General features: G+C 46.2%; 2 protein-coding genes across 3 annotated transcripts; both read left to right on the top strand.

Moving 5' to 3' along the window:
* Positions 1-65733: 65733 nt before the first annotated feature.
* On the top strand, positions 65734-100435 carry MFN2 (mitofusin 2). Of its 2 annotated transcripts, XM_044282031.1 has the most exons (19): positions 65734-65927; positions 72758-72812; positions 72892-73070; positions 73273-73408; positions 73855-74017; positions 75956-76080; positions 80927-81035; positions 81138-81245; positions 82729-82882; positions 87459-87526; positions 88157-88278; positions 88362-88488; positions 88986-89090; positions 89174-89276; positions 89569-89789; positions 89899-90048; positions 90258-90454; positions 97269-97403; positions 99191-100435. In XM_044282031.1, exons 3-19 carry the CDS (start codon positions 72896-72898, stop codon positions 99255-99257), a joined length of 2265 nt encoding a protein of 754 aa, XP_044137966.1. In that variant the 5' UTR covers positions 65734-65927; positions 72758-72812; positions 72892-72895; the 3' UTR covers positions 99258-100435. The 2 variants fall into 2 exon arrangements, with proteins under 2 accessions (XP_044137966.1, XP_044137967.1); XM_044282032.1 differs by lacking the exon at positions 72758-72812.
* A 24549-nt stretch (positions 100436-124984) lies between these two features.
* On the top strand, positions 124985-140544 carry LOC122928799 (migration and invasion inhibitory protein). Its single transcript, XM_044282028.1, has 10 exons — positions 124985-125290; positions 126654-126829; positions 130047-130454; positions 132208-132307; positions 133848-133959; positions 134385-134443; positions 134525-134651; positions 136009-136105; positions 138027-138149; positions 138332-140544. The coding sequence occupies exons 2-10, from the start codon at positions 126686-126688 to the stop codon at positions 138422-138424; spliced, it is 1263 nt and encodes a 420-aa protein (XP_044137963.1). The 5' UTR covers positions 124985-125290; positions 126654-126685; the 3' UTR covers positions 138425-140544.
* Positions 140545-144179: the final 3635 nt, after the last annotated feature.

The following is a 144179-nucleotide window of genomic DNA, read 5'->3' as shown; positions in this document are numbered from 1 at the left end:
ACCTCCGGAAGTTGCAGTTCCAGAAGTACCTCCAGGATTCGCAGTTCCAGATGTTCCTTCAGTTTTGCTGTCTGGCGATTGGTTCTTTGTTGACAAGCCGTTGCAGGACTGTTCGTGTTCCGGTTGATGCGGTCCAGTGTCTGCCAAGATGATTGGAGTTCCGCAGTTCCTGGTTGTTGGGTCTTCCTGTTCGCTATGATGAGTTACAAGAAAGAGGAGGACTGTGTGGTGGAGCTGGCTCTTATACCGGCTAGTCCGGGGGAGTGGCTGGTTGCCTGGGTTACAGGGGCACTTTTTTCTCTTCCTGTGTTTGCTGCTATATTTTAAGTAAAGAAAGAGAATAGCAATACAAAGGCTCCGTGTCTGTTCTAAAATCCCTAATAAATTAGAATTCACAAACTTTAGCTGCCCAATTTACAGCTGGCTTTATCCTATAAAGACACCGCAGGCATCATGATGACAGGGCTCTCGACAACCGTAATGTGGGTTTCGCAAGAGAGCTCAGTATATGACTCGCTCTAGAAGTTTAAAATTAATGGGCCCTATTTACTCCAAAATATTTAATCAGCCGAAGTTAATACTGAACGAATTAGATCTAATGATAAAGTTGACCAGAAACAAAGATTCCTTCTGTGTTATGTCTGCCAAGGCGACCCATTTTTAAAGTCCAAATACAGCACGCTTCGCTGTTTGTCAAAAGAGTTCAAGTATCGCCCGCTGTGAGAATCGGACACAGTCGCGCTCTGTTAACCGCTAACGCAAAGTACTCTTTGCGTCACTTAAAGGGAATTTGTCACCTGGTTTGACATATTAAAATGTTACTATTGCCATGTACAATAAAATACCTTTTTTCTTGCTGTAGTCTTCATTTCTGTGTTTCATGGTTTCATTAGCGATAAAATCCACTTTTTATGTTATGCAAATGAGTGTCCAAGGTGCCCAGAGGGGTGTTATTATCCTTCTCTGGAGCCCAGGAACTCCCCCGTAGAGTGCCCAGCCCGCCTTCCTTTAGAGCACAAGCACGCCTCTTCCAGCATAACTAACTGCCCACACCCGAACTCTTTGCCACCGCCCCCCTCCGCTATGTGATTATTTGGATGTAACTACGCCCACAGATTCCTTGCATCCGCTTGGTGAAATCTCACGCAGGCGCAGTACAGCGGACGGCCTGCGCGATGTAGAAGCTCCTGAGGGCAATAGCTTTAAATTTGTCACTGGGCTCGGCGCATGCCTCAGGAGCTTCTACATCGCGCAGGCATTCCACGGTACAGCGCCAGTGTGAGATTTCACATAGCGGAGGGGGGCGGCGGCAAAGAGTTCGGGTGTGGGCAGTTACTTATGCTGGCGGAGGCATGTTTGGGCTTTAAAGGAAGGCGGGCTGGGCACTGTAGGGGGCATTATTGGGCTAAGGATAATAACGCCCCTCTGGGCACCTTGGCATAACATAAAGAGTGGATTTTATCGCTAATGAAACCATTAAACAAAAAATTAAGACTACAGCAAGAAATAAGGTATTTTATTGCACATAGCAGAAGTAACACCTTAATATGCTCAAACCAGGTAACATTCCCGCCGGTACTCGCATATCTAACCACGAGAATCTTTTTCTGGGAAACATCCCAAAAACAGTAATACTAGCGTTTGTGGACAACAAATCATTTTCTAGGAACTACCAAAGGAATCCTTTGTGCTTTAATCACTATAATGTGAATTATGCCGTCTTATATTTGGACGGACAACAGATACCGATCAGCCTAATTTTCAAGATTCGGCTGTTCGTGAATATATGTCGCTCATACACATTTCGGGGAAGCAAAAGGCTGACAAAGCTTTATCGGTGGATCGGTCAGAATTTTTGAACGGGGACACTTTGTTCACTTTTGATTTATCGCCTGTCACAACCTGACAGCTGAGAAGCTCTGACAGAAGCCTTTCAGAACCTCCTCCTTGAGTTTTCTTTGTTTTTGGTTTTCAGTTCCTCATCTCGTTAGCCTCTCTCAGCTGTCATGTAGTTGGACTGATTGCATCCCTTTAAATTCCCCCCCATAATGCATTAGTGTGCGGTTTATACAGCTTCCTGGAGTGTGTGTGCATGCTGATCCTATTTCACAGTTCTTCTACAAGTTAAGTGTTGTACATTCATTTGTGATGGATCCCAGGTGACCCTGACTCCCTCTGTGTCTAGTGTAGGGAGCCGGTGGTCGTGTCCCTTCACTATTGTAGGGTGTTCAGGTGTTATATAGTCGAGGTACGAGGATATGCGATCATCCACCATTGGGATTATCGCATAGGCTGAGCAGTAAGGGAGAGAGCCAGGTCTGATGCAGGGGTCTCCCTTTTTGTTCCTTAGTTTTGGATCCAGCGAGTCACATGTTCATTTTGCATTGTCTTGTTTCCTGTACACCTTCAGTGACATTATAAACCGCCAAAACCGTCTCAAGCATGGATCCGGTTTCACTTTTGACTGAACGCTTCCAGGGTCTTTCATTGGAGGTAGCTGATCTCCGTAAGACTCTTTCTCAGTTTCAAGTGACCGGTTCAGCTTGCGTTCATGGAGTTTGTTCTGAGCCTAAGATCTCGCTCCCGGATACGTTCTCCGGGGGTAGTGAGAATTTTGTGCATTTCAGAGAGGCTTGCAAACTCAATTTTCGCCTTCTTCCCCATTCCTCTGGTGATGAGGAACGGAGGGTGGGGATCATTATATCGCTGCTCAGGGGTAACGCTCAGTCGTGGGCTTTTTCGCTGCCGGTGGGGGCACGACCCCTCCGTTCAGTGGATGAATTCTTTTTAGCCCTGGGTCAGATATATGATGATCCGGATCGTGTTGCTTTGGCTGAGTCTAGACTACGTCTGTTATGCCAGGGTAAACAATCCGCAAAGATATACTGCTCAGAATTTCGGAGATGGGCAGCTGATACTGGTTGGAATGATGCTGCACTCCGAAGTCAATTTTGCCATGGTCTTTCAGAGGGATTGAAAGATGCATTTGCCTTTCATGAGAGGCCTATCTCCTTGGACTCTGCTATGTCTCAGGCCGTTCGTATTGACAGGCGTCTTAGAGAGAGAGGAGAGATCTCTCCTTCCTGTCATACTCAGTCCCAGGACAGTGCAGCGGGAGACTTTTGCAGAGAGAATTGCCTCACGACATCTGTTTCTGAGGTTTCTACTAAGACTGTACCACCTTTTCTCTCAGAATTTTCGGATGTCTTCTCTGAGAGTGGAGTTCAGGATTTGCCCCCGCACAGGGAGTACGATTGCCCTATTAATCTCATCCCAGGCGCCAAGCTGCCTAAATCTCGTTTATACAACCTCTCCCAACCTGAAAGGGTCGCTATGCGTGCTTATATCTCTGAGAGTCTGAGAAAAGGACACGTACGACCCTCGAAGTCACCTGTTGCCGCTGGTTTTTTCTTTGTTAAGAAAAAGATGGTTCTTTAAGACCTTGTCTGGATTTCAGGGAGCTGAACAGTATCACTATTCGTGACCCTTATCCGCTTCCTCTGATCCCGGACCTGTTTAACCAGATTGTTGGGGCTAAAGTCTTTTCCAAGTTAGATCTAAGAGGGGAATACAACCTGGTCAGGGTCAGAGAAGGAGACGAATGGAAGACAGCCTTCAATACCCCTGAGGGCCATTTTGAGAATTTGGTTATGCCTTTTGGTTTGATGAATGCCCCAGACGTTTTTCAGCATTTCGTGAACAGCATTTTTTATCATTTAATGGGAACATTTGTATTAGTGTATTTGGATGACATTTAGATTTTTTCTCCTGATTTCAAAATTTATAAGGAACACTTACGTCAGGTCTTGCTCATCCTGCGGGAGAATAAATTATACGCGAAACTGGAAAAAATTGTGTTTGCGGTTCCAGAAATTCAATTTCTGGGGTTTCTTCTCTCCGCTTCTGGTTTTCGCATGGACCCCGAGAAGGTCCGCGCTGTGCTTGAGTGGGAGCTTCCTGAGAATCAGAAGGCGCTGATGCGTTTTTTAGGCTTTGCCAATTATTACAGGAAGTTTATTTTGAATTATTCCTCTATTGTTAAACCACTCACTGTTATGACCAGAAAGGGGGTAGATTTTTCTTCCTGGTCGGTAGAGGCGCATAAGGCCTTTTCTAATATCAAGGAGAGTTTTGCTTCCGCTCCCATCTTGGTACAACCTGATATTTCTCTTCCATTCATAGTTGAGGTTGATGCTTCTGAGGTGGGTGTGGGTGCGGTCTTGTCTCAGGGTTCCTCTCCTGCCAAATGGCGACCGTGTGCCTTTTTCTCGAAGAAACTCTCCTCCGCAGAGAGAAATTACGATGTGGGAGATAGGGAATTGTTGGCCATCAAGTTGGCTTTTGAGGAATGGCGCCATTGGCTTGAGGGAGCCAGACACCCTATTACCGTGTTTACTGACCATAAAAATCTGGCCTACTTGGAGTCAGCCAAGCGTCTGAACCCAAGACAGGCCAGATGGTCTTTGTTCTTTTCAAGGTTTAATTTTGTTGTCACGTTCCGCCCTGGGGTTAAGAATGTGAAGGCAGATGCCCTGTCACGTTGTTTTCCGGGAGGTGGGAATTTTGAAGACCCGGGTCCCATTTTGGCTGAAGGTGTGGTGGTCTCTGCTCTTTTTCCTGAATTGAAGGCAGAGGTGCAGGCAGCCCAGTCAGAGGCTCCTGATCTTTGTCCTCCTGGGAGGTTGTTTGTGCCTCTCACTTTAAGACACAAGATTTTTAAGGAACACCACGATACGGTCCTTGCTGGGCAACCGGGGGCAAGAGCCACAGTGGATCTCATCGCTCGGAGATTCTGGTGGCCTGCGCTTCGTAAGTCGGTTGAGGGTTTTGTGGCACCCTGCGAGACTTGCTCTCGTGCCAAAGTCCCTTATTCACGGCCATCAGGTCCTCTCCTTCCCTTACCCATTCCTTCCCGCCCTTGGACACATTTGTCCATGGACTTCATAACGGACCTGCCTCGTTCCTCGGGGAAGACTGTGATTCTGGTGGTGGTGGACCGTTTTAGCAAAATGGTGCATTTCATCCCTTTTCCTGGTTTGCCCAATGCTAAGACGCTGGCGCAGGCATTTATTGATCACATTGTCAAATTGCATGGTATTCCTTCAGACATAGTCTCTGATAGGGGCACGCAGTTTGTTTCCAGATTCTGGAAGGCTTTTTGTTCTTGCTTGGGGGTTCGGTTGTCATTCTCTTCTGCTTTCCACCCGCAGTCGAATGGCCAGACAGAGCGCGTCAATCAGAATCTGGAGACATATCTGCGCTGTTTTGTGGCGGAGAATCAGGAGGATTGGTGTTCTTTTTTGTCCATTGCTGAGTTTGCTTTAAATAACGGTCGTCAGGAGTCCTCTGATAAGTCACCATTTTTTGGTGCATATGGGTTTCATCCGCAGTTTGGGACTTTCTCAGGAGAGGGGTCTTCTGGTTTACCTGATGAGGACAGATTCTCCTCGTCTTTGTCATCTATTTGGCAAAAGATTCAGGATAATCTAAAGAGCATGAGTGAGAGATATAAGCGTGTGGCAGATAAGAGACGTGTGCCTGGTCCGGACCTGAATGTTGGTGATCTGGTGTGGTTGTCTACCAAGAATATCAAATTGAAGGTTCCCTCCTGGAAGTTGGGTCCTAGGTTTATTGGGCCTTACAAAATCCGGTCTGTCATCAATCCTGTTGCCTACCGTCTTGATCTTCCTCAGACTTGGAAGATCCATAATGTTTTTCATAAGTCCTTATTGAAACCTTATGTTCAACCCATTGTACCCTCGCCTTTGCCTTCTCCTCCGATTATGGTTGATGGGAATCTTGAATTTCAGGTCTCTAGGATTGTGGATTCTCGTCTTGTCCGCGGTTCTCTCCAGTACCTCGTTCATTGGGAGGGTTATGGTCCTGAGGAGAGGATGTGGGTCCCAGTGACGGACATTAAGGACACTCGTCTCATCAGGGCTTTCCATAGGTCCCATCCTGAGAAGGTGGGCTCTGAATGTCCGGAGTCCACTCGTAGAGGGAGGGGTACTGTCACAACCAGACAGGGAAAGCACTGGATTTTAATTATATTATACCCGAATGATGTATCTATTTTTTTGATAGTTATGGATTATTGCCCGCGAATGAAATATTTCCTGGTGAATTTATGAAATTTTTATCTAAAAATTCTAAGATTATAAGGTATCAAAACAGACAAATACAGGACACAGCTAGTTCGGTCTGCGGGCATTACTGCATCTATATCTTACATTGTATCGCTAAAGGAATGTCTTTTGAAAATGTATTTAAAAAATTTACGAGTGGTTTTAGAAAAAATGACCGTGTTGTACGCTCCTTTGTAACAAAGCGCTTGAAACAATTATTTATACGTTGCTGTAATTACGCACAAACGTGTCTAACCTACTGATTTATTGAAAAATGTACCGTGATGCGTCGTAAATAAAGACCTTTTTTCTTAAATCACGTAAGCCTTCGATTTTTATTAAACATAACTTCGTAACAAAGCAAATTTCCTAACGAAACAAAATTATTTAGACACTCTTAAATAGCGTCTTAGGAATTACTTAGAAAATGCCCAAACATGTCTTCAATTTAATAGGACAAAATGGAAAGACAGAATCGGCACACGGGAAAGTTGGGTGCCGCAGCTGGCGCTCTTAAATAGCGTCTTAGGACATCTGAATTACTGATGGTACGTCTTAGGACATGCCCAAACATGTCTTCAACGTGTTATCGGCACCCAGGAAAGTTGGGTGCCACAATTAGCTATTGTGAATATTTATAAATGATACATATCTGTGTTAGAGGCGGTGATCAAATATTTTTCTTAAATCACATAGGCCTTAGATTTTATTTAACACGATCGTATATAATTAAAGCAAATTTCAAACATCACAGGTCCTGCAGGATCTAACAAAGGGACTGCGTCAGTTCCCCTTCCAGGACCTGCGGTGACATCATCAAAGCTACTTTAGCTTTAGGAAGATAGACAGATCAATTAGCCGTTGTCAATATTTATAATGGCTTAGTAAGAGGTTAATACAAGCTTAATATCATTTTATTTGTAAAGATATTAAAACTTAATTAAATTACTGACGTAATATCAGATCTAGCAGAATAAAAGGGGCGTTGAATGGGCGGTATGAAATCATCAAAGGTCCTTTAGCTTTAGGAAGATAGACAGATCAATTAGCCGTTGTCAATATTTATAATGGCTTACTAAGAGGTTAATACAAGCTTAATATCATTTTATTTGCAAAGATATTAAAACTTAATTAAATTACTGACAAAATATCAGATCTAGCAGAATAAAAGGGGCGTTGAATGGGCGGTATGAAATCATCAAAGGTCCTTTAGCTTTAGGAAGATAGACGGATCAATTAGCCGTTGTCAATATTTATAATGGCTTAAAAAGAGGTTAATACAAGCTTAACCACTTCAGCCCCGCTAGGTGAAACCCCCTTCATGACCAGGCCACTTTTTACACTTCGGCACTACACTCCTTTCACCGTTTATCGCTCGGTCATGCAACTTACCACCCAAATGAATTTTACCTCCTTTTCTTCTCACTAATAGAGCTTTCATTTGGTGGTATTTTATTGCTGCTGACATTTTTACTTTTTTTGTTATTAATCAAAATGTAACGATTTTTTTGCAAAAAAATGACATTTTTCACTTTCAGCTGTGAAATTTTGCAAAAAAAACGACATCCATATATAAATTTTTCGCTAAATTTATAGTTCTACATGTCTTTGATAAAAAAAAAATGTTTGGGCAAAAAAAAAAAAATGGTTTGGGTAAAAGTTATAGCGTTTACAAACTATGGTACAAAAATGTGAATTTCCGCTTTTTGAAACGGCTCTGATTTTCTGAGCACCTGTCATGTTTCCTGAGGTTCTACAATGCCCAAACAGTAGAAAAACCCCACAAATGACCCCATTTCGGAAAGTAGACACCCTAAGGTATTCGCTGATGGGCATAGTGAGTTCATAGAACTTTTTATTTTTTGTCACAAGTTAGCGGAAAATGATGATGATTTTTTTTTTTTTTTTTTCTTACAAAGTCTCATATTGCACTAACTTGCGACAAAAAATAAAAAATTCTAGGAACTCACCATGCCCCTCACAGAATACCTTGGGGTGTCTTCTTTCCAAAATGGGGTCACTTGTGGCGTAGTTATACTGCCCTGGCAATTTAGGGGCCCAAATGTGTGAGAAGAACTTTGCAATCAAAATGTGTAAAAAATGACCGGTGAAATCCGAAAGGTGCACTTTGGAATATGTGCCCCTTTGCCCACCTTGGCATCAAAAAAGTGTCACACATCCATTTGCCATTTTACATATACCCATGCTGGGTGAGAGAAATATGTTGGCAAAAGACAACTTTTCCCATTTTTTTATACAAAGTTGGCATTTGACCAAGATATTTATCTCACCCAGCATGGGTATATGTAAAATGACACCCCAAAACACATTCCCCAACTTCTTCTGAGTACGGCGATACCAGATGTGTCACACTTTTTTGCAGCCTAGATGCGCAAAGGTGCCCAAATTCCTTTTAGGAGGGCATTTTTAGACATTTGGATCCCAGACTTCTTCTCACGCTTTAGGGCCCCTAAAAAGCCAGGGCAGTATAAATACCCCACATGTGACCCCACTTTGGAAAGAAGACACCCCAAGGTATCCAATGAGGGGCCTGGCAAGTTCATAGACATATTTTTTTTTTCGCATAAGTTAGTGGAAATTGATTTTTTTTTGTTTTTTCTCACAAAGTCTCACTTTCCGCTAACTTAGGACAAAAATTTAAATCTTTCATGGACTCAATATGCCCCTCAGCAAATACCTTGGGGTGTCTTCTTTCCAAAATGGGGTCAGTTGTGGGGTGTTTGTACTGCCCTGGCATTTGAGGGTCTCCGCAATCATTACATGTATGGCCAGCATTAGGAGTTTCTGCTATTCTCCTTATATTGAGCATACAGGTAATGAGATTTTTTTTTCCGTTCAGCCTCTGGGCTGAAAGAAAAAAATGAACGGCACAGATTTCTTCATTCGCATCGATCAATGTGGATGAAAAAATCTCTGCCCAAAAAAAAAAAATGGAGGGGAAAGGCGTCTGCCAGGACATAGGAGCTCCGCCCTACATCCATACCCACTTAGCTCGTATGCCCTGGCAAACCAGATTTCTCCATTCGCATCAATCGATGTGGATGAATAAATCATTGCCGGGATTTTTTTTATATATATAAATATATATATATATATATATACAAAGTGTTTGCCAAAGCATAGGAACGCCGCCTCCTCCTCAGCTCGTATGCCTTGGCAAACGTATCTGTCACTGCAGAGGAGAAAATCCCGTCTTGCAGCGCCGCATACACCGACTTGCGTGTAATCTGACAGCAGCTCAATGCTTCTGTCAGAATGCACATCGGTGCTGCAGCTAGTAGATCGGTTGGTCCACCTGGAAGGTAAAAAAAAAAAAAAAAAAAAAAAAAAAAAACAGGCCACAACGCAATAATTTTATTAACTTTGGAACAGAACATGTAAACTTTAACTTTTGGAACTAAACATTAACCTGTTTGCTTACTGGTGTTTTTTTTGTTTTTTTACCTTTATAGAACAAACCTCTCCTTCCCCATGGGTCAATGTGCAAAGCGCAAATCGCCCAAAGATGTGGCGAAGTGCGTTATGCACTTTGTCCCATGTGAAAGGAGACGTTTGCAGCAGCTGTGAGTGAATGGGCCCTAATAGCCCTGTGTGCCTATCCTGGTGAGATGATCCCTATGCTAGGTGTACCTGTGTGTGGTACTTTCGGAAACACTCCCCTAAGCATAGGGCAGGGTGGTCAGGACAGTCAGGACAGAAATAGCGGGTGTCACGCCTTATTCCACTCCTGCTACAGACACGACATTTTTTTCGGGGTGGCGGTCGGTTTGAGGTACCAGCAACGACACTGGGGAAGTGTCGCTCGTGTAGACGGCTAACTACACTGGTGGATGGGGCCACGGAACCTCCTGGATACAGGAGGTTCGCGATGATCTCTTCCTGAAATTTGAGGAAGGATCCAGTTCTCCCAGCCTTACTGTAGAGAACAAAACTATTGTACAGAGCCAATTGAATCAAATATACAGACACCTTCTTATACCAGCGTCTGGTTCTGCGGGAAACTAAATACGGAGACAACATCTGGTCATTGAAGTCCACCCCTCCCATGTGGAGGTTATAGTCGTGGACTGAGAGGGGCTTTTCAATGACACGGGTTGCTCGCTCAATTTGTATTGTCGTGTCTGCGTGAATGGAGGAGAGCATGTAAACGTCACGCTTGTCTCTCCATTTCACCGCGAGCAGTTCTTCGTTACACAGTGCGGCCCTCTGCCCCCTTGCAAGACGGGTGCTAACGAGCCGTTGGGGGAAACCCGCGCGACTAGTTCGCGCGGTACCACAGGCGCCAATCCGTTCTAGAAACAAATGCCTAAAGAGGGCCACACTTGTGTAGAAATTGTCCACATAAAGATGGTACCCCTTGCCGAATAAGGGTGACACCAAGTCCCAAACTGTCTTCCCACTGCTCCCCAGGTAGTCAGGGCAACCGACCGGCTCCAGGGTCTGATCTTTTCCCTCATAGATCCGAAATTTGTGGGTATAGCCTGTGGCCCTTTCACAGAGCTTATACAATTTGACCCCATACCGGGCGCGCTTGCTTGGGATGTATTGTTCGAAGCCAAGGCGCCCGGTAAAATGTATCAGGGACTCGTCTACGCAGATGTTTTGCTCAGGGGTATACAAATCTGCAAATTTCAAGTTGAAATGGTCTATGAGGGGCCGAATTTTGTGGAGCCGGTCAAAAGCAGGGTGGCCTCTGGGACGGGAGGCGGTGTTGTCACTAAAGTGCAGGAAACGCAGGATGGTCTCAAATAGTGTCCTGGACATAGCAGCAGAGAACATGGGCATGTGATGAATCGGGTTTGTGGACCAATATGACCGCAATTCATGCTTTTTTGTCAGGCCCATGTTGAGGAGGAGGCCCAGAAAAGTTTTAAGTTCGGAAACTTGGACTGGTTTCCACCGGAAAGGCTGGGCATAAAAGCTTCCCGGGTTAGCGGTGATAAATTGTGTGGCATACCGGTTTGTCTCTGCCACAACTAAGTCTAAGAGCTCCGCAGTCAAGAACAGCTCAAAAAATCCCAGGGCCGAATCGATCTGAGCTGTCTCAACCCGAACTCCAGACTGGGCGGTGAAAGGGAAAACTACAGGTGCGGCTGAAGTTGGGGACTGCCAATCAGGGTTTGCCAGCACCTCAGGGACTCTAGGGGCTCTACGGGCACGTCTTTGCGGTGGCTGCGACGGGGTCACTACTGCACGTGCCACCGTACCAGCTTCAACTGCCCTTCTGGTGCTCGCTACTTCACCAGGTTGTACGGCAGTGCTGGTACTAGGTCCAGGAAGGGCTGGGCTGCTGGTGTATGCCTCACCACGTAATCCGACAGCACCAGCCCCACTCTGCTGCTCTTGAAGCGGATCCTGCGCAACCTGCGGTCTAGCGACACGGGGCCGGGTACGCCTGGTGGTATCAGGGACCTCAGCCTCCTCGTCCGAACTTTGGGTCAGAGAGCCACTGCTTTCTACAGGTTCGTATTCTGACCCGCTGGATTCATCAGATGAGGGTTCCCACTCCTCATCCGACTGGGTCAGAAGCCTGTAGGCCTCTTCAGAGGAATACCCCCTGTTAGACATGTGGGCAACTAAATTTAGGGGTATTCCCTGAGACTACCCAAGAAAAAAAAAGCAAGCCTGTCTTACAAATGGGAGGCTAGCGAAGTACCGGAGGCTGCTGCGGTTGATAAAAAATATCAAAACTTTATCGCCGCAGTGCGTGTAAAGTGAATGTGCAGCGATCAAAAAAAAAATTTTTTTTTGTCACTGCGGTGGGGCGGGCGTGGGTGTACGCACGTGTGGGCGACCGATCAGGCCTGATCGGGCAAACACTGCGTTTTGGGTGGAGGGAGAACTAAAGTGACACTAGTACTATTATAGATCTGACCGTGATCAGTTTTGATCACTTCCAGATACTATAAAAGTACAAATGCTGATTAGCGATACGCTAATCAGCGAATAACGGACTGCGGTGCGGTGGGCTGGGCGCTAACCGATCCCTAAACTACCTAACCAAGGGGCCTAAACTATACTGAAACCTAACGGTCAATACCAGTGAAAAAAAAAAGTGACAGTTTGCACTGATCACTTTTTTCCTTTCACTAGTGATTGACAGGGGCGATCAAAGGGGTGATCAAAGGGTTAATTGGGGTGATCTGGGGCTAGTATGTGGTGTAGTGGGTACTCACAGTGATGTGTGCTCCTCTGCTGGAACCAACCGACCAAAAGAAGGAGCAGAGGAGCAGGCAGCCATATAACCCCATCATATTTACTAATATGTGGGGTTAAATGGCTGCTGATTGGATTTTTTAAAAATCAGCAGCCTGCCAGCCAATGATCGTGGCCGGCAGGCTGCTGACGAAATACTCTGCTGCGAAATGCCGGCCCGCAATGCGCATGCGCGGGCCGGCTGTGACGTCATCTCGCGTCTCGCGAGATGACGCGCCGATGCGTCCAGGAGGAATAAATCAACCACCTCCAGGACGCATCGGTGCGTACAGCAGTCCGGAGGAGGTTAATATCATTTTATTTTTAAAGATATTACTGACGTAATATCAAATCTAATGGAATAAAAGGCATAGAATAGGGCGGTATTTAGGCATGGTTTGGGAGGGACTGGGAGGGGGTTGTGGGTGGAGTGGGTGGGGTTATGGGCGGGGAAAGGGGCATGTCGACCTGTCACTTTTGATTTGACGAGATGTCCAGCCCTATACTACTACTGATCCTAAGTGGAATCTCTGTAGGAAAGGAGCTCATGAGGAGACATGAAAAACAGAGAGGACGGACAGGACAGACTGTGGTAATGGAGACTGCATACAAGTGCCACATCCCTACCTCCTCTCTGTACTTCATGTATCCTAATGAACTCCATTCCTACAGAGATTCATCTGAAGATCATATTAAACTGTATTTAGGATCATAATCCCTGACAAGTAAGAGAGGAAGATGGCACAGCTCTTTAACTTGTCCTCCTGTGTAATTGGGACAGGTTTTGTGTGGACTAGTAGGATAGCGGCCATTTTATTTCTTCTAATTATTGTTCCCCGGACAAAACGAGCCATTATAACTAACGAAAGGTATTTGGGAATATATCTATAATGAAGTAATATTTAAGCGTTTTCAATTTCTTAATTCCTGGAGAACCCTTTTAATTAAGACCAAGCTGACAGCATTGGACGCAATTTGGCCACGAAATCTGACAACACCCGTAGAGCAGGTTCATATGGCGGAATTTGAGTGTAGATTTCCACGGAATTCACCTCCCATTGTTGTCGAGAGAATCCGCACTGCCACCGATACGACCGCGGATAATTTCCAAATCACGTCAAGAAGAGACATGTTCCTTCTCGGTATGGGTCTGGAAACAGAAGAGTGTGTCTGCACGCAATTAGCTTTATTGAATGGGGCTAAAGCAGTGGGTTGATCTGCAGCATGCAAAGTGGGACCATACCCTGTATGACATCAGTGCTGCCCTGTTTGTCCTTACCCCTAGGAGTGAAGGTGTAGTTTTCATGCAAGTAAAAATACTTACATACGGCCTTAAAGGGAGTCTTTCACCTAAAATGACCATTATACACCACAAACATGATGATATCCATTACATTCCCCATATTATAATCTTACCTTTCATATTGCTGTCCGTCGCCTATTCTCTCTTAAAAACGCTTTTATTCCATATGCTAATTAGGTTCTGAAGGTGCTCAGGGGCGGCGTTTATGCGGCCGGTGCCCAGGCTCCACGGCGCTGTTCAAATCAAACCCCTCCCCTTTCACCCCTCTGGCCCGCCCTCGGTTCTTCAGATACCATCCTCCAGTCAATGACAAATCCGGCGCCTGCGCACTCCATTACTCACTAGGGCAGAGGCAGCAGAGCGTTTAATGCGCATGCGCCGGCCCGTACATCCCGATATTTTGGCAGTTTACTTCCGCCGGCTAGATCGGGATGTACGGGCTGGCGCATGCGCATTAAACGCTCTGCTGCCTCTGCCCTAGTGAGTAATGGAGTGCGCAGGCGCCGGATTTGTCATTGACTGGAGGATGGTATCTGAAGAACAGAGGGCGGGCCAGAGGGGTGAAAGGGGAGGGGTATGATTTGAACAGCGCCGTGGAGCCTGGGCACCGGCCGCATAAACGCCGCCCCTGAGCACCTTCAGAACCTGATTAGCATATGGAATAAAAGTGTTTTTAAGAGAGAATAGGCGACGGACAGCAATATGAAAGGTAAGATTATAGTATGGGGAATGTAATGGATATCATCATGTTTGTGGTGTATAATGGTCATTTTAGGTGAAAGACTCCCTTTAACCGCAAACTGCAGATCTGCAAAATACAAATGCCGGCAGTGTGCATCCTACACTTTCCATGGGCCCTATTCTTGTTCGCAAAACTGCTAAGAATAAAATATATTATAGAATTTGCACGGATGCGGTCAGCATATAGATGAAATTTATGTGCTATCTGCATTTTATTTGGTGCCATAGAAATGTATGGGTCTGCGTGTGATTTGCAAGAAAAGGTTGTGTGAATGTACCGTAAGCCGTCCCTCTCAAACCTGTACTATTTGGCATTGATGGTTCTTCACATTTGGCTGAATTTGCCCATGAACCCTTGGAAATATCCTATGAAGGCCGGAGCGGATTGGCCATAGACCTTACAGGGAAATTTGCCGGTGGGCTGATGCCCAGGGGGCCACCTGGACCTTCTTCACAGCCGGCAAGTAGAGTTTTTGGGGATGTATTTTGTGCTTCCGGCAGTATTTTGTGATGGACTGTGGTATTTGGCTGTGTTTGGGTGGTATAATCTGCCACAATGTACTATTGCTGGCCCTGTCTTCCATCAATTTGGACCTGACTACAAAACTGGACACTTTTAGTGTTTTTCCCAGGGCCACTTTAAGTTCCCAGTCCGCCCCTGTATGAAGGAAATTGCTTAGGGAAGTATAGACATGTGGAAGTTTCTTGCTTCACTGTACTCCTCCATGAACCATATGGTTGCACAATTTGTCTCCCAGCATAAGGGGCATCGTGTCGCTCACAGACTTTTATTCATTATCTGAATTATGTTTCTTCACCCCACCATGCCACCATGCGTTAAGAGTCTGTCTAGTCTAATGGTGAAGGGCCCACAAGTATGCTCTGAACTCTACAGTGAATCTATATGATCTGTACAGCCTCATTTGTATGTGACAGGTGTTGGTGGGTACAGGCAGGTAGGTGGGATACCAGCCTACTAAATCTCCTTGCACATGAGACAGCTGTGTAGCCAACCACCATTACCCCTCCCTCAAGCACATGTATGGTGCTGCCTGTTAGGCCCAAACTAGGGAGGATCTAAAGACCGCTAATGGTGAACGTATGACAAATAACCTCATGTAAGCGTAACTCTGACAAAGCAATACACCAGGAGTGGGGGTCTTCTGTGTAACATCTAAAAACTAGTCGTACATAAGTGTACTAACAAACTCTATTGCCGGTTATGCCTTTGCATTTGGAGCTATAGACTCTGATCTTTACTGGTTACAGGACTTTGGGGGGATAGGTGAGGGGGTTGGAAATCGGGAAGGGGGGGGAGGGGATCTTTATGTAAAATTTCTTTATGTAAAACCTAATAAATATATCTGATAAAAAAAATTTTTTAAATAGTCGAGGACCGCTCAATTAACTGATGAGTGCCCCTCGATCTGGCCTTTTATTTTTTATTAACCATTTTGTAATGGGATTCTTTAAATTCCCAGTGCAGGAGGGAGCAGCTGTATCTGGATCATCAAGACGGATATCCTATATTGCTGCTACGGTCTTGTGCCCGCAGCACAACCCACGCTGGTAAGCAGCTTTGCACTAGGGGCCATATCCTGGCGTCAGTCTGATTTACCCGTGAGGTGCTGTCCTCTTCATTTAAAGTAAAAATTGGCCTGTACCTAATAAGCCTATTCCCCTAACCTGTGTGAGACGGAAGGGTGAGTACTGCTGAAAGTGTCTTCTCTCCACAGGTTAGCTGAAAGAGGATTATTAGGCCCAGGCCCTGCCAACCCTTTTAATTTCCAGTCATTAGACCGGCTGTTGGGTTAGGATTTGCATCTCTAATACGGATGCTAAAATTTGGCCGCTCTGTGACCACCTGAATGAAGCCTATTAGTCTTCTTGTGTACTAATGCCTTACCATTTTCAACATGCATGCTCTCAGTGAATGGAAAAATTGATTGCCTACACTCAGCGGTTGAAAGCCTGTGCAATCACGGATAGTTTACGCAGGCTGTTACATTCTTTTAGCGCCCTCTGTTGGACAGAAGATTCCATTCATGGACAGCAAGCAATGATCTTGTGAAGACCAGATGTGCAAAGTATATTAGAAAGTTGCAGGACTTTTCAATATTCAGTCATTTATCAAAGTCCGCCTTTTTACGCCAGCCTTTGCTATGCCCTGTGCTGCCGGAGGATGTGCTTCATTTATGACGGGGTGCATCCTCTGGCAGCCTCATCTACTTCAGCCCTAGGTCAGGGATCAGGAACCTTCGGCGCTCCAGTTGTTCAGTTGTTGTGAAACTACAACTCCGAGCATCCACACTTACTTGGCTGTTCTGCAGGAAGCTGGGAGTTGTAGTTCCAGAACAGCTGGAGTGCTGGAGGTTGCTGATCTCTGCTCTAGGCGCTGTTCCCTCTAAGCCAGGCATGGCCAACCTGCGGCTCTCCAGCTGTTGTAAAACTACAACTCCCACCATGCCCTGCTGTAGGCTGATAGCTGTAGGTACTCTGGGCATGCTGGGAGTTGTCGTTTGGCAACAGCTGGAGAGCCTCAAGTTGGCCATCCCTGCTAAGCTGTGTTCTCTGGGATTGAAAGAGTTGTTTAACTTGTTAGTATGTTGTTTTAACCCTCTCCTTTTCAGAAGGCACAACTTAGAGAGTACACTATTTATGCCAGGTGTTAGTGAATTTGCCGGGGCTCACGTATCCGCCTCTGGCATGCTACACCCTGTCCCGGATAATCCCCAGTGGCAAGGGTGGCGGAAAAATGCCGGGTGCGCCTAAATTTAGGTGCACTGGCATTAAAAAAATAATAATCACAAAATGGGGCTGTGACTTTTTTTTACACCAGTTTCTGTCGCAGGGGGCTATAATAATTGACCAACAAGTTATATTTTAGAAAAAAAAACACCAAGGTCTTTAATCAGATGTTATCACCATCACACCTTTCTGGCAAAATGGTGCCTACTGCAGTCCTTATGCTCTGTGACCCATGTACTGTGCCACCATGTACTGGCTGCAGCAGCAGCAAAATACAGCAGTGGCTACAATGCAACTAAAACAGGATTTACAACCCCTTAGAACTGTAAGCTGTTATGGACAGGGACCTTTTTGACTTTGTCTCATTATTCAAAGATATTAAATATAATATAATTATTAGGGTTATTAATTAGGGTAATACCTATTAGGGTAAAGAGCGACTTTGGTGCTGCAGAGAGCAGAATAAACTGCATCATGTCCCATGCATTCTAGCGATCAGTGAGCTGAGTTAACGGGGCACAAAGCCTCAGTAAGGCCTTATTCACACATCCATGACAAGATGGTGAGTGGTTCATCTGTGAAGATGTCCATGTTCGTGTTTTTTCCATTTGTTGGTTTTTTGCCTTCCGTGTGTCAACTGTATTCCATGGACACTGCTCAGCATCTCTTAGCAATGGTCCGTGAAAGCCACTGACAGAACATGGATGCCTACTGTGTTCTGTCAGTGGTTTTCACAGACCCATAGACTTCAATGGGCATGTTTGGTCTCACAGTCAGTTGTGTGAGTATACATATTAGAATCAATGGGTACGTGCAGAGCCAGGCTTAGCGGTGTGTGACCTGTGTGGCTGAAAAGGGTGCATCACCCTTCACTTTTGAAGCACCTGGACACAGATACAATTGAGCATCCACCTCAGCGCTGGCAGGGCAAGGGAACCATTGGTTTCTTGCCATGCCAATGGGTGTTCAGATGTGGCAGAGGTGGTGAGATGACATCATCGCGGCACCTGTGAGGTTCCACTGATGCCAGCTTTGCTGCAGAACATCCTGGGACCAGGATAAGGAAAGTATATGTATGAGGCACAGATCATGGTCGAAGAGTACAGAGGCAGAGAGCATAAGGGTCATTTAGCATAAAGGGCAGAGGGCAAGGTGGCACAGTACATGTGGACACAAAGCACAGAGCATAGGGCAAAGAGCATAGGGGTATACAGCATAAGGTGCATACACCATGGAAACAGATCATAAGGGTCACAGAGCATAAGAGTCACAGAGCATGGGGGCAGACAGCATAAGGACCACAGAGCATGGGGGCAGAGAGAATGAGAGCACAGAGCCTGAGAGCACAGAGCATGGTGGCACAGAGCATAAGGGGAACAGAGCATATGGTATGCACAGTACATGGGGACACAGAGCATGGTGGCACAGTACATGGGTCACAGAGCATAAGGAGCACAAAGCTTGGTGGCACAGTACATGGGGGCACAGAGCATGGTGGCACAGTACATGGGTCAAAGATCATAAGGAGCACAAAGCTTGGTTGCACAGTACATGGGGCACAGAGCATGGTGGCACAGTACATGGGTCACAGAGCATAAGGAGCGCAAAGCTTGGTGGCACAGTACATGGGGGCACAGAGCATGGTGGCACAGACTGTGTGGCACTATGATCTTTGCCCCCATGTACTGTGCCACCAAGCTTTGTTCTCCTTATGCTCTGTGCCCCCATATACTGTAAGATTTATGTAATAAGCTTGGTTCTTGTACTGTATTTCTGTACTGTGTTCAGTTCTTGTGCTGTATTTCTGTGCTGTGTTCGGCTCTGGTGCTGTATTTAGATAGTCACCTTAGTTCTGGTGCTGTATTTGTGTTCCATTCTTTGTTCTTGTGCTGTATCTATGTAATGTGTTTGTTTCTGGTGCTATATTTATATACCATGCTTGGTTCTAGGGCTGTATTTATATAATAATATTGGTTATGATGCTGTATTTATGTAATGATCTTGGTTCTCATGCTGCATTTATAAAATATATTTGGTTCTGGTGCTGGGTTTATGTTCCATGCTTGGTTCTGGGGCTGTATTTACATAATGAACATGGTTGAAGTGTGTATGTGTTCTTGATCATTTTTTATTACATTTTTTTGGGGAAGTGAAGTGATGAAAAAAAAGGCAAATCAACCTATTTTTTTTCCATTACACCTTCGCCATATGGGATAAAAAATTTTATAGTTTAATGGCACAGGTGTTTTTTGATAGTGGTGATGCCCATTATTTTTTTTTTATTGTCTATTTATTTATTTTGGTCTAGAGAAAGGGGGCAATTTTTATATTTTCAAAAACTTGAATTACTTTTTTTCTTACTTTTTTTTAAGTCACCCTTGGTGACTGTAAGGAATATAGATTATTATTTTATGTCAGCCATGTTCCCACACCAGCCATCAGCTGTCAGATAGCAGAGGTAGTGAACTTCACAGAGGGGCCCTGCTTCAAAGCCCAGCCAATTGGCAGAGAACTTCTTGCAGACCACCTTTGTTTACAATTTCTCACCTCCATTCAGCCAGCCAGGAACCCAGATAATGGAACAGGAAAAAACCTGTCTAGGCCATTCCCCTAGTTCAATGAACATTATCAGACATCACGGAACTGGCGATGTTACGGATGAGAATGGGGGAAACCCTCAACCGTGCGATGTCAATAGGATAAGGGTAGCTGCTAGGCCAGGAAGACAGGATCAGGGAGCAGGTCACCTCCTAGCGCGTCCCTAATTCTGACCCTGACTCCTAACCGTATGAGCCAACCCAGATGGTAGGAGGGCTCATACTCTGGAACCTAGGGTCCCTACTAGCCCTCAGGAAATCCCTGGACTAGGAGCAGGGTAAGACGACCTGTTCCTCCTAGACACAGAGGAACAGGAGTCTCCACAGGCCAAGGAGCAAGGAGAGGGGAAACATATACAGCATATGGATATGGCAGGTGAGTTAAACCAGTACTACACCTACCTGCCACAGACACGATGACTGGAACCCGTGCACAAGTACTGATGTCCACACAAACATTAAGGACACAGCACACACACAAATCACACAGGTACCCAGGACACCCATAGCTGCAATAAATATAAAGAGCATAAAAACATCTTCTTAACATCATACATATATTTTTTATGACCACAAGAGTGGCCCTCACTGGATAGATGGCATAAGAGACCAGGAGGATGACTCCAGCATAAAGCATGGCTGGAGTACCCCTCAGCTACAGCCGTCCAGCAGAAGCTATATAGCCCAAGTAGCCACACCCACACCCACATACTAGGAAAGGAGTTAACCCTTCCAACACCAGACAAGGAAAGTGTCACTTAAAGGGGAAATGCACACACAACTAAAACCCGTGCAACCAAAGATAGAAAGTGAACACATTCAAACACACGTTGCAAGATGCAACCACATGCCTTGACAGCGAGCCGCCTGGCAACCAGCTCAGGCTGCTACACTGTTAACAACATCATGTTGCCAGCAGCAACCACACGTGAGACAAAATACTAACTGCCCTCACCTGCGGTAGACAACAAGCAGACCGCTGACAACGGCATGCGACACAAAGAGTCACGACCAAACACATAGTCGTGACAGGCGAGTCATAAGGAATTATGAAACGCCCGTCCATCACAGGCATAAACCAGATACATATTTGGGTCCCTGTGGCCAGGATGAACAGGCCCGTGGTCATAGTTGGGCGGTGGGATACCCGGGAGAGGAGATACACATATCTCCGCACAGAAACCAAATAACGATACTATGCTTGGACTCTACTTATAGCCGGAACCCAGGCGGACCCATTGGTCCCAGAACCACCTCCCTGCGACATTCTGGTCTGGAGCCATGAGCCCTAATCGATTTTGTGGCTCAATTGCTACCAGCCCAGAAGGGGGGTAGTGGACCTCTCCTAGAGGCCAGGAGGGGCTGGCTACAGGTTAAAAGGCTTGCGCCAGCAAGCGGGCGTGTCTTTCTCTGAAGGGAGGTCACATCGTGCTATGTGTTTAGAGGGACCTGCAACCAGCTGACATCACTGCTTCCCATGTGACCACAGCTAAGAACTCATCACTACCCAAAGGACTCCTATACCTGGTAAACTGACTTTTGTTCTGCTTAGGCTACTTTCACACTAGCGTTCGGGGCTCCGCTTGTGAGTTCCGTTTGAAGGCTCTCACAAGCGGCCCCGAACGGATCAGTACAGCCCCAATGCATTCTGAGTGGATGCGGATCCGCTCAGAATGCATCAGTTTGGCACCGTTTGGCCTCCGCTCCGCTCAGCAGGCGGACACCCGAACGCAGCTTGCAGCGTTTTCGTGTCCGCCTGGCCGTGCGGAGCCAAACTGACACAATACAGGCAGCAGGGGGCAGTCATGTACACAGTTCTCAGTATATTCTAACTTGAAGCGTCCCCATCACCATGGGAACGCTTCTGTGTTTAGAATATACTGTCGGATCTGAGTTTTCCGAAGTGAAGAGTTTTCAGATCTGAAATAAACAGTTATGCAAACGGATCCGTTCTGAACGGATGCAAGCGTTTGCATTATAGGAGCCGATCCGTCTGTGCAGACACCAGACTGATCCGCTCCTAACGCAAGTGTGAAAGTAGCCTTAACCCTGTTTGTACCACGCCATCTGTATTTGTAACCTCAGACCAATGTATATATTCTTTGTGTGTTGTTTTTCTAAAGAACCCTTAAGGAGATTAAATATATAATTTAATCTTGTGCTGTCTTGTATCTTGATCACGAATCCCCACTTCCGTGTTTCGGCCTAGTAATACGCTACCGCGGGTTGGTTTCTCACCCTATATACTCCCGTTAGCGGACGGGGCTTGTATCAAACAAGAAACTGGTTGCAGATACCCGAGCTGAGAACTCGCTGTTTCATTGGGGCAGTGGAAAGACTCTCTCAGCTTGTTGCCTCTCTGTGCCCGTGTGGACAGGAGGAGTCTGTGAACCCTATACCAATCTGACCTTACCTGCTCCTCAGGCACGGTGTAACGTCACCCCTTGGTAACCCGCGACCATACCATATCTCGCTGGCTCTACGTAGTTGACGTCCCACGTCAGTCAGGGTACGGTATTTGTAACAGTGATTATAACAAACAATTATTAGATTGCTACTTGTATTCTGTAATATCTATCTATTACAGAATATAGGATTCAGTATTTTATAATGCAGTGCTGTCACTTGCAGGCCTGAATTGGAACATAGTAGTAATTGGCCTGGCATGCATTCTCCAATCTCCACCAGGGAAGGCAGCTGGGCATGGCTTCCAGCTTTAGCGCTCTCACATTTGACCATGGCATCTGAGGGGTTAAATGTCTTTGACTGGCCTTACTGCAGATCGCAGACATTATCCCTGGGCCTCTGCTGTTTAAAACAGCAGAAACCCGGTGACTATGGTGCCCACTGCACTCGCGAGCGGGCACCATCTTTAAAGAGCGGACTTCCACCATACATGTATGGTGGAGATCTGGAAAGGGTTAAATAGCACACTGCACACGCAGTGTTCTCTCTTTTTACTGCTGTGGGAAGATCACTGAGCCAGGGCTCAGCTATTTTCAGAAGTCCCATAGCGGTGAATGCAGGGATGGCCACACGTGTGGCTTGCTGTTTTATTCATTTTGGAGCCCTGTTCTTGAGATTGTGCAATGAGTAGGACACCGGTACAGTGGGTCAGTATATATTGTAATAGTTCGTGACGCCAATTGCAGGTTGCGCAGGTACTGTAGCAGGGCCCTTTAAGATGCTATAAGTCACGTACCAGGTGAGGAATGCCAGAGGGGGATAATGTCTCTGTATAGCAGATATAGTAGTGTCAACGGTGTCTCCTTCCTTGGTACGGCTGGACTCCTTGATCCTGGCTCACTTGAAATAAAATTGAATGTGGTTAGCAGGAGTTTTGGTGGAATAATTGAGATCCAAACAGGTAATAGAGTCCGACTTGAGTTTACTTGGTGATATGCAGCTTTGATCCATACAGGTACAGCAATAGTCTAGGATCCCAGCAGGTGTTGGCAATATGTGGCAGGAATTTATCTATTCTGCTTCTTGTACATACGCCTAGTAGAATCTGGCAGGTATCTGTCTTCTGCTCTGTCTGTAGTCTGCTTAATTTGGGCCTGACTAGCTGAAGAGGTATCTATCTTCTCTTTGTCTTTGGATCTGTACTTACAGGACTACTCGTAGGGTATGGTGATGTCTTCCTGGAGATCTATAGTTCTGTAGCTGCTGCTTTCTGGTCAACCAGCTGAGATAGGTGACTCAGTCTGGGAAGATGGATCTTTACCTCAGCCGAGGCTGGATCCAGGGTTGGGATCCCTGTAACTGGGAGCTCCTACTGACACAACCTAGCCCAGCAGGGGGTGGCTGGTACACTCACTAGAACTTTCCTTCCTCCCTCTGAAGTAGGATGTGGGAAGATTCCACTCCTCCTCAGAAAGGGGGAAGCTAACCTGGAATGGACTGTTCCAGGCTAGAGATACTAACTAAGACCTGCTACATGCTTCTGCCACCTGCTGGTGTACATTGAAAATTACAGCAATAATATAAAACAGGCATAGAAAATACATACACTGAAAAATGCAATGTAAGACTACACAAGATGATAATAATATACACTTAACATGTCATGAAGCAGGGTGACAAAGTTTTTAGTGACATTGGACACGGTTTCCAAGAGGTCGGATCCTCACCTGTCGGACGTTTATGGCATATCCTATCGATATGCCATAAACAACCAAGATGGCAAAACCAATTTAGGCTACTTTCACACTAGCGTTTTTCTTTTCCGCCATAGAGTTCCGTCACAGGGGCTCTATACCGGAAAAGAACTGATCAGGTATATCCCCATGCATTCTGAATGAATAGTAATCTATTCAGGGTGGATCAGGATGTCTTCAGTTCAGTCATTTTGACTGATCAGGCAAAAGATAAAACCGCAGAATGCTACGGTTTTATCTCCGGCAAAAAAAAAATTAAGACTTGCCTGAATGCCGGATCCGACGTTTTTTCCCTTAGGAATGTATTAGTGCCGGATCCGGTATTCAAACTAACGGAATGCCGGATCCGTCCTTCCGGTCTGTGCATGCGCAGACCGAAAAAAAGGTGAAAAAAGTAAATGCCGGATCCGTTTTTTTTCCGGATGACACCGGAAAGACGGATCCAGCATTTCAATGCATTTTTTTTGACTGATCAGGCATTTTTAAGACTGATCCTGATTAGTCTTACTAATGGCATCAGCTGGCATATGTTTTGCCGGATCCGGCAGGCAATTCCGTCGACGGAACTGATTGCTGGATCTCTCTGCCGCAAGTGTGAAAGTAGCTGTACTTAATTCCCTATAATGGTTGTGGAGGTGCGTGTTTGGGGATGAATGGGGGTGGAGGCCAAAAAGGCTACCACCTAAGGCTGGCCCTGGGTGTGCCTACATGGACTGGAAATGCTGCCAATTACCAGTGCAGAGAAATTGCACTGTGGTATATGGTATCAGCAAAGTAGATGATTTTAACAATCTTATCCACATTCTGCAGAAAACTGCCTGTGCAAAAATTGATTGATTGATGAAACCTGCTGCCACAAATCTGCAGCAGATTCCACATTACACGTGTTTTTTTTTGTTTTGTTTTTTGCTGTGAATCCATTGTGGACCCACACGTGCACTACAGCTCCATTCAAACAATGTGATAGAAGAGGTCAAGTTCATGTAAGTTCATGGTTTGGGCAGCAGGACCTCTTGTGGTTATCTTTAGTATTGCAGGTGCAGTTGTTACAATACCATTTATCATATAGTAACAATAAAGTAAGGTTTTTATGTACAGAACCGTATCAGTATTTCAGGCCACAAACCATGGATCCGCGAAATATGGATACCGTTCCACATTTTGCTCATTCCCATTAAAAGAAAGGACTATTCTTATCTACAACGCAGACCCAGAATAGGACATGTTCTATAATTTGTAGAACGCCACACTGATCTGCAAAAAATACAGATATGTGCATGGCCTCATAGAAATGAATGTGGCAGTGTGCTATCTGCAAAAAATACAGATCGCACATGGATGAACAATACGGTCGTGTGCACTAGGCCTGCAGCTGTAATAATCTGATAGGCGTATTCACAGCTTCCTATTCAACAGTAATCATCCATGCGAAACATACTGTAACTACCTGGATGAACCAAAAACCAACACACTCAGGGGTTTAGGCCCTTGTGTATCTAAAGCACCTGACCTGACCTGAGTATAGGAATTTTAGCCTTGAAGCAGGTACAGATATAGAAAGACAAGAAATGGGGGATAATACATTACAGTAAATAAGAGCTCAAGCTCCAGTGCATTAGGAACTGAAAATGAACACACACCATGGAGGAGATTCTTTAAGCTAAATGGGGATCGTTCATTGTCATCGTGCTGATGGAGACTCCACAGATTAGGACCTTCTAAACAGTGCAGGGAAATAACTACTAATAATTACTGACACCAGCCTACTGCCACAAATACTGCAAGTCTGATGGTTTGTCAATCAGGTGGCAATCCTACCAATAGTGGACTCCTAACGCCCAGACCTGCACTATGGTGGCTGCTGTCGAAGTAAGGCTACTTTCACACTAGCGTTGTTTGAATCTGGCGTTCAATTCCGACACCGGAACTGCCCGCCGGATCCGGAAAAACGTGTGAAAACTGATTACATTTGAATCCTAATCAGGCTTTCGATCACAATGGAAAAATGCATGGGAAAGAACGGATCCGCCATTTATGGACTTTTAACTTTTTTTTCCTATTTTCCGGGTTTAACATGCAAAAGCCGGATCCGTTTTGACTGAACACACGGCGCCGGATCCGGCGTTAATGCAAGTCAATGGGAAAAAAGCCTGATCAGGCGTTCAGTCAAAGGGTTCAGGATTTTTCGCCGGAGGTAAAAATACTGCATGCTACGTTTTTCTGAAAAGCCTGATCAGTCAAAAAGACTGAACAGAAGACATCCTGATGCATCCTGAGGGACGGACTCTCCATTCAGAATGCATTAGGATAAAACTGATCAGTTCTTTTCCGGATTTGAGCCCCTAGGACGGAACTCAGCGCCGGAAAAGAAAAACGCTAGTGTGAAAGTAGCCTAACTGGGAGCTACAGTGGGAACAGTGACACCTCCAGGACTGGTGAGGAGGAGGCACCTCGTCCAGATCTGTCACGGAGGGGTTACATCAAAAGGCATGGGCAGCAGAAGCAGGAGATCGGGAACTTTACCACTGCTGTAATCCTGGGGCACATTTTGTCCAAGTGTGCACTGACCATCCCCAGAAATAAGCCAGCACCTACAAAGCATAATGCCCAGCTCACAGTGTATGTGGCAGAGCAGGTCCATGGTCCTCTGCCAGGCATGTGCCACCTGAGGATTCAATGATGACTTCTGCACATAACCAACTGCTGTTCACTTTGCTGTCGTCTATAAGGAGGAAGAAGTCTACAGATTGGGAGATTTTCTGTCAAAATTGCATCAACTGTACACAAAGAAAAGCAACCAAGAGTCTGAAACATCCAGCTCCTATGCTAGGCTTACCATCAGTCGCTTCACCATCCACCAGGTGATAGGGTAGCGTCAGTTTTAGCAAAGTACGTTTTCTAATCCTTTTAGTCTAACGTGCCCATTGTATCCCCATCTATTGCTTTCAGCCATTTCATGTTGGGTAGATGAACTCTCTCCGCTGGTTTTCCTCAGGTGGTCCTGGCATTAATGGCTGGCCGAAACATCTACACGGCCATCAAGATGATCTACAAAAAAATGGGACAATGAAGACTCCATTATGAGAGAGCGGTGGATACTCCTGGTGGCCAGAGACTGCCAGCTATATGGCGCATATCAGTCCCAGGAGCAGGCATATTTCATCGTAGAGTATCAGTCCAGCGGCAGCCTGGAGGCTTTCATCAATGTGTGTGGCCACCTGCAGATTTGCATTATCTTGTATTATCTCATTGAAGAGATCTAAAACCACTTGACATGTTGGATGCAGAGGGCCACATCTCTGGGGATAACTCTCATCAGTTGTTATCATCATTGTTGCCTTCTGTATGTGCCAATGACTATGTCTCTGCTTTTTCTTAGATGAATGAGAAGATGTAGGCTGTGAAGAGATCCACAACTATCTGGTACGTGCAGTGGCGTCACCGGGGGGGGGGGGGGGGGTGGCAGAGGGGGCACGCCCCCCCCTACATCACGCTGTGCCCCCCTAACTAAAATGCCTCCCCCCCCCAAGTGAGCCGCTGCAGCCAGGTACAGTGAGATGAGCGCTTCCATTGCGCTCATCTCCATAGTGCTGCAGCGGTGCAGGGGAGGGAGTGGAGTGTCTCTTTCCCTTCCTCTGATAGGCTGCTGGCCTAGTGCCTGCAGCCTATCAGAGGCCGGCGCAGGCGGCGCGATGACGACATCGCGCCGCCTGAGCCATATAGCGCGGGACACAGGCCGGAAGAGGCATCGCTGACATGGAGGTAAGTATAAGTGTTTTTTGTTTTACAATCTTGTTACTGCACAATAAGGGGGGCCTTGTTACTGGCACAATAAGGGGGGCCTTGTTACTGGAACAATAAGGGGGACCTTGTTACTGGCACAATAAGGGGGACCTTGTTACTGGCACAGTAAGAGGGGCCTTGTTACTGCCACAATAAGGTGGCCTTGTTACTGGCACAATAAGGGGGGCCTTGTTACTGGCACAATAAGAGGGGCCTTGTTACTGCCACAATAAGGGGGCCTTGTTACTGCCACAATAAGGGGGCCTTGTTACTGGCACAATAAGAGGGGCCTTGTTACTGGCACAATAAGGGGGGCCTTGTTACTGGCACAATAAGAGGGGCCTTGTTACTGGCACAATAAGGGGGCCTTGTTACTGGCACAATAAGGGGGGCCTTGTTACTGGCACAATAAGGGGGGACTTGTTACTGGCACAATAAGGGGGGCTTATTACAGGCACATGATGGGGGCTTATTACTGGCACATGATGGGGGGCTTATTACTGGCACATGATGGGGGGCTTATTACTGGCACATGATGGGGGCCTTGTTACTTGCACAATGAGGGGGCCCTGTTACTGGCACAATAAGAGGGGCCTTGTTACTGGCACAATAAGGGGGGCCTTGTTACTGGCACAATAAGGGGGGTCTTGTTACTGGCACAATAAGGGGGGCCTTGTTACTGGCACAAGAAGGGGGGCCTTGTTACTGGCACAATAAGGGGGTCTTGTTACTGGCACAATAAGGGGGGCCTTGTTACTGGCCCAATAAGGGGGGCCTTGTTACTGGCACAATAAGGGGGACTGTAAAGGGGGAATATTAATCACCAATATTATGCGAATATCGATAATTAATATTCCTAAATAGGAGGAGCCGTCTGGTGATGACTCCGCCTATTTATGCCTTTATATAATAACAACACAATACTTTCGCTATGCTTTACACTGATTACTATTGCTAGCTGCATGCGCCTTACTCACTACCGCTAACAAGTATACACTACACAAAGGGTACAAATATAACGGTATTTATTTAACACACTAAGCACGCAGTACACTAACAATACACAGCACTACACATATACAATACTCAAACTACGCTACACGTTCCCAATTCCACCCATAAACTAACTAGACAATTCACACATACAAGTATAACAACCCACCCGCCTAGCTCTATTCACTGTCCCTACGGGGTTACAAGAGGGTCAAACAACTCAATGGCTCTGCAGGGGTTAATATCTGCAGGCCATGAAATACAGATCAGGGCAGCGGCATGCTCAACAGAGCAGCAGAGCAGGGGTTAACCAGGGGATGCAGGAAGGGGGCGATTCAGGGGTATCCGTGACCCAGCAGGGGAAGGCCTGGCAGGAAAAGGGTTAAATCAGGGGACCAGGGGTTATAGGGTATGGGGGTTTTAGCGTTTTTAGGGTTAAGAAGTGGGGGTTAACAGGGGTGGTAAATCAGGGGCAACAAAGGGGATACTTAGTCCAGCCAGGGGGGCAGGTGGGGCCGCTCCGTCTTGAGCGCCAATCGCACTCTCCTCTGGGGATGCGGCAGGGGTCCTCTTCCTGAGCGCGATGCGCTCTCTTCTTAGGTGGGGGCGACAGGGTTCCGGTGGTGTTTTTTTTTTTGTAAATTCTTTATTTAAGTTTTCATTTTCATTTTCATTTCCAAGTACCAAGGATCAGTGCAGTCATAAAACAGAGAATGAACTGATATCGCAGAGTAGAATGAAATTGTAACAAATGACAACTGTTAAGCGAAGAGGCCGAGTACCCAATGGGTTACTACACCGGCATATGTGGAACAATATGAGCAATCTAGGTTACAGACAGACAAATGATGGAAATGAGAAAAAAGAAAAGAAAAAGAACAAAGGGGGGAAAAGATGAAGTAATTAAAGAAAGGGAAAAAAGGGGGGGGGGGAGGGGAAGAGGGAGCGGAAAGGCAACAACAGACCTCACTCTCACGGCTGTGCTAGAAGCATCTTGCATTCTGCTGAATCATAGAACTCCATCCAATGGCTCCAAGTTTTAGTAAACCTCTTCTCAGTGCGCCTTAATGTAGAGGTGAGATCTTCCATTCTCATGGTCTCCTGGATTTTGTTGATCCACATGGAAACAGAGGGAACAGTTGGTTGCCTCCAGAGAGACGGAATACAAGCTCTTGCAGCGTTCACCAGATGTCTAACCACAGACCTTTTGTAGGAGGAGAGAGGAATCTCGCAGAGGAATGGAGTAGGAAGAACCCCGGTGTTTTAGGGAGAGTATATGTGGTGAATTTAGATGTAATTGACCAGACCGAGTCCCAAAAACCGGAGAGACAAGGACAGCTCCAGAATGTGTGTAGGATAGTGCCTCTCTCCGAGCCACAACGCCAACATAAAGGCGAGGTATGCGTAAAAATGGAGTGGAGTCTAGTAGGGACCCTATACCAACGGGACATCAGTTTGAAACCAGCCTCCTGAACATTGCTGGCAATAGATGTTTTGTGAACGCATGTGTACAGCCTTAGTCTCTGTTCCGATGAAAGTGTGGAATCTATATCCGCTTCCCATTGGGAGATAAAGTTAGGAGGGGGTTGATTGGCCGGATTGAGTAGTAGGTAGTACATTCGAGAAAGGGTGCGGCGCGACACACCTGATTGGTCACATAGAAACTCAAAGTCAGTTTTTTCACGGACATAGGACTCTGCCGGAAGGAGAGTAGCCATGAAGTGTTTAAGTTGACGAGACTGCCAGGGGTTAATGGTAGGGATACCCGACATCTCCGAGACTTGTTGGGGGGAAAGCCACAAATTCGAGGCGATCAAATGATGGGCCCTGAATTTGTTGCAGTTTACCAAAGTTCGAAAGGGACCTTGTTCCAACCCCGGGGGGAATTGTGGATTACCCAAAAGAGGGAACATAGGAGAGGGGAAAGGAGAGATATTGGGGTGATTCTGAATGGAGGAGAAGACCTTCAGTGAGGGACCTATGGTTGGGTGTAAACGAGCATCAAGCGGTATGTAGGTGTCTAACCATGGAGTAGCAGGCAAAGGAGTGGACAGAAAAGATTGTTCGACCGAGATCCATTGTTTATAGGCTTTGTGTCGACACCAGTCTACAATTCTGAGGAGGTGAGATGCTCTGTGGTATGAAATAAAGTCAGGTAGCCCTAGTCCACCTTCCAGTTTAGGCCGAAAAAGTATCGACCTAGCAATCCTGGACGGTTTGCCGGCCCAAATAAATTGAGACAATATCTTCAAGAGATTGTGAAAAAAGAGTCTAGGAATATGGACCGGAAGGGCTTGAAAGAAGTAGAGGATTTTTGGTAAAATGTTCATTTTAAAGATAGAAATCCTACCAAACCATGAAAACGTGCCTTTATGCCACCTATCTAGGTCAGACTTTATGGCCTGGAGAAGAGGTGGGTAGTTAACCTGGTAAAGGTCAGAGAGTGTGGGGGTCAAGAATATTCCAAGGTACTTTAGAGACGAGCGTGCCCATCTAAAGGGGAAGTTCTCGGCAATCGACGTGACCGTGGCAGACGGGAGATTAATGTTTAAGGCTTCAGATTTCTGATAATTAATCTTAAAGTTCGAAAGGTGGGCGTATATTTTGAGCTCCCTCATCAGGTTTGGGATGGTAACCCTCGGGTTGGTGAGGAAAAATAGAAGATCATCAGCGTAGGCTGCGACTTTATGTGAGGTCCCAAGTATCTGTAAACCAGCAATATCGGGGTTCCCCCTAATGTGACATAGAAGCGGTTCTAGGCATAGAACAAATATTAGAGGGGAAAGGGGGCAACCCTGTCTCGTTCCATTGCGGATGGACAGGGGCGAGGAAAATTGGCCATTCACTTTGACAACTGCCGTGGGGTTGGAGTAAAGATTAATAATTCTGGACATCATCTTCTCACCTAGTCCAATATGACGAAGGGTTGCAAACATGAATTTCCAATTAACCCTGTCAAAAGCCTTTTCGGCATCAGTTGACAGGAGTAATGACGGGGTCTTAGAAGTAACAGCCTGGTAAATCATGTTTATTGCTCTCGTCGTATTGTCCCGGGCCTCCCTCAAGGGTAAAAACCCAGTTTGGTCTAGATGGATTAATTTTTGGAGATGAGGCAGGAGGCGTGAAGCAAGTATTTTCGAGAACAGTTTGAGGTCCACATTAATGAGAGAGATGGGACAGTAGCTGTGGCATTGTGTCGGATCCTTCCCGTCCTTGGGGACGACTGTAATGTGTGCTCTAAGGGTATCATTAGGGAGAGAACGGGTCGTATCAAATGAGTTAAAGGCAGCTAAAAAATGAGTGGATAAAACGTCCCCAAATTGTTTATAGTAGGGTAGCGTGAGTCCATCTGGACCAGGAGCCTTCCCCGCTTGGGAATCTTTAATAGCAGCCTGTAACTCAGTCAATGATATGGGGGACTCTAGTGTCAAAATGGCCTCCGGGGGGAGAGAAGCAAGGCCCGCGGACTCTAGGTAAGTCCTCAATGAGGGCATGGTTTCATGGACGGTAGACTGATGGGAGTCCTCCAAGTTATACAATGTGTGATAGTAAGATCTAAATGCTTCAGTTATTTCCCACGGAAGGGAGACCTTAGAGCCAGATGAAGTAGACACATGTGGAACGTAAGAGCAAAGCCTTGTTTTCCGCAGAGCCCGGGCCAGGGTTCTACCCGGTTTATTCCCATGTTCGTAATAGTGTCTACGGCATTTGACCAAGGTCGCTTTTGCTCTTGTGAGGCAAAGAGAACGAACCTGGTCTCGGAGTTGTGTGAGCTCGGCACCCAACTGCAAGTCCAGGGTCTGCTTGTGCTGCTGCTCTAATACGTGAATGCGTGAAAGGAGGGAAGTTATTTTTGCTGCTCTTTCCTTTTTTAACTGGGAACCTAGTTTTATAAAGGAGCCTCGAATAAAGCATTTGTGGGCCTCCCAAATAGTAAGGGGATCACTCTCTGGAACCACGTTAGTCTCGAAATACTCAGCCAGATCCTTCCTTATTTCAGAAGAGACCTGTAAGTCTTGTAGAAGCGAGTCATTTAATTGCCAATGCCAGGCCCTGGCTTGGTGGGATGAAAAAGAGAGCGATATGGAGATCAGAGCATGATCCGAAAAGGTTATTGGGTCGATCTCCGCCCTAGTGAGGAGGTCTAGCCTAGCGTGGTTCAGAAGGAAATAATCCAACCTGGAGTAGGAATTGTGAGGGTGAGAAAAAAATGTATAGTCTCGAGATGTCGGGTACAAAATGCGCCATGGGTCTGTAAGTTGCTGTGAGAAGAGGAGCTCTTTAAGCTTGGAAGTGGTGGAGTGGGGATAAGAAACTTGACCCTTGGAGGAGTCCAGGCGAGGATCCAATACGATGTTAAGGTCACCTCCGAGAATCAAGAGGCCCTCGGTGAAATCCTCCAAGGCTCTAAGGGTCTTGGTCAGGAAACTAACCTGGCCTGTGTTAGGGGCATAAACGGACGCCAATGTAACTAAAGTACCGGCTAACCTTCCCTTTACAAACAGGTACCTACCAGCTCCATCAGTGCGAGAATCAATCAGGTCCCAGGAGATTGCGTTGGAGACAAGGATTGAGACTCCTTTCGTCTTAGAGTCAGGGTCCGAACTGTGGTAAACATGAGGGAAGCGTCTATCGAAGAGTCTTGGAGTAGAAGAGGAGCGGAAATGAGTTTCCTGGATAAACGCCACATGAGCTCTTTTTCTCCAAAGGAGACGCAGGAGAGAAGATCTCTTTTCCGGTAGGTTCAAACCCTGTACATTAAGGGAGACTAATAAAATATCAGACATATTGAATAACAAGTCCTACAGAGCACAATGAACACAATATTTTCGTGAGAGAGAAGTGAGCTGTCAAGGGAAAGGGAGGGAAAAGGGACTAGGGAAGGAAAAGATAAAAAGGAAAGAGAAGTGGAGAAAAAATGGACGGGTTCTTGCTATAAGCAGTAGCACCTGCTACAACAATAGTAACTGTGAGAGGCCTATCCAAACAGTACTAAGGAAAGGACCCACAGTGCCCTAGTTGGGGAAGTAGAACGGATGGCGCTTGGGAAAAAGATGAAACCTAATCATAAGGAGAACACCTAGTGACCTAAACATGAGGCGGAACATGTTGCACCTGGGAGACCCCTTCCTAAAATGTAGAGTGGCATGCACAGGGAAAAGGGGAGAGGACAGATGCAAAATATTACACCTAAAAGACAGGTAAGAGGAAGGGAGCACAGGGGGGTAACATAGAGGCAAAACAATAACCCAAGTCGCAAGACTGCAAACAACATCTGGAGATGAAGGGACGCGGAGTGGAAGTCATCATAGTCCCTGACAGGAGTCCAGGTGGGAAAGATTGGTGGAACGGCTCAGGAACAGAGACATGAAGAACTGCCGAGCGAAGACCCGCTCAACAATGCAGGTAGAAAGTCTCAGTAGTAGGGATCAGAATGGAGGATCAGCGGGGAGACAGTGGAAGGCGCCGTGGAGGCTGGTAGCGGGGCCTGGAAAGGTGACCGCGGAATGAGCCGGAACGGCCAGGAGATATGCGCCTCGAGAGAGGAGATGCTGATCGTCTTGGGAAATCCGGACCTTGAGGCAAATCCTGTAAAAAGGAGGGTAATGTCCAATCTGGAACCATGAAGGGACGGATGTCAAGGAATCTGAATAAATCCTGAAGGTCAGCCGGAGAGCGGACTTGCATAGATTGACCGTCGGGATATCTGACAATGATGTGAAACGGGTGACCCCAACGGTATGATGCTCCTGCTTCTTTGATTGCTTCTAGCAGAGGTCTCACCATTCTCCGCATAGATAGGGTTAGGCGAGAAACATCAGGCAATACAGTAATCGGAATGTCTTTATAGAAAAGGTCCTTCTTTTCCCAGGCTTTGCGCAGGATACGCTCCTTTACAACGTAAAAGTGTACCCGGCAGATGACATCACGTGGCCTATCCACGTCACGATTTCTGGGTCCGGCGGTTCTGTGAACCCTGTCAAGCTCGATTTGAGTTTGAGGAGGATCGTCCAGGATTGAATTGAAAATGTCGACCACGACAGAGTGTAGCTGATCGTTGGGGACCGATTCCGGGATGTTGCGGATCTTAAGGTTGTTTCGACGGCCCCTATTCTCCACGTCGTCAAGGTGTAACGAAAAGTCCTGCAATTGAGAGGTATGTGCAGACATGGCCGCGGAGTGAGAATGAACCACAGCGGCTGTAGCTGCATGTTCGCGTTCTAGCGAGGACAGACGGTCGTCCAATTGTTGAACCTCCGTGCGGACTGCCTGCAGGGCCTGGGCTTGCTTGGCCTCAATGCGAGACACTTGAACCTCCAAATCGGATTTCGTGGGTAACGCCCGCACCATCTCCCAAAGTTCTGCCAGCGTGCGGTCAATGGAGGAAGGGGGTGGGGGGAACCCCTGAGACTCCTCTGGATGCTGTGTCAGCGAGGAGAAGATAGCAGGTATATCTTGACTGGGAGATTGAGTAGCAGGGGCAGGTAACATGTGGCCCTGAGTGAGGTTAGGATTCCTCAGAGATGGCGGCAACCCCCCAGTGGGATCCCTGGAGGGGCTAGCGATAGGAGTGCTGGCGTGTGCACTGTACCGCTCCTGGGCTTGTGTAGACCCATTTGTTGCCTTGTCCGCCTGGTGAGGGGAAGGGGCACGGGCATGCAGGCTCCCGTCGGTAGCAGGCCCTGATCTAGCCTGAGTGGCGGTACCTGGAGGATCCGGCTGATGCAGAGCAGCGTGGCGCAGAGAAGGATCCGGTCGGGTGTCACGCTGGGAGGCCGGAGCTGAGTGAGTATGGATCTGTTCACTCAAGCGGTGTCCTCGTGGGGGAGGGAGCTCCGATGCTTGTGCTGGTGAAAACGGCTGTGCCGCTGGCCGCAGCGAGGAAGAAGCGGCCGCCATTACAGGAGACTCCCAGCCTCCTTGCTGGGTAGATCTGAGGAAACGGCCGATGGATTGTTCAGGGGGGACCGCAGGTTGACTCCTCGATCTTCTCCCCTTAGTCATGGCCAGAAAAGACAGCTAGGAAGGTGTTCCGTGCAAGTTCTCCTGAGGCAGGTCACAGAGCTCTCCCTACATGCGTCCTCACGCCGCCATGCCGAAGCCACGCCCCCGGGTTCCGGTGGTGTTAAGCGCAGGATGCGCTCCTATCAGGTGGGGGGTCCCAGACCCTAACTATTCGGAGGGCGAGACACGCTCCTCCACGTGGGGCCCATACCCTAACTAACTTCCTCTGAGCGCAGGACGCGCTCTCCTTCCACGTGGGGGCCCTGACTAAACTAACTCTTGAGTGCCGGGCCGCCGGATATTTAAACCCGGCCGCCCGCACTCCCGCGCTGCGCCGCCCACCAGGGGGCGCGCGCGCGCCCCCATCATCCACGTGGGCCGGCGCAGTGATATGACGTCACTGCGCCGGCCCGCATATCGGGGACGCGCTGCAGACAGGCGGGAGATGCCTTTGATCTCCCGCCTGCTGCCCTTAGCATTCTGGACAGTGGGATTGTAATCGCACTGTCGGAATGCGCATAATAGGAGGAGGGGAGGCTTCTCCCCTTCTTCTATCATGCATAATTATCTCCAACGGCGTTGGAGATAATTAGAACAAAGGACTCAGATTCTGTTGAACCCGAGTCCTTTGTAGGCATCAGGATGACCGGATCCAGCCGGCCATTCTGATGCAATTAGCCAGATTGCATCGGTGCGGATGCTTGGGGCACATTCACACCGATGCACCTGGCTCCAGGTATAGGAGGGGGGGGGGGGGAATCTATATATATAATATACATGCATATGGATGCTTGGGGCACATCCATACACATGTATACATTAATATAAGGGGGCACAGATAATATAAGGGGGCACAGATATCACAAGCCCCTACATATAAGGGGGCACAAGCCCCTATAGGGCACAGATACTATAAGGGGGCACAAGCCCCTACATATCATAAGGGGGCACAAGCCCCTACATACATTATCAGGGGGCACGGCTCCCAGGGGACACATATTTCCCACAGGGGCCAACATGAGCCCCTGGGGATCACCATGGGCAGACGTGCGCAGATGCTGGGCACATCTGCGCACATCGTCCCATGATGCTATGTCTAATGTATGCACATATATACCATACATGCCCGCACGTGTTTGCGGGCATGCATGGATATATATGCATACGTCTCAACCGTTCCTCAACAGGGACCTTGTTACTGGCACAATAAGGGGGGCCTTGTTACTGGCACAATAAGGGGGGACTTGTTACTGGCACATGATGGGGGCTTATTACTGGCACATGATGGGGGCTTATTACTGGCACATGATGGGGGGCTTATTACTGGCACATGATGGGGGGCTTATTACTGGCACATGATGGGGGCTCTTGTTACTGGAACATTGGGGGGGCTCTTATTACTGGCACGTGATGGGGGGCTGGGCTCTTGTTACTGGCACGTGATTGGGGGGCTCTTGTTACTGGCACGTTATTGAGGGCATTTGTTACTGGCACGTTATTGGTGGGCACTATAGGGGCATCTACTGAAGCCACAAAGAAGGGGTATTTTATATGGGGGGCTCTGTACAGTAGCATTTTATACTGGGACACATGGTGGGTACTATGGGGCAGGGGGAGAGGAGTACTAAGGAGTCATCTACGGGGGCACTAAGAAGGGGTATTTTATGCTTGCAAATTATGGGGGACACTGAGGGCATCTACTGGGGCACGATATATGGGGCATTTTATACTGGTACATTATGGGGGGCACTAAGAGGAAGGGGGAGAGGAGCACTATGAGGGCATTTACTGGGGGCACTATATAGGGGTATTTTAAACTGGCACATTATGGGGGCACTATGGGGACATTAGCTCAACTGGGGGCATTACAAGGGGGTATTTTTTGCATTGTCACATTATAAGGAGAATTATTTCTACTGGGGGGGACATTATGGTGGGCTTTATTACTCCCCCATGGTATGACCCCCTAGTAGCAGCACCAGCCTCTCCCTGCTCTGCTATCCCTCTGCCCCTTCTGACACACAATATACAGTATACCTCTACACTGTGCCACACAATGTACAGTATACCTCTACACTGTGCCACACAATATACAGTATACCGCTACACTGTGCCCCACAATATACAGTATACCGCTACACTGTGTAGTCTGTTCTTTAAGCACCCTTGTTCTGTGGCGGCGGACAAAAAATAATCTGGAAGTGCCCCTCCCGAGACCAGGCTCTGGATCCGCCACAGTTTAGAAATGTCAAATGTACACTCCTGTGAGAGGCGGGGAGGGAGATCTGTGGATGACACTGTTATAGAGGGGGAAATGGGGATGACACTGTCATGGGGTGGATCTGTGGATGACACATATAGCATAAGATGCTATATACGGTATGTGGCATCCACAGATCCCCCCCATAGCAGTGTCATCCACAGATCCCCCTCCCTATAAAAGTGTCATCCACAGGCAGCTAGGACATGTTGAAATCTGAGTGATTATTATATATATTTGAACCACAGACAGCAGGACTTTTCTTCCCTGTTGCGGTTTTAGGTATTGGGTAAAGTTTCGCAGCATTTCCAAGCGTACTTTTGTAAATATATCGTTGTTATAGCTGCCCCCCCCCTACTTTTGTCCTGGCCCCCAGTGTACCCCCCCCCCCCCCCCCCAAAAAAAAATTGAAAGCTAGAGACCCCACTGGGTACGTGACCACTATACACACAGGACAGCCATCAATATATCAGAACATTATATCTGATGTTACATAGATGGATGCTTCATTATAAAGACAGTTCCCCTAAGATAAAAGATGCTACAGTAAATAGATGTATTTGAGATGTCATCCCCTTATGTCTTGCAGGAAGAGCTTGTGCCAAATGGCCAGAACTTTGTGCCTCCTGACCCATGTCACATGTCTCTGCTGCTGTATGTCACCTCAGCTGCCACAGAACATCATCTTTGCATGTCGGCTCTTAGCTTAGCGAAGCAGGCAGAAGCAGGAGCCCGCTCAGCTCAGCTAATCCTGGCATAGTACATAGGTACAGGGTACCCATGTGCTATGCCAGGAGTTAGTAAACTTCCCGGGGGCATGGGCAGGAGCAGCAATATGCGCTCCTGCCTGTACTCACAGCACTGCTGCGGCCCCATTCATAAATTTCACGCCCATACTCCGTATTATTAGGGCATTAGGGACATCATATTAAAATTTGATATAAAAGTTTAGTTACTCTTTAAAAGTTCACACAAAAATAGTTTTGCAGCGTAATATAAATGTATATGACATAAAATAAAAATAAAAACATTACATTTTACCCATATCACACAGGTTAGGTATCAGTCTTTCATCCTGACATTTATTCTGATTGTCAGATTTGGGGTCAGGAAGGAATATACCCCCCCACTCCCGTTAGAAGTGCAGCGCGCCAGACCTGCAGGGTATTGCGATAGTGAGGTCACGGTTATGGGCAATCGAGGGTTACTCACTTTTTAGAGGGGAACCCTGGGCAAGCATACGTCAGTGAAGGAGAGGTAGACACAAGTTCCTTTGGGGCACACTCTGTATATAGGGACCAGGCCTGATGGTGGGTGAGGTGCCCTGGATGTTGCAGGTATTTTGAGTGCCTGAGGTAAGGTCCCTTTAAGGATCGTGACGCCAGTGCCTGTAACGGTGGCACACCGATTTATAGGAGTAGTAATTGAGGTACACAGCTGGTATGGTAAACCAAACGTTGCTTTACTTGGAAACAGTCCAACTTTGTACAGACAGTTGATAATGCAGTTCCTTGAATCATATCATTCACAAGCAGGTTTACTTCTTAATATGGCAGGTATTAATCTTGCAAGATACTTGGAGGGTAAACAGTTAATGCTTCACAGTCAAGGCTGCACTATCGACACAGCTATTCTGGCTGGCTGGATCCCAAGGCCCGGATGCCTAAATGCTGGCTTTAATCCTTGGTAATAAATCTTCCTCCCGTATTGACCCTTGCTTTTATCTTATAGTACCTCTGCCCATCAGCTTACTTATCTGAGCTGGTTGTACTGTTCCTGTTGTGAGGGAAGCTGCAGGTTTCTCCCAGGAGGTTCATCCCTACTACTGGGGTTACTTCTTCTGTGGTTGTTGGAACTTGGATTAATGGTCTTCAGGCAGGCTGTACTCCTTCTCTAGCCTCCTAGTGGCAACTAGAAGCCTGGACTGTCTAGCTGCATGTCAGGAGGAGGCCCTCAGCATATCTCTGGCTGGTGCCTTCTCACTTCTGTCTCCACAGACTCCTGACTATGACCTAATCCCTCCCTGTCTGGGCCTGGACATTTATACTAGGGGCTCCCTATCTCCCTCTAGTGTCTAGGATGTCTAACTACACCCAGATAGGCCTGCTGAGCATATAACAGGGGAAACAACACATGTAAAAACACATTAAATACACATAGGAATATAACATCACTGTCCTTTGTGAGCAGAAGTAACACGTGACCCAATTGACCCTTGTGTAGTGCCCACTCCTACCTAGTGGGACACTACAGAAGGATTGTCCCATTTCTCAGGGGTTTTTTCACCTTCCTCTGGATCAACACAGTCTATGAAAAAGTTTTAAGAGGGGCAGACTGGCAATAGACAGTACAGAAAACTTTCCTGGTGGGCTGATGCCCAGGGGCTACCTGAACCCCCCTCACAGCCGCTGGTCAGGCACATAACCATCTGGTACTCTCAGCATTAATTAATCAGCATCAGGTAATTATGCATCTGATCAACGGCCATAGTTGTCCTCCTTAATTCTACTGTATCACTGTCCTGAGGGTGGTGATACAGTTGAATACTGTGGTGAGGGTGGCAGTATTTTGTGCTGCACTGTGGTATTTGCTGCCGCTGGGGCATTACTGCAGTATTGCAATATGGCACTGCATACCTCCCAACTTGTTATACTATCAAAGAGGGACACTTATGGTTCATTGTGTGAAAGTCTATTTTTCCTGCTTATCTATACACTTTAATAGTTTTCTTAGCGCACAATAGCGTAAAAATTATCTGAAGAGAAATTTCTAAAATACAACTTGCATTAACCTCTTGAGGACACAGGGCGTACAGGTACGCCCTGATGTCCTGGTACTTAAGGACACAGGGCGTACCTGTACGCCCTGTGTATTCCCGATCATTGAGCAGGCACCTTGGGTCAATGCCGAGGGGGGTCCTGTGACACCCCTGTATCGGTGATCGCGGCGTAGAAGGGGTTTGTGTTTGAGGGAGCGCATCGAGTCCCCGCGCTGAGGTGGCGGGGACTCAATGTCTCAGAAGGCAGCCCGATGACGTGCAGAAGCTGCCCAATGCCTTGCACGGCATCGGGACCTGTCTTCTACGGGAGCCAAGGAGATCCTAGGCAACCCTTTAGTGTATGACTCAGTGTCATACACTAACAGGCAATGCATTACAATACAGATGTATTGTAATGCATTGCAGAGGGGATCAGACCCCCAAAAGTGAACATCAGAAATAAAGTAAAGGAAAAAAAGGAAAAAAAATAAAATAAATTTTAATAAATTAATAAAGTAATAAAATTAATAAAGTAAAAGAAAAAAGAAAAAAAATGCCCCTTTCCCCTTATTTTATAATAAAAAACAGGGGAAAAAAACAACACACATATTAGGTATCGCCGCGTCCGTAATGACCGGCTCTATAAATATAAAAAAAAGCCATTTTTGTCACCTTACATCGCAAAACCAAGTGATCAAAAAGGTGTATGCCCCCCAAAATAGTACCAATCTAACCATCACCTCATCCCGCAAAAAATGAGCCCCTACCTAAGCCAATCGCCCAAAAAATAAAAAAAACTATGGCTATGAATATGGAGACACTAAAACATCATTTTTTGGGTTTAAAAAATGCTGGTATTGGGTAAAATTTAAGTAAATTAAAAATAGTATACATAATAGGTATCGCCGTGTCCGTAAGAACCTGCTCTATAAAACTATCACATGACCTAAACCCTCAGATGAACACCGTAAAAAAAAAAAAAAGTGTAAAAAAAGCCATTTTTGGTCACCTTACATCACAAAAAGTGTAATAGCAAGCGATCAAAAAGTCATACGCACCCCAAAATAGTGGCAATCCAACCGTCATCTCATCCCGCAAAAATCATACCCTACCCAAGATAATCGCCTAAAAACTGAAAAAACTATGGCTCTCAGAGTATGGAGATGCTAAAACATGATTTTTTTGGTTAAAAAAACCTTACATAAATAAAAACACATATGGGGTGTTTCTGTAAACTACAGAATCAGGGCCATAAATATTGAGTTTTGTTTGGCTGTTAACCCTTGCTTTGTAACTGGAAAAAAATGGATTCAAATCAAAAATCTGCCCAAAAAGTGCGATTTAGAAATATTATGTCTATTTTCCATGAATTCTTGTGGAACACCTAAAGGGTTAACGAAGTTTGTAAAATCAGTTTTGAATACCTTGAGGGGTGTAGTTTGTAAAATTGGGTCATTTTGGGTGGTTTATATTATGTAAGCCTCACAAAGTGACTTCAGACCTTAACTGGTCCTGAAAAAGCGGGTTTTAGAAATTTTCTGAAAAATTTCAAGATTTGCTTCTAAACTTCTAAGCCTTGTAACATCCCCAAAAAATAAAATGGCATCCCCAAAATGATCCAAACATGAAGTAGACATATGGGGAATGTAAAATAATAACTATTTTTGGAGGTATTACTATCTATTATAAAAGTAGAGAATTGAAATTTGCTAATTTTTCCAAGTTTTTGGTAAATTTGGTATTTTTTTTATAAATAAAAATGATTTATTTTTTACTCCATTTTACCACTGTCATGAAGTACAATATGTGACGAAAAAACATTCTCAGAATGGCCTGGATAAGTAAAAGTATTTTAAAGTTATTCACACATAAAGTGACTGGTCCTTAAGGTGAAATATGGCCGTGTCCTTAAGGGGCTAAATAATGAAATAATATACAAGGTAGGGGCTAATATACAAAGAGGAAGCAGACAAACACTTTCTGGGTCAATATTGTAAATGTAACATTGCAAATCTATACCTCAGATCCAAAAGAGGGCCACTTGGGAGGCCTGCATTGCATGTTGTCTACTTCTGTTGTCTCTGCCTACTTGTGTTTCCCCATCTTAGAAATCATGGAGGGGTCTGAAATTCACATTTAGAGACAGAATTAAGAAAAATATATAAGGAAATCACATTGTATGATTTTTAAAGATAGTTTTTGTCTTGCACTGCTGAACATAAGTATTTAAACACCTGAGAAACAGCAAAAATTCTGGCTCTCAAAGACCTGTTACTGTGTCTTTAAAAAGTCCACCTCTACTCCACTCATTAATCTAACTTAGTAGCACCTGTCTGAGCTCTTTAAAGACACCTGTTTACCCCACAGTCAGTCAGACGCCAACTACTACCATGGGCAAGAACAAAGAGCTGTCAAAAGACACCAGAGACAAAATTGTGGACCTCCACAAGGCTGGAAAGGGCTACGGGGAAATTGCCAAGCAGCTTGGTGAAAATAGATCAACTGTTGGAGCAATTGTTAGAAAATGGAAGAGGCTAAAGACAACATGTCAGTCTCCCTCGGACTGGGGCTCCTTGCAAGATCTCACCTTGTGGGGTATCACTGATGATAAGAAAGGTGAGGAATCAGCCCAGAACTACAAGGGAGGAGCTGGTCAATGACATGAAGAGAGCTGGGACCATAGTTTCAAAGGTCACTGTTGGTAGAACACTACGCCCAGGGCCGGCCTTTGGGGTGTGCCGGCTGTGTCGGCCGCACAGGGCGCCATAGCAACAGGGGCGCTGGGTGGCCGACAGCCCGCCACAAACTAACTAAGTCTACTTACTATTTTGTGGCGGCCGCCGGCCAACTAACAGCGCTGAAAGCGCACAAACTATTGGAAAGAGTGAGGAGGGGGCGGGGCTCGCGGACGCTCTGAGCTCCGCTCTGCTGCCTGTCTCTTTAAGAGAGCAGACCAGTGGCAGCTGCCGCACAGGCACATCTTCACTTTTGACGTTGCCACTGAGCTCCGCCCCCAGGGCCCGAGAGAGAAGAAGGAGCGAGCCCGAGCGCCAGCCAGCAGCCACAGCAGACTCAGTCTCTGCCAGGGAAGGCCCACGACACAGCCTGAGGCTGAGACAAGTTCCAAAAGAAGTTACAGGTATGGATCCCAATCCCATCTTCCACTGGCCCATGATGGAGTTGGAGAAATGTGTCGGGAGGGGGAGGGGGGCGACAGAAGGAGAGATGTGCTGCTGCTGCCACTGACCCATGGAGGGGAGAAATGTGCCATTGGGGGTGGGGGGGCTCATAGAGGACAGAGGGACAGTGTGCTTTCCTGCTACTACATCAAACCCCCCCCCCCCCCCAGGGATTTTGGGGGCCATTAAGAGTCGGTCTTTAACTCCTTGCTGCTGATGTTGAGTATGCACATAACCACCAATCATATTCCCCTCCCCCCAGCACATCAGTTACCTTTAGGAGGGGGGGGGGGGATATGATTGGTGGTTATGTGCACTGCATCATCCAACCCCTAATGCCCCCCAAAATGCCCGTGGGGGGGGGTGTTATGACAGGCAGGAGGGGCGATGTGTATGCGGGCCCTTGCCCTGCACTCGCTCAGCTGTGCTCGTATACATATCGTGCCCTGTGTCCACTGTCCTGTGCCCACTCTGCTAAAGCCTGGCATAGCCCAGCTATGCCCTGATTTACCAAAGCAGACATGCAGGAGCCGTGTGGTGATCATATTTATTGTATGTATGTGTGTGTCCGTTCCTGTGTGTGTGTGTGACTGTCCATCCCTGTGTGTGTGTGTGTGTGTGTGTGTGTATGACTGTCCGTCCCTGTGTGTGTGTATGACTGTCCGTCCCTATGTGTGTGTGTGTTTTTGTGACTGTCCGTCCCTGTGTGTGTGTGTCCGTCCCTGTGTGTGTGTCCATCCCTGTGTGTGTGTCCATCCCTGTGTGTATCACCATGCCCACAGTGTTCCTATGTTTTGACGCAGCTGCATCAGAAGTTCAGAACGTTCTGTGCGGGGCAAGAAGAAGAAGATGGAAGAGGAGGCAGCGCCAGCATGGAGTCCGTACGATAGACACAGGGAGGCACACTAAAGACGAAGGTAACACTTCCACATGATCTACACTAGTGTCATCTGTGGTTTTACATAAGACTGCAGGTAACACTACCACATTATTCAGCACTAGTGTTATCTGTGGTTTTACATAAGACTGCAGGTAACACTACCACATTATTCAGCACTAGTGTTATCTGTGGTTTTACATAAGATCAGGTAACACTACCACATTATTTAGCACTAGTGTTATCTGTGGTTTTACATAGGACTGCAGGTAACACTACCACATTATCAGCACTAGTGTTATCTGTGTTTTTACATAGGACCGGAGGTAGCAACACTACTACATTTTCGGAAATCAGAGAGCCATCACTGTGTTATCTGTATTCAGAGAGCTATGTGTTATTTGCGGTGTTACATAGGACTGCATGTGACATCTACTACATTATCTGTACTCAGAGTTATCACTGTGTTATCTGTAGTGTTACATAGGGCTGCAGGTGACATCTACTACATTATCTGTACTCGGAGTTATCACTGTGTTATCTGTAGTGTTACATAGGGCTGCAGGTGACATCTACTACATTATCTGTACTCAGAGTTATCACTGTGTTATCTGTAGTGTTACATAGGACTGCAGATAACATTTACTACATTATCTGTACACAGAGAGTTATCACTGTGTTATCTGTAGTGTTACATAGGGCTGCAGGTGACATCTACTACATTATCTGTACTCAGAGTTATCACTGTGTTATCTGTGGTGTTACATAGCACTGCAGATAAAACTTTTATGGTATATCCACAGGAGTCCCATAGATTCAGATACCGTATCATGTAGCAGCATTATGGGTCCCAAAAAACTGTCAGGTGCACAGAATCGAAAACGAAGGGCTCTTATGGATTTGGAGGACAAGAAGAGTGCTGGAGTAATAAAAAAATATTTTGGAACACCAGCACCTAGTGGTTCACAAACCAGAGAAGAAAAAGATGAAGAAAGCTGCAGTAGCCAAAGTGATGTACACCTTCAGCTCAGTGAGCCTTCAACATCTAGAACATCTTTGGAAGAAGAGGATTCTAATATACCTTCTGGCCCAGACCCTTTTGATGAAACCATAAGCACATATGAAAAATCAAGCTCGACAGATCCTGCTTTGTGGCCAAAATTGATATCTAAGAATATTGATAGTATTGTAGATGTTGGTCCTGTACAGGTACAAGGTGTTGATTTAATAAAAGATGCCTATAATCTGAATTTTTCTTCAGCATTCTATAAAAGAAAATTAGACAGTGGCGAAGAACAAACACGGCGATGGTTGGTATACCTGTACTCCTCATCTGCCAATAAAGTATTATGTTTCTCTCGCAAATTATTTGATAAGAATCCTAAAACATCGCTTGCCCTTGGAGGATCAGATGACTGGACACATATGTCAAATACTTTGAAATCGCATGAAACCTCCAGCGGCCATTTTACAGCCCAGCAGATGTGGACTGAAACACAACTGAGACTGAAATCAAAGCATGCGATTGATCAAAACTACCAAAATCTCATGAGCCTTGAAAGGCAACACTGGAGATCTGTGATGGGGAGGCTGTTAAATATTGTCCAGTTTTTAGCAGAGCGTAATCTGGCCTTCAGAAGCTCTTTGGATCGACTTTTTACATCTAATAATGGAAATTTTTTAGGTCTCGTCGAACTATTAGGAAAATATGACAGTGTGATGGCAGAACACTTACGCAGGGTGGTATTAAAAGAAACTGGTGACCACTACTGTGGAAAAACAATTCAAAATGAAATAATAAATCTTATGGCTAAACAGGTAATTGAGGACATTTTACAACGCTGCAGAAATGCAAAATATTTCTCCATTATTCTTGATTGCACTCCAGATATAAGCCATAAAGAGCAGATGTCTTTTACAATTCGATTTTTGGAAGATATTTCTGGAAATTTTCAAGTAAAGGAACATTTTCTTGGTTTTTGTAAAGTAGAGGATATGTCTGGAAAAGCATTGAGTGAGTTCCTCCTTGAATTTCTTGCAGGAAAAAATGTGGACATTGATAATTGTCGTGGACAAGGTTATGACAATGGAGCCAATATGGCAGGAAAAAACAATTCAGTCAAAAGTGTTAAACATAAACCCAAGAGCAGTATTTGTACCGTGTGGCTGTCATTGTCTTAATCTGGTTATTGGAGATGCAGTATGTTCATGCAAAGAGTCAATGCAGCTATTTGGTATCATTCAGCGCCTTTATGTTATATTCTCAGGATCCGTAAAGAGATGGAATATTTTGTCTGACCAGGCTTCTGGCCTCACTTTAAAGCCTTTGTGCACCACGCGGTGGGAATGCCGTATAAATTGCCTAAAACCACTAAGACATAATCTAGGCGAAATACAAGAAGCATTGATCGTTTTGTCTGAGGAAACCCAAACTGAACCAAACATTTGTCATGAGGCTAACACACTATCTCAGCAGATTGGGGAGTTTAAATTTATAATGTCATTGTGTGTACCTTTAACAGATCCCACGAAGAAATGTAAGATAGATTTTTTTTATGTTTTGGTTGATACTGCTGCTAAATCTTTGGAGGCGCGTTTTACTCAAATGGAACAACACAACAAAGTATGGAGATTTCTAAACGATATGAGACATCTTCCAGCAAGAGAAAACTTAAGGGACTTTTGCTTGCAGTTGCAGAAGGCATTAGAGAAGAGCAGCCAATCTGACATTAATGGTCTAGATCTTTCAGAGGAGCTTTGGCATATTCAAAGCCTACTACCTCAAGATGCCACAGCACCACACAATACACTCAATTTCATGGCCTGACTGACACATTTCCAAACACGTGGATAGCACTTCGGATTCTATTAATAATTCCTGTTTCTGTGGCGTCAGGAGAACGCAGCTTTTCCAGGTGAAAACTAATTATAACGTATCTAAGATCATCAATGACTGATGACGGACTAACCTCTTTATCAGTATTATCAATTGAAAGCGATGTATTGAAGATGTTGGACATGAACAACGTGATTGATGATTTTGCAAAGACAAAAGCACGTAAAGTTGTATTTTCAGGTTTAGATTAATATTATTACTTGTCAGGACAGGAAATGTATATTTTGTCTACCAACGTTCCCAGTTATTATTGCAATTGCACATATATTATCTCATTTAGCATTTTTTTTTCTGTATTTAATGTGTTTGACATACATTATTGTTACCAGTCAATCCAGTTATTTATTATTGTACTTGTTTGCACTTGCACTTAAATGATCTGTAATAAAAATAAAATATTTGTTACAAATATTTTTTCCTCTTTGTGCATGTTTATGTGACCAGGGGTAAGGTGCCACAAGGTTAGCTCGCACAGGGCGCCTAAACACCTAAGGCCGGCCCTGACTACGCCGTCATGGTTTCAAATCATGCATTGCACGGAAGGTTCCTCTGCTCAAGTCATCACATGTCCAGGCCCGTCTGAAGTTTGCCAGTGACCATCTGGATGATCCAGAGGAGGCATGGGAGAAAGTCATGTGGTCAGATGAGACCAAAGTAGAACTTTTTGGTCTAAACTTCACTCGTGTTTGGAGGAAAAAGAAGTATGAGTTGCATCCCAAGAACACCATCCCTACAGTGAAGCATGGGGGTGGTATCATCATGGTTTGGGGGTGCTTTTCTGCGAAGGGGACAGGACGACTGCACTGTATTAAAGGGTTTCTACCACCAGAAATGCTGTTTGCGATGCACTAATGTCAGCACTACATAACAGTATGTTTTTGACATTTCTCCGTGCAGCCGTTTTGGTAAAAAAAAGCACTTTTGTAATATGCTAATGAGCCTTTAGGTGCTATGTGGGCATAAAATCAGCACCTAGAGGCTCCGTCCACTCACCTTTTATCCCGCCACTTCTGGTATTTCTGGTGGTAGAAACCCTTTAAGGAGAGGATGAATGGGGTCATTTATTGTGAGACTTTGAGCAACAACCTCCTTCCCTCAGTCAGAGCATTGAAGATGGGTCATGGCTGGGTCTTCCAACATGACAACGACCCGAAGCACACAGCCAGGTGGAACCAAGGAGTGGCTCCGTAAGAAGCATATCAAAGTTCTGGAGTGGCCTAGCCAGTCTCCAGACCTAAATCCAATAGAACATCTTTGGAGGGAGCTGAAACTCCATGTTGCTCAGTGACAGCCCCGAAACCTGACAGATCTAGAGGAGATCTGTGTGGAGGAGTGGGCCAAAATCCCTGTTGCAGTGTGTGCAAACCTGGTCAAGAACTAGAGGAAACATTTGACCTCTGTAATTGCATACAAAGGCTTCTGTACCAAATCTTAACACTGATTTTCTCAGGTGTTCGAATACTTATATTCAGCAGTGCAAGACAAATAAATTCTTTAAAAATTATACAAAGTGATTTCCTGATTTTTTTTTAATTCTGTCTCTCAGAGTGGGAATGCACCTACAATGTGAATTTCAGACCCCTCCATGATACAGTCCTGATCAAAAGTTTAAGACCACTTGAAAAATGGCAAAAAATCATATTTAACATGGCTGGATCTTAACAAGGTTCCAAATAGAGCTTCAACATGCAACAAAAAGAAGAAATCGGAGCGAGACAAAACATTTTTTGAGCATTCAATTCAATGAAAACAACAAATAAACTGAAACAGGCTGTTTTTCAGCTGATCAAAAGTTTAGGACCACACCTCCCAAAAAAAACTAAACCCCCCCAAAACAGAAATTCAACTTCCAAACATGAACTCAGTAATGAGTAGCTCCTCCATTATTGTTTATCACTTCCAAAATTCATTTCGGCATGCTTGATGCAAGCGTTTCCATGAGGTGAGTGGGAACATTTCTCCAAGTGGTGAAGACAGCCGCACGAAGGCCATCTACTGTCTGGAACTGTTGTTCATTTTTGTAAACTTCCCTTGCCATCCATCCCCAAAGGTTCTCAATTGGATTTAGATCAGGGGTACACGCAGGATGGGCCAAAAGAGTGATGTTATTCTCCTGGAAGAATTCCCTTGTCCAGCGGGCATTGTGTGCTGTAGCGTTGTCCCGTTGAAAAACCCAGTCGTTACCACACAGACGAGGGCCCTCAGTCATGAGTAATGCTCTCTGCAACATCTGGACATAGCCAGCGGCCGTTTGACGCCCCTGCACTTCCTGAAGCTCCATTGTTCCACTGATGGAAAAAGCACCCCAGACCATTATGGCGCCCCCTCCACTGTGACGCGTAGAAAACATCTCAGGTAGGATCTGCTTGTCATGCCAGTAACGTTGGAAACCATCAGAACCATCAAGGTTAAATTTTTTCTCATCAGAGTATAAAACTTTCTTCCACCTTTGAATGTCCCATGTTTGGTGCTCTCTTGCAAAGTCCAAACGAGCAGTTCTGTGGCGTTCAAGGAGACGAGGTCTTGGAAGACGTTTTTTGTTTTTGAAGCCCTTCAGTCTCAGATGCCGTCTGATGGTTATGGGGCTGCAGTCAGCTCCAGTAAGGTCCTTAATTTGGGTCGAGGATCACCCAGTGTCTTGACGGACAGCCAATTGGATCCTCCGGCTCAGTGCTGATGACATTTTTTGGGGTCTTCCACTTGACTTTTTTCGTTCCATAACCCTCAGGATCATTTAAGGTGTCCCACCTCAGCAGCGATGGCGCACTGTGAGAGACCCTGCTTATGCAGTTCAACAACCCGTACATGTTCAAAAAGGGAGAGTTTTTTTGCCTTTGCCATAACAACGTGTGACTACTTGACAGAAATTGACATGAATCCACATCTTTGCACAGATTTGGCCTTTTAAAGGCATGAGGTCCTAAACTTTTGATCAGCTGAAAAACAGCCTGTTTCAGTTTATTTGTTGTTTTCATTAAATTGAATGCTCAAAAAATGTTTTGTCTCACTCCGATTTCTTCTTTTTGTTGCATGTTGAAGCTCTACTTGGAACCTTGTTAAGATCCAGCCATGCTAAATAGGATTTTTGCCATTTTTTAAGTGGTCTTAAACTTTTGATCAGGACTGTAGCTAAGTGGGAGAACTTGCAAAATTGCAGAATGTTCAAATACTTCTGTTCCTCACTGTATAAGGGAAAGATCTACTCATGTTCTGTGTTTAGATCCGCACCTGGTTTGGGCTTAAAGGGGTATTCCCATCTTGCAAAATCAGCCAGAGTTGCAGTTACTTCACAAATCACTTCCTGTTTTTCTGTTTCTAAGGCTGGGCGGGCTTAGGCAGCTAGACTGAAGCCTGTCCACGCCTCCTTATGACATCACACTGAGAGCTGATTCCTACGTGCTCGTTCATGTGAAAAGTATGACTCACCAGTCTGGCTGGCACCAGGAAGTGTCTGTGAAGCTTATCTCTCCTGCTGTGGACTCACATCAGTCCGTGGAGCAATGGTCAGTGATTTTATTGACTACCATTTAGATGACCTGAATACTAACTACACATAAAAGTTTTCATATCTATTCCAAAGCCTATCTGTGCAGCAGAAACTGTAATTTACTGCAGCCCAAATGCATGTCTGCTAGTATCCATATGATTCGTTTTTTTGTCTCCTATAAAAAAAATAAATCACTGAACAGCACAGATGCAGATTTGTTACCATTAGAGCTGTACTACATTAGAGTAATAACGTGCATATTCAACTCAGCCACATATCAGTGTATTACCCTATCTCTCCACCATTCTTTATATGCCATATATTGATAATCCCCACCTCACCAATCACTGAGAATATACCAGCGCATACCTAGCTCTGCTACATAACCCTGTTATGTCAGTCCTACACCTGTAATATCTCTCCACCATTCTTTATATGACATATATTGATAATCCCCACCTCACCAATCACTGAGAATGTACCAGCGCATACCTAGCTCTGCTACATATCCATTTTATGTCAGTCCTGCACCTGTAATATCTCTCCACCATTCTTTATATGCCATATATTGATAATCCCCACCTCACCAATCACTGAGAATATACCAGCGCATACCTAGCTCTGCTACATATCCTTGTTATGTCAGTCCTACACCTGTAATATCTCTCCACCATTCTTTATATGACATATATTGCTAATCCCCACCTCACCAATCACTGAGAATGTACCAGCGCATACCTAGCTCTGCTACATATCCTTGTTATGTCAGTCCTACACCTGTAATATCTCTCCACCATTCTTTATATGACATATATTGATAATCCCCACCTCACCAATCACTGAGAATGTACCAGCGCATACCTAGCTCTGCTACATATCCTTGTTATGTCAGTCCTACACCTGTAATATCTCTCCACCATTCTTTATATGACATATATTGATAATCCCCACCTCACCAATCACTGAGAATGTACCAGCGCATACCTAGCTCTGCTACATATCCTTGTTATGTCAGTCCTACACCTGTAATATCTCTCCACCATTCTTTATATGACATATATTGATAATCCCCACCTCACCAATCACTGAGAATGTACCAGCGCATACCTAGCTCTGCTACATATCCTTGTTATGTCAGTCCTACACCTGTAATATCTCTCCACCATTCTTTATATGACATATATTGATAATCCCCACCTCACCAATCACTGAGAATGTACCAGCGCATACCTAGCTCTGTAACATATCCTTGTTATGTCAGTCCTACACCTGTAATATCTCTCCACCATTCTTTATATGACATATATTGATAATCCCCACCTCACCAATCACTGAGAATATACCAGCGCATACCTAGCTCTGCTACATATCCTTGTTATGTCAGTCCTACACCTGTAATATCTCTCCACCATTCTTTATATGACATATATTGATAATTAGAGATGAGCGAACTTCTGTTTTAAGTTCGGCGTCTAAAGTTCGGGGGCGGGTTAGCGGAGAATCCCGATCTGGAACCGGATATGGATTCCGACTTCCGTTGTGGTCCGTGGTAGCGGAATCAATAATCGGCCATTATTGATTCCGCTACCACGGACCACAACGGAAGTCGGAATCCATATCCGGTTCCAGATCGGGATTCTCCGCTAACCCGCCCCCGAACTTTAGACGCCGAACTTAAAACAGAAGTTCGCTCATCTCTATTGATAATCCCCACCTCACCAATCACTGAGAATGTACCAGCGCATACCTAGCTCTGCTACATAACCATTTTATGTCAGTCCTACACCTGTAATATCTCTCCACCATTCTTTATATGACATATATTGATAATCCCCACCTCACCAATCACTGAGAATGTACCAGCGCATACCTAGCTCTGCTACATAACCATTTTATGTCAGTCCTACACCTGTAATATCTCTCCACCATTCTTTATATGCCATATATTGATAATCCCCACCTCACCAATCACTGAGAATGTACCAGCGCATACCTAGCTCTGCTACATATCCCTGTTATGTCAGTCCTACACCTGTAATATCTCTCCACCATTCTTTATATGACATATATTGATAATCCCCACCTCACCAATCACTGAGAATGTACCAGCGCATACCTAGCTCTGCTACATATCCATTTTATGTCAGTCCTGCACCTGTAATATCTCTCCACCATTCTTTATATGCCATATATTGATAATCCCCACCTCACCAATCACTGAGAATATACCAGCGCATACCTAGCTCTGCTACATATCCTTGTTATGTCAGTCCTACACCTGTAATATCTCTCCACCATTCTTTATATGACATATATTGCTAATCCCCACCTCACCAATCACTGAGAATATACCAGCGCATACCTAGCTCTGCTACATATCCTTGTTATGTCAGTCCTACACCTGTAATATCTCTCCACCATTCTTTATATGCCATATATTGATAATCCCCACCTCACCAATCACTGAGAATGTACCAGCGCATACCTAGCTCTGCTACATATCCCTGTTATGTCAGTCCTACACCTGTAATATCTCTCCACCATTCTTTATATGACATATATTTCTAATCCCCACCTCACCAATCACTGAGAATGTACCAGCGCATACCTAGCTCTGCTACATATCCTTGTTATGTCAGTCCTACACCTGTAATATCTCTCCACCATTCTTTATATGACATATATTGATAATCCCCACCTCACCAATCACTGAGAATGTACCAGCGCATACCTAGCTCTGCTACATATCCCTGTTATGTCAGTCCTACACCTGTAATATCTCTTCACCATTCTTTATATGCCATATATTGATAATCCCCACCTCACCAATCACTGAGAATGTACCAGCGCATACCTAGCTCTGCTACATATCGTTTTAACGTTGAAAATAGTCTGCAATTTAGATAAATGCATATTTTTTATTTATTTTTTTGTTTTTTACAGTTGTCTACGAGTTCCAGCATATCGTCAGTTTACAACCTGGATCTATAGATTTCTAGGCAAACATGTATGGATACCAATTCCCTCATGTGTAACAAAAAAATTAGAGAGCCTTTTCCTGACCATGAATGACAATATACCAGTTTCCAATACTATTCGGATGTTTCCATGTTTTTTGCTAATTTAGATTTACAATATTTAGTATTTTTTGCTAAACAAAATATTATATTTTGGTATTTTCATTTATCCAATTTTTTTATATAAATATTATTTAATAAATTGCAATTGTTGTATTATATTCATTTTTTAATATAACATTTTAAATAAATTTTTTAAATAAATTTTTACTATGAAAGGTTTTAATAATTTTATGTATTGCAATTTATTTTATTTACTAAATTTATAATACAGAATTCCAGTGGGTTTCACCTTGAACAACTAGAAAAATTGTATAAAAATTCAGCAAGATATTTGAACAATTTATTTTTAATAACAAAAACTAATTAACATTTGCAACATGTACATGTAAAACGATGTTATAATTACAAGAAACGAAAAAATTTAATACAACATTTACAAGAAGGATAACCATAATATGCATTAGTAAAGTAAATGTAAATAAAACAATATAATAACAAAATTTAGTAGTATCATTGTAGAAAATTTATTTTCTAAAGAGATGTCTTCGCACCAGATCTTCTTTAGGTGGCCTTTCAACTGGTGCTATGTTTCGGGGTAAACTGGGCAAGGCAGATTCCCATGTGGATTCAAATTTTCCCTCAGCAAGTTCAATAATTCTAATGAATATTGGCTTCAAAAATTCTTGAGACCGTGGTTCGTACAGTAACTTGACCACCCAGGCTTTGCGTGCTTTACTGTACTCAAATCTATATTTTTTAGCTTGTTCCTGACCCTCTGCATCAGTCCTTTCTTGGAAAACTGCCTGTACTCTGCCAACATTTGTATTGTGTTCCAAAACAGCGAGTGTTGTACGAGCTACCATGGCATCGAAATAAAAATGCACCCGTTTAGGTCGGTACTTTAGTACGCAGGAGTGGAAAACCTCTAAATCTCCTGTATGACAAAAAAAACAAAGATGTTCAATGTCCTTTATAAGTTTTTGACTTTCAACAATACTTTTCAGCTTTTCATATGCGGCAGAGTGATCAAGGAGCCACTTTTTATCTTGTATTTCTGTGTTATGATGGCACCGTGAGTATTCATCTTCTGTTTCCCATTCGTGTATATTTAAAACATGTTTTAGAACGGACTTCCATCTTATCACTAATTTTGTAGGGTTGCCATCACAATTTCTAGCGCACCACCATAGATGGTTTTTTATGGATGATATCCACGGTGAGAGGGCAGAACAATTTTGGGTTTTTGAAGCAGTTAGAATTTTTTGCCCAACTGACTTTGCCAGATGCCAAACATCAAATTGATGGATTATCCGTGGATATTCATCTTTTATTAGTTTCCGTATTGAAACATGGCGATCGGTTGCCACTATTCTAACATTTATATTTTTTTCTATAATTCGGTCTATTGTTTCTTTAAAAGCATTTTTTTCTAGGCTAACTGAAGATGCCGGAGGAATTATTTGTACAACACTAAAGTCGACTATTTTTCCTTGGTCAGTCTCCATCATTGTATATATACAATATTTAGCTGAAAATCCAGGGCTGTCAGATTGACCGTCACCCGCCAAGCATACAGGTGTTCTTCCTAGTGCAGAGACAATTTTTGCACGTTCTTGTTGCCATTCTTCGTGTATGCTTGGAAAAATGTATTTTGGCTGGTAACGGTAATGAGTTGAACGAGATATCATAAAAATATTTATTATATCAAAAAACATTTTTATTTTGAGGAAGTGATTCCCACTAAGCACTATTGCACTAGACAAGAGTAGGTTGCCGGCGGAAATGCGATTTACTCTCGGCTGGCTGGTCCATAGTAGTTGAATGTGACCCCGGACACATTTCACATCCAAGTTAATCGCAGATCCGATCTGTCTAATCTTCTTATGAGTTAGTCGACTCCCACATGACTTCCTATATTGGCATGGAATCATACTGATCAGACTATCCAGGCAACTTTCGAAAACTATAAATTTATTTTCACTAACAGGGTCTTTGATATCACCTCCAATTATATCCATTTGGTTCCCATCGATTGTTACTTGATCTAGAGGCTCTATCTCATCCTCAAAGTCTTCTAGGAATGTAGATAAATCTTCGTCTTCCTCTTCATCAGATTCCATAATTACCCCAGGCGATAAATCAGGTTCTTCTTCTATAGCATCATTTTCTTCTTCCAATAAATTTATACTTGTAAGTTGAATTGTATGACAATCTCTAATGTTTTTCTTCAAAGGTGACAGTTCGTTTATTTCTAATCTGCTGCACAGTTTGGCAGCGCTCAATGGTGTTGAATAAAATAAACTTTGTGACATCTCAATGTCTTCACTGAATTGTATATTATCATAGTCAGAATGTTTGGATGGTTCAATTTCTTCTTCTAACAGGTCTATTTGGCCATTATCTGAACCTTCATCTTCGTTCAGCTGTCCTTTGCCACTTGCGAGTGATGTTTTTTCACAGGTTTTTCCTTTTTTATTTTTTTTGCCAGAAAAAGATCCTTTAGCTCTTTTTACGCAGTCCTTCAATAGACAACATTGTGTTCCTCGTTGACGATATCTTATTTTTTTGGTCTGGATACCAATATTGACTTTTGAAACATAACTCGTATCAAGGACAAATGTCTTATGATCCTTAGACCAATATAAGTCTGTATTTGTTGACTGATCAACCATGGTTGGCAAGCTATAATTAGGAAGTAAAACATTGGTGTCTGTAACAGTTGCAGTAATTGGCAAGTGAAGTTGGATCGTGCTTCCCAGGAGATTAATTTCACCGTGTAGAACGACATTCCCACTTGAACCAACCGGATGTGACACAACTTGTGTGTTTGGATGTTCTGATACCCTTCTTCTTTTTTGTTTTCTTTTGACACATGGGGTAGCTGCTATTGTTGGCAATGTTCCATCGGAACTTTTAGTTTCTCCGAGTTCTCCGGAAACATCTCCTAACGGAGTAGCGGAGCGCGATTCTGAACTAACCAATGATTCCGAAGTTGTCTGACTTTCCGTCTCAGTAGTTGCATCCGATGAATCCAGGGTGCTGCTAATTTTTGGTGGGAAAATGGTGGGCACAGCATCACGACGTAATTTTTTACGCAATCCTCCTTCCTCATATGAAAAATAGTCAAAGTGCTTTGAGCACAATCGATAATTATCATTTTTTTTTTGTGTTTCCAAGATTTTTTCAAGCCATTCGTCCACGTTTGGAAAATGGTCAGGAGCCTGCTCAAGCCATTTCCGGACTATTCTGGGATCTTTTGGAAACACATGCATTATGATATTTTTATCTTTGTTTTTCCAGGTGTGGGTACATCCCTTTATAATGCACGAGGGCATGTTGGAAATTCCAAATTTAGTGATCTGTAAGGGTTGATAAAATAGGCTTCATTAGAAATATATCAAATTCAAAATACCACAAACAATAAAAAAAAATAAAAAATTTGTGATCGAAATTAGCTTTTTCTCATAGTAGATCATAATTGTGGTTTGCAGACCGATAGATCCGCTTATCAATCATAGAGGTAGTAAAAGTTGTTAAATTTGAGGAACACCTCATCTACGTATACCAAAACTAAATACAAGTTGTTGGCCTCTACCAAACCAATCGAAACTACAACAATCAACAAATGGGGTTAGATAATTATTTATATATTGAATATAGTATTAAAATATATCATATATATATATATATATATATATATATATATGTAAAATAAAACAAAACATGCTCTCTTACCGTTCAAATCAGTCAACAGGCGTACTATTTCCTGGAATAGATGTTACTAAATCGGATTTCCAGAGTCGAGATAACACGCTGTAATGCAAGCAGGAATCTCCAGAATCGTATACTGGAAAAAATAAATAAATAAATAAAAAATATATATATATATATAAATTAAAAAAAAAAAAATTTTTCAAGTGTCCTTTGCTTTGTCCCTATAAAATCCTTGTTGTACAACATATATACCTGTGAATCATATTCCATCCATTCCATAAAGGCCTCTCCATTCTCAAATAAATCCTTTCTGTCCACCATATATCCCAGTAACAAAAATTACATCCCATAATGGCCGTTCCTTTGTCCCTATAAATTCACGTTATAGATTAGCTCCAAAGCTTGACCAATCCCCACCCACAAGCACTGATGCAGATTTGTTTCCATTACAGCTGTACTCCAGTTGTGTATAAACCTTACACTATGTATCTTTATAGATGCATATACAGCTCAGCTACATGTGTCTTCTCCAGTCCCATAAGATCACTTTGGCTGAATGGCTTCCTATACAGCCCTGCTACATCTTTATTCTACTCCCCCACTAGCACTGTGTCTGAAAAGCTTCATATACAGCTCTGCTACATCTGTCTATCTCTTCAACCAGCACTGTGTCCGAACAGCAGCATATTCGGCCATGCTACATCGTTTTCTCTATAACACCATCATTGATGCTGAGCCGCCACATATACAGCTCTGATACATCTGTCTATTCCCTTCCCCACTATAACTATGGCAGAAAATCAGTATATTATGCTCTGCCACAGCCCACATATGCCTCATATAGCCCCCATAAGCATCATATAGCCCCCATCAGCCTCATATAGCCCCCATCAGCCTCATATAGCCCCCATCAGCCTCATATAGCCCCCATCAGCCTCATATAGCCCCCATCAGCCTCATATGCCCCCCATCAGCCTCATATGCCCCCCATCAGCCTCATATGCCCCCATCAGCCTCATACAGCCCCCCATCAGCCTCATACAGCCCCCATCAGCCTCATACAGCCCCCCATCAGCCTCATATGCCCCCCATCAGCCTCATATAGCCCCCATCAGCCTCATATAGCCCCCAGCCTCATATGCCCCCCATCAGCCTCATATGCCCCCATCAGCCTCATACAGCCCCCATCAGCCTCATATAGCCCCCATCAGCCTCATATAGCCCCCATCAGCCTCATATGCCCCCCATCAGCCTCATATGCCCCCATCAGCCTCATACAGCCCCCCATCAGCCTCATACAGCCCCCATCAGCCTCATACAGCCCCCATCAGCCTCATATAGCCCCCATCAGCCTCATATAGCCCCCATCAGCCTCATATAGCCCCCATCAGCCTCATATAGCCCCCATCAGCCTCATATAGCCCCCATCAGCCTCATATGCCCCCATCAGCCTCATATGCCCCCATCAGCCTCATACAGCCCCCCATCAGCCTCATATAGCCCCCATCAGCCTCATATAGCCCCCATCAGCCTCATATAGCCCCCATCAGCCTCATATAGCCCCCATCAGCCTCATATAGCCCCCATCAGCCTCATATAGCCCCCAGCCTCATATGCCCCCCATCAGCCTCATATGCCCCCATCAGCCTCATACAGCCCCTCATCAGCCTCATATAGCCCCCATCAGCCTCATATAGCCCCCATCAGCCTCATATAGCCCCCATCAGCCTCATATGCCCCCATCAGCCTCATACAGCCCCCCATCAGCCTCATACAGCCCCCATCAGCCTCATATAGCCCCCATCAGCCTCATATAGCCCCCATCAGCCTCATATAGCCCCCATCAGCCTCATATAGCCCCCATCAGCCTCATATAGCCCCATCAGCCTCATATAGCCCCCAGCCTCATATGCCCCCCATCAGCCTCATATGCCCCCATCAGCCTCATACAGCCCCCATCAGCCTCATATAGCCCCCATCAGCCTCATATAGCCCCCATCAGCCTCATATAGCCCCCATCAGCCTCATATAGCCCCCAGCCTCATATAGCCCCCAGCCTCATATGCCCCCCATCAGCCTCATATGCCCCCATCAGCCTCATACAGCCCCCCATCAGCCTCATACAGCCCCCATCAGCCTCATACAGCCCCCCATCAGCCTCATATGCCCCCCATCAGCCTCATATAGCCCCCATCAGCCTCATATAGCCCCCAGCCTCATATGCCCCCATCAGCCTCATATGCCCCCATCAGCCTCATACAGCCCCCCATCAGCCTCATATAGCCCCCATCAGCCTCATATAGCCCCCATCAGCCTCATATGCCCCCATCAGCCTCATATGCCCCCATCAGCCTCATACAGCCCCCCTCAGCCTCATAATGCCCCCATCAGCCTCATACAGCCCCCCATCAGCCTCATATAGCCCCCATCAGCCTCATATAGCCCCCATCAGCCTCATATGCCCCCATCAGCCTCATATGCCCCCATCAGCCTCATACAGCCCCCCATCAGCCTCATACAGCCCCCATCAGCCTCATATAGCCCCCATCAGCCTCATATAGCCCCCATCAGCCTCATATAGCCCCCAGCCTCATATGCCCCCATCAGCCTCATATGCCCCCATCAGCCTCATACAGCCCCCCATCAGCCTCATATAGCCCCCAGCCTCATATGCCCCCCATCAGCCTCATATGCCCCCATCAGCCTCATACAGCCCCCCATCAGCCTCATATAGCCCCCATCAGCCTCATATAGCCCCCATCAGCCTCATATGCCCCCCATCAGCCTCATACAGCCCCCCATCAGCCTCATACAGCCCCCATCAGCCTCATATAGCCCCCATCAGCCTCATATAGCCCCATCAGCCTCATATAGCCCCCAGCCTCATATGCCCCCATCAGCCTCATATGCCCCCATCAGCCTCATACAGCCCCCATCAGCCTCATATAGCCCCCATCAGCCTCATATGCCCCCCATCAGCCTCATATGCCCCCATCAGCCTCATACAGCCCCCCATCAGCCTCATACAGCCCCCATCAGCCTCATATGCCCCCATCAGCCTCATACAGCCCCCCATCAGCCTCATACAGCCCCCATCAGCCTCATATAGCCCCCATCAGCCTCATATAGCCCCCATCAGCCTCATATGCCCCCCATCAGCCTCATATAGCCCCCCATCAGCCTCATATAGCCCCCATCAGCCTCATATAGCCCCCAGCCTCATATGCCCCCCATCAGCCTCATATGCCCCCATCAGCCTCATACAGCCCCCATCAGCCTCATATAGCCCCCATCAGCCTCATATAGCCCCCATCAGCCTCATATGCCCCCATCAGCCTCATATGCCCCCCATCAGCCTCATATGCCCCCATCAGCCTCCTATAGCCCCCATCAGCCTCCTTTGCCCCCCATCAGCCTCATATAGCCCCCCATTAGCCTCATATAGCCCCCCCATTAGCCTCATATAGCCCCCCATTAGCCTCATTTAGCCTCATATAGCCCCCCATCATCATCCATCCGCCCCAAAAGTCAGTCCGTCTGCCCCCTCCAGTGCCTCCATCAGCCCCCAATCTCATATATAACATATACTTACCACGCTGTCTCTCCCACGCCGTCCGCTCTCTGAGTCCTCTCTCCCTTCCACAAGCTAATCGGCCGCGCATGCGCAGATCGCGGCTAAAAGGAAAATAGATCTGCGCATGCGCGAACCGCCCGGCGACGTGCGCGTTCTTTATAATCAGTACAGCCGCCGCTAGATCACCAGGGAAGGAGTGCGCAAGCGCGGCCATTGGATGCGGCCGGCGAGCGGCGGCCGTATCCATGGGCAGCGCTTATAAACTAGGGATTTGGGATTTGGAATTTATAAAAGAAAAGTAGGTTTTTTTTTAATTAGTTGTATTTAGTAAAAACTTTATTTGGGGGGGTGTAATTGAATGAGACATGATTACATAGATGGGAATACCCCTTTAATATCACTGACTGAACACTGTGAATAAAGCCTTAGGGCCCATTCACACGACCGTATTTATGTGTCTGCATCCATTCCGCAATTTTGTGGAATGGATGCAGACCCATTCATTTCAATGGGGCTTCAAAAGACATCCGTACTTCCGTTCTGTGGCCCCTCAAAAAAGATAGAGCGTGTCCTACTCATGTCGACAATTGCGGACAAGAATAGGCATTTCCATCATAGACAACACATACGGTCATCTGAATGAGCCCTTATTCTGCATTTTTTAAAGTCCTATAGAGAAGTCTGGAAAAACACGCCACAACTACTTTATGCTGCATTGTGAAAAAACACTACTATGGCTACTTTCACACTAGCGGCAAGGGACTCCAGCAGGCTGTTCCATCGGATGAACTGCCTGTCAGATCCATGTTGCCGCTAGTGCACGCGTGCCCCCGAACTACCTCTCTGGCCCGATTGACTATAATGGGGGCGGGGCGGAGTTCCGTCAGCAGCATGGCAGCGCATGCCGAGAGGCGGCCAGAATAAAAGTATGACATTATAGTCAATGGGGCCGGAGCAGTAGTCCGGGGGCACGCGTGCACTAGCGGCAGCACTGATCAGACAGGCTGTTCACCTGCCGGAGTCCCTTGCCGCTGGTGTGAAACTAGTCTGACCCCAAAAAAGAGTAAAAATGCTACAAAACGTGCACTGTTTGCACAGTCTGTATTGTAACATCTGCCTGTAGTGCTCTGAGTGCAGAAAAGTCTCTGCATATTAGAGCCAGTTCATATGGAGTTTTTTTCGCACTGGTTTCGGTGCCACTCTGCCTCAAAACAGCTTCCCATTAATTTCAGGTAGAAAAAAAAAGTGTCAAAAAAAAAATATATGAGGGTGATTTTTTTTGCACTAAAAATTCCAACCTGAAATTCAGTTTTGTATTGAAGGAAATACCCATTGGTTAAAAAACAAAACAAAAAAAACACAAAAAAACACACATCCCTTTTATTAAACTAAGTACAATTTGAATAGTTAATAACTATAATTAATAACTAATAATTTGATGTTAATATTTCTATTATTTATATATTTATATACATATATTAATTACTTTATATAAAATAAAACAAACTAAAAATTAAATATATAACTATAACGAAAAATTATTCTTCATATTTCCTATATTACAACCTAACTATTCAAACAAAAGAAAACAAAACTAGAGATGAGCGAATTTCATATTTTGAAAGTCGTTCACACTTTGTTTGTTGGTTAGACTACTTTCACACTCACATTTTGGGCGGATCCATCATGGATCTGCAAAAACGGATCCGTTACAATAATACAACCGCATGCATCCGTCATGAATGGATACATTTGTATTATCTTTAACATAGCCAAGACGGCTCCGTCATGAACTCCATTGAAAGTCAATGGGAGACGGATCCGTTTACTATTGTGCCAGAGAAAACAGATCCGTCCCCATTGACTTACATTGTGTGCTAGGACGGATCCGTTTGGCTCAGTTTCGTCAGACCAACAGCAAACGCTGCAAGTAGCGTTTTGGTGTCCGCCTCCAGAGCGGAATGGAGACTGATCGGAGGCAAACTGATGCATTCTGAGCGTATTCTTTTCCATTCAGAATGCATTTGGGCAAAACTGATCCGTTTTAGACCGCTTGTGAGAGCCCTGAACGGATCTCACAAACGGAAAGCCAAAACGCGAGTGTGAAAGTAGCCTTAAAGGTGAATTGTGTTATGGATTCCGTTACCACGGACCATAACGCAATTCTGTGACGGAATGCCTTTAGAGGCATTCCGTTATTCATTCCGTCATAATAGAAGTCTATGGGCTTTTCTGTTATGCAGGGGAGTCCTCTCTTTCATAAGTGGAAATTCGATCATCTCTAAACAAAACCAAAGATACTGATATAAAATTTGTGTTTATTATTTATTTATTATTCATATAAGGGTTCTTTCACACTAGCGTTATTCTTTTCCGGTATTGAGTTCCGTCCTAGGGGCTCAATACCGGAAAATAACTGATCAGTTTTATTCTAATGCATTCTGAATGGAGAGCAATCCGTTCAGGATGCATCAGGATGTCTTCAGCTCAGTCTTTTTGACTGTTCAGGACGGAGATAATACCGCAGCATGCTGCGGTTTTATCTCCGGCCAAAAAAACTGAACACTTGCCTGAATGCCGGATCCGGCATTTTTTCCCATAGGAATGTATTAGTGTCGGATCCAGCATTCACAATACCGTATCCGTCCTGCGCAGCCCAAAAAAAATGTTTGAAAAAAACATCTAAACTGATCCGCGCGAGTAGGTACCCAATTGCAGTCAGTTTTGACTGCGATTGCGTTCCGTTGCTGTTTTTATCGCGCGGGTGCAATGCGTTTTGCACAAGCGTGATAAAAAACTGACTGTGGTACCCAGACCCGGACTTCTTCACAGAAGTTCAGGTTTGGGTTCAAGGTTGTGTAGATTGTATTATTTTCCCTTATAACATGGTTATAAAGGAAAATAATAGCATTCTGAATACAGAATGCATAGTACAATAGGACTGGAGGGGTTAAAAAAATAATAATAATAATTTAACTCACCTTAATCCACTTGTTCGCGCAGCCGGCATCTCTTCTGTCTTGTTCTGTGAGGAATAGGACCTTTGATGACGTCACTGCGGTCATCACGTGGTCCGTCACATGATCTTTTACCTTGGTGATGGATCATGTGACGGACCATGTGATGAACGTAGTGATGTCATCAAAGGTCCTATTCCTCACAGAAGAAGACAGAAGAGATGCCAGCTGCGCGAACAAGTGGATTAAGGTGAGTTAAAAGAAAATATTTAACCCCTCCAGCCCTATTCTGTATTCAGAATGCTATTATTTCCCCCTAATGATCGGGTCTCCATACCAATCACCTAGCAACCGTGCGTGAAAATCGCACCGCATCCGCACTTGCTTGCGATTTTCACGCAACCCCGTTCATCTCTATGTGGCCTGCGTTACGTGAAAAACGCACAAAGAGGAGCATGCTGTGATTTTAACGCAACACACAAGTGGTGAAAATCACTGCTCATGTGCACAGCCCTATAGAAATGAATGGGTCCGGTTTCAGTGCGGGTTCACCTCACGAATTGCACCTGCGTGGAAATCTCGCCCGTGTGAAAGGGGCCTTACAGTCATAGTGACCTGAATGAGCTTTTGGAAAATCTCAACCACGTGCTGCAGAAGAAAAACTAATCTACAGGGTAAAATAAATGCCTTGTGGTGTGGATTTGGAGGGTACGGCCACACGGGGAAGATTTCCAATAGGTTAAACCCACAACATAAGGGGTTTGTCCATCTCACACATGGATGGCATATGGCTAGGGCACTCCAGTCCCCTCTATTGAGGAGCTCCACCCCAGTCTCCTCTATAGGGAGTCCACTAGGATGGAGATTCTACCACAAGCTCCTGCAAGGAACTGTAGTCTATTCTAATCATTTCAGCAGAAGTGTCTGGAGCTGCTTCCCAGGTTCTCGCTCCTCACTACTGAACTGTGTAGACTGGAGCTGAGGCAGGAAGGACCTTCCAGGACCAACTCTGTCCATACTAGACAAAGCATCGTGACAGGAATCTTCTCGACCTCCACCTTTATAACCACTAGAGCCAAAACAACGCGGTCTCCCTTAGGTCTCAAAAGTATTACAAGCCGTGGCCATTTTGTTGGAGTCCGCTCCAGGCACGTTACTATCCAGAAGTGGATTACATAATTGAGGCGGGACAGCGTGTTCGAAGGTTTTATCCCTCTAGTGTTCGGTCTCTTAGAATCCGGACGTCATCCAGCCAATCAGATGCGGCGGTAGGCGGGGTCTGAGGTCGGAGGCGTGCCTGCTCGCCGGCGGTTGCGGCTTCCTGTGCTGTACCCTTCACAGGTCGCTCAGGTGTCAGAGGCTGGTGATGGGCGCGCTGAGGAGAAGGACTGGGAGTAAGCACTGCACCTGGAGTACCCACACTGCCCGGGCTCTGTGTGTGGCATGAAGGCCTGCTGACTACTGGCACTGATAAGTAAGCGGGGAGGGGCGGGGCTGCATGTAACGTATGTACAGTAACGGGGACATTACAGCGTGCAATGCATATGATACAGAGACATCCTCCTAATCTGGCATCAGCGGGACCTGACAGGTGCCGGATTATCAGATAGTCTGGATTATTGAGCTGTTACAGGAAAGTATAGGAAACTTCTGCTAGAATTTTTATTTTTCTGCTCCATCACAGGATCTGACCTATGATGGACCCCACTGATTGATAGTTGGTCTATAGGGTTAACTTAATTTGGACGGGAAGAATAGAGCATATGACGGAATTACTGATGGAGGCTCCTAATGGAAATGTGAACAGAGCCTTACATATAATGGGAGAAAAGCCTCTACTTAGGGTACTTTCACACTTGCGGCAGAGGATTCCAGCAGGCAGTTCCGTCGCCGGACGCAAACTGATGGCACCCGCATCCGTCTGACAAATGCATTGAAATAGCGGATCTGTCTCTCTGGTGTCATCCGGAAAAACTGATCCGGTATTCATTTATTTATTTTTTGCATTTTTAAAGGTCTGCGCAGACGGGAAAGTCGGATCTGTTTTGCCGGAACACTTAATGCCGGATCCGGCACTAATACACTTCAATGTAAATTAATGCAGGATCCGGCATTCAGGCAAGTGTTCCGGAATTTTGGACGGAGATAAAACTGCAGCATGCTGCGGTATTATCTCCGTCCTGAACAGTCAAAATGACTGAACTGAAGACATCCTGATGCATCCTGAACTGATTGCTCTCCATTCAGAATGCATGGGGATATACCTGATCAGTTCTTTTCCGGTATAGAGCCCCTGTGACGGAACTTATTGCCGGAAAAGAAAAACGCTAGTGTGAAAGTACCCTCAGGGGTTATTTACACAGAGGCTGAAGAAAAAAAACGGACGCAGAATCTGCTTCAGGATTCCATGTGTTGTTTGTTTGGATGCGGTTTTTATTCAGATGCGGTATTTGATCTTGCCCAAAATTTGGATGTGGATTCGATGTAGGAGCTGCACTAGGAATGAAATTCACTTCCTTTTTTTTTGTCACGCTACAGTTTTTTAAAACTCAGAAAAAACAACCGTCAGTCATCTAAATTAATCAGTGTTTTTTCCGTTGAAATCAAAGCAGATGATCCGCAGGCTTTTTTGTTGCGTACTCAGTGTGAACGTACCCGTACATAGCAACGGGGAAATGCTTCTGAAAATATGCAAAAGTTGCCAAGCGTTCAGAATTACAGGAATTTATATAAATTAGGACTACGTTTTGTCCCATCCGGACTGAGGTGCCATGTCCGATAGGGGTGGGACTGGCTCCTAAAGCCTTATTTTGACGTCGGTGACTCCTGGGCAGCACATGGCTCCATTGATTAGAATGTGTTTATTTACACCTCAATCACAGAGACGCAGCTCCAACACGCTCATTGAAGTCTATGGGTCAGTGAAAAATCTGACACAAGAATGAAGGCCTCTGAAATGTGTCAGTGGTTTTCACTGATCATTGTTAGGAGATGCTCTAGAAATCTCTTTTCAGCCTAGCAGTGCACGTGACATACGGATAACACGCCCAGGGCAAAAAACTGACACATGGACCAAACACAGACGTCTTCATGGATGAATCACTGCCCTACTTGTTACATGTAAATAAGGCTTAAACGGGTTTTCTCAGCTTTTTTTTTTTTTTGCTTTTTTTCCCCCCAGTATGTGATCGGCGAGGGCCGACACCCAGGACCCCCGCTGATCAGCTGCTTTGCGAAGGCATCGGCTCTCCTGTGATCGCCTTCTCTGTGCTCACCAAGCACAGCGCTGTATATTGTATAGTGGCTGTGTTTGGTATTGCAGCTCAGCCCCATTCACTTCTATGGGCCTAGGCCACATGATTGATGAACTTGTCACTGGCCTACGGAAAGCTGAGACAAGGCGGCGGTGCTCACAGGAGTGTCGGTGCCCTCTCAAGCTGCTGATCATAAGGGGTCTTAGGTGTTGGACCCCCACCAATCAGATACTGGTGACCGATCCTTAAGGGCTCATGCACACAAACATATTTTTTTTCCGTGTCCGTTCGTTTTTTTTTTTTTTTTTGTGGAAGTTACTCCGTGTGCATTCCGTTTCTGTATGTCCACATGTCCGTTCTGCAAAAAAATTGAACATGTCCTATAGTCCGCATTACGGACAAGGATATGACAGTTCTGTTAGGGGCCAGCTGTTCTGCAAAATACTGAATGCACACGGACGTCATCTGTATTTTTTGCGGACCGAAAATACATGAGCCCTAACTCAAGAATTGGGATTGCCGTGAATGGAGAGAGCCGTGCACTGCTCCGGACAACTCCCATAGCAGTACATAGAGAGAGCCACACATGCGCAGTGTCCTCTGCATTCGTGGTGGGCCCTGTTCTTGAGATGGGAGCAGGTCCCACATTTATGGTGTATCCTATCACTACTCCATAAATGTCCCCTATGACAGTCAGAAAATGAAAGAACTGTTGGATGTGAGTGAAACCTGCAAAAACTGCTGACCAGAACCTTAAAGGGAACCTGTCGCCATGATTTTGCGCATAGAGCTGGGGACATGGGCTGCTAGATGGCCACTAGCACATCTGCAGTACCCAGTCCCCAGAGCTCTCTGCGCTTTTATTGTGTTAAAAAAGTTTTGATTGATATGCAAATTACCTGATATGAGTCCTGTAGCCGGAGATGAGTCAAGCGGAAAGGCGCCCAGCACCGCCCCGCGTCCTCCGAATCTCCTCCTTGCTGGCTGACGTCACAGAGCTGGAGCGCCGAAATCTCGCGATGCGCGAGCTAGCGCATGCATAGTTTGTTCCCTGTGCTGATGCCAGTACAGGGAATGAACATGATGCCGACACTGTGCATGCGCTAGCTCGCACATCGCAAGATTTCGGCGCTCCAGCTCTGTGACGTCAACCAGCAAGGAGGAGATTCGGAGGACGCGGGGCGGTGCTGGGCTCCTTTCCGCTTGACTCATCTCCGGATACAGGACTCATATCAGGTCATTTGCATATGGATCAAAACTGTTTTTTAACACAATAAAAGCACACAGAGCTATGGGGACTGGGTATTGCAGATGTGCTAGTGGCCATCTAGCAGCCCATGTCCTCAGCTCTATGCACAAAATCCTGGTGACAGGTTCCCTCTAAAGGTGATTCCGAAATATGTCCCATTTAGTAGACTTTCTGGATTATGGGATGTTGGCGTAAAGGAGCTTCACTGTAATATATTGCCATTTTAGGCTCCTTTGTGTTATTATAAGAAGTAGTCCCCCCCCCCCCCCCCCCCCCCCGGCATGCTGGCTGGAGCATTCATTAATACTGCTCCATATGGTATCAGTGAGGCGCTGTGCTGATAGATGGTATCTGTCACCTGATGCCTCAGTCGCAGCTGTAGATATGCAGAAATCCCTGCCTTGTGTTGCGTTATACGGTGCTGTATGTGACCAGACGATGACTTCTGCACGTACAGAGGGACATTGAACCTTCCTGCCCACAACCTGCTGCAACTGGTGTCTGTACAGCAACGGTAGTATTTACTGCAAGGATTGTATTTGAAGGCAATTGTACATTTAGGTCTCCACATGACTAGTTCAGCACTATGGAGGTCTCTTAGTAATCTGCTTCTAGGGGACAATGTCTCCACAATACGGCATCTGATGGAGCATGGCGGTACATTGCGAACCCATAGATTATTGTGATTAACACCCTTATATTGGTGCCATCTAAACTGAATGTCACCCGTACTGGCACATGTCAGGCCTCATGCACACGACCATATGTATTTTGCAGGTCCACAAGTTGTGGACCTGCAGAATCCGGATACTATCCATGCTGTATCCACATTCTTTGTGGACACATTGATTTCAGTGGGTCCGTGATCTGCATTTTGGGGACACATTCTATCTCTTTGTGGAATCGACATACAGAAGGAACGCAGATGATCTGTGTGCGTTCTGCATCTGTATATTCAATCCACAAAAAGATAGACTATGGGGGTCATTTACCATCAGAAATACGCCTATGCACATCACGGATTGATTGAAATTAGTGGGTCAACAAAAAATGCAGACCGCACACGCATCTGTAGTTTGCGGATTTGCAGACCGCAAAACGGACACGGTCATGTGTACGAGGCCTAAGACAGATCCCCCATGTGTGCCTCTCCAGCTATTGTGAAACTGTGACTCCCAGCATGCCCTCAATTATTGCGCTGTCAGGGCATGCCTGGGGTTGTAGTTTCACAACAGCTGGAGAGCACAGGTTACACTAGGATCAGCCATCACTTTGTTTGGTGGGGGTCTAACCTCTGGGACTGCTGCAGACCCTAAGGGGGCGATACGGGGAGCTGCAGCACAGTGCATGGGGTCTGCTAGTGTTTGGGGCACTGCTACCGTATGTAGAGAAAACCTAGGAACCCAGCGGTAAAGCAGTGCTCTGTCCCCGACCGATAGCATATGCATGCAATAATCCATCACTTTGTCAGGTAGGAATATTCCTTTAATAAAAGATACCTGCTGTAGCTACAGGGTTAATTACAACATTTCCAGCTCTGGGTGCAGGTCACAGAAGGGTTAAATAGACATCCAGAATGATCTAGAGCATAGTCCTGAGTGAACTGTACTGTACCGTCTGGTTTGACAGGTGCCAGGCTCAGAGGTCATCCCGCTTCACCCAGCGACAGGCCTGCTATCTGTATGTCTGAAGGGCACGCCCCAGACAACAGCTGTACCTGGGAGTCAGGAGGCTGACGCTGCTGTGTGCACGGCTAATTATATCTGCCCTTTCACACAGATTCCCCGCGCCATTCCGGGCCCGGCTGCAGTCCTGGCTTTCACTTTATATGACTGTATGCATGTGTGCATAAGCTGTAATAATCGGTGGTCTGGAACTCCCGGCTGGGAGTTGTAGTACCAGAACTGGAGAAGCTCCTAACCATCTCAGCAGAGGATGCATCTTGTGAGGCGGGGGGGGGAATTCCTGCTGTAGATGAGTTGTCAGGGTCCTGGATGCCTCATAGTGAGCGCTGATTGCCGGGGGGAGTAGATTAAAGCCGACTAGCCCTTTCTGGAATACATAAATGTCAGAGTGAAAGTTGCTCTTACTGAAAGAATCCTATTATATTACACCCATATGTCCTGATAAGGTGGAGATTTAAAGGGGTATTCTGGTTTTAACCAGATGCTAACCGTTGCTTAAATCGGTTTTCCAGGAGTTCAACATTGAGGATGCTATCGATATCTGATCAGTTGTTTGAAGAGTGTTTATCAGTAATGCGAGGGCTACACGGCGACACCTGTCGCGGCCAGGATCGCTGAGTAGCGGTGATCCCATAGAAATGCATGGGATCGCGGCAGCAGTTGCATGAAATCCAACACGGCCGGATTTCTTGCTACTGCCGTGGCGATCCTATTTATTTTTATGGGATCACCGCTACTCAGCGATCCTGGCCAGGTGTCGCGTGACCAGTGTCACCGTGTAGCCCTTACCCAATGGCTGCAATACCAATCACAGCCACTAAACAATGTACGGTGCTCACTGCAGCGCTGCCACCTCTTCAAACAGCTGATTGGTTGGGGTTGCCTTGTGTCGGACCCTTACTGATCAGATATTGGTAACGTGGATATAACTGAGGATAGGTCACCAATATCGGATAGGCAGGGGTCCGACACCCTGCACCCCTGCTGATCAGCTGTATGAAGAGAAGGCCGCGCTCCTACGAGGGCTGCCTTCCCTTCATTGTTTACCTGCTCGCCATCTGCAGCTGTGAGCAGTGCAATTACAGGTAAGGCTACTTTCACACTGGACCTGGCAGAGTTCAGCAAAAACTCTTCCATTACTGATAATACAACATCTGCATCCGGTTGTATTATCCTTAACATTGCCAAGACGGATCCTTCATGAACTCTATTGAAAGTCAATGGGGGACGGATCTGTTTTCGATTGTGGCAGAGAAAATGGATCCGTCCCCATTGACTTGCATTGGGGGTAATGCCGGATCCGTCTTGCTCCGCATCCCAGGACGGAACGCAAACTACAACATGTTGCGGTTTGCTCTCCGGTGTAGGAACGCAACTAAACGGAACAGAATGCATTTTAGAGCATTCCATTCTGTTCAGTTCAGTTCAATGAATGGGGACAAAACTGAAGAGTATTTTTTCCGGTATTGAGCCCCTATGACGGATCTCAATATCGGAAAACTTTAACGCTAGAGTGAAAGTAGCCTAAGCCGTCTCATTCACTTCTATGGGACGGCTCCTTCCTATACACTTGAATAGGACAACCCCTTAAATTTAAAGGTCTGCCATATTCTCATATACTTTCTGTATCATTTCCTCTCCGTTCTCCAGATTTCTGCTTGCTGACGCTCAGCAGGGACTTTCACACAGTGCTGGTCTTATTACAGGACACATTCTGTGTGCGTGACATGAACAGGACACAATTATATCCTTTAGGAGTAAATAATGAAGGTCCCTATTGAATGACAGCAAGCAGTGGTCTTAAACTTTGAGGCATTGAATCTAAAATTGTGTGTTGTTTTTTTTATTTTTATTTTACTTTTACATTAAAGACAGGACCCCTTTAAGCCCATGGATACCCTGTATCATGTCTTATCTGCACAGTGTGTGGATTTACCTTATATAATCCTAGAAGTCGGCTGTACCCCTCAGACAGGGCAGTTCCTATCGGTGATCACAGGACACAGAGGGCTTATACATTTGGGTGAATTGTGGGCGCTGTAGCTCCTGACATACACAGCTCGGCTCTGCTTCATGTATAGTCACATTGCTTCACTCCATCTACTTCTGCCGGTAGGGTTAACGGTTCGGCTCAGTTGGCTCGGCGTGGCGTCCGTGCGGTGATATATCTGGTCAGTATACGAGTGCAGTGTGAAGAATTGATCGCTTCATCATCTTCGCAAATCTTAGTGACTGTGTCTCCTCCCGCAGCGCAATGTCCCTTCTGTTCGCCCGACCATCACCTAGAATCTCCACCAAGAAGGATAAGAGATTCATGGCTGACGTCAACGCCTCTCCGCTCAAGCACTTTGTGACCGCCAAGAAGAAGATCAATGGCATCTTCGACCAGCTCGGGGCTTACATCCAGGAAAGCTACAACTTCTTGGAGGGTGAGACGGTGCCTTGTGTACAGTGATGGGTGTCTGTGTCTACCTGCAGGTTGCAAGCTGATTCCTGCAGAATTGCAGCTCTGGATGTGATTGGAGTATAAGAGTGATTGATAACAGAGGACAATATCTGTGAATATTCCCTGTAGCTTCTTCCTGTCTCCGGTTGTGGTTTCTACATGTAACCTATTGGCTGATTATTTAGAGACCTACCAGAATGCAGAGCTGGATCCAGTGGCTTCAGAAGAGCAAGTGCTGGAAGTCAAGGCCTATCTCACCAACGTGAAGGGCATCAGTGAGGTGCTTGCCCGACGTCATATGAAGGTGGCCTTCTTTGGCAGGTAAGTTGAACTGCCCGCTGCCTTCTCCACAGTCATTGCACCAAGTCAGCGGTTCCTGAGAGATCCTATTCTATTTCATCTTTCCTTCTGCTATTCCACCTGGAAATGTATGCACTGGGTGTCACCATTCCCCTTGTGATAAGGGAGTGTCCCAACAGTCCGATTTTTGTCAGCAATGATCATAACCCTGTTACAAGGAAGATGATAACACCCAGTTGTCAATACATAAATTGCAAACAGGAATAACAGAGGAACGTTACAATGCGCAGTTCTAAGAAAAGATGCCCCTGGAGAATACAAGGTGTTTATATGAAAAAAAAAGTCCAATAGCTTTATATTTCATCTGTTTATGAGAAAGCTGGGTGACAATCGGCATGCTGCCACAACGTCCCCAGAAGAGGTGAACTTATTTTTCTTGCTTATGCTATATCTTTCTTCCGCACCAGGACCAGCAATGGTAAGAGCACTGTGATTAATGCCATGCTGTGGGACAAAGTCCTGCCTTCTGGAATCGGCCACACCACCAACTGCTTCCTGCGAGTGGAGGGGTCTGACGGGAATGAGGCCTACCTACTGACCGACGGGTCAGAGGAGAAGAAGAGTGTTAAGGTGACTTGTGAACGCAGTTTTATTATGCCTCCTAAGTCAGATATGCTAGAGCGTGAAAAGTGACATGTTTTGTCTCGCAAAACTTTATAATTTCCACATCTCTGCTTGCTGTCAGAAAAAAATTATAATATATAGATATATCTATCTATCCTTGTTTACATTGCACAAAGCTGAAGACACTATCTGAAGTCTTTGAGCTTCTTAGGCTACTTTCACACTAGTGTTCGAGCTGATCCGTTCTGAAGGGATACGCTCATATTAATGCAGACGGTGGCTCCGTTCAGAACGGATCCGTCTGCATTATAACTTAGAAAATTTTTCTAAGTGTGAAAGTAGCCTGAGCGGATCCGTTCAGACTTTACATTGTAAGTCAATGGGGGACGGATCCGCTTGAAGATTGAGCCATATGCTGTCATCTTCAAGCGGATCCGTCCCCATCGACTTCCATTATAAGTCGGATCCGCTCGCCTCCGCACGGCCAGGCGGACACCCGAACGCTGCTTGCAGCGTTCAGGTGTCCGCTCACTGAGCGGAGCGGAGGCTGAGAGCTGGCAGGCGGATGCATTCTCAGTGGATCCGCCTCCACTGAGAATGCATTAGGGCCAGACGGCTGCGTTCAGGGACGCTTGTGAGCCCCTTCAAACGGAGCTCACGAGCGGACACCTGAACGCAGGGGTGAAAGGAGCCTTAAAGAGGTTTTGCTAAGGTTTACTTATCCCCTATATACAGCATAGGGGATCATTTTCTGATTGGTGAGGGTCTGACTTTTGGGACTCCCACCACTCAAAAAAATGGGGGCCCTCCTGTAAAAATGGAGTGGCCGTTGAGCGTGCATGCTGCCACTATATGCATCTGTTTTGGTTTGTCCGCAACAGCCAAGTGCTGTACTCTGCAGAACCATAGAGAATGAATGGAGCAACAGTGTGCATGATCAACTTCTGCTCTATTCATACAGGGGAATTGCCCCCCCCCCCCCCCCCCCCCCATTCTCTTGATCTGTGGGGTCCTAGCAGTCAAAGCCTTCTCGAGTCAGACGCTGATCCCATCCTGTGGATAGGGACTACGTTTAATATTTGGCACAACCTTCTTAAAGGAGTTTTCCTGTTTGCAGTATTGATGACCTATACTCAGAACAGGTCATCGATATCAGATTGTCGAGGTCCGACCTCTGATCAGCTGTTTGAAGAGAACACAGTGCTTGTATAAGCGCTGCACTGTTTTCACTGTATACCTTCTTGCCGTTGACATCACTGCGGTGAGCAGTGTAATTACAGCTCCTCTGTCCCATTCACCTGAATAGGACAGAGCAGGTGTAGTTACGTTCTGTCCCATTCTCTTGGGACACTGCTCTGCAATGGAAACGGTGAGGAGAATGCAGTGCTTGTACAAGCGATGCATTCTCATCAAACAGCTGATCTGTGGTGGTGCTGGGAGCTGGATCTCCCCGGATCTGATATTGATGACCTATCCTGAAGATAGGTTATCTGTATAAAAAAAACTCTTGGATTCAGTAACTTTTTTTCTTTTAATACTACCGGCAAACTTCTCCTATACAGTGGGCCCCCAAGTTACAATATTAATTGGTTCCTCGATGACCACTGTATGTTGAAACCATTGTAAGTTGAGTAATCAGTTCCAAAGCCCCAAAATGTGATCCAAGATGAGAGAAAATGAAGATGTAAGAAAAATAAGCAGATAACTAATACAGATAAAACAGGTCCTTACATATAACAGTCAGGAATACCTATTTTACCAGAGAAGTGGCCTTGACTGGTTGGATATGAAGCTTTGTATGTTAAGTCTAGTTTCAACTTGTGATGACCCAGAAAAGACCATTCAATGTTGAAAACATTGTATCCCGAGAGCCATTGTATCTTGAGGGATCACTGTATCATTATACAGAAATCTATCATTTCATTCCATGCCCAACTCTTTCAGACTGTGATGCAGCTGGCACATGCCCTTCATCAGGATGAACTTCTGGATTCTGGTTCCTTGGTCAGCGTCATGTGGCCTAATTCCAAGTGCCCCCTGCTGAAGGATGATCTTGTGCTGATGGACAGGTAACAGTCACTGATCACATAACTTGCTCTTGTGTCCTTGCAAATTTCTTAATATTCTCAGTGAGGTACCACCCTGGTGGTTGGCTAAATGTGGAGATGTCTCAGTATTTCAGCCCTACAGTGTACTAAAGTATAGAAGGTGCCATGGGGTGGTGGGGACGGGAAAGCAGAGATTGTGAATTTCTTTGAAGCCTAGATGAATGTCACTAAATGGCTGCATATGTGCTTATTGTCTATAAATGAGCACCTTACTGGACACACGGCTTAGATCTTTTCAGCTCCTGCAGGATATTATAAGCTATAGGTTCATTTATATGTTTTTGAGAACATGATTTTGAAGCTTGTAAAGCTATAAAGCGAAGGTGGAGAGGAACTGGGATGGGCATGGGTGGAGGAGATTTAGGCCAGCGGCTGCTGCCAGTAGAAGATGTTTCTTTTTAAAGACACGTTTGTACCGTACTAAGAATAGTTATTGCAAAAGTAATTGTTCCTGGGCACTTCATGACGATCAGCGATGATGAAATCATAGACCCTTTATCCTGAAGATCATAAATGTGCTGGATGCAGTCACTGCAGGTATAACCATGGACTTGAAAACCCTGTGCTAGAAAGGAGTTCATTGTCCTTCAGTAATCTGTGAATCGGAGGGATTTTCGCTTGCAGTTATTGAATCGAACGTCTATTGTTCTTTTGCAGTGAAGGACATTCTGTCCTGGTTATGTGATGCTGCACCTCTTGTTACAGGTACATAGCAGTCAGGGTGCCGCTACACAGAGCGGTTTATCTTCAAAATTGTGTGGCCAGTAAAATATATACCTAATCTTTTGAAGAAGTTTATTAAAAACTATAAACTTTAATTTTTTTATTTTTTTTTTGGAATATATTTTTCTCATCCGTCTCATTGGGGGACACAGGCATTGACCATGGGAATAGCTGTTGCCGCTAGGAGGCGGATACTAAGCACACAAAGTGTAAGCTCCTCCCTCTTCAGCTATATCCTTCCTTCAGGGACCAAGCTAAATCAGTTTTATCTTAGTGTCTGTAGGAGGCAGGGTCTGCTAGTTTGCTAATTTTGTCTTTTTTTTTTTTCTGCACTCCCAACCAGGAGACGGGAGACCAGGGAGTCACCGAAACCCTCTGCTTGCTCCCGCTCTCCTGAAGAAAATATGGACCAGAGGTTCCCGTAAAAACCTTTGTCTCCCACCAGCAATCGCATCACCACAGACGCCTCAGCGAAAGTCCCCTCTGTTTTCGGTGTAGTGTCCCTTACCAAGGGGCGGCACACTGAAGGTGGTGATCCCTCTCCTTCCCATGTGTGATTTCACCTGTATTATGGGCATCAATGGAGCCCTTTAATGGTACCTGGGGGCGTTCGTCTTCCAGGACTCAGGGGGCTGCTCCTGCTGGTGGCCGCACGCCTTGGCGTCCTCATGCGGCTTGCTTGATCCAGCTGCGTTTTTTTCTTCCCGAGCGTGGCCAAAGATGATGGGCGGGCGCTGAGATGTGGCATAATTTTGGGGGGCGGGGCTTGTGTTTGCCACACCAACAGCAGAGCAGAGGGAGATTAGGCTGCGCCCACTTCCGGGATTTTAAGCACCTGGCGGGACTCTGATGGTGCTTGCTGCTTGGAGGGACACAGGCTCGGTGAGTGTTGTTTGTCCCTTCTTACAGGGCCTAACCTTTCCCTTCTTTCCTCATTGGGGTGTCAATATGTCTGAACCCAGACCCCAGGTCCACAAGCAGGCGGTCCCTTTAGTGCGTCATTTTGCCTGTGCGTCTTGTCACGCAAAATTTCCTTCCCCTCAGTCAGACTCCCTCTGCTTTTCGTGTGCTGCACCGTCATCAAGTGGCTCGGCTCTGGACCCGTTGCTTCCCGCTACCCAAGCTACAGAAGAACCGGAATGGGCGCTTTCCCTGTCTAGGGTGGTGCAGGATGTCTCGAATACCAACAAAGCTATTGTGGCTATATTGGGGAGTTTGTCGGCAAGGCAGTCCTCTGACCGGTCTGACCCTGGGGATTATGGGGCGCGTGCCCTTCGAGGCCGTCCCACAATACGGGCCAGAACATCCTCCCCCAAAAGAGTGTCTGTGTCTCCAGTTTCCTCGGCCTCTCCTCCTCCTACTAGAGAGTCTCACTCCGACGTGTCCTCAGCTAAAGAGGCATGTTCCGAGGAGAGGGGGTCAGATGAGGATGTTGTCTCACCGGAGGGTCAGTCATCCAAACTGTCCTCCATGGTGGGCAATTTAATTACGGCAGTGATTGAGACGTTGCAGGTTGAGGATCCAGCTCCGTCATCTGCCAGCTCGGGTGTTTCCTTTAGGAAGTCCAGTCATTCGCACAAGTGTTTCCCCAACCACCAGGAGTTTGATTCCTCTCTCTCCAAGGAGTGAAATTTCCCTGATAGACATTTCTTGCTGCCAAAACGCTTGAACGTCCTTTATCCTTTTCCGGAGGATTTGACTAAGAAATGGTTAGTTCCACCTATAGTGGACCCGCCAGTTTCCCGCTTGGCTAAACATACTACCTTGCCAATGGCGGAAGTTTTTTTTTTTTTTCTGATATCAAAGATAAGAAGCTGGAAGCGTTTGCAAAATCTGCCTTTGAAGCAGTGGGCACAGCGCTGCAGCCAGTGTTTGCCTCTACATGAGTGAGCAAGGCTATGAGAGAGTGGGCAAGTAATTTACGTCAGGTTCTCGACTCGGTAGTCCCCTCGGGGGAACTTGCAGATGTGTCCCTGCAGCTCTCGCATGCCAGTGCATATATTTGTGAAGCATCTTTGGACGCGGCCAGGTTTATGGCTCGCGCGTCAGCCCTGTTGGTGGCCATTCGGTACCCTATGGCTCTCCTGCTGGGCGGCAGATAATGCTTCAAAGCGGACCCTGACGGCCCTCCCCTTTACCGGCGGCAGACTTTTTGGTAAGCGCCTGGATGAGATCATTTCGGACGCTACAGGTGGTAAGAGCACCCATTTATCTCAGAACGGGGGGCGGTCTAATAAGGCAAAAAAGCGGAAGCCTTTTTTTCATTCCTTTTCAGAGTTTTTCCGGCCCCAAGGGAGCAACCGATAAGTCGGCCGCAGGCCAGGAGCGCAAGCCTTCCTTCAAGCCGCTCCAAGTTCTTTAACCCTAACCCTGCTTTCACACCTGAGCGTTTCTCAAACGCACGTTTTTGTCGCGCGTTTTTATGCGCGTTTTTTGTAATGGTAAACGCGCGTTTGACGCGAGTTTGTGTGATTGACTACAGTGTCCTATGGCCACAAACGCGGGTCAAAACGCCCCAAAGAAGCTCAAGAACTTGATTATGTGTCGGGCGTTTTACAGCGCGATCGTACGCGCTGTAAAACGCCCAGGTGAGAACCATTCCCATAGGGAAGCATTGGTTTTCATGTGTTGAGCGTTTTACAGCGCGTTTGAACGCGCTGTAAAACGCTCAGGTGTGAACTTAGGGTAAGAGCTCCGCTGCATGACGGGCGGCTCCCGGCGAGCTGCGTTCGGGTGGGCGGCCGGCTTAATGTGTTTCAGCTTGTTTGGCTGGCTCACGTCTCAGATGCGTGGGTGAGGTTGATCATTGCAGAGGGCTACAAACTGGATTTCAAATCCTCCCCTCTGTCCCGTTTTTTTTCGGTCGTCTCCTCTGGCCTCTCCCGCAGCTGCAGATTCTTTTTTTCTGGCAATTCGCATGCTGCTGCAGCAAGGTGTGATTCTTCAGGTTCCTGTGCAAGACCGTTTTCAGGGGTTTTACTCCAATCTCTTTGTTTTTCCCAAAAAAGAGGGCACGGTCTGTCCTGTTCTGGACCTCAAGGCGCTCAACCGTTTCTTTTGCGTCCGCAGATTCCGGATGGAGTCACTGAGGTCGGTCATTGCGTCTATGGAACCGGGGGAGTACCTGTCCTTGATAGACATCAAGGACTCTTATCTTCACGTGCCCATATGCGTCAGTCATTAGAGGTTTCTTCGGTTCGCAGTGGGTCCATTTCACTACCAGTTTGTGCATGGCACATCAGTACAGGATCTCCTACACCGATGTGCTATGCAGAGCTTTCAGCGGACCGAGCTACTGATGGCAGGAGCTCTGCATAGTACATCGCTGCTTCTGCCTGTGCCCGCTCCACTCAATCCCAGCATAGCACATGGGATGTGTTATGCCACGCTTTAGCAGAGCGGAGCTGGCACAGGCAGGAGCAGCGATATGTGCCTTTGCCAGTACATCCCTCACTGTGGCCCCACATGTCAGCGGTTTACAAATATATGGATTCCAAAGCGCTAGAAACCCGCACTTCAGGTGCCTATTTTGTAAGTAAAATGGGGTATATTAAAAAAAAAAAAAAAATTTGGGGGGGCATTTAGAATAGATTTTAGTATACTTCTTCAAAAGGTTTGGCACACTTTTTTAACATTCTTTTGAAAACCACACAGAGCCACATCACGATCCCTATCTGAGCCACTTGGCCACTGCTCTGTGTAATGGGACTCTTCTTGGATCTCTTCCTTGGAACAAGCTGTCCAGCGGTGCGAGTTTCACATGACCAAAGCTGACGTTCTTCCATTGGAAGTAGACAACAATCCTTCCCATTCAGTAACTATAAGTCACAGACCTTTACAAGTTGTTGGGAAATATTGCTGCCATTCATTTCTATTGCAGTGTGAGTTTGGTGCAGCACAATGCATTCATATGGGTGCCGCTGGCTGCAGGTCCAGCCAAGGCCACTTATTGTATAGCGAGCCATACAATGGCAGGGCCTTTATGTACTGACCTCAGACTGTGATTCATTGTCTGTCATGTGTTGTGTGCCTCGTTTTATAAATTGCCTCTCATTTACCATATCAATATCTTGTCTATTTCCAGCCCGGGCATTGATGTGACCACTGAGCTGGACAGCTGGATAGATAAGTTTTGCCTCGATGCCGATGTGTTTGTACTGGTGGCGAATTCCGAGTCCACCCTCATGCAGACAGTAAGTGTCCGTCAAGTCCCGGGTGCTGTGATCACCTGGTTATAGCAGCTCCCTCGCAGCGCTGTATATTCACTTGTGTATTATTATTTTTTTTTGTCCTAGGAAAAACAGTTTTTCCACAAGGTCAATGAACGTCTTTCCCGACCAAACATCTTCATCTTGAACAACCGGTGGGATGCATCTGCCTCAGAACCGGAGTATATGGATGAGGTGAGCTCCCGGAACTTTTTATCTGCTTCTTGAAAATGGATGGCAGCTGTCCTAGCATTGTCATCTTCCCAGACTACTGAAGTGTTCATATATTTAGCCATGGTGCGTCTGCTGCTTGCTTATTAAACACAAACAATATTACATGAAAAAGGGTATGTCGGTAAAAACCTGCTAAGTAGTGTTGCACATCTGAGCAGTTTCACTTTACAACCCTCTAGTGAGGAGCAGCCATGACTTACCTTTCATATTTTGTATTTTAGAGGTGACACTGCCAAATTGGAACAATTTAGCTATATTACATTTCAATTCTTCATAACAAGTAGAGTTACTGTGTACATAGATCGCCTATGCTGTACTCGTCATGAGTTACTTGTATCCTGTATTATACTCCAGAGCTGTACTCGCCATTCTGCTGGTGGATTCCCTATGTGCATACATTACTCATCCTGTACTGATCCTGAGTTACATCATGTATTATACTCCAGAGCTGCACTCACTATTCTGCTGGTGGAATCACTGTGTACTTACATAACTTATCCTGTACTGATCCTCAGTTACATCCTCTTATTCTCTGGAACTGCATTTGCCATTCTGCTGATGGAATCACTGTGTACAAATTGCATTACTTATTTTGTACGGATCCTGTATTATACTCCAGAGCAGCACTTGTATTGCAGAGTGTATTCATTTTGCATTCACTGCCCTCCCGGCTTTGTCGTACATGATTATACATGGCGAGTAGCCTCTCCACGTGTTCTGCTTGCTTAGCTGCATTTATGTGACTTAGACAACACTTAGTCAGAGCACAGTTATGTAATGGGAGTGTACTAGGATTCTTAGTCATCTCTGTGTACCGCTGTTGCTCCAGTAATGTTGGCATTGGTATCCTGACCACACCTCGTAGCAGCATGCCTGGGATAGTAACAATAGCCGCATGCTGTGTCTTCTGTGCCGTAAAGGGGCCAGGTCAAAACAGGAACCTTCAGCAATAGGCCGACATTGACCAAACTGCCAAAATGTACTGATCAGTAACTTGTGGCCGACCACTAAAAAGAAGGGGGTCACTGTTCTAGTAAAGCACAGCGGCCAATTAGGAATTTTCCCCGCACAAAAGCACTCGCAACCTGGTGCGGTGTACGTACTTCATTCTAGGAGCCCTTCATTCTATCAATCAATGGGGTTCTCAGTAGTCGGACACCGATGGATTGGTGGTTAGGGCTTCTTCAGAACCTTCTAGTGATAAGTTGTCACTTACTATAATGGGAAAACTGGAATTCTTCTTATCCCATTGGTTGTCCAGGTTAGACAACCCACTTGCTATTACAGGATGTAAAAAACTACAGTGGCTTGTTTCTAGGGATTCCCTGCCTGACAACCACAAATTGTCAGTCATGACTGCTTTTTTCATGGTACTGTCGGCAGAGGAGAGCCTCAGTATGTGGCTTCTTACTTGCATATTATAATATTGCTCCTTCCTCTGCAGGTGCGTCGTCAGCACATGGAGCGATGCACCAGTTTCTTGGTGGACGAGCTCGGAGTCTTGGATCGCACCCAAGCTGGAGATCGTATTTTCTTTGTGTCTGCCAAGGAAGTTCTTAATGCCAGGATACAAAAAGCTCAAGGAATGCCAGAAGGAGGTATTGAAAGTAGTACATTATTATTTATTATTAAAGCACCATTTATTCCATAGCGCTGTACATATGATAAGGTGGTACATGCATAATACAGACAATTGCACTAATCATAAATAAGACAAGTTACAAACTGGTACAGAAGGAGAGAGAGCCCTGCCCGTGAGGGCTTACAATCTACATGGTATGGGAGAAGGACACAGTAGGAGAGGGTGAAGCTGGTCATGGCGGTATAGAGGCAGCAGGGTCCCAGATTGTAGGCTTATCTGAAGAGGTGGGTTTTCAGGTTTCTTTTGAAGGATTCCACTGTAGGTGAGAGTCTCATATGTTGAAGTAGCGAGTTCCAGAGTGTGGGGGATGCACGGGAGAAATCTTTGAGGCGATTGTGGGAAGAGGTGATAAGAGGAGAGGAGAAAAGGGTGGGGATGTATCGGGAAAGTAGCTCAGAGATGTAGGGAGGGGACAGGTTATGGACGGCCTTGTATGTATTTGTTAGTATTTTAAACTGGGCAATGGGGAGCCAGTGAAGGGATTGGCAGAGGAGTACAAGGGGGAAAGGTGGATTAGTCGGGCAGCAGAGTTGGAGGATAGATTGGAGGGGTGCAAGAGTGCTAGATGGAAGGCCACAGAGGAGGATGTTGCAGTGGTCTAGGCGGGAGATGATGAGGGCATGTTCAAGCATTTTCGCAGACTCAAAGTTGAGGAAAGTGCGGATGCGGGAGATGTTTTTGAGTTGGAGGTGGCAGGTGGTGGAAATGGCTTGGATGTGCGGTCGGAAGGCGAGGGCAGAATCCAAGGTCACTCCAAGGCAGCAGACTTGATTGACCGGGGAGTGTGTGCAGCCATTGATTGTGATAGATAGGTCTGTTGGGGGGTTTGAGCAAGATGGGGGAAAGATGATGAATTCTGTTTTATCCATGTTAAGTTTTAGAAAACGAGAGGATGAGGCGGAGGATATAGAAGATAGGCATTGTGGGATTCTGGATAGTAAGGTGGTGATGTCTGGACCAGAGGGGTAGATTTGTGTGTCGTCAGCATAAAAGTGATGCTGAAAGCCATTGGACTGAAAGTGTAGATAGAGAAGAGCAGTGGTCCTAGGACAGAGCCTTGCGGGACACCAACACAGAGGAAATGAGACGAGGAGGTGGTGCGGGAGTGGGAGACGCTAAATGTCCGGTCTGTGAGGTATGATGTGATCCAGGAGAGGGCCAGGTCAGTGATGCCAAGTGATGAGAGAGTTTGTAACAGAAGGGATTGGTTGACGGTGTCAAAGGCAGAGGACAGGTCAAGGAGAAGGAGGACAGAATAATGTTTTTTTGTTTTGGCTGTTAGTAGGTCATTGGTGACTTTAGTGAGGGCAGAATCAGTTGAGTGGTGGGGTCGGAAGCCAGATTGTAGCCGGTCAAAGAGGGAGCAGGAGGATAGATGAGAGAACATGGACATGTTGCTCAAGTAGCTTTGAGGCATATGGAAGAAGTGATATGGTGCGATAACTGGACAAAGAAGATGGGTCAAGTGATGGCTTTTTGAGGATGGGTGTAATGGTAGCATGTTTAAAACCAGAGGGGAAGACACCAGAGGTTAGTGAAAAGTTGAAGAGATGAGTTAGGGCTTGGATAAACACTGGTGAGGTTAGGGATGAGGTGGGATGGGATTGGGTCAAGTGCACGGGTGGTGAGATCATATGTGATCTGGAGAGTGGAGAGTTTTTCTTCTGTAATGGTGGAGAAGCGGGTTTTGGGAGAAGAGGACTGAGCAGTTGTGTAGAGGGTCTGTGGGGACTGTACGCTGAATCTTTCTCTGATGTTGACTATCTTATCAATGATCCTTGTAGTTATAGTCATATGAAGAAAGGTTTTTCCTGTGAAAAATCAGTGCACTCTGTAGTCTAGCTTAGTGGTTTCCAGTCTGCGACTCTCTGGTTGCAGCTGCACGCTGAAGGTTTTACAATAGCTGGAGTTGCAGATTGAAGACCATTGATTGACCTGCAGAGAAATGTCTTGCTAATTAAAAAGAATATATAGAGGTGTTCTTTTTAGCATTGTTCTAAGGTTAAAGGACAGAACTGATGACAGACTTCCTTTACAGTATACGGCAGTTACGGGTGGAGTTGTGCAGACATACCTAGAGTGATGGCCTTTCTGGATGCATGATTGAAAAGTCTTATTTCATCACCCTGCCACTGTGACCTCAAGTGTAGCCTTCCTTTCATGTTCAGTGCCTTGGGCATCTGCACTGAATTCTTCCCGTTCTTCCCCTCTGGTCTGATTGACGGCTGTAGTGTCCATTCAGGAGAGTGCTAGAGCTGACCGTCAGAACAGAGCATTATTATACTTCCATTTCTGCATTGTTCAGAAACACACTGGTATAGAGAGACAAAGTGTCTATCCCTAAACCAAATTTATCATCCAGCCTGAGTCACGTGGATAGATCTGGTGCGGGCTAGATAACAGGGGCAGACTGAGAACTTAAAGAGGCTCTGGGAAAAAAAATTAAAAATAAAAGTGACACCCATGTTGTAGGCAGATCCATCCAGTGAAGTCTCATCTGATGTAGACATTCTCTTTCCTTATCTTTTCCATTCGGAACAGACCGCCATGACAACTCCTTTCAGTCATGTCTGAGTTTGTTGCTTCCTCGCTTTTCAATCATCCTGCCCACCCTCTAAACAGAAACATCCCATTGTGGTGCCATAACGGTGTCAAACTGATATCACTCCTAATACTGTGTCCACTGAGCTAACCAATGTCCCCAAGTACTATACTGCAGAAAAATGGTGCCCCAGTGTTGATAATGCCCCCAATGGTACCGCGAGTAGTAATAAAAATCTTCCCATTATGCCTTCAATAATAATAATGCTCCCAGTATTAAAAACGCCCCTATAGTGCTCCCAGTAATGCCCCTAAGGGTCCATTCACATGTCCGCAAGTGTTTTGTGGTCTGCAAATTGCAGATCCGCAAAACATGGACACTGGCTATGCGCATTCTGCATTTTGCGAGCCGCACATGGCCGGCCCTCTGATAGAAATGCATATTGTTGTCAGTGGCTGCAGACAAGAATAGGACATGCTCTATCTTTTTTGCGGGGCTAATCATGCCTGCCCGGCCCTGTCCATCAAAGTGCAGAGGGTGCAGCAGTTGCAGAGAAAGCAGAGCCTCTAGGTGTAATGGCAACGCCCCCATTGCTCCTAGAGGCTCATTTGCATTTATCAAAACAACTTTTCTCAGCAGTGTGGGCACATATGAACATGGGACCAACATGGATGCCTTCAGCTGCCAAGTGCACATGTAACAGGTCAGCCAGTGTCATAGGTACAAATCTGCTGAGAGATGCCCTTTAATAAAGGCTGTTTTCCTTTGCGTTTGTCAGCTAAATTTATCAAAAGTCGCACATTGTTTGATTAACCTAACATTTATGTCAAGAAATGCTACACCAGTTTTTCTAAACTAGCCCCACTCTTTTTACACTTTGGAAAAAAATATTTTTTTCTTTCTTTCCATCGCCATATTTTGATCCTCAAATTTTTTTTAATTTTTTTTATTTATAATTTTGTCTACGGGGCTGTGTCAGGACTCCTTTTTTGCAGGGGATCTGTAGATCTCTTATTGATACAATTTTGGGGTTTGTATGATTTTTATTTTTATTTTTTTGCTCACTTTTTATGTAATTTTTTGGCGAGGTGGTGACCAAAAAACTACAAATCGACCATGTTAACTTTTTTCCTGTTATGCTTTTCACCATATGGGATAAAGAGTTTTGTTTTAATACTGATGGCATTTTGGGATGCAGTGATATCATATTTTTTTTTTATATATATATTTTTTTTAATAATGGGAAAAGGGGTTAATTTAAATGTGTCCGATTACTTCTCCTATAGACTGCAATGATTTGGAGGCTATGGAACACTCGGACCATTTCTACAAATATCAAGCTGTGCTACAGGCTGGGCTTCATAGGAAGTTTACTACGGCAGGCCTCTGAGCAGTCAGAAGGCACAAAGCTGCCATAGCAAGCGGATAGGTCCTGTGATCTCGTCAACGGGGAGCCGTTTGGTCACTGGAGCACAGTGCTCCATGTAATTGAGCGCTCGGATGCCTTGATGTCACAATTGACTACAGCATCTGAGGGGTTAAAAGTCTTTGATCAGGGTTATTGCCAATCACGGCCCCTGCCACAGAGTTCCTGCTGTGAAAAACAGCATTCAGTTGGCAGCTATAGTGCCCACTCAGCTCCTGAGCGGGCGCCATATTTAAAGACATGTAGAACTGATTCAGAGAGGGATTAACAAAGTTCCAGTGATCATTCTGGCACGATGCTAACATACCTATTGATGCCCACTTTCCTACCCATTTTGAAAAGTGCCAATCTTGGCACAACAACAAAAAAAAAAAAGCGCAAAATTGAACTTTCCATCAAAATTTGTGACTTTTCTCCACTTAGAGAACTGGTGTAGTAGTTTGATACATTTCTCCATTAGTGCATTAGATTGTGAGCTTTGTGGTTCAGGGGCCTTTGTGAATGTTTTGCTAGGTGATGTTTTCTTTCTGTTGTTTATATCCTTGATTTCCTTACTGACTGTAGGTGGCGCTTTAGCTGAAGGTTTTCAAGTGAGGATGTTCGAGTTCCAGAACTTTGAGAGAAGATTTGAGGTACGTCATTAAGGACTCCCTCCCACCACTAAAGAATTGCTTGGCATGGTGGCTCATTACTGGAAATCCACCATTGGTATTGTTTTCTGGCCACATGAGACAAATGTTAAAGGGGTATTCCAGTTTCAGCAAATAAAGTAACTTTATTGTATACTAAGACGTTCTGAAAATTCCTACCGTTCATAGATTTTTAGATCTCTACCTGCCATGATTGAATGGGAACCTTCTTTGTTCACCTCCAGAGGATGAAACTCTGCTCGTTTGCTCTTTACAGCTTTTTAAACAAGGGCACTAGGATGGATTTTCCTCTTCTAGAAATAAATCATAGAGGTTTCTATTCAATGACTGCAAGCAGACGTTAAACTCTAGAGAAATTGCATCTTGTAATAAAACATATAAGCTTTTTTTTTTTTTTTTTTTTTTTTTTTTTTTTCTTTTTCCTGTAACAGGAATACCTACCTCTTTAACAAGTATGTCAAGGAATGGCCTCTTCACTCTCTGCCTTGAAAGTAATACAGAGAGTGGAGGTAGTAGGGGCCTGCACAGGTCTTTGAGGCCTGCACCATATGCCACTGCAGGAACCGATGGGACAAAAAAATTGAACACACTTTTTTCCTATATTTCTGGCAGGAATGCATCTCTCAATCAGCTGTAAAGACCAAATTTGAGCAGCATACAATGAGAGCAAAGCACATAGCAGAGGTTCTGCGTCAGATCATGGAGTCTGTACATGTGGCTGCCCAAGAGCAGAGGTGAGTGTGCGGCTCTTCCCACCCGATTGCAGTAAAAGTCGCCTTAATTCACACGTCATGTAATCCCTGTAAACTCTCCGCAGGGTTTACTGCCTTGAAAAGCGGGAGGAGTTCAGAGATCGATTGGAATTCATAGAGAAACAACTGGAGCTGCTGACGGAGGATTACAGGATGAAAATCAAGCAGATCACCGATGAGGTGGAACGTCAGGTGAGAGAATTCATGAAAGGGACACTACACACTATAGTGATATACTATACAAGAGTATAAATGAGGAGAGCAGCCTATATACCAGTGATAGAAAGGACGCGTTTCTATGGACATATTGTTACTTGCAATAAAACTTCACAAGCATTGAAGACACGTCTGCTGGGATTTTCTTTCTACTACACGTGGTAATCATCCCATCCCGTGCGGCGTGCACCCTAGCGTGTGCCGGCCTAACTTCTTGCTATATACCAGTGATGGCTAACCTCTGACACTCCAGCTGTGGTAAAACTACGACTCATTCATTTCTATGGAGTTCTGAGAACAGCCAAGAAAGGAGGCATCTTGTAAGTTGTAGTTTTACCACAGCTGGAGTGCCAGAGTTTAGCCATCACCGCTATATACTTTCAGGAGCATGCACCCTTCGTTCACTAGTGACATCATGGGTGGCGCAGGGACATGTTGTGGTGCTCCATAATTTAATATGTTTGTTCTTTCAGGTGTCAAACGCCATGGCCGAGGAGATCCGCCGCCTCTCTGTGCTGGTAGACGATTTCCAGATAGATTTTCATCCTTCTTCAGTGGTCCTTAAAGTTTATAAAAACGTGAGGAACTTTCTGATTTGATGAGTTGTTGTCTCAGTGTCTCCTGTCTTGTGTTATAATGTTTCTTCACTAAACCCACACAGGAGCTCCATCGTCACATAGAGGAGGGATTGGGCAGGAACCTGTCTGAACGCTGCTCCAACACCATTTCTGTGTCCCTGCAGGCCACACAGCAGGAGATGATCGGTAAGGTGGACGGCTGTTGGTTTTTGTGTGCAGCTCCTATGCAAACTCTTGTGTCTTAAATTCCTAGGATTCGGCAGTTATGTGTTATTCCACCTGCTCCATTTTATAACCTGCAAACAATAAAATAGGAGGCAGATGAAGCTGAGAAAAACCTGACTGCTAGATCAAACTGCACAACATCTGTTTTTCATCTGTAAGCGTGGAGACATAGTTTTGCCTAGGGGCTGTGTACACAAAACAGTTGGATACTCTTCTGTAATGTTATAGTGTGTCCTCTACTCTCTCCTTGTAGAGGGGCTCTTGCCTCTTCTGCCATCATCCACCCGCTCCCAGATCGACTTGTTGGTTCCCCGGCAGAGCTTCAGCTTGAGCTATGACCTGAGCTGTGACAAGCTGTGCGCTGACTTCCAAGAAGACATTCAGTTTCACTTTTCTCTTGGGTGGACGATGCTCGTGAACAGGTTTCTAGGACCCAAGAACGGTCGGAGAACTTTGATGGCCTATAATGACCAGGTGGGTGGAAGCAAAGTGATATATATTTTTTTTAAGCATAGTTATGAATTTTTAAGTAGCTTGTTTATGTATCATATTTAAATCTTAATTATGTATAACTGCACTTTAGATACCACGTGCAATGACCCCAGTGAATCCCAGCATGCCGCCAATACAGCAGGGGGCTATGACCCAGGAAGAACTTATGGTGTCCATGGTGACTGGATTGGCTTCATTGACGTCCCGAACGTCCATGGGTATTTTGGTGGTGGGAGGAGTGGTAAGTGCAACTGATCAGTGGTGTTCATAATAACAAGCTTTCCCTTGAATATGTGATGGCTGGGGGTTCTGTAAAGATGTCAGGACTTCCCTGCTGGTAAAGGGGAAGGGGTCGAGGGGCCACCATGTTTGCTGATCGGAGTAGTGGTTATTTTACATTTCATCTGCTTAGGATCTTTACATTATTATGACCCTCCTCTGTTATTTCAGGTCTGGAAGGCTGTGGGCTGGCGGCTCATCGCCTTGTCTTTCGGCCTATATGGGCTCTTGTACGTATATGAGCGTCTCACTTGGACTACAAAAGCAAAGGAAAGAGCCTTCAAACGTCAGTTTGTGGACTACGCTGCCGAGAAACTGCAGCTAATTGTGAGCTACACTGGCTCCAACTGCAGTCACCAAGTGCAACAGTGAGTTAAATGTGTTCATGTGGATCTGGATCTCGGGCACAAAATTCATTTAAGCAAATGTTGCAGTTCAATTGCCAGTAACCTTTCAATAAACTCTGCATAAATCAATATTACAGGTGAATATAAGAAACTTTGTAATATAGCTTACGAGAGAAAAAATTATGTTTCTCCCTCTAGAACCTCACTCCTTCTCTCTCCATAGATGTCTGTGGACAGCATGTAATCAGATTCTTCAGTGAGTTCTGTCTTGTCCCCCCAAGCTATTTTTCTCCAATGATAGATTACATTGTCTTATATTCCCCTGTACTGTTGACTTATGCAAACTTTGTAGAAAGTAAAATGACAGTTTAAGCTATTGGATTAATCTACTACTATAAATCTATCCTATTACTTATACTATACAAATTTGTAGTTCTAGCCTGTATTATATTTCAGAGCTGCACTCACTATTCTGCTGGTTGAGTCACTGCGCACACACTGTGCAAACTAATACAGTGATTTATTAATTTTTTATTTCATCCATTTAGAGTATTTTTTTTTTTTTTTTTTTTTTTTTTTTTTTTTTTTATATTAGAAGGGTATTCCAGGATTTTACTATTGCTGGCCTAATCTCGTGGATAGGCCATCAATATCTGATCAGCAGGATTACTGCAGCGCTGCTTCTATTCACTTTAATGGCAGTGGGGCTGCAGTTACCAGCTCCATCCACTACATAGTGAACGGAGCTGTGTGGTTCTGGCGCCAACTTCCGGCATCGGAGCTACTGTAGAATAGTGATTGGCGGGTGTCAGAGGATAGGTCATTAATCGTAAAATCCTGAAATACACCTTTCTCGCCCAATTTCCTTGGGGGACACAGAAGACCTTGGGTATAGCTCATCTCCCTAGGAGGCGTGACACTAAGTGAAAACTGTTAAGCCCCTCCTCCATCAGCTATACCCTCAGCCTGGAGAGAGAGACTGCCAGTTTTTGCTTAGTGTCCAAGGAGGCAAGACACTCCCTGCTACTGCAGGGCTGTTTTCTCCTTGTTTAAATTTTGATTTTTACTTTTTTCTTTTCTTTTTGTTCCAGATCATCAGGGACAACAGAGACGCACTAGACCTCTCTGTTTCTCCCGGGGTTGAGCTGCGCCAGTGCCGGTCACCCGCACTGCTGCCTCCCCCACAGAAGACAAGGTGGATCAGGGCAGCCCAGCTCCCCTACATCCCGCCAGCGCAAGGGTCGCCCGCACGCCAAGTCCCTCTCCCAGCGTCCTGCCACTACGGTGCCAGTAGCTGAAGGGGCGACCCTGCTGGAATGGACCGAGGGTGAAGACGACTATGGTGAGAGAGTGGCTTCTCCAGCCCTTCGTCCCCCACCCCCCACCCTGGTCTCCTGCGTGCCTGACCCCCCATACTTGGACCCTTCGGTCACTGCTGGACCTAGGCTGGCCCCTGGGGTGCTGCGGGGCGACATTCCACTCCCTGCTCCCTCTCCTCCCTTCTGGCCCTCATGGGACATTTTAGCAGCAGAATGCTGCGAATAGGCAACCACATCGCCTCCCTTCACTTATCAGCGTCCCTCCTGGGAACGCTGTGCTCACATCCTCACGGGCACCTGGTCTCAGGGTCCCCCCATCCCCTCACCGATGCGCTGCTCTGGACCGGGGGCCTTTTCCTGACGGCAGTGCTGCTTGGGCGACCGCACCTCCGGCGCTTCTTCCCGGCCTGCTGGGCCGCACTTCCTTCCCGGCCCCCGACTGTTCCGGCCTGCGGGGTGGACTCCCGCGGCCGGCATTTGGCTTGAGCACGATGCTCCAACGATTCCGGCCGGCCGTCGGCGACTTCCGCAAATTTTGGCCCAGGCTTCGGGCCTACTGGGTCGCATTCCGGCGCTCCACCCGGGCCCCTGACTTCCGGTCCGCGGGGTGGGCTTCCGCGGCCGGTTTGTCCAGGCAGTCCGCTCCGGTTTCCTGTGCGGCCCCGGTCAGCCGGGTGCCGCAGAAAATTTAGGCCCCGGCTTCACGGCCTGCTAGGCCGCAAACTTCCGGCCTCTGTTGGAGGGGGCGGGAACTTCTCCGGGCGCGAATTCTTCCCGCCTGGAGGTTCCCCGCCCCCAGGGGATCGCGGCGCCGCCTCCTCCTCCCTTCCAGGTTGGTTGGCTGTTAACCCTTCGGGTACCGGCCTCCGTGCTTCAGTTTGTTTTGCTCGGCTGATGGGCCTATATGGCTGGCGCCCCCCCCCCCCCCCCCCCCCCCTCTACTTCTATGCTGGGCACCTGTATGGTGGCACTTCTTCTGCCTCAGTGAGGCTATTTTTTATTTAGAAATGCATAACATGGTTAAGCTAATGGATTTCTTGTGCGCTGCGCAGGACGCTGCAGCCTTATCTCAGTAGCGCCGCCTGTATGCATGCTCCTTCCATGAGCGGCATGGTGTCGCACTCCCCGGCTGGTGCATGTTTCCCTTCTTTGCCCTCTCCGGGATACAGCGCTGGCCAAGTGCATGCGCTCTCCTTTTTTCGGTTGGCAGAGTTCGTCACCCTCCAGCTATGGTAACTGCCATGTGCAGACAACCCCTTCCTAGGCGGGATACTGCACTCTCTCGGGCTGCAGGCTTGCCTGGTGCATGACCCCCCGCTTAGGTGGAATACTGCACTCTCACCGAATACGGTGTTGGCCATGTGCACGAGAACGCTGCACTCATTGGATTCGCTGCAGGCCATGTGCACAGCCCCCTTCCATAGGCGGAATGCTGCACTCATTGGATTCGTTGCCGGTCTTGTGCATGTCCTCCTTCCATAGGTGGACTCTGCACTCTCACCAGATACGGTGTTGGTCTGGTGCACGACCCCCTTCCATAGGGGACCGCTGCATTTTCACTGGATTCACTGCCGGCCATGTGCGTGATTCCTTTCCATAGGCGAAACGCTGCTCTCACTGGATTTGATACCGGCCATGTGCATGACCCCCTTCCATAGGCGGAATGCTGCACTCACTGGATTCGCTGCCGGTCTTGTGCATGACCCCCTTCCATAGGCGGAATGCTGCACTCACTGGATTCGCTGCCGGTCTTGTGCATGACCCCCTTCCATAGGCGGAATGCTGCACTCACTGGATTCGCTGCCGGTCTTGTGCATGACCCCCTTCCATAGGCGGAATGCTGCACTCACTGGATTCGCTGCCGGTCTTGTGCATGACCCCCTTCCATAGGCGGAATGCTGCACTCACTGGATTCGCTGCCGGTCTTGTGCATGACCCCCTTCCAGGGGCGGAATGCTGCACTCACTGGATTCGCTTCCGGTCTTGTGCATGACCCCTTCCTCTAGGCGGAATACTGCACTTCATTGGTTATGGTGCTGGGCAGCCGGCCATGTGCATAACCCCCTTCCATAGGCGGTATGCTGCATTCTCATTGGATTCGCTGCCGGCCTTGGGCATGCCTTCTTCCCTCAAGCGCCATGCATACACCCTCACTGACTGGGGTCGTTCTCTCGCTGATAAGTTGCTGGCCGCGTGCAGGACCCCCTTCCATGGTGGGACGCTTGCAACTCACTAAATCCACTGCCGGCCATATACATGTTCCCCCTTTTGTGGGTGGTGTACGGCACTCTTACTGGATTCGCTGCCGGCCATGGACATGTCTCCTTTCCTCAGGCAACATACACACACTCTCACTGACTGTGTTTGTTCTCTCGCCAGTGTGCTGCTGGCCAGGTGCCTGACCCCCATCCATGGCGGGGTGCTCGCATTCTCCCTGGTTGCAATACTGGCCATGGGCATGGCTCCCCCTTCTGGGTGGCATACTGCACTCTCACCGGATACGTTGCTGGCCTCTAAGATGGGTGGAATGCTTGCACTCCCATTGGATACGGTGCTGGCCTTGTGCGTGACCACCCCTCATTCCATGGGTGGACCTTTTGTACGCTCACAGGACTCACAACTGTCCTTGTATGTGCTGTGCTGGACTTGTACTTGTCCCCATTCATTGGCGAAGTAGTTGTACTCTCACAAAATTCGGTGTTTGGTGGATTATTGCACACTCACTTAATGCTAGGATTACCCTGTGCATGTCCCCTTTTCACTAGGTGGACGTCCTGCTGGATGCGGTGTGGCCATGTGCATGGCCCTCTTCTGGGCGGAATATGGTATGTCTTCCTTCTCTGAAGTAGGTGCTGGTCTTGGGCATCACCCCCTTGTGGGGCGGGCTTTGCACGCTTGCTGCCCGCACTGTTTGCCAAGTACATTGCCCTCTCTTCTGGGCGGACTGCTTGCGCTCCGTCGCATGCCATACTAGTCTTGTGTATGTCCCCCCTTCCGGTTGCACTTTGCACTTCTGTGGTTTCTGTGGGGCTCTGTGGCTGGCCCTCCTTGCTGTATGACTATTTCGCAGTGGGCGGACGCTCTTGGGGGCTGCTACTCTGTGCGTTGTTGGGCCGTGTATGCCTTCTCCTTCCGTAGGTGGGTTGGCTTTCTCACTGCTTATGGGGCTGCTTGTACGTATGCCTCCATTCTTCCTGCGACTTGTCGTTTTTCTCTTGGGATACGGTGATTGCCGCCGGCCTGGCACTCTTCTCTGAGGAGATCTTTCTGTTCACCTGGCCTGGACGGGCTCTATTGTTCTCTACTGCAGCGAGCTGGGTGGTATCCATTCTCTGTTCGGAGGGTATATTTGGTGTTTCCGTTGTGACGGTATCCACCATATTCGTTGGCCCTTCCGCCTGGGGAGTGTTTGTGGTTCCTGGATGCGTACCCATTAGTTACCCTGTGGCATTGCTTCCCAGCGCAAGCGGTCACATGGTCGAGAGTGCTGTCTCCAGCGTCCCTCGCAGTCTACGTTGGCTCTGGCCGGATTACGGTTCCCTCGCCTGTTGCCATTCCTCCTCTTGGATGCGTTTTGGTTTGAGTCCTTCCTGTTGGCACCCTCCGTGCTTCAGTTTGTTTTGCTACCAGGTTCTAGCCGCTCTTTTCGAGCAGGTCGCCCAACTTCTCTTGGTTGCTCGATTACCGAGGTCTCAGGGACCTCCACTTTCGATTCGTTAGGGTATTCGCCTTCTGCGAATTGGTGAGCCGGACATCTCGGAGTAGCGGAGTTCTGCTTTTGAGCGGTCCTGTGGCTTCCCTGTTGCCCACTCCTCCTTGCGGTTGGAGGGTGTCATCCGTCTTCTCGGCTATTTTTCTCTCGACGGCTCTGTTTTGGCTTCTCCTGGGTCAGTTTTACTCCGATGTGGCTTCTGCCCCGGCCAGGCTTCAGGGGCTGTTCCTTCACTGCCCTCCCCCCTGGGGAGACCATGGTTGTTCATATGGATGGTCCCGGTGTTCCTTATGACCTCGTACTGTCTCCATTGTTCACACTGGCTGTACTAGCTGTGTGCCTATTACCGGGTTTGCCGCATTCTGTCCTCCCGCTGGGTGCAGATTACTTTTACCATTCTGGGCGCTGGTCCTGCTTGGACTTTACCTTCTCGGTAACCTGGCGTGCCTACTTTCTTCTGTCAAGATTACCCTTCAAGCCCCCACTTCGGGTCTGTAGAACACCTTACTGTGGTGGCTACAACGACGAGGACTTAGCCTGACTTGTCCTGGAGTCTGTTGGAAACTGGCCGGGTCCCGTTCGGTTCCTTCCGTTTGTCCATCTGCTCCCCCACTCCGCGTGGATTCGGGACGGCGTTGCTCGGGGGCCGACGGGACCGGTTTTCCCAACCTTTTTGCCGTGTCACTGATTTGCGCTTACTCGCATTGGATTTCCTCCCGTCTGCCCAGACGAGTCCAGCGAGCACACTAGTGTTCGCTCCCGGCCGTGCTTCGTCCAGGTTCTGTTGTCTGACTTAGGGTCTTCCCTGGGGTTCTTTAGGAAGCTGGGCATTCACCCAATTCTGCCTTTCTCTTCCCGTGATTCGGTCTTCTCCAGTCTGGCCTGGACCTGCGACTGGGACTCTGTTACTTGAAGTGTCTGCAGTTTTTTGCTTGGACATCTCCGACTCTTGTCGACGCTCGGTCTCTTGTTTCCAGGAGGTCCGCGCCAAGGTTCACGGCTCCTGGGTGCTTTCCTCCGCTTAACCACATGGCTATTGCTGTGGTTACTGCTCAAGGGCAGGGCTCTGTTTTTTTTTTTGGTGTCACCGTTCATTTCACCAGAGCGGTTGGTGCCTCCGGGGCCGGAGGCATTGGGCTTCGGCCATGTCATTGTGCAGGGTGGCCACGGTCTTCCTTGCACTCTTTACCAGGTTTTCCTGGGTGCGTACTCTGGCTTCGGCGGCGGCTGCTGCCTTGGGCCGCCTGGTTTTTGCAGGTGGCATTTCCTTGCTGCCTTCGGGTGCTTCGCCTTGGTGCTGTGGTCCCTCCCCTCTTGGACTGCTTTTGAACGTCCCAAGGTCTTCTGTGTCCCCCAAGGAAATTGGGCGAGAAAACGAGATTTTTGTATAACTTACCAGTAAAATCTCTTTCTCGCTCTTTCCTTGGGGGACACAGCACCCACCCATTCATTGGTTTTTTTCTGCACGGTTTCCGAGTTTTTGTTTACCCGTTGGGTAGTTGGCTTGTTGTTTCCACTTGTTGGACTTTGCCTTTTCTCACTACTTGGACACGCAACTGGCAGTCTCTCTCTCCAGGCTGAGGGTATAGCTGATGGAGGAGGGGCTTAACAGTTTTCACTTAGTGTCACGCCTCCTAGGGAGATGAGCTATACCCAAGGTCTTCTGTGTCCCCCAAGGAAAGAGCGAGAAAGAGATTTTACTGGTAAGTTATACAAAAATCTCGTTTTAAACATCTTTGTATGCCTGCACCATCTCCTGTAGATATAGCTCTGTGGCTGATTGCAATCTTTTCTCCACACACAGGGAGCTGTCCGGGACATTTTCCCACTTGTGTCAGCAGGTGGATGTCACTCGAGAAAACCTAGAGCAGTCGATAGCAGCACTTAATAAAAAGATTGAAATCCTGGACAGTCTGCAGAGCAAAGCAAAGCTGTTGAGGTAAACTGATAACTTGGAATTTCCGTCCACTTGCATGGAAGAGTCTGGAATCTTGCTGCCACCACTAGTGGGCGGTCTGTATACAACTGGATTCAGTTCCGATTGGCCTTTATACATATCTGCCTCCTGGTGGCTGCAACAGGTAGCATGTAAGTTTGTAGGGGACAGAAAAAGCCTGCACGGTTACCACTCTTCCTGACCATACATTTTATGAATAAATGTATTGGGACACCTACAGGAGCTTTTACGACACCCCATTTTGAATCCATAGGTATTCGTATTGAGCCGCCCCCCCTCATTTTCAGTTAAAACAGCTTCCTCTCTTCTGGGAAGGCTTTCTATGAGATCTTGGAGTGTGTCTGGAAGTTTTTGCACATTCATCCAGAAGTACATTTGTGAGGTCAGACACTGATATTTAGGGCTGCAGCTAACTATTATATAAGCAATCGAGTATTCTACCGATTATTTTTACGATAAATCGAGTACTCTAATAAGAAAAAATTAATTGACTGTTTTCCTTTATAAAAACTCATCAGACCCCCCCCTCATCAGTCCCCAACACCCTTCATTCCCCCCTGTGCGATCAGCCCAAGTGCATCAGTTTCTCCCAATGCCTTCAGCTCCGGAGCCCCCTGCTGGAAAGGTGAGTATTCCGAGCTCATTGCGGGCCAGTGGGAGACCACATAGCGGGAGTAATCGCAAGCCCTTCACTCCCGCTCCGTGGTCACGTGACACAAACGAATCCTCGTTGCAAAAAATTTGCAATGAGGATTTTTATTTTTTTGTCGAATTACTCTATTTAATCGAGTACTCGTTGGACGAGAGGGCCTGGCTCAACATCTCCATTTTAGTTCGTCCCAAAAGTTTTGCAAGGTGTTGAGGTCAGGGTCCTGTCCAGGCCAGTAAAGTTCTTCCACACCAACTCACTCAACCATGCCTTTATGGACCTTGCTTTGTGAAGTGGGGCACAGTCATGTAGGAATAGAAAAGGGCTTGTCCCAAACCGTTCCCACAAAGCTGCAAGCATACAATTGTCCAAAATGTCTTGGCATGCTGAAACATTAAGATTTCCATTCACTGGAAGTAAGTGACCTAGACGATCCCCTGAAAAACACCCCATACCATTATCCCTCCATCGCCAAACTTCACAGTTGGCACAGTGCAGTCAGACAAGTAATGTTCTCCTGGCATTTGCCAAGCCCAGCCTTGTCCATCAGACTGTCAGATAGAGAAGTATGATTCATCTCTCCACAGTCCAGTGGTGACTTGCTTTACACTTCTCTATCTGACACTTGCCAATGTACTTGGTGATGTTAGGCTTTCATGCAACTCCTCGGAAACCCATACCATGAAGCTTCCAATGGCATCCTATTACAGGACCATGCTGGAATTCAATGAGCTCTACAGAATTACCAATTCTTTCACAAATGTTTGCCAAAGCAGACCGCATGGTTAGGTGCTGGATTTTATACACCTGTGGCAGTGGGACTGAATTTACCGATTAAGAGGTGTGTCCCATTACTTTTGTCCATGTAGAGTACTTCTGCGATGCTGGAGCGGTGTATGGAGTGGGCCCAGTTGCGGCAACTCTATACACTGCGGGTGCGGCTGTGTAATACAACTGACAGTTGGCCACAATGATAACTCCTATCTTGGTCATTTAAGGCCTTAGATGCTGCAGTCAATAGTGACCGGCATCTGCTACCATAGCAGCCCCACTGCATCACTTTTGTAGCTCTGACTTTGTGTGATGTTATTTTACCACATATTTTGGTCTTTTCTTCCAGAAATAAAGCTGGCTGGTTGGACAGCGAACTCAATATGTTCACTCATCAGTACCTGGGGCAGAGCTGATGTGGTTGCAATGAAGTGGCTGAAAATGGGAATTTCTATAACTACATCCACTTTCTAGGTAATGTCATGCTTCCCAAAATCTCCTCTCCTACTGGACTCCGAACGAATCATCTGTGGTAACGACCTTCCAATAAGTATAGTTTACACTAACTTTCCAGGACTTATGTACTCTATGATCACTGCCATCTCTGGCCTTGCAAATTGTACGCAGCTTCACGTCACGCTATATTGCCGCAGAGGATGCTGGGAAGTTATTGAGGGTCCAGACGATTCTGAAAATGCCGCTTTGGCCAAAAGGCTTGATTAGTGAAACCAAAAGACAAAGGATGGCAAGTGATACTGTTCATATGACGGACATCAGTTTTATGTTGTCCCTGTCTTTTTTCCCTCCTGTATAAAGTGTGCTGGTTCTGGAGTGATGTTCGGGCAATGTTAGCGATTCTGGTTAAGAAAGTTAAAAAAAATTGTCATTTTAGTGGTTCTTCCTGGATTATTCCATTTTTAATTGGTCTGTCCAATTATTTTTTTCTATTGTAACCAGATTATGCTGCACCTACTACTACAATATATTGATTTAAAGGGGTTTTCCAGTTTTATGTAATATAACTTAATCATTGTATAATGAAAAGCTCCTTTGTTATTTTCAATACAGCTGCTTGCTGTGGGTGAAAGGAAACATTTCTATTTACATCAGGCTGGTGAAATCCCATCCTGACCTAATACTTCTCACCGTGAGACACAGTTCTATCCAGAATTTCCTTTGCCACGCAAAATATTTGGTTAGGACTGGTTTTCAGCTTCTGGACAGACTAGCAAAGTTCTTGCAAACGGTGAAGACTGCAAAGTTATTAGAAATGTGCATACGTTTTCATTATACAATGATTAAGGTCAATTTACATAACATCGGCAATCCTAAATAGAAGGATGTATCCATTGTGGGCAAACCCTGTTCAACAACTAGGTGAGGGTGGTGGGCTCTGCTGCTGGGACCCCCAGGTCAACAAAGCAGCCACTGATTACCTTTCTTCTGCAGAGTTGCACTCTTAAAGTGGGGGTGCTCGTTGTGGCAGTCCTTAAATAATTAACTATAATTACATGACATTATTTATTTTGTACTGATCCTGAGTTGCAACCTATGTTGTATCCCAGAGCTGCACTCTGCATTCTGCTGTCTAGTGTTTTTTAAAAAAAAGTGTGTACACAGTGACTGTCCCTATAGGTTAGTTCTATATGTAACCTGTACAATGGGGTTTAACTGTGAAACTATGCAGGTAATGCTATGGCTAGGGCAATTCGTTGGACGGCTGACAGAAGCTCCTCATGCTGGTTATATTACAAGCGCAGCATGTGGAGTTGCCTTAATATAATATATACTGTATTTTGTGCTCTTAAATTATTATATTTTCCCCGTTCCCCACAGAGAAAATGTAACAGGTGTAAATGTCTTACTATGTGACCGGATTCATCCCCAGTTTTCTTTGTAGTAACGTCACGGATGCATGCAAGTCCGTAGTTACTGCAGCACTTACATCCAATGATAATTCGCAACTAAGTAAGAGAAGCTGAGTCTTTCGCCTAAACTGACCATTATAGAACACGAACACCATTATCAGCATTATAGTCCCCATATTGGAATGCTACTTGCGTATAGCTGTCCGTCGCTTATTTTCGCTAAAAAACACTTTTTTCCAATATATAGATTAGGTTCTGAAGGTGCCCAGGGGTGGCGTTCATGCGGGCGGTGCCTAAGCCCCTCGTCACTTTTCGTATGAAACCCCTCCCCTTTCACCTCTCTTGCCCGCCCTAGGTTCTTCAGAAATCCAGCGCCGTTCACAAGATTCACTGCGCCTGCGCACTTCATTCCCCATTATGGGCAGAGACACAAGAGTGTTTAATGCGCATGTGCCGGCCCGTACATTTAGCCAACTTTGTGCCTCAGCCTATAATGGTGAATGCATGCGTAGGCGCGGCGAATCTTGTAAATGGCGCTGGATTTCTGAAGAACCTAGGGCGGGCCAGAGGGCTGAAAGGGGAGGGGTTTCATGTGAAAAGTGGCGAGGGGCCTGGGCACCGGCCGCATGAACGCCACCCCTGGGCAGCTTCAGAACCTAATTAACATATTGAATACAAGTGTTTTTTAGCGAAAATAAGCGACGGACAGCTATATGGTAAGTAGCATTCCAATATGGGGACTATAATAAAGATCATAGTGTTAGTGTTATATAATGGTCAGTTTAGGCAAAAGACTCCCTTTAATGTATCTATGTATTTATTTAGTAATATATAGATTTCCTATTGGTTTCATGTGATGTATTTTATGTTCGTTAATACTTTTCCAGAATCTGATTGGCACCAGACATGAGGTTGGTTGAGTCATTTCCCCCATTTCCAGCCTAATGTACCATCTCTCTGCACTGATGTGCTAGAAGGATCAGCAACCTTCGGCACTCCAGCTGTTGTGAAACTACAATTCCCAGCATGCTCCATTCATTTCTATGAGAGTTCTTAGAAGAACAGAGCAAGGTATGCCTGCTGGGAGTTGTAGTTTCACAACAGCTGGCGTGCCGGAGGTTGCCTACCCCTGTGCTAGATCATTTTTGCAGGTGTAGAATAGGAAGACTTCAGAGCTTGGGTCATGCATGTAAGTGGAGGATTGTTTAACAGAGATATTATACACAGAGAGGTATCAGTACTCTGGATTATAGCTAATATATTGAGATTATCCACGATTTTAGTGCACTGACCCCCCTCCCCCCAATCCCACCACCCCTCTTAGTGCACCCAGATTTCACGTCTTGATTTCACATTATTTATGTCTAGCTTGTGGCACTGTAGCACAAGTGATCTGTATATGTATGAAATAAGAATGTTTTGTATCAATGTACATAGGTGGGTTCATCTTACCTGTGAGAGGTCTTTGGTCAAGCTATGGTTCTCTGTTGCATTTTCCTGTCCTAAGAGATGGGGGTTGACTATTGCTGCGTCATGTAAACCAGCAGCATTATGACATTTCCCAGGGTAATGCAAATTAACAAGAGTGCAATAATGGAGGAAAATGTTTCCTTACTTGCAAAGCCTCCAATAGTGGCAGAGCGGCTGGGCAGGAGAACCGAATCAGCGCCACAGAGAACTCTGCTGGAGAAGGGGATGAGTATAAGGCTACTTTCACACTTGCGTTCGGAGCGGATCCGTCTGGTATTTGTACAGATAGATCCACTCCTATAATGCAAACGATGGTATCCGTTCAGACGGAACCGTTTGCATTATATTTCACTAAAAAAGTGTAAGTGAGATTTGTATTCAGACGGATCCGTCCAGACTTTACATTGAAAGTCAATGGGGGGCGGAGCCGTTTGAAAAATGCACCATATTGTGTCACCTTCGAACAGATCCGCCCCCATTGACTTCTATTGTAACTCTGGGCGGATCCGTTTGCCTCCGCACGGCCAGGCGGACACCCGAACGCTGTGTCCGCCTGCTGAGCGGAGCGGAGGACAGACTGTGCCAGACCGATATATTCTGAGCAGATCCTCATCCACTCAGAATGCATTAGGGCTGGACGGATGCGTTCGGGGCCGCTTGTGAGAGCCTTCAAATGGAACTCGTAAGCGGAGCCCCGAACGCTAATGTGAAAGTAGCCTAAGATGACTTTTTATTTTATACTATTGCAAGATTTGTCTGAGATTTTCATCATCTGGGACAACCCCTTTAATTGCACAGGGTTAAAGTAAAATCTATTATCAGCTGGTGTGTGTGCTGCATCCGGGGCATATCCTTGATCACTGTCCCCTACCTTCTTCTTTATTTGCCAAATAGGATATGACTTGAAGCGAGAAGTTTTTGGTAGATGCCGCTCCGGCGGCGGTTGGTGATATGCACTTTATTTTTCTCTTCTGGTCTTGTAATATAGGCGGCTTTATTTTCTAGAATGTATTTAATTGTATGTCACTTGCATGTCAGCTGTAACTATTAAAAGCGAAAATTAAAATTGAAATTTAAATCCTTGTGTGTGGTGATTCATGACATTGGGTAATATATGTAATATTATATATTCACCAGGGTCTTAGAGGATCATTAAACCTTTGATTTGTCAACATTGACAACTTGTAAACTATTAAAGACATATTGTGGCATTAGGGTCCATTCACACGTCCACAATTTCGTTCCGCATTTTGCAGAACGGAATTGCGGACCCATTTATTTCTATCCGCACTTCTGGCTCTGCAATTCCGATCCCGAAAAAAATAGAACATGTCCTATTGCGGACAAGAATAGGCATTTTCTATTAAGTGCCAGCGATGTGCGGTCCGCAAAACACACACGGACGTGTGAATGAACCCTTAGAAGAAGGACATTGGAGTGGAGACGAATGCTGAGTGTCATACAAGCTAAAACTCAGGACCAGGATAAAGGGTTCTTTTCATTGTGACCCCCCCCCTCCCCTCCCAGCGTGCCTACTTACCTCTCATTAGTGGCGAGAGCTGCACATGCGCAGCCAGCTCTCCACTCATTGCAGCCATGAGACTGGGTCGGGGGTGCCCGATTCTCGAGATGGAACCCACACCTATGACATTTATGGCTACGACATAAATGTTGAGATGTGACTTAAAGGGGTTAAAGCACATGTTCAATCTGATGCTCCATTGATACAGGGCAACCGACCCCTGTTCTATTGATCAGTGGGGGTCCCAACAGTCACACTAATCTGATACGTATTCTCTATTTAATGTATAGAGTGAATCTCATTGCCTCGCTCCTAGAGGAAAATATCTGATAATACAATGGATAGTGTACAGCTCCATACAAGTTCTAGAGGCAAGTGAGATGAGGCATGAGCTTGCAGAAGACTGAATGATTTGGATAAGGCCCCATGCCCACGGTCTGCCAATAAACGGACCTTAAAAAAAACAATAGCTTTTCACTCAGATCAGTAGAAATGGCTATTATGATCTGCAGAAACAGCCAAGAATAGGACCTGCAATGAGATTCTTGGATTGGGCTCACGTATTTGTGAAAAAAAAATGGTTTTGTACATCACCCCATTGACTTGTATGGGTCTTTGTGCTGACTTAAAAAAGTATAAAAAAAAAATAGCACATTGAAGAAACATACATGTCACATGTGCATGAGGCCCAAGGCTACATTCCCACAATTGAAAAAAAAAAAAAGACGGTGACATTTTAGTAACTGCCATCACACAATGTCTTTAGAACCAATCAAAGTCTATGAAATCAATGGCTTCTGGAGTGCATCCGTCTAACGGCCGTTAAAAACTTGCGCCTCTTTCAGACGAGCGTGTCCTGTGCGGGAATCATGCTGTGTTGGTTCTGGACACTGCTTGTCTTACAGGAGCGCAGGGCATTATACTGATTTATAATGCTGTGTGTCTCTGCATGACCGTACTGCTACAGAATCCTACTGATGGCAATATTCCAGTATAATTCTGTAGAAGGAAGGTCATGCAGAGACACACAGTATTATAAATAATTACAATGCTGTGCACTCCTGTGAAACAAGCAGTGTCCAGAATGGGGAATCACGCTCACACTCGTCTGAAACAGGCCTTCAAGTGCCTTTGGGGGTTAAAAAAACAGCAACTCATGATGCTGGGAGGGGTGAGGTCTTTCCAGTTCCTTCCAGTGCAGACCAAGTGTCAGCATGTTAAAGAGCTTTTTTTTTTTTTTTTTTTTTTTCTCATACCCAACAAAATTGGTGTCACTATTGGGGGGATCTTATTTATACTAGGGGAACACTATTGTTGGGGGCCTTATATATACTGGGGCTACTATGGAGCCATTATAGATACTGATTTATCATAGCCCAGGGATGCCGTATTCTGCACCTGATTTATGACTAGGCGTACACATCCGGCACTCCATGCATCTGAACTGAGATCTACGCCAGCCAGTGTTCTAAGTCTGAAAACAGGCATAGAGGATGACAAATGTGCCCAGGCCCTGCCCTCCGCACGCCCCCTTTTTGGGAAAGTAGCAAGGCCGACAGAGTAATGGCACTTGCCAGCAGTTTGCTACTTTTTCACGCCACTAGAAGTGGGGTATTTTGAAGGGCATCTGTCAGCAGATTTGTACCTATGACACTGGCTGACCTGTTACATCTGCGCTTGGCAGCTGAAGACATCCGTGTTGGTCCCATGTTCATATGTGCCCGCATTGCTGAGAAAAATGATGTTCTTCTGCAACTGCTACACCCTCTGCACTTTGACTGACAGGGCCCGGCAGTGAAAATATCCTGTCAATCAAACTGCAGACAGTGTACCACTTGCAGAGAGAGCAGAGCCTCTAGGTGCAACGGTAAGGCCCTGTTGCTCCTAGAGGCTTATTTGCATATATTAAAATATTATTTTTCTCAGCAATGCGGGCACATATGAACATGGGACCAACACAGATGCCTTCAGCTGCCAAGTGCACATGTAACCAGTGTCGGGTACAAATCTGCTGAGGAGATGCCCTTTAAAGGCTACGTACATCTTTTTGGGGGCAATTTTTTAAAGGATTATTATTGCATTGTACTCATTTTAAGCTAAAAATAATTTTAATTCAAAGTCGATTCGCTCACTCGTCTGCATACAGCATTCAAATGTATAGGCTCCGGCGAGTTGAAATTCGTTATCACCAAAGTCTTGCAAGACTTCGATGAACAACTTTTGAGATTTGATTTTTCAATTTGAAAACCTTTTTAAAACTTTGTTCCGAAGTCTGCTTAGATACGGCGGTACCAGCCGGTACCGATGCTGAATTTGGATACCTGTTTTAAAATGGTTTTCAGTTTTAAGAATCGAATGCCGAAGTTATTCACCTAAGTCTTCGGGGAATAAGCAAACCTTTGGTGATAACTCGTTTCAACTCTCCGGAGCCCATACATTACAATACTGTACGGAGACGAACCTCTGTACAGTCTTCAACCAAAGTTTTGACGAAAGCGACTTCGGATGTAGGATCTGAAGCTCGATTCGTTCACCACTAATTATAAACATTATAGCTCGGATCTTATCTTACTGATGAGAATGTGGTATAAATAAGTGTTTATGACCTCTCAGGTTATTAGATGACCGACACAAAGTAAAAAGTACATTCCCACAGCTAGACAGTTAACCCATTTTAATAATGACCAATTGAAAAAGTAATTTTTAGCCCAAAATAAGTAAAATGCAATCATTAAAATTGCCTCCAAAAGTGTAGACTTTAATGATACATTTCCCTCATTGTGTGAAAGAGGTCTCAGGATGTTCCATTAGGGACTAATTGGCCCCAGTACTTCAGTTTTGGTTACTCTTTAGGCTCGATGCACACAGACGTGACGTGATTTTGTAGAGTTGTAATAAAGGTCCCGTAGGAGCGTCCGAGCCTCTCTTGGATTTCCGTATGCCTATGATTTCTTATGGGCTCTGCATTTTCTCTACAGCAAGCTGTGCAACCTGCTGTGGCAGGATTATTTCGGAGCTGTGATGCTGGGGCTGCACAGTGAAGTGTGTCATGTGACAACGCGTCTGATTGTCGGTGGTGTCGCAATGACATGGTGGGTTTTGTGTTGCAGGTTGCAAGTCACACACAACTTTGACTCCATTGACTTTAATGTAAGTAATGCAAGCTATCTAATTCGCCTGCGACTTGGTTGTTTTTATAGTTAACTAGCAGAAGGACCCGGCTTCACACCGATATATTTTCATCTATTTCATCTAATATTTGTGTGTGTCGTTAAAGGATAGCGACAGTATCCACTATAACAGTGTTAGCTACAGTACCCCACCCCCTTAACAGTGGCCTCTACAGCAATCTGCCCCTTTAAACCTCCATAGTGGACCAAACCATTAGCTGTGACCTCCACAGCAGCCTTCCCCTAGGGTGGCCAGAGGTCCGGTTTTAGGCCGGACAGTCCGGCTTTCAGACTCCGGACAGACACAGGGATGTCCTTTTTTGCTCACTCTTAGGCCTCATGCACACGACCGTTGTGTGCATCGGTGGCCGTTGTGCCGCTTTCCTTTTTTTTTCGCGGATTCATTGACTTTCAATAGGTCAGTGGAAAAATCTGAAAATGCACCGTTTGGCAGCCGCGCATCCGTGATCCGTGTTTCCTGGCCGTGAAAAAAAATAGGACCTGTCCTATTTTTTTCATGGCCAACGGTTCACGGACCCATTCAAGTCAATGGGTCCGTGAAAAATCACGGATGCACACAAGATTGTCATCCGTGTCCGTGATCCGTGTCCGTTTTTTCCTATCATTTTAAAAGGCAAACTTGACTTAGATTTTTTTTTTCATTTTTCATGTCCGTGGATCCTCCAAAAAACAAGGAAGACCCATGGACGAAAAAACGATCACGGACCTACGGACCCCGTTTTTGCGGACCTTAAAAAAAAAAAAAAAAACGGTCGTGTGCATGAGGCCTCAGACAGCAGCACTGTGCTGTCTGAGTATGAGCTGCAGAGAGAAAGTCACCCTCCCTCCCACCTCTGCAGCTGACAGAAGTTGATTTTTACCTTCATTTTTTTCAATCCCCGTTGGCTGCGAAGTGGGAGGGTGTGTGGCCTAACTGGGTTGGGGCGTGGCTTAGTGGGACCTGGGGGGGTGGGGGGGGGGGGGTTTCAAGTCTGTGTATTGAGGGTGGCCTAAATGGCCACCCTTCCTGCCCCTGAACTGTGACCTCCACAGCACTCTGCTCCCTTAACAGTGTCATCCACAGTGCCCTGCCCCTTCACAGCAGTGAAGAAAAATGGCTGGGTTGTTATGGAAACCTGGTGTACAACTATGTGTATGTGGAGACTAAGGCCCCTTTCACCCGAGCGAATTTTCCGTGCGGGTGCAATGCGTGACGTAAACACATAGCACCCGCACTGAATCCAGACCCATTACATTCAAAGGGTCTGTGTCAGTTTTTTTTTTTTTTTTCTTCACGCATCAGTTCTGCCTTGCGTGAAAAATGCAGCATGGTCTATATTCAGCGTTTTTTCACGCAGCCCTGGCCCCATAGAAGGAAATGGGGCTTCAGTGAAAAACGCACTGCATCCGGAAGCAAGTGCCGATGCAATGCGTTTTTCACTGATGGTTGCTAGGAGATGTTGTAACCTTCAGTTTTTTTTATCATGTGCGTGAAAAACACATTGCACCCGCATAGAAAAAACTGAACGCAGTCGCAGACCAAACTGACAGAAGTTTCTTGCAAATGGTGCGAGTTTTACTGAACGCATCCACCACGCTAGAGCCAATCCACTACGCTAGTGTGAAAGAAGCCTAAGGGCCTGCGAGCTTCTATTGGCTGATAAGGGTCATGTGACCAGGCTTCTATTGGCTAATGCATTTTTTGGGAATATCTCAGGAACGGTACGTGCTAGAGAGCAGAGACCTGTTCTTAAACCTTCCCGTACACCTGATGTACCTGTGTGCCAAATTTCGTGATTGTAAATGCGACAGTGTGGATTCCTTTAGCGGACATACACACACACAGCTTTAGGCCTCATTCACACGACCGTATTTTGTTTCTGTGTCCGTTACGTTTTTTTGCGGACAGGATTCTGACCCATATATTTCAATTGGTCCGCAAAAAACGTGGACAGCACACTGTGTGCTGTCCACATCGTGCAAAAAAAATAGTGCATGTCCTATTTTTTTTTTTCTAGTTTGTGGACAAGGATAGGCATTATTACAATGAATCTGCAAAAAAAAAACCGGCGGACCGCAAAACACATGGTCGTGTGGATGAGGCCTTATATATTAGATTCAGCTCTAAAATAGGCGACAGCAAGGTGCAGACATTTATTTGTGGAGCGTCTTGTCTTCAGCTTGGTGTCGCATGGCACATATTGCCCCTGCCTAAGGAGAGGCTACACAAAGACATTTGCTGTGGGAGTATTTGTCACAGCAATGTTGTGTGACATTTTTCGTAATGACCGTCAATGGTGTCGCACTGCAACATGCTCTTGCAGTTGCAGCATGTCACAAAGTGACACCATAGACAGTCATTATGAAAAATGTTGCGTGACATTGCTGTGGCTAATAGTCGTGCGACAAACGTGGTGTAGCCCTCGCCTAGAAGTTGGGTGCGACCTACCAGACAAAATCCATCCATTTTTGACACTATCCGGTTGCAGCATGTCGCGGGTCACGGTGTAGCCCCAGCCTAATTGTATATTGCATTGGCACAAAGCATGGCTGGTTATCAACAATACTGAAACTTTAAGCCGGAGCTCTGTGGCGTTCATGTTCTAATGTGGACCCCTTATATCCAGCCTGTAAATCGACTGTACCCTCCCTCCGCACATTCACAGGTGCTGAAAGTAAAATTATGGTACCCAGGTTGGTACCAACACGCCTTCTTTTCAGCCAATCTGGTGCCGACTTCAACAATCACACCTCCTTTTTAAGCGGTACGTCATAGCGGAAGTTACGAGGGTACCAGATTTTAACAGGTACCATAATTTAACGGTTGTGACTAAATCCCATGACTGGGAGGGACCTGGTCCTCCCCAGTCATGGGATTTAGCCGACTCTGCAGCAGCTCTCTATTTCCCATAACTGGTAAGGACCTTTGTGCCCCTAGTGGTGAGGTCCTGCATAGATACAGTATTTAGCCCTGTCACAGTGAATTGGCTATTTCCCATGACTCAGAAGGACCTGGTCCTCGCTAATAATGGAGAATGGCCAGCTCTATAGAAGCCGTCTATTTCCTATAATCTTCAGGGACCATTTATTCTCCTATTGTCCTGGACCTGATCTATCATAGTATTTAGCGTCGCAGTGAATTAGCCAAATCCCATTCTATCCACAAGAACCATTCTGGTAAAGCTTTGGTGACATTATTATTATTTGTATTTGTTTAACTTTGTAGCATTGACTAAAGTAAGACAGGTGAACGACGGATAATAGTCTTTATAGTTATTTCCTATTTCCCATATTCCAGAGGGACCTTTTCTATCTATTACATACTGAGGTGTCATGTAGGAGAGGTCCCTCTGAATCATGGGATTGAGCCGACACATTTAGAAATGACTTTCCCGGACTCCAGAAGGACGATCTCCATCTATTATATACTGAGAAGGTGTCATGTAGGAGAGGTCTCTCTGAGTGATGAGATTTAGCCAGCTCGTATATAAATGACTATTCCCCGGACTTAAGAAAAACCCTTCTCAATCGATTATATACTGAGAAGGTGTCATGTAGGAGAGGTTTCTCTGAGTGATGAATTTTAGCCGGCTTATATAGAAATGACTATTTCCTAGACTCCAGAAGGACCTTTTCCATCTATTATATACTGAGAAGGAGTCATGTAGGAGAGGTCCCACTGAGTGATGGGATACAGCCAGATTACATAGAAGTGGCTATATCCTGGACTCCAGAAGGACCATCTCCATCTATTACATACTGAGAAGGTGACATGTAGGAGAGGTCCCTCTGAGTCATGGGATTTAGCCGGCTTAAATAGAAATGACTATTTCCCGGACTCCAAAAGGACCTTTTCCATCTATTATATACTGAGAAGGAGTCACGTAGGAGAGGTCCCACTGAGTGATGGGATACAGCCAGATTACATAGAAGTGACTATATCCTGGACTCCAGAAGGACCTTTTCCTGTTTCATTGTTTTATGGGAGGTTAGGCTGGGATTCCTCTGACACATTAGCAGCACATATATCCATCTATGATACACTTTATGTACTTGGCGTTTGTTTCTTCCAACAAATATTTAAAAACCAAGCCGAGCTTCTACAGGACATACCGTTGAAATGTGGTCAACCTTGTAGTATTCTTAGACTTGACCCCATCTACGATGCTGTGGCGTGGCCGTGTACTGCAGCCGCTCTTCAATAGACTTCTATGGGATAGATTGCTCTCCCAAAGAAGTCTATGGTAGAGTGACTCCATAGTATGCCGCACACTTGTATAAACGGGAAAACACATTTTAAATTTACTATTTCTAGGTGTCCAATGCAAAGGAATTAGGCAGAATGTGCATCCTAAAAATGGATTTGTAAAATGAATTTATCTAAGACAGATATATTTATGTAATGCCAGCGTACTACTTCTCCCAGCAGACATAGTATCCCTGGTAACTTCCATACATGCTGTCTGTTCACTGCTCCTCCATGCTGGGACACACATGCACAGTGTCTGCCCGTGGGGTGGCGTGTGCTCCCTTCCTGATATTTATAAGGAAGTGCATGTTCTAATAAGAGGGAGAAATTCTATTTATCCATGTATCTGACCCCGGCTTGTGTTCCTGTTCTTTGTCCTATAACCCCTGTTCTGATATCCCGCTCCTGACCCGACCTGCACCTTTGCTACCGGCCCTGACTAGCTGACTACCTTGGCCTGTATTCAGTCACTGCCCCTGCCTGACCCTTTGAGACTTGTTCTACAGACTCTATTCTGCCTGGTCAGCCGTCACCTACTCCAGGTTAGGTGCTACAACCCGCAGTATGTTAGTTTAGGCAGTTCATTACAATTTACCTAGTTGTCATACTAAATTTCTATTGAATACCATTAATGCCACATCTGGTCATGCTCTTACCAGTCCCACGTGTAAGTGCTGCACTCATTACTCACAATTTGCACTGACACATGGGATGTGAACATGGTGCAGAAGTGCTGCAGATTTTCACATGCTAACAGACTTGCTTAGGGAACAGCAATAATCTGCTGAAACGTGTGTTTGCACCCATAGACTATCCTCTTCTATAATGACACAAAGTCCTATGCCATCTTCGCTGGAACTGGAGGTCATTATGCACTGGTTAGTGCCACAATATGATGGCATGCAAAAGTGTGCCAGCATATAGTTATTTTTGTTATATATGTTATATATGATTTTTCGCGCTTAACAATGTTTATTCCACAAACCAAATGTACAGCTGTAAAAAATTCTCAAAGTACAAGCCCCAATATGGTCTACGCGTTTCGAACCAGGTGGTTCTTAATCATGACCTTCACAATAAATTTCTGAGGAAGTGTATATATATATATATATATATATATATATGTGAACATAAAAAAATCCCTCCCCCCTTAAACTAGCTGGGCGGTGCAAACCATCCCAGGTGTTGCAATCAAAAGTGCTAGCAGAAATTTAAATGCACCAAACAAGTTTAAAATCTGACATGAGCTGCTATGAACAGACATTTTATGACATTAGACCCAGCAAAAAATGAGCAGTAACAGAACATTGATAATAAATATATAAATGAGTGGATAAACACGATTATAAGTGAGCAGCAGAAAAAACGCTCCATGTGAACACTCCTCAATGCTTGCTGGCTGCAATCTAATTCTGTTCATTCAGGCTATACAATATATTTTTTTGTTTTCTTAAAGTTGCAACATGGTGTAGTTATTAATAGCTATTAATAAATATACATGAGTTCTTTTCTCAAGTTTAATCCTGCAGGGCTTCTGAAATTCAGTTTTAGAATCCAGAAGGCTTCTCTTTGGTTTACAAGTTTTTTGAAGTCTCCACCACTTGTGGGCAAGAACACTCGTTCTATGGCATAAGCTGTGAATGATGACAAGCTTCTATTATGGACCATGATAAAGTGTTTTGCTGCACTTGAGATGTTTACATATGCCGGATTTATTATATAATTAATATGTTCCAGTAATCTTACTTTGAACTTTCTGGTTGAACATCCTACATATATTAACTGGCAATCTTTGCATTCAATGATGTAGACAATTCCCGATGTGTTGCAATTAATGTAAGTTTTGATCAGATATTTATTAGTACCATCAGAATCTTGAAAATATTTTTTGGGGGGGTTACATAATTGCAAGCTTTACATGGGGAATTGCCACATCGTGTGAAGCCTGTGTATCGCAAACAACATGTCCGCGGTTGTCCCTCCGATTTTTGACTGAAAAGAGATGGAGACAGAGAGGCAGCCAATGAAATGGGTCTTTTGGATACCACTCTGTGCCCTCCCCTTAGTATTTTGTATAAATTTTCCCCGTCACTTGCAAACATCACCATGGCGTACTGGGAGGAGCGCTATATCTATGATACTGATAATCCCTTTGGAGAATGCATAGAATGGTATGGCAGATACATCGATGACCTGTTGTTTATTTGGTCTGCCGATGTATCTGCCATACCCTCCTTTCTAGACTATTTGAATAGTAACCCATATGGATTGCGATTTGTTGGAGCTCATGATGCTCACAAAATGAACTTCTTGGATGTGACTTTGATTGGTACTCCAGGCCAGGTAATATGCACTCAGACTTATCGCAAACCCATATCTGGAAATACAGTACTAAGAGCCAATAGTCATCATCCACTCCATACAATAAAGGGCTATTCCAGTGGGTGAGATGATCAGAGACGGGCGTAACTGTAGCAAAGACTCAGATTTTTGTGAAGAGATACGAATAATCATTGATAGATTAAAGGAGAGAGGATACCCACTATGGATGACCCAAAGGGCAAAAAATATAGCGGAAAGCAAAAAAGGCATGATTTATTGTTTGGAACCCCCTTGACTCATAAAAAATCTAATAGAAAAGAAATGGATAAGAAAAAATATAGTGAAAACAGGGAAGAAAAAGAAAAAGAGATCAAACCATGTTATAAAGATAAATCCTCTAATATTCCAACACTTGTGCTTACTTTTAGCAATCAATTTCCTTTGATAGAGAAAGCGGTTTCCAGATGTATCCCTATCCTGTATGAGGATCCACAGTTATACAAAATACTGAGGTGAGGACACAGAGTGGTACCCAAAAGACCCATCTCTTTTCAGTCAAAAATCGGAGGGACAATCGCGGACATGTTGTTTGCGATACACAGGCTTCACACGATGTGGCAATTCCCCATGTAAAGCTTGCAATTATGTAACCCCCCAAAAATATTTTCAAGATTCTGATGGTACTAATAAATATCCGATCAAAACTTACATTAATTGCAACACATCGGGAATTGTCTATATCATTGAATGCAAAGATTGCCAGTTAATATATGTAGGATGTTCAACCAGAAAGATCAAAGTAAGATTACTGGAACATATTAATTATATAATAAATCCGGCATATGTAAACATCTCAAGTGCAGCAAAACACTTTATCATGGTCCATAATAGAAGCTTGTCATCATTCACAGCTTATGCCATAGAACGAGTGTTCTTGCCCACAAGAGGTGGAGACTTCAAAAAACTTGTAAACCAAAGAGAAGCCTTCTGGATTCTAAAGGTCCATTCACATGTCTGTTGTTTCTTTCCTGATCTGGACCCATTCGTTTTCAATGGGTCCTGAAAAAAATCGGACAGCTCAATGTCTGATTTTTTTTTCAGGACCTATTGAAAATGAATGGGTCCAGATCTGTTCCGCAAAAAACGGAACAGATCAGGAAAGAAACAACGGACGTGTGAATGGACCCTAAAACTGAATTCCAGAAGCCCTGCAGGATTAAACTTGAGAAAAGAACTCATGTATATTTATTAATAGCTATTAATAACTACACCATGTTGCAACTTTAAGAAAACAAAAAAATGTATTGTATAGCCTGAATGAACAGAATTAGATTGCAACCAGCATACATTTTTGCCATATATTTAACGTACACACAAAAACTGTGTATACATTAACAGACGCCTCACACAGACTCCATACTGTGGCATCTGTCACCATAGAATTCCATTGTAAAAATAAATAAGTTAGCCTAGATGGTTTTTGTTGGACTTTTCAGGATGGAAAAAACTATACTACACTTTCCCATCCTGCAGAGTACTGATCATATGACAAAAACCCCTTACATGCCCGATCCAGCACTTCCGTTATTTTTGTTGTTCTGCTCCATTAGATGAGCAGAACAATAGAAATAAATAGTAGTGATGTGAACGGGGCCTAAGAGCTGAGCGAATTTCATATTTTGAAATTCGTTTGGTGGTAAAAGCAGAATTGCGTTATGGATTCTGTTACCATGGACCATAACTCGATTCTATGACGGAATGCCTTTAGAGGCATTCCGTTATTCATTCTGTCATAATAGAAGTCTATGAGCTGCAAAACGGATCTGTCCAATTTCAGTTATGCAGGAGAGGACTCCCCTGCATAACGGAAACGGGACGGATCCGTTTTGCAGCCCATAGACTTCTATTATGATACAATGAATAACGGAATGCCTCTAAAGCCATTCCGTCATAGAATCGAGTTATGGTCCATGGTAACAGAATCTATAACGCAATTCTGCTTTTACCACCAAACGAAGCGCAAACGAATTTCATAACATGAAATTCACTCATCCCTACAGGGGACCATTACTGGTCTAAATAACATCAAGATATTATAGCAAAGTTATAAAGTCCAGTCCAATATGGCGGATCTTCCCGGTACTTAACTACTCCGCTATAATAGCCTGTCTGCATTCACTACATACTGCACCACATACATGTGATGTATACATGCGTGTGATGTATGTAGTACAGCATGTGATGTATACATGTGTGTGATGTATGTAGTACAGCATGTGATGTATACATGTGTGTGATGTATGTAATACAGCATGTGATGTATACATGTGTGTGATGATCACACACATCGTTACGTTACACACTGCTGTCACCTTGTTCTGTGTCCTTCATGTCCGGGCCCAGTCTTTAGCTCCACAGCCGCCAGGGTCCTTGTGCAGCGTGCCCGGCCCTCCATATTCAAACATCCCCCGGGAGCCAGCCCCTCCTCCTTCCAGCGCCCGCCGGCTTCCCCTGATGCAGGACCTGTATCGCTCCTGCGCCAGCCCATACTAACCAATAGCAAAACTTCTTGCTGTCTTGAGCTTTGCTATTGGTTATTGCAGGCACAGGCAGCATCGCTGCGCTGCCTGTGCCGTTCATAGCGCGCCCTATGCTGATGAAAAGCAGGGAAAAGTCTGAAGCGTGTTGGTACGTCTTAGACTTTTTTCCAGGGAGTAAAATGGCCTGAACATGCGCCTTTGACGCTTGTACAGGTGTTATTGCAAGCTCTGGTTATTGTAAACTAAATCTAAAGGTCCCTATGTGATATTTTTTTTAATACATTTTCATTTTTTTTATCAATAAAAATACACCATTATTTTTTTGTTTAAAATAAAGAATTTAATTACATAATATATATATAACATGTAATAACATTTGGTAACCCTCTGCACAGACAGGCTCTTCATCCGTCTCTCCCGTCACGTTGACATCTGCTTCAGAGCATGCCTGTTAGAAATAAAACAAGTGGTTTTAAGTAAAAGATCCGAGGCCATCAAGTCCCCCCTCGTCACCAGTCTATTACCAGAAACTGCATTCTGCCCGGTCTCAGACTGAAGACCATCATTGTGGATCATGGACAAGTTGATAAGGAATGGTCTGAAAAGTGCACTTACACCATCAGATTATGTCACCAATTTCTGTCCAATAATTCCTGTGTGTAACATAAGATGTGTGATAACGGCCATTTGACCAATAATTGGTCATAAAATCCGTCAGATAATCTGTTAGTGTCAATGTACCCTTAGGGCCCTATTAAAAGGAGGGGTTATTGGGCAACAAGTGTTGATATGAATGCTGGTCACCAGCTAATCGGGCTGTGTCAGAGGCCCGTCAATCAATTGACGAACAGTTGCTGGCTGTGCATGTACTGTAGGCACTGACCGTGCGCTGTAACATCTGGACCCTGCAGACTTCTCTATAGTGTCAGCAGTGGGTTGTACCGTGTAACCAGGGCGGCACGCTGCCAACAGTATAGAGAAGTATGCAGGAGGCAGGATCGCTCAGTAGACAGTGATCGTTTGCATCCACCTGTGTAAAAGGCCAATGCAAACGAGCACTGATCAAAGGGCAGAATTGTTGGTCAGTATTTAAAGGGGTTCTGCACTTTGTTTAAACTGATGATCTATCCTCTGGAGGTCCGATATGGGATATCTGGAGGTCCGATATGGGGGGTCTAGAAGTCTAACAGTGTTCTGATATTGGGCTCTTGAGGTCTGGTTTGGAGGGGGGGGGGGCTAATCGGAGTGTGGTCTGAGGTCTAATGGGGTTTAGTCTGAAATCTGATATGGGGGTCTGTAGGTCTAATGGGGGCCCAGAGGTGTAATGAGGTTTTGATATGGAGGTCTAATTGTAGTGTCCCACTAGGTATGGGTGGGCACTACACAAGGGTCAATGGGTGTGCGCGTTACTCCTACTCACAAGGAACAGAAATGTCATATTTAATTCTGCATTTAATGTATGTTTTAATGTGTTGTTATATGCAATGTACCCCTGTCTAATGCAGCAGCAGGCCTAGTTGGGTGTAGTTAGACATCCCAGACACTAGAGGGAGATAGGGAGCCCCTAGTATAAATGTCCAGGCCCAGACAGGGAGAGTTAGTGCAGAGTCAGGAGTCTGAGAAGGCACAGGTTAAGAAGCCTGCTCCTGACATGCAGCTGGATAGCCCTGGCTGCTAGTGATGTCCAGGAGGCTAGTGAGAAGCTCCAGCCTGCCTGAGAACAAGAGAGCCTAAGTTAGCTCTGAAGATACCCCAGTGGCAGGATCCAACCTCCTGGGAGAAACCTACAGTTATCCACCTGATAGGAGGAGGCGACCCAGGGTAAGCAAAGTGACCCTGATGGGCAGAGGAACTTAGGAATCATAGCAAGGAGTATAATACCTGAGGAAGGAAGTAACCAAGGATATAAGCCACCCTTTTAGGCATCCGGGCCTTGGGAGATATAAAGCCAGAGCAGGAGTTCTATAAAGGACAGTGTACATTGATTCTGAGAAAGGTACAACCTGCTGCTGAGTGCTTGTGGAATTTACCCTCAGCGTATCTTGCATGAATATTGCCTACCATATTGTGAATAAGCCCCTTTGTGGAACTGTAATACAGAGACTGTGCTACACCTGCTGTACAAAGTTGGATTGTTCCAGTAAAGTTACGTTTGGTTCACTATATACTTGTGTACCTTCCTCATTCCAACCACCAACCGGCGTGCCACCGTCCAAAGGCACTGGCGTCACGAATACCACAGGGACCTTGCCCCAGGCACACAAAATACCTGTAACATCCAGGGCACCTCAACTACCATCAGGCCTGGTCCCTATCTACAGAGCGTGCCCCAGAGGAACTGTGTCTACCTCTCCTTCACTGCCACGCGCCTGCCCAGGCTTCTTCAAGTATAGTGAGTACCCTCGATTGCCCATAACTGTGACCTCACTTCGTCATACCCTGCAGGTCTGGCGTGTTGCATAATGGGGGTCTTGAGGTTGGGTCTGAGAGGTCTGGTCTGAGGTCTAATACATGGAGGGTTTTCTGACATGCAGGCCTAAAGGGGGTCTCATCTGAGGTCTGATATGGGGGGGGGGGGTGTCTGATCTTAAAGTTAAACGGGTTCTGCACTTTCATTTAACTGATGATCTAGTCTAGATAGATCATCAGCTTCTGATCGGCGATCAGCTTCGGACCAACACCCGGGACCCCCGCCGATCAGTTGTTTGAGAAGGCAGCAGCGCTCCAGCAGCGCCGCGGCCTTTTCACTGTTTACCGCTGGCCCACTGACGTCACTAGTATCAACTAGCGTAGGCGAGGCAAAGCTCTGTTCACTTGAATGGAGCTTAGCCGCGCCCAGGCTAGTTGATACTAGTCGTTATGTCAGTGGGCCGGCGGTAAACAGTGAGAAGGCCGCGGCGCTGCTGGAGCGCCTCTGCCTTCTGAAACAGCTGATCGGCGGAGGTCCCGGGTTTCGGACCCCTGACGATCAGAAGCTGATGATCTATTCAGAGCAGGCATCCTCAAACTGCGGCCCTCCAGCTGTTGCAAAACTACAACTCCCAGCAAGCCTGAACAGCCTACAGGTATCAGCTTACAGCAGGGCATTGTGGGTGTTGTAGTTTTACAACAGCTGGAGGGCCGCAGTTTGAGGATACCTGATCCAGAGGATAGATCATCAGTTAAATCAAAGTGCAGAACCCCTTTAAGGGGGTATTTTCTGTACTTGCGCACTCTGTGTGGTACCAGTATTTTCAGGGGAACTGTTTCTGCAGTATAGTATTGGGGAGCACAGCAGAAAATATTAGGGCTGTTTCACACGAGCAGATGCCGTGCGTGACTGACAGCCAAGACCCGATGCAGACTGCAGAAGCACGGAGCAGTAACATGACTGATAATGCTCCGAGCCTCTCTGTGATCTCTTTACTACGAAATCACAGTGAGATAAAGTTGTCACTGTGATTTTGTAGTAAAGAGATCACAGAGCATTATCAGTCATGTTACTGCTCCGTGCTTCTGCAGTCCACATCGGGCCTTGGCTGTCATTCACGGAGCGGATGTCACGCACGGCATCCGGTCGTGTAAAACAGCCCTTAGAGGTGGCAGGATGGGGTGTTGAGAAGGTGGGAGGATGATGAAAAAGTAGGAAACTAAGATGTCTGTCTGTCAAACTCTGCAGAGAGAAGAGATGGCTGAGAGAAGTCACCATGGTGGTCTAGGGTTGGGCAATATAAAAAATTCACACGATAACGACATTAAATGGGTTTTCCCATCTCAGACAATGGGGGCATATTGCTAGGATATGCCCCCATTGTCTGATAGGTGCGGGTCCCACCGCTGGAACCCGCACCTACAACAAGAACGAAGAGGGGAGTGCTGTGGAGATCCAGGGGTCCGTCCACCACCAAGCGCTGCTCAGCGCAAATGTGAATGGGAGCGCATGCGCGGCCAATGCTCCATTTTTATTTGTATGGGGTCGATGAAAATAGCCTAGCCAGCTCTCGGCAATTCTCGGTGGCCCAATAGAAATAAATGGATGGCGCTGTTCTCGATATAGGTGTAGGTTCCAGCGGTGGGACCCCCACCTAATAGATAATGTGGGCATATCCTAGCGATATGCCCCCATTGTCTGAGATGCAAAAACCCCTTTAAGAAATGTATTGCAATAAATACCCATTTTACCCACAAGGAGGCGCTATACTGTATGGGGGCGGCCACAAGGAGACGTTATACTGTATGGGGGCGGCCACAAGGAGACGTTACACTGTATGGGGGCGGCCACATGGAGACGTTACACTGTATGGGGGCGGCCACAAGGAGACGTTACACTGTATGGGGGCGGCCACAAGGAGACGTTATACTGTATGGGGGCGGCCACAAGGAGACGTTATACTGTACAGGGGCAGCCACAAGGAGACATTACACTGTATGGGGGCGGCCACAAGGAGACATTATACTGTATGGGGGCAGCCACAAGGAGACGTTATACTGTATGGGGGCAGCCACAAGGAGACGTTATACTGTATGGGGGCGGCCACAAGGAGACGTTATACTGTATGGGGGCGGCCACAAGGAGACGTTATACTGTACGGGGGGCGGCTACAAGGAGACGTTATACTGTATGGGGGCGGCCACAAGGAGACGTTATACTGTATGGGGGCAGCCACAAGGAGACGTTATACTGTATGGGGGAGCCACAAGGAGACGTTACACTGTATGGGGGCGGCCACATGGAGACGTTACACTGTATGGGGGCGGCCACAAGGAGACGTTACACTGTATGGGGGCGGCCACAAGGAGACGTTATACTGTATGGGGGCGGACACAAGGAGACGTTATACTGTATGGGGGCGGACACAGGGAGACGTTATACTGTATGGGGGCGGACACAGGGAGACGTTATACTGTATGGGGGCGGACACAGGGAGACGTTATACTGTATGGGGGCGGACACAGGGAGACGTTATACTGTATGGGGGCGGCCACAGGGAGACGCTATACTGTATGGGGGCGGCCACAAGGAGACGTTATACTGTATGGGGCGGCCACAAGGAGACGTTATACTGTATGGGGGCGGCCACAAGGAGACGTTATACTGTATGGGGGCGGCCACAAGGAGACGTTATACTGTATGGGGGCGGCCACAAGGAGACGTTATACTGTATGGGGGCGGCCACAAGGAGACGTTATACTGTATGGGGGCGGCCACAAGGACATTTTATACTGTATGGGACACTGGGGAAGCCACAAGACTCCCCCCCCCCCCTTCCCCTCCAGCGAGTGGAAAGGGCGGCGCCATTTCATTTTTCGTCTCAGGCAGCAGAAAAGCTAGAATCGGCCACAGCTGCCATCAGCAGCCTTTGATTAGCAGAATTCACATTTCCAGCATAGCAAATTCCATAATCGGATGGCAGCTGCGCTGATTGCAAATCCCACATCATATTCACAGCACTGTATGAATCCAGCCCATGGGTGTGCGCACATGTTGCAAAAATGCTGCAGACCCCCCCCCCACCTCTGTATTTAATATGCAAATGTATTTTATACATTCCTTGAAGGGAAAAAAAGGCAACATACGGCTGTTCCACCAAGTTCTTATAGCAGAGAGAGGTAGTTGGTCAGAAGCTGCTGATCTTCTCCTTTGTGTGCTGATCTTCTGCTGAAGAAAGGGCAGTGGGAGGATCTCGCGCAGGCGCAGTACCGCCTGCGCGATCATCAAGCTCCTGAGGGCAACAGCCTCAAAAGTCTCACTGGGCATGCGCTGAGCCCAGTGACGTAATCTGAGCGCTGTTGCCTCAGGAGCTTGATGATCGTGCAGGCGGTACTGCACCTGCGCGATTTCTGGTGGCCGATGGGAAGAACGGGGCATTTCTTGAAGGTAGAAGATGACGTGGCGGGGGGGGCGGAACCGGTTGCCGGGGCTGTGGGAGGATATTTCAGGATCAGGAGGCGTTCTTGGGCTTCAAATAACAGCGTGCTGGGCACTGCAGGGGGGCGTCACTGGGCTCCAGAGAGGAAGAAAAAACGCCCCCTGGGCACCTTGGAGCTTCATTAGCATATCAGAAAAATATATTTTTTATCAAAATGACAAAACGAAATAAAGTAAGAAGAAGACTGCAGGAAATAAGGTACTTTATTGAACATGGCGATGTTGAAAGCTTAAAATGCTAAAAGCAGGTGACAAATTCCCTTTAATTATAACTTTTTGTGAATTGGGACATTTAAACTTGCTTTTTTTATATTCCAATTTAAATTTAGTAGGAGTCGGTTCATTTTTGCCGACTCCAGTAACCCAAAATTGCCTCCAACTCCATTTTCCCAGCATGTTCACCTCCCCCCCCCCCATATTCCCAGCATGTTCACCTCCCCCCCCCCATATTCCCAGCATGTTCACCCCCCCCCATATTCCCAGCATGTTCACCCTCTTTCCCCCCCCCCCATATTCCCAGCATGTTCACCCTCCCCCCCCCCCATATTCCCAGCATGTTCACCCTCCCCCCCCCCATATTCCCAGCATGTTCACCTCCCCCCCCCCATATTCCCAGCATGTTCACCTCCCCCCCCCCATATTCCAGCATGTTCACCTCCCCCCCCATATTCCCAGCATGTTCACCTCCCCCCCCCATATTCCCAGCATGTTCACCCCCCCCATATTCCCAGCATGTTCACCTCCCCCCCCCATATTCCCAGCATGTTCACCTCCCCCCCCCATATTCCCAGCATGTTCACCTTCTTTCCCCCCCCCATATTCCCAGCATGTTCACCTTCTTTCCCCCCCCCATATTCCCAGCATGTTCACCCTCTTTCCCCCCCCCCCATATTCCCAGCATGTTCACCCTCTTCCCCCCCCCATATTCCCAGCATGTTCACCCTCTTCCCCCCCATTCCCAGCATGTTCACCCTCTTCCCCCCCCCCCCATATTCCCAGCATGTTCACCCTCCCCCCCCCCATATTCCCAGCATGTTCACCCTCCCCCCCCCATATTCCCAGCATGTTCACCCTCCCCCCCCCCCCATATTCCCAGCATGTTCACCCTCTTTCCCCCCCATATTCCCAGCATGTTCACCCTCTTTCCCCCCCCATATTCCCAGCATGTTCACCCTCTTTCCCCCCCCATATTCCCAGCATGTTCACCCTCTTTCCCCCCCCCCATATTCCAGCATGTTCACCCTCTTTCCCCCCCCCATATTCCCAGCATGTTCACCCTCTTCCCCCCCCATATTCCCAGCATGTTCACCCTCCCCCCCCCCATATTCCCAGCATGTTCACCCTCTTTCCCCCCCCCATATTCCCAGCATGTTCACCCTCTTTCCCCCCCCCATATTCCCAGCATGTTCACCCTCTTTCCCCCCCCCCATATTCCCAGCATGTTCACCCTCTTCCCCCCCCCCCTTCCCAGCATGTTCACCCTCTTCCCCCCCCCCCCATATTCCCAGCATGTTCACCCTCTTCCCCCCCCCCCATATTCCAGCATGTTCACCCTCCCCCCCCCATATTCCCAGCATGTTCACCCTCCCCCCCCCATATATTCCCAGCATGTTCACCCCCCCCCCTATATTCCCAGCATGTTCACCCTCTTTCCCCCCCCCATATTCCCAGCATGTTCACCCTCTTCCCCCCCCCCCATATTCCCAGCATGTTCACCCTCTTCCCCCCCCCCCATATTCCCAGCATGTTCACCCTCTTCCCCCCCCCCCCATATTCCCAGCATGTTCACCCTCTTCCCCCCCCCCCATATCCCAGCATGTTCACCCTCTTCCCCCCCCCCCATATTCCCAGCATGTTCACCCTCTTCCCCCCCCCCCATATTCCCAGCATGTTCACCCTCTTCCCCCCCCCCATATTCCCAGCATGTTCACCCTCTTCCCCCCCCCCATATTCCCAGCATGTTCACCCTCTTCCCCCCACCCCCCATATTCCCAGCATGTTCACCCTCTTCCCCCCCCCCATATTCCCAGCATGTTCACCCTCTTCCCCCCCCCCATATTCCCAGCATGTTCACCCTCTTCCCCCCCCCATATTCCCAGCATGTTCACCCTCCCCCCCCCCATATTCCCAGCATGTTCACCCTCCCCCCCCCATATTCCCAGCATGTTCACCCTCCCCCCCCATATTCCCAGCATGTTCACCCCTCTTCCCCCCCCCCCATATTCCCAGCATGTTCACCCTCTTCCCCCCCCCATATTCCCAGCATGTTCACCCTCTTCCCCCCCCCCCATATTTCCCAGCATGTTCACCCTCTTCCCCCCCCCATATTCCCAGCATGTTCACCCTCTTCCCCCCCCCATATTCCCAGCATGTTCACCCTCTTCCCCCCCCCCCCATATTCCCAGCATGTTCACACCTCTTCCCCCCCCCATATTCCCAGCATGTTCACCCTCTTCCCCCCCCCCCATATTCCCAGCATGTTCACCCTCTTCCCCCCCCCCCCCCCATATTCCCAGCATGTTCACCCTCTTCCCCCCCCCCCCATATTCCCAGCATGTTCACCCTCTTCCCCCCCCCCCATATTCCCAGCATGTTCACCCTCTTCCCCCCCCCCCCATATTCCCAGCATGTTCACCCTCTTCCCCCCCCCCCCATTCCCAGCATGTTCACCCTCTTCCCCCCCACCCCCCCCCCCCAATATTCCCAGCATGTTCACCTCTCTCCCCCCCCCCCCATATTCCCAGCATGTTCACCTCTCTCCCCCCCCCCCCATAGTCCCAGCATGTTCACCTCTCTCCCCCCCCCCCCCCCCCATAGTCCCAGCATGTTCAGCCCCCTCCCCTCAACACATTTTTGTGCACCCCTGTGTGACCCACTTTAATCACTGCTGTTTCCCCGAGTGTAAATATGTGATACGAACGTGTTCCCTCCGCCACCAGCAGTCAGGAGCATCCAGTGTAAATACCTGTGGTAAAGACAGGCACTGGTTCTGCTCTCCTCTCACCTCTGAGTGAGGATGCGTCCGCTTTGCGGTCACGTGATTTCTGTCACAAGGTCCCTCCGAGTCATGGGATTTAGCCTTTACCATAACGGAACGCCACAGCTGGTTACCAGGGTGACTGATCAGGCGTCCTCTACGCCTAACGCGCGAACAGGCGCGGTTTTAATCTAACCAATCAGCGATGATCCCACAAGACGACGAACGTGACTTAAAGTGGCAACTAGACCTCGGCATTCCTTCTACTGGGTTCCCACTTACACGTGCGTCGCCGCTTTTAGAAAAGTTCTATTTCGTTGGAGGACCAGCAGATGGCGCTGGCTGACCAACCCGGAACACTAATACACCGGGGAGCAGTGTCGGGAGTTCACCGGGGAGAAGACTGGCTGAAGACGGGATGAGGTTTGTATGAAGTCCCCGGAGATTGACGGGGGATGTTCGGTACAGTTTAGACTAATCCTCTTCTGTCTTTATGTGTTGTGGCCCGAAGAGGACACGTGTAGGCGACAGGCCTGGCCTTTGCTGTGTTTTCAGCCGCACTGGATTATAATTAAAGGACTTTTCCATCTAGAGCCAGTGATCTGTGAATACCATGGGGGACATTTATCAAAACTAGTGTAAAGTAGAACTGGCTTAGTCACCCATAGCAACCAATCAGATTCCACCTTTCATTTTTCAGAGCTCCTTTAGAAAATGAAAGGTGGAATCTGATTGGTTGCTAGGGGCAACTAAGGCTACTTTCACACTAGCGTTCGTCGGTCCGCTCGTGAGCTCCGTTTGAAGGAGCTCACGAGCGGACCCGAACGCCTCCGTTCAGCCCTGATGCAGTCTGAATGGAGCGGATCCGCTCAGACTTCATCAGTCTGGCGGCGTTCAGCCTCCGCACGGCCAGGCGGACAGCTGAACGCTGCTTGCAGCGTTCAGCTGTCCGCCTGGCCGTGCGGAGGCGAGCGGATCCGTTCAGACTTACAATGTAAGTCAATGGGAACGGATCCGCTTGAAGATGACACCATATGGCTCAATCTTCAAGCGGATCCGTCCCCCATTGACTTTACATTGAAGGTCTGAACGGATCCGCGCAGGCATCTTGCGCACTTAGAAATTTTTCTAAGTTATTAATGCAGACGGATCCGTACTGAACGGAGCCTCCGTCTGCATTAACATGATCGGATCCGTTCAGAACGGATCCGATCAAGCGCTAGTGTGAAAGTAGCCTAAGCCAGTTCTACTTTACACCAGTTTGGAGAAATCTCCCCCAGTGTCTTCCTTTTCTGTAAAGTGTTTAGAGATTCTGTGCGACAATTTCTTACTTTACATTTGTTCTGGGAAAGCTGGGTGACATCTAGTGTTCAGCGAACTTGTGTTTTAAGTTCAGCGTCTAAAGTTCGGGTTATCGAAGAATCTCGTTATGGATTCCGCTACCACGGACCATAATGGAATTTAGAATCCATAACGCGATTCTTCGAGAACCTGAACTTTAGACGCCAAACTTAAACCACAAGTTCGCTGAACACTAGTGATATCCATCATGGTCGCCCCAGCCATCTTCCTCATACACCTGTATACCTACTGACTACTCGGGCATCTGGGGGAGCTCAGTGAGGAGCTCATATTGGTTGTCTGTGTTAGGTCAAGGATCTGCAACTACAACTCTCAGCATAACTGCCGGTGCATGCAGGGAGGTGTAGTTTTGCTACCACTGGAGAGCCTTAGGGGGCAGATGGCTGTCTGACACTGTGACAAGATGTCTTCTTCTTTGTTTTAGATATGATATAAGAATTGGTGGAATATAACAGTATGTCATCTTCTGATCAACTTGAGGAGCTACGGCGCTTAAATAAGTGTCTCCTGGAGAAACTGAGTATTAACCGGGACGACCTTCACAAGCAGCTGTCCACCGACCGCCGCGTCCGCAATACGACCACTGAGGAACCATCGCAGGTGAGATTTCTACTCTCATACTGGCTCCATCCATCGCATGAGACCAAAAATATGTGAGTCCTGAACAGCATTCACCAGAGGCCATCACATTCAGGGATGCAGAGGTAGCAGTCGCTACGGGGCCCAGGAGCCTAAGGAGGCTGGTCAAGTTACACCTCTAAGTGGTTAGGTCAGGAATTTGCAATGGGGGAAGATGGTGGTGGTGGGGGTTCTTTTCAATTTTTGCCTCAGGCAGCATGAAGGCTATGTGCTTTCCTGTCCCTGGCCACAAAGCAATGAGGGAAGGGGGGGCCAAAGCCGAACTCTTGCACCAGGGCCCATGAGCCTTTAGCTATGCCCCTGCTTACATCACTTATCCTGTACTGATCCTGAGTTACATCCTGTATTATACTCCAGAGCTGCACTCGCTATTCTGCTGGTGCAGTCACTGTGTACATACATTACTTATCCTGTACTGATCCTGAGTTACATTCTGTATTATACTTCAGAGCTGCACTCGCTATTCTGCTGGTGCAGTCACTGTGTACATACATTACTTATCCTGTACTGATCCTGAGTTACATTCTGTATTATACTTCAGAGCTGCACTCGCTATTCTGCTGGTGCAGTCACTGTGTCCATACATCACTTATCCTGCACTGATCCTGAGTTACATCCTGTATTATACTCCAGAGCTGCACTCACTATTCTGCTGGTGGAGTCACTGTGTACATACATTATAGTACTTCTCTTGAGTTATGCCCTGCCATGACGGGGTGTTTGACAAAGTTGCTGACAGTTTCCATTAACAACAAGCATCTCTGGGGTATAATGTAGGATGTAACTCAGGATCAGCACAGGTAAAGGCTTCATGCACACAGCAGACTTTGTATTTGTGTCTGCAAAAAACAGATCAGCAAAATATGAATAGCTTCTGCATTTCTCTCTTCCCCATCAACAGGAAGGGCTATGTTCATCCGCAACGATGGACAAGAATGGAACCTGAGCAGAGATTTGCTGGTTAGCTACACGGATCCATGAAGTGTATATAGCCCCGTAATCAATGTACAACTGAATAGTGAGTGCAGCTGTGGAGTATAATACAGGATGTAACATGGATCAGTAAAGGATAAGTAATGTATGTACACAGTGACTCCACCAGCAGAATAGTGAGCGCAGCTCTGGAGTATAGGATGTAACTCTGGATCAGTACAGAATAAGTAATGTATATGCACAGTGACTCCACCAGCAGAACAGTGAATGCAGCTCTGGAGTATAATACAGGATGTAACATGGATCAGTAAAGGATAAGTGATGTATGTACACAGTGACTCCACCAGCAGAATAGTGAGCGCAGCTCTGGAGTATAATACAAGATGTAACTGAGGATCAGTACAGGATAAGTAATGTATGTACACAGTGACTCCACCAGCAGAACTGTGAGTGCAGCTCCTGAGTATAGTACAGGATGTAACTCCACATCAGTCTTATTCTACCCAACTTAATTTGTAAGTTCATAAATGTGTGTCTAAGTTTGACTTTGGTCTCATACAGGAGAAGTCCTAATGCCACAACACTGGTACACAGACCGTCTGACTGATTAGATCAACTTTCTGTGGTGACACAATGGTTACACAATGGCATAATACAATCGATCAGCTATTTTTTTTTTTTTTTTTAGACAACTCCAATTTCAGACAATATGTTCCATATTTTGTAATGTAGGCTTGTCTATAAGCCTACATTAAGGGGTTAAGTGTCTGATCGGTGGGAATTTGACCTCTGGGGCCCCCTGTTTGAATGAAGTTGCAGCCTGACAATCCTTTAAACTCTGTGGATCTGCCAGAACTAGCTAGATACAACCTATCCCTATACAACAGTGCACATGTTTGACCACCGCTTCATTCGAACGGGGGAGCACGGACCCCCTTCCTTGTAATCATCAGGAGGCCCCAGAGGTCGGACCACCACCATTCAGACACTTAAAAAAGGACATTTCATGGGTCCAGACATTATGAAATAAGTAGGGGGTTGTGTAGGGCACAGTGCAGGCATATAAGATCACTTACAAGCTTATCTGACCAGCGCTCCCTTCCCCCACTGTGCCCCCTTTTACTTTTCCCGCCTGGTATGGAAATTAATATCATCGGTACAGGGAGGAGGAGACTTCCCTGTTTCTCAGTGGGCGTCTCCCTCTCCCTGGCTGTAGCGCGGTCCAATCGCAGCGGAGAGCGTCACAGGGAGAAGGTGATATTCATTTCCATACCAGGCGGTAAAAGTAAAAGGGGGGCACAGCGGGTGAATGGAGCACTGGACAGATGATCTATTAAGTGATCTTACATGCCTGCACTGTGCCCTACACAACCCCCTACTTATTTCCTAATGTCTGGACCCATGAAAGGTCCTCTTTAAGTGGTTGTAATGGGACAACCCCTTTAATATACAGAAAACACTGAGACACTTTGAACATAAACCGCCCAACATTAATGTCAGCAATTCCAATAAAATACAGCAGAATTATGATTGCAGCTCTGGAGTATAACACAGACTGGAGCACTATATTACTTGGGGCTCGTTCAGATGGCCGTATGTGTTTTGTGGTCCGCAAATTGTGAATCCGCAAAACACGGATACCGGCCCGTACTATGATAGAAATGTCTATTCTTGTTTGCAATTGGGGGGCCACAGAACGGAAGCACGGATGTGGACAGCACACATTGAAATGAATGGGTCTGCACCCGTTCCGCAAAATTGCGGAACAGATGTGGACCCCTTCATACAGTCTTCTGAGCCCTGGTACAGATTCTAACATTCCAACTTCTTGTGTAGATTATATCTATACATTAATTGTGATTTGATTCTGATCCCACGATTCCAGTAGATTTACCGTCGCCATGTCCCAGTGTAGGTGGGGGTGAAATACTGAGCCAGCGTCACTGATCCCTCTCGAGCCACTGGCAACGTTTGGATGAATCACAGAGTAAAGCAGCTTATAATAGTGCAGTGACGTTATAAGAGGAGAGGAGTGATATCTGTGGGTAGAGGAGTAGTCATGGGGGACAGGGCGTTTCCTGGACTTTCCTGTCACTGGGGCCATTGAAGAATACTGCAGCCTGCAGAGGGAACAACAGGTTGAGATGAACTGCTCAGCAAATACAGATCAGACCAGATTTATACCTTACATGTTACCACTGGGCGTGTATAATAATCTTATATCATGCACGTGTTTGTCATCTAGACATCGAAACCTAAAACAACGCGGAATGGATGTGGGGAGGTCCCAAGATGCTCGCTGAGAAGTCTGGATCCAGCTCTGCAGACCACACAAGGTTCATCCTCCGCTGCAAGGAAAGCCCTGTGTACCCCTAAGAAGTCCCATCCTCAGGGGACTCGCCCACATGACATGTCTGCTCACGTTATGAATCTGGGGGGATCGGGACATGGGGCCTGCTCTGATCAGGGCATTATCAGGATAGGCTCTCCAGTGAAACGCGTCAGCATCCTGAATTCTACTATGATTAGCCCCAAATCTGCGGAGAACTTTTCTCCTCAGTATATCGACCGGTTAGAGGATGATGGGAACCTGAGGAACAAAGAAGCACCGACTCCAAAATCTATTCTCCTTACACCAAACCGAAGCACCAAGGTACTGTCTGTGCTGCTAAATAGTGGCCGGACCGAGGTCGGAGGGTGCGAGTGTCCTGTGCCCGACTCTAGGAATCCTTACTCCAGCGTCAAATATTCAATTCATCCATTTCTGGGAAAGCTGGATGACAATCAATATGGCAAGCGTCACGCTTCAAGCAGTGGTTAGCACCCAGCTTTCCTAGGATAACCCGTCTGGGGGTGGATCACTAGACCATTTTGCTGATCAGTATTATGGGTATCGGGGAGCTGTACGGCGGTTGTCACCCAGCTTTTCTAGAATCGGATAGTCTATGACTCAAGTCTTATCATTCATTGTTTTGAGGGGGAACACTTTTTATCTGACTTTAGCTTCAGGAGCATTTCCTGTTAATAAACCTCAGGTCTTGATCATATTTCCTTGTTAGATTACGTACTGAAGACATTTTAACCCTTTGTGATCCTAATTCGCTAACACATCTTCGGTCTGGTTTAGTGGAGCCCCCCCCCCCCCCATTAACCCCTTATTGAGCCCTCTAGCTTGGATAAAGCTCTTCTAGTGTTTTTAAAGCGACCCTCCGGATCAAGAAGTAAAATTCACATTAACTGGAGGACGGTCAGAACACTTACCTCGTGCCCTCCTTTTCAGCTGCAGGTCCGTCAAATCCAGGGCTCCCCTCCTGCTTGTCCAGCCTTGCACTTTGATTGGCCAGCACTGCTCACGTGAGCAGTGCTGACCAATCCGAAGGCAGCAGGAAATATATTTGGCTACCAAATGCACAGTGTGCACCAGGTAGTCTGAGAAGCGGTGTGGCCATCTTGGTTGACAGAATGGGGGCCCAAGAATGAGTGGATCTGGAAACATAAGAAAGCAGAGCACCATATAAGTGTTCTGTTCATTCCCCAGTTACAGTGAATTTTTTTTTTCTTGTACTGGAGGGTCACTTTAAGTAACCTGTCGTCAAAATATTGCCTATCCCATGTAGCGTGTAGTATTTTTCCTATGTAAAACAATTTGATGGGTTCTGTCGAAACATTTATTCCATTATGCAGATGAGCTCTTAAGTGCACCCAGGGGTGGGCCTAGCCCTCCACGCACCCAGGTTCTACAGATGCAGACCCTCACTTCCCTTGTCGGATTGACTGGGCCAGGCGTCTGAATTCTGCTTTGCCCGTTCCTGTAATCTTCTGTTTGTGCTATGGGTTACTTCATTGGATCCAGGTTCTGTACTGCCCATGTGCCAATGAAGTAATGCATGGCACAGCCGTGAGATTACATGGCCAGGCAGAGCAGAATTCAGATGCCCGGACCTGTCCATCAAACAAGGTATGGGAGGGGCTTCATCTGCAAAGCTTGTGTGCCTGGAGCGGTTAGGGCCCACCCATGGTGCACTTAAGAGCTCATTTGCATAGTGGAATAAACAGTATTTTTGGCGGGATGCAGCAACAGTTTTACATAGGAAAAGTACCGTCGTCTATTCGTTCCCTACCAGGCACTGTGCTCGCTTACATGGGCCATATCTTGATGACGGCTCCCTTTAAAATCCTATATAGACCTGGATGGGTTTGCAGCTTTAAGCCTTTACACTGAATGATTAGCGAGTATAAAAGGGGGCTGTGATGTGACTCATTCCGGGGTCTCACTCATTCTGCAAACTTACTGACTAAGATTTTCCGCATCAAAAACATCACAGTAGTCAGAAATGACAGACCCCGAGTCACTGCTCTTTATCATCTGCACAAAACAAGGAGGTCATCACCATCTTCTCTTTCAGAGAGATCCGGGGCGCGTCACATTTCTGTGCAATGATGAATCCCCTCACCTGGAGACTCAGTGGTCTGTTCGCCCGCTGCTAGGCTATGACTGGATAGCAGGTCAGTTGGTAACATCACCTCTTGAAACCTTATCCTGAGGGGCAGACAGCTCTTGGTTTAGGGGATCTGTAGGAAAAGTTAGTGGGTGCACCTGATAAATGGCTCCTGTCTGCAGTATAGCAAATTCTCCGCCAATCCACAGTGGGCTGGTGACCGCTCTTCTGGATTGGGTATATTACAGATGGGATATCTGGAAAGAACCAACTTGTGATCCCTGTCTACATATTTAAGGGGGTTATGCCACGATTAGTGTAAAAAAATGATGTAGTACGTGACAATTTCTTTCCTTTCTCAGGGGGTGTGTCCTTTCTGCTACAGCTCTCTCTACCACAGCTCAGGGTGTGTCCTTTCTGCTACAGCTCTCTCTACCACAGCTCAGGGGGGTGCCCTTTCTGCTACAGCTCTCTCTCTACCACAGCTCGGGGGATATGTCCTTTCTCAGGGCGTGTTTCCTTTCTGCTGTAGCTGTCACAGCTTCTGATAGAAGATACAACTAGAGGAAGTTGAAGGATAGAACTGGGTGTGTGCGTCACAGTCCCCCTCAGCGAGGTGGACTGAAAAATGAGGAAAAAGCAGCAGATGGCACAATATAGAAACATTTTATTGAATAGCTCAGCGGCTATGCAAAAAATGTTTAATTGCATGCAATTATTAAAGTATTAAGATACACCTGCTGGTTTGAAAAAATTTAGAATATTATTTGTGGGGCAACCCTTAAAAAAAAAAAATTGCTCTGGGTTTTTTGACAGAAAAATTGCTTAAGAGCCGGGGAACATTTACTCGCATATTAAATCCCCTGTTGATACAGTGCTGCTCATCTGGTGGTCCCCGACATCTTTTTCACTTTGCTTCAGCATCCATGTGACTGCTGCAGCCAATCACTGGCCTCAGTGGTCTCGTGCAATTCATGCAGGAATCACTGCTGAGGCCAGTGATTGCTTACAGCAGTTATGTGGATGTATGGTATGTGATCACTGCAGCAAAGGCCAGCAGGTTATAGTCACTGCTCCTGCTACATGTTTGTTTTTTTTTTGACAGCCCCTTTAATTGATTGGGTGATTATTTCTTAAAGGGAGGTTTTGAGAATTAAAAAAATAAACATGGTTTCTTTCTTCCATAAACCATGCCATACCTGTTCAGTTGAGCTGCAATAACAAGACATATCCCATGGACAAGTGTAGCGCCATTTCTGTAAAAAGCCATTTTGTTTATCTTAATCCTGGAGGATCCCTTTAATTTTCAAACTGCACCTAAATGTTTTCCGCCCCCTACCTGGGGAAGACGAATAAGTTGTGCAGATAAACAAATGTCACTGGTCCCCTTTAATTGTCTTTTTTTTTTTAAGGGAGTCTCCGTTCCATATGCAGTTTTTCCTAACAACCCTGAACTAGGGGGCGCAGTTGCACCCACTAAACGGTTTTCAGGCACCCAGTGTATCCATTATCTGCATTTTCCTTAAAATACTATGAAATAATTCCCATGTGAGTAGTCCCTGCCCAGTATGTTTTATCCTTACCAGTGTTAACCCTATCTTCTCCAGGACTGCTGGAAGTGAAGTCCCCCATCACCAATAAATCTGACCAGTTTTTCGCAGAAATCGGTGAATTCCGACGTGTCAACCAGGAGGAGTGCGCCCACGAGTATTTTACTGGGTGAGTAAATGCTGGTGACGAACGTCTATTTGTTTATGTTGAAAACCCGTATCGTAGGTTGGATTAGATTAGGGGGCGCTGTTGCTTTGTGTTTATGGGAAGTCTGTCACGCCAGCAATGGTGAGAAGTGGTACTGCAGGTGTCCCTAATTTCTTTAGGTATCCTCTTTATAAGTAAGTGTGTCAGCGATGATGAGGAATACAAGTTCATTCTAGCTGCTCTGTCTGCCCTCTATTACCAAATCACTGATAAAGCCAGTTGTTTAGGTAATAACCCTTGCAGAGAATTGCTTATAGTGCAGTTCCCTGAGGTTCAACACATGATGCATACTGGTGTGTAGAGGAGGTAGGCACCATCTTACAATGGGGTCTTGGCAGTCCATTTGCTTTTTGTTGCTGATGGGTATTCATTTGGTTTATCTTCAGATCGGGGGCACGGGATCCATCGGTAGACGATCTGGATCTCTCGATGGACACTCATCAGTGTAAGGCCACCTACATGTCTTGCAGCTTTTTGTGTGCAGAACTTAGAAGACACATGAGTCACCATCACCTTTGTGTTTCAGGTGTGTACTGCTACCGGGTGAACCAGCGGTTATTTACATCACCAATGGGTGCAGAGCCCGCATGTCCCATATGTAAGAAGCGCAGGGGCAGACGCCATATATCCTTAGAAGAGCCTGCGTATATACGGTACTTTATTACACTTACCCAAGACAATAAGCTTAGGCTACTTTTCACACTTGCGTTTCTGGGTTCACTTGTGAGATCCGTTTCAGGGCTCTCGCAAGCGGCCCAAAACGGATCAGTTCAGCCCCAATGCATTCTGAATGGATAAGGATCCGTTCAGAATACATCAATTTGGCTGCGTTTGGTCTCAGTTGTGTTTTTTAGACGGTCACTAAAACGCAGCTTGCAGCGTTTTGGTGACCGTCTGACTATGCGGAGCCAAACGGATCCGTCTAGACTTACGATGTAAGTCAATGCGGACGGATCCGTTTTTCACTGACACAATATGGTGCAATTGAAAACGGATCCGCCCCCCATTGACTTTCAATGTAAGTCAAGTTTTATCTGTGTCTGATCTGCATTTTTTTGCCAATTGCACACAGACCCATTAATTTCTATGGGTCCATAAAAAAACTTGGAAGTCGTCCGTGTGCTGTCTTCATCCCTTTGTCTGTTCTGTAAACTATAATGTCCCTATTGCGGACAAGAATAGTCATTTCTAGAAATGGGAGTGAGAAAAATGCGGATTGCACACAGAAGGTGTCTGTATTCTGTGGTTTGCGGACCTCAATACGAACACGACTGTGCGCATGAGGCCAAAAGGGTTTGTAGACTTTTTCAGCCATGTATTATTATACCAATGCATTTTAACTATAAAAATAAAAATTGCCTACTGTTCTATGTCTACAGCTCCTATGCAGACCCATGGGTCACCATGGTTACAGGCTACCTACTGTAGTCTGATCCCTATTCACACTTTTTTTCCATCTGACCCTACTGAATGTATATAACCAAGAAGAAGGGTAAGATGACACACAAGGCATAGAGACAGCACTCGGGATACTTTATGTAATTCATGAATATACAGTAATTAAGTAACATTTCAGGTGTATGGTCGCCCTTCTTCAGGCTGTATATCGCTGTCAGGACAAGTGTTTGTAGTCTGTAGTCATGGAGACACATAGGTCGGCATAGGAGCTCCATACACAAAACGGTAATTGATTTTTAATCAGAAGTATTTGCGGAGTTGCTTTATTTTTGTATTTTAAATGCATTGGAAACTATACATATAAGCCATAGTGCACATGTGCATGACATGTACGGTCTGTTCTGTTTGCCCTTGATTTCACTGGGAATGCGAGACTTAGTAGATTGTTACAGCCATTCATTCGTGGGAGTCTCAACTGATCCTCTCCCATAACTATGTCCAAAGGAGCACAGACCCTTTAAACGCCTGTGCACAAGCGGTATACTTTATATGTTATTAGTCTGTAAATGTGTTATATGTTCTTCAACCAATTAGCCAGTCGTTACTTTTTAGGGTGAGCATTCCCCGGAGCACCCTGCTACCACCTTACAAATACAGAGCCCACAGGAGAAAGAGCTTTGACCCTACGGACAGCCTTGCATTGCCATCGGTAAGTAGCCCCTTTTCTAAGTCTGCATTCCACCGTTTTATTGTGACTTTGATTTTCTGTAAAGGAAGCATATTAAAAGTTCGGCAACTTTTGAACATACTTTGTGTTTTCAGTCCCCTCCAATTTCACAATCTCCATTTGCTGTTAGTGAATAGGGCAGATTTTTATAAGGCCGGCATTTCATATGCCAGTCTTGGTGTAAAGCCTGTTAAGGTAAGGGCTCATTCAGACAGCCGTATGCTGTCCTCAAAAATGTGGATTAGATGCTGTCCCATTCACTTCTATGGGGCCCTTTTCTTCCATTGCACAGCTCAGCAAAACAAATTAAATGTGTCCTATACTTGCCAGTGAAAATCAGGACATGGCCCTATTGAAGTCTATGGGTCCGCACAAAAACGGAATGCAATCAGTTTTTTTGCGGACATGCTGAATTGTCCAGAAAAAAAACGGATCTGCATTTTTGCGGACAGCATACGGCCGTCTGAATGAGCCCTACTCACATCAGCGTTTTGGCATTCGAGTTTTTAGATCTGGCAGATCTTAAACTGTTCAGTTTAGGGCCAATGTATTGTGAATGGGGTATTATCAGTATTCATTCCGTCCCATCAGCATTCCGTTTTATGACTGGACACAAAACTGCTGCAAGCTGCGGTTTTGTGTCCGGTCATCGAAGCAGAACAAACCGGATCCTTCACTAAAAACAATGTTAGTCAAAGGTGCCGGATCCAATTAATATTAAAATGTCACCCATTGATTTACATTGTTAGTAACGGATCCGGTTTGTTCCATTTTGATTTTAACACAACCGCATCGTAATGGAAACGATCCTGATGTGTTAAATCAAACGGAACTGTTTTGGTCCGGTTTTAAGATCCTCTGCCGGATCTCAAAACTGGAAACCAAAGAGCAGATGTGAAAGTATCCTAAGATGCATGAATTTAAAGGGGTTGTCCACAGCAAGGGAGCGTATCGGAGCATGAGATTCTTCGATGCTAGCATCAGGGGGGCTGCCTGGGTGAAAATATGGGTATGTCTGGGTTCAGCTCTGAACCCAGACAACCCCTTTAATAAGAGACACAGGCCTCTCATTAAATGTGCCATGGCTTAGACTGTCCGTGAACTACACATGGAATTCTGTGACGGTTATATGTGAATGGCATAGATGTCTGCTATAATTCATGCCAATTTTCTGGAGTAAATTATAATGAGTTGGGCCAAGGCGGTACCGCTTCTTCTGCCTAAGCCTCATCCGCTTGTATAAAAAATGGCATGAGTGGTAGAAAATTCACAATATTCTCAAATCAAATGGCGCTTGCGCAAAAAGTGTTGGCTTCTGTATGCCAGGAAACTATAGCACTAGTCATTTTTCCACATACTTTTTTTTTTCTAATCCTGAGGCTTCATAATTGCCGTTTTTCACACATGTGAGTTCTGATGCACTAACAAGACCTGCACCTATGTGAGTCGGACCAGGATGGCGTCAGAGCCGTTGGATTTTAGAAACAAATGGCTCCATTCACTAAATGCAAGCAGAGATCTTAACCCCTTAGAGGGAGCTTGTCACCAGAACACCCCTTTAGAGTTTATATGTTCACACTGGTCACCCTGCCTTTTTCCCTGCGCTAGTTTTCTTGAAGTTCATAATCGTTGTATTAGTGTGGAGTCGCAATCCCGCTGGCCACTTCCATCCTGCATGTCAGCGCCAAATCTCAGGCAGGCGCGTTCATAACCCCACTAGTTTAGCACCATCTCTAACCTGTGGCTCCCCAGCTTCTGCAAAACAACAACTCCCATCGTGCCCTCACAGGCTATCAGATCATAGTGGGAGTTAAGTTTGTGCAATAGTGGGAAAACCCAGGGGTTGGAGGCCTCTGATGTAAAAAGAACTTCTCACAGTATTAGATTTTTGTCTTGTTTTTAGCATTGTTTAGCCGGATGGGAAAATGCTGTACCCTCGTGTAACCTCAAAGTCAGCAGTCTGGACCTGAAGACCTCTGTAGATCCAGATTTGGTATCTGCACCCACAACCAATAATGTGGGCACGGTAAGAGAATGTGCACGCAATTATCTCTTCAATATACTTAGCCCACAATGCACCATTCCACTAGGGGGTGCAATACATGTGCCATTGCATAGCCATCACATCCCCAATATTTGTATTGTCCCCTATACTGCTGCTGACATCTCCGTTTCATTAATACTTGAATTCCTTCTACATTTCTCCAGGACAGTTCTTCTTACTACGCTTCAAGGGCAACATCTGACAATCTGCTGAATTTGTCCCGCTCCATCACCTTCCATCACAGGAATATTAAGTGAAGGTCAAGTGGGAAGAAACCCTCCCTCATTCCAAACAAGACCTTGTGTGATTTCGGTGCATTGTCTGGTTACATCACTTGTATCTTTGCCAGTTCTATTCTTTTGTTACTCACGTCCACTGTGGTCAAGGTTTATTCCAAGACCTTAAAGGGGTTTTCCAGGATTCTGATATTGATGGCCTACTCTCAGGCACTTCTGCCAATCAGCTATTTCGTTGTAACTTCACAATGGACGATGCCAGATCTACAGAGAAACCTCTGATCAGCAGAAGTGCCCGGTGTCGAACCCCCACCGATCAGACATTGACGGCCTATCAAAAGGCTATGGGACCAAATGTAAAGGCAAAACATGATGTGACCCTAGCCGTACGTCTGATTGCTCTCTAAATCAGTATCCAGCCTAGCCGATCTTCTGTGAGCTAAACCGTGCAGACACCAGGCTGATACAGCCAGGGATTAGTGCTGTGCCTCAGAGGATTGCCTAGACCAGATCCACTCTGCCACTGTGAGAAGTAGTAGGTCTGTAGGGATTTGCAGCCTCTGGATGTCAACAAGTATGTTTCCATTTTCTGACAGCAAGTGGTGATCTTGAAAATGGTGAGGAATTATATCAGAAAGTTGTAGAACTGTTCTTTACGCAATGAATAAGCATTATATTGGCAATATTACCTTAAAGGGTTTCTCTGGGAAAGATGACATTTTGTCTAGTACCCGCAGGTCGCCTCTCTGAACAGAAGATTCATACTTGTCTGCTCCCCGCCAGTCCAGTTCTCTGGTGTCTCCATGGCCCCCGCAGCGTTCAGGTCCGGGGCAGCATGGACATGTTCACATGCTCCGTTGAAGCCAGTCATTGGCTGCAGCGTTGCCTGTGCCCATGCTGCACAAGATGTCAACACTGCGGGGACAAGACCATGGCGGTAAGGGGGAGCAGGTAAGTCTGACTCTTCTGTACACAGGCAGGCTGCTGGCACTTGACAGAATGTCATTGTTCACGTAGAACCCCTTTAAATGTAAGAACAGGACACTACATATTGTGTTACGTTCTATAGCATCCTTCAGGATTTCATCAGGGTGTCCATGCATGGATTACCCCCAGTGACTAGGACTGATCTTCAGCATTCAGACTACGAATCCATGGGTACTTTTAGCATCTGAACATACCGTATGGGTAAATTCCCATGCGGCATATCGGTTTGGACTGTCCTGTTACAGTATTCTGTAGTGGCCTTTTTGCAGTACAGGTTACTTTTGTCTGTTTCCTATCAAACGCTACCTCCCGCGTGTGTTTTTTGCAGTGACGCCCGATCACAGGTCTGTGGCATAACACAACCTGAAGTCCCCGAGCAGACCTGTTGGTCACCCTATCGTCACACACGTTGAGCTGCTCAGTGACTAAACATTAGAGACACTTTATCAGCTCCTTTTTAAATGTCACACTGGACCCATTTATATTGAAATCTGTGACTTACAACTATAAATTAGAGGTGAACGAATCAATTTGTCTCATCTACAGGACCACTTGTGTGGGGTTGCCCACCTGCCGCTAGATTGACATGGCTGGACATTTAGCCCAGCCCTGACAATTTCCTGCTTGCAACGCTGCTTCCGTTAGCCAAGAAAGGTCAGAAGCTCTGCTTCGGAAAGAGACTGCATAGGTGTCGGGTAGTGGCGCTTGCGCAGTTGCTGCCCTGAAACAGAGATTTTGCCTTTGCTTGGCTTATTGGAGCAGCCAGGCTAAGGCAACACTGACTTTTTCTAGCACGACTGATCGATTTTAACTATTGAACTGCAGTGCAAATGAATGTATTCAGTTGAATTCAATCTTGTGGACTGCAGCTGTAGTTCAATAGTTAAAATTAATCAGTCGCGCTACAAAAAGTTGCAGTGTAGCCCGGGCCTCAATGTCCGGCTATGTCAGCCTATTGGAAGGTGGACACTTCACTTGTGGGGACAGCCACCTACAGGTGAACTTCAGAATAGATTCGCTCATCTCTACTAAATATACATTTCAGTGTTTTACACTTTTTATGTCACGTCTGTTACTCTTGTTTATTTCATAATGATGACATTTTCAAAATTTTCCATGTACTATCATTTTTGATTTGAAATAAATTATTTTGTGCAAAATCTTGTGGTCCATTTTTCTAACCCTTTACAGGAAATTTCAGTGGAAAGCCCCTTTACCCAGTGATTTTTCAGGCATGTGCCAGGCTCTGGGCGCTTGCTGTGTGACCAGTGGTGTGTTGTACAGATCATACAGGCATGATATGTGGTTTCCAGTCAGGAGGGAGAGAGGTTTATCTCTTGCTGCACAATGATCCAAATTAGTTTTCCTGTTCTCCCCTATTCACATTAAGGCTCTGTCCTAGGACCCCTGCTCTTCTCTATCTACACTTTCAGCCTGGGATTGCTCATAGAGTCCCATGGCTTTCAGTATCATTTTTATGCTGACGACACACAAATCTACCTCTGGTCCTGACATCACCACCTTACTATCCAGAATCCCACAATGCCTATCTTCCATATCCTCCTTCTCCTCTCACTTTCTAAAACTTAAAGGGAACCTGTCATCACCTTTATGCTGCCCATACTAACGGCAGAATAAGGCCTCTTTCACACTACCGTATGGCTGTTTTGCGGTCCGTTTTTCACGGATCCGTTGTTCCGTTTTTTTTGTTTCCGTTCCGTTTTTCCGTATGGCATATACAGTAATTACATAGAACAAATTGGGCTGGGCATAACATTTTCAATAGATGGTTCAGAAAAAACGGAACGGATACGGAAGACATATGGATGCATTTCAGTATGTGTTCCTTTTTTTTTTTTTGCGGACCCATTGAATTGAATGGAGCCACGGAATGTGATTTGCGGGCAATAATAGGACATGTTCTATCCTTCAACGAAACGGAAATACGGAAATAGAATGCATATGGAGTACATTCCGTTTCTTTTGCGGAACCATTGAAATGAATGGTTCCGTATATGGAATGCAAAAAACGGCCCGCAAAACGGAAACAAAAAACGGTAGTGTGAAAGAGGCCTTAAGTAGAGACAGGTAAGGCTACTTTCACACTAGCGTTCGGACGGATCCGTTCTGAACGGATCCGATCATAATAATGCAGACGGAGGCTCCGTTCAGAACGGATCCGTCTGCATTATTTTTAGCATATAACAGCTAAGTGTGAAAATAGCCTCGTACGGATCCGTCCAGACTTTCAATGTAAAGTCAATGGGGGACGGATCCGCTTGAAGATTGAGCCACATTGTGGCATCTTCAAACGGATCCGTCCCCATTGACTTACATTGTAAGTCTGGACGGATCCGCACGGCCAGGCGGACACCCGAACGCTGCAAGCAGCGTTCAGCTGTCCGCCTGTCCGTGCGGAGGCGAGCGGAGCGGAGGCTGAACGCCGCCAGACTGATGCAGGGCTGGACGGCTGCGTTCGGGTCCGCTCGTGAGCTCCTTCAAACGGAGCTCACGAACAGACCTATGAACGCTAGTGTGAAAGGAGCCTTAGTTGATTTCAGCGGTCTGTCATTTATAAGTTAAAAGTAAGTGTTTGCCGAAAACCAACATCTCATTGCAGACTGAGCCTGGAAAAGAGTCACGGCCACCTGAGAAGAGTCCTGGTTATTCATGAATTCCTGCTCTCCTGCCCACCTGATGATGACTGACTGCCTTCTACCTAGTTTTCTCCCTTTTCTCTCTAGGAGAGAACTGACATTCCTCAGCAGATGGGCGGGAGAGTGCAGGAGATTAGGAATAACCAGGACTCTTCTCAGGTAGATTTGACTCTTTTCAAGGCCTGTGATGCAATGATTATGATGCTGGTTCTCGCCAACCACTTACTTTTAGCTCATGAGTGACACACCGCTGAAATCAGCATTTCTGTCACTACTTTATGCTGTCCTCAGTGAGGTTAGCATAAAGTGGATGACAGGTTCCCTTTAACATGGATAAAACAGAATTCATCAGCTTGCTCAACCCCCCAACAGACCTATCACAATAGCTGCACATTCTCCCTGGTCAACAAAGCCCGCTGCCTTGGAGTGACCTTGGATTCTGTCCTCTCCTTCCGACCGCACATCCAAGCCCTTTCCACCACCTCCAACTCAAAAACATCTCCCGCATCCGCGCTTTCCTCAACTTTGAGTCTGCGAAAATGCTTGAACATGCCCTCATTATCTCCCGCCTAGACTACTACAACATCCTACTCTGTGGCCTTCCATCTAGCACTCTCGCACCTCTCCAATTTATCCTCAACTCTGCTGCCCGACTAATCCACCTCTCACCTTATTACTCCTCTGCCTCTCCCCTCTGCCAATCCCTTCACTGGCTCCCCATTGCCCAGCAAATTCAGTTCAAAGTACTAACAAATACATACAAGGCCGTCCATAACCTGTCCCCTCCCTACATCTCTGAGCTACTTTCCCGATACACCCCCACACGCAATCTCCGATCCTCACAAGACCTCCTTCTCTCCTCTTATCACCTCTTCCCACAATCGCCTCCAAGATGTCTCCCGTGCATCCTCCATACTCTGGAACTCGTTACCCCAACACATCGGACTCGCCTACAGTGGAAACCTTCAAAAGAAACCTAAAAACCCACCTCTTCAGACAAGCCTACAACCAGTGACCCTGCTGCCTCTATACCAGCATGACCAGCTTCACCCACTCCTACTGTGTCCTTCTCCCATACCATGTAGATTGTAAGCCCTCATGGGCAGGGCCCTCTCTCCTTCTGTACCAGTCTGTAACTCGTCTTGTTTATTAGTGCAATTGTCTGTATTATGTATGTCAGTGTTTCCCAACCAGTGTGCCTCCAGCTGTTGCAAAACTACAACTCCCAGCATGCCCGCACAGCCAAAGGCTGTCCAGGCATGCTGGGAGTTGTAGTTTTGCAACAGCTGGAGGCACACTGGTTGGGAAACACTGATGTATGTGCACCCCTTATCACATGTACAGCGCTATGGAATGAATGGAGCTTTAATAATAAAGATAGTGGGGCAGATTTCTCATACCACCTGCTCCAAAAAGTTTGAAATTTTTGCACAAAACTCTTTTTGTTCCCCAAAATTATGACACTTTGACCCTGCTGCACCACATTCGACACTTTTGCTTTAAATGGTTAGTGCATGGGTATGGGGCCTAAGCCGCCATTACATTTACCATTATTTACACAAGTTTTCTAATGCAAGTAGTGCCTGAAACCTAGCTGGCTTGGGTCTCAGATTCTGGCGCATCTCATGCCACCGCACTTGAGATCGTCTAGCGATAGAAACACGTCTGTTGGTAAATCTCCCTCTTGTGTTTTGCTGTTCTATAAAAAAAAAAAAAAAAAAAAAAACTTATTTTATTTCTCTGCTGTAAAGATTGGGTGACAACTCATCTCTACAGCATTTGACTTCCAGTAAGTTGGCCTTCGGTTTTCCCAGACCCTTGAATGTGATCCATTGCATTAATCATTTAGGACTTTAGGAAAGCCGGATAGCGACAAACAGTTGTCACCTAGATTTTGGTCTCTTAGACTTGCCTCCTTGGACTCTAGGGAAGCGGGTGAGCGTATGTACCCTACAGAGATGAATGTGGGGGAGGGGTGAGAGAATAAGAAACCACCACACAGCTCTTTACAGGAAATGTGAATAGAAAAGCCGTCATTCCTAGAATTCACTGGTAGCTTTCTGTCATACTTGTTCATTTAGTCGTTATATCGTCTTGCAAAATTGTAAATCAATCCAGTAAATGTAGGGTGA

The sequence above is a fragment of the Bufo gargarizans genome, chromosome 2 (genome assembly GCF_014858855.1).
Source record: "Bufo gargarizans isolate SCDJY-AF-19 chromosome 2, ASM1485885v1, whole genome shotgun sequence".
Lineage (NCBI taxonomy): Eukaryota > Metazoa > Chordata > Amphibia > Anura > Bufonidae > Bufo > Bufo gargarizans.
Note: the sequence above shows the minus strand (reverse complement) of the source record. Positions and strands in the feature narration are given on the sequence as shown.

What these genes read in the sequence shown, in the direction of transcription:
- MFN2 (XM_044282032.1), top strand. Translation starts at nt 72,896, where the DNA reads ATGTCCCTTCTGTTCGCCCGACCATCACCTAGAATCTCCACCAAGAAG. An exon ending in CACACAGCAGGAGATGATCG is followed by an intron (nt 89,277 to 89,568) that starts GTAAGGTGGACG and finishes CTCTCCTTGTAG; the next exon opens with AGGGGCTCTTGCCTCTTCTG. An exon ending in TGATGGCCTATAATGACCAG is followed by an intron (nt 89,790 to 89,898) that starts GTGGGTGGAAGC and finishes ACTGCACTTTAG; the next exon opens with ATACCACGTGCAATGACCCC.
- LOC122928799 (XM_044282028.1), top strand. Translation starts at nt 126,686, where the DNA reads ATGTCATCTTCTGATCAACTTGAGGAGCTACGGCGCTTAAATAAGTGT. An exon ending in GAAGAGCCTGCGTATATACG is followed by an intron (nt 134,652 to 136,008) that starts GTACTTTATTAC and finishes GTTACTTTTTAG; the next exon opens with GGTGAGCATTCCCCGGAGCA. An exon ending in CAACCAATAATGTGGGCACG is followed by an intron (nt 138,150 to 138,331) that starts GTAAGAGAATGT and finishes ACATTTCTCCAG; the next exon opens with GACAGTTCTTCTTACTACGC.